At 43.7% G+C, this 144179-nt stretch overlaps 1 protein-coding gene and 1 pseudogene across 1 annotated transcript; one reads left to right on the top strand and one right to left on the bottom strand.

Moving 5' to 3' along the window:
* Positions 1 to 78264: 78264 nt before the first annotated feature.
* On the bottom strand, positions 78265 to 92509 carry RCN1 (reticulocalbin 1). The gene is made up of 6 exons (XM_036860715.1): positions 91943 to 92509; positions 86461 to 86654; positions 85271 to 85449; positions 83806 to 83866; positions 80341 to 80540; positions 78265 to 79453 (listed from the first exon to the last, which is right to left on the bottom strand). Exons 1-6 carry the CDS (start codon positions 92194 to 92196, stop codon positions 79346 to 79348), a joined length of 996 nt encoding a protein of 331 aa, XP_036716610.1. The 5' UTR covers positions 92197 to 92509; the 3' UTR covers positions 78265 to 79345.
* LOC118899560 lies at positions 92241 to 134952 on the top strand (annotated as a pseudogene).
* Positions 134953 to 144179: the final 9227 nt, after the last annotated feature.

The raw sequence follows: 144179 nt of genomic DNA, 5'->3' as shown, positions 1-144179 counted from the left end.
GTTGGTGGGCCAGTACCAATATCCATCTGGATCTCAAAGGAGAATTCCGGTCCTGTTTTGATGTCTGTTATTCCATTGATTGAATTAAGTAATGACTTAATTACCTTAAGTGTATGGCTTGGTATTCTTTTTTTTTTTTAAATTCTATGCACAACTTAGAAAACTGTCTAAGCCGTGGCTGGTTTTGCAGCAGTCCCTTTGTGGGTATTGCCTGCTATTGCTCTCAGGATCAATTGTGTTCTGGAGAAAAGCAGTCACCTCTCTGCATCCCAGTCTCCTGTCCCCAAAGTGCCCTCGGCATGGGTTCCTACATACTCTGAAACAGGCAGACGTGATACCCCCTGGATAAAGTTGTACATGTGGGACCTGCTCCCATCACACATAGTCACACAACCATGGGTTGTTCTTGCCCCTACTCTACAAATACAAAACTTGAAGAGGCAAGTCTACATTGTACTTGTAAAGTGTCTTTACTCCATATGTTTGGAAATTTGGGGGTTATATTTGCAAAGGCAGCTTATTTGTTTGTATGAACTCCAAGGATATTGTTCATTAATTGTGATGGTCATGTATCCTATATAGTAGGAACAACGAGTATATGTGTAGTATATTTTGAAAAATTTGGATGACTTATTGCATCTATTTGGATGTAGCATCACAATCAAAACATTGCTCTTGAACCATGCAGGAAATACCTAAATAACACAGTGAGACAGATGTTAATTCTGCCAACCCCAGATTTGTAAAGGAGATCCTTCCTCCCTCTCTTTAGGCCTTCATGCATGAGCTCAAGAACATTGACTGAACTCTAGCTGAGCATGGGATGAATGAGAGACACCCCTGTTTTCATGGAGGTCATGGTCTAGCAGGGGAGATTGACATGTAAATCAGTAACTATGTCACCTGGTAAGTGTGACAATGAAGTATTCACATGTAACTAAGAGGCTGTGATTGAGTTTTTCCAAGGTTCCAACCCAGTTTATTTTGTTTCCAGCTCATGGTCCAGGGGAGACTTTCTAATTCTATTAAGAGATCTGTGGTTAGCTCTTTGAGAGGTGGGCCTAGAGATCAAGTGACCTTAAGAAGTTGGGAGTTGGGACACGTGTTTTTGAGAAGGGGCCAGGTCTGAAATGTCACTCCCCTAGGGATTCCTTGGGATCCCCAAAGACTTTGTCTGTACAACTATGAGAATTTGTTGCTGGAGGAACTATGTAGGTTGTCCATGGTTCTGTCCAAGGGTATGCTTTAAATGTTTAACATAAAAGTTATAACATACTGACATGAAAGATATATAGCCCACAACTTACAAATAATGATATAACACATTGTATTGTAAATCTCATAGTCAGCTGATTATCACAGAATGCTTTTGTTGATTTTTGCTGAACTCCTGTATCTGTAACCAACCTATAGTAGCAATCCAAGCATAGTTTGACAAAGCTAGACTGCAAATAAATGTCTGATTACAATCTGATTCAGCAAAGAAGTTGCTCACATCATTGATGAATGAGTACAGTTCCAATATGAATGACCCAACAAAGACGTATATCAGTACTTTATTCATTTGTCAATGACATGAGATACTTCTGTAGTGAGGCAGCTATTAGATACTGGAAGAATATTTTTTCATCTCTTTTGTACTACTCACAGTATAACAGCCAAAGATAGCACAGTTTAAGTTTAATTTATATTATTAACATTTTCTTCATCACCTTCTTAAGTCTAGACAGTAAACAAAACAAAAAATCAAGCCTTGATTCATAGCATTTGCTAATTTCCATGGTGTAAATACTCCCACCATAACCAGTTTCAAGCTACCAACAAGATGTCATGGAATGCAGAATTGAGAGGAGATGCAGCAGCGTACCATTTTATAGTATTTCCACCACATGTGTAAGACCATAGTTGGTAGGAAAATGTAGTAAATTAATGAGGAGGTGATGAGTTTTGAATAGTACATTTAATATCTTTTTTTAATATAATTTATTGTCACAGCTGCCACCTATTACCTCACATTTGACAACTTCCTGGATGGAGGTTTTCATTCCAGTCCAAGGACATTTGGAAGACCTCTTTCAACACATATGCATTCTCTGTAAAGATTAATAAATTGGTTCCTTACAAGGACAGAATCATATAATTGTAAAGACTGAAGAAGGTTTTGGAGTCAGACAGACCAGAGTTTGAAACCTGGCTCTGTCACTTACTGGTCATTAGGGATTAGGCTAGTGACATATCTTTGGGCCTCTGTTTCCTCGGCTGTAAAATGGAAATAATGATACCTAACTTTCACAGTTGTTGAAGGGTTAAATGAGGTAATTTGAAGGTGTTTAGCACACAGCCCTGCATGGAAATAATGCATAATAAATGACAGCTCTTACTATTAAATAATAGCCTATACACACTATGTATGAATTGACTCAAATACTTTTTTCCCATTAAATGAAATAGCAGTGATGGAATGGAGAGGTTGAGAAGCATATGCTCCAGGGGACAGGGGCCGTGTGAGGATTCAGTCTCTACTTTCTGATATCCAACCTTGAATTCTGTGCCTAGGAACAAGCCAGGTCACAGAAATAAGAGCCAGGAATCACAGCCAGCCACATACTTGTTCTAGGTGTTTATACTGCGTAGAAAGAACATTTAAAATTGACTTCTTGGTTTTTTTCTTATTTCAAAAATAACAAATGTTTATTGTAGAAACTTTAGAAAATATAGATAAGCCAAAATGACCAGTGAGTCCACACTCATCAATAATCATATGAACACTCCGTGAACACTTTGGTGTTTTTCTCCATACATTATTTTTTTTTGTAAGAATTGAATAATATTCTAGCACTATTTCATAATTTAATTTCTTTTACTTAACAAATATCATGGACATCTTTCAATGTTAGTAGGTATTCTTCCCCAACATTAATTTTAATAGCTGTATAGTGTGTGATTATAGGAAGGTGTCTTAACATATGTACCAAGCACACTACTATTGGACATTTATGTTATTACAATATTTTCTGTAATCAGATCTCTTCTTCAGAAGGAGAATTTTCCAGGTCAAAAGGAATGCACATTTTACATTTTATATTTAAAACAAACAAACAAACAAACAATCTCTGCTCATTTTAAGGCTCTTCTGGCCTCATCTTCTGGAGGGAAGATGTTGTTCACACCTGGCTCCTGAGAAGGAATTTCAGACTCAGCAAGGTTGTCAGGTACAGACCTTGCTCTAGCTTTCACTCATCTTCCTCAGCATAACAAGGGGAGCAAAGGCTACTAGAGCTTTGACTGCTGGTCTGGGGGTTCCTCATCCCTGAAATGCCCCCTGTGTGTCCAAGTGTTCCTTACTGTGCCCATGACATAAGGACGACTTTTCATCCCCCGAACATACCTCACGCTACACTCTCCTGCCTTTGCTTCCTTCTGTCCTCCTGGTTAAAAATAAATCCTATGACCCTCTCTGACATGCATCTTCAGCAAAACCTCCCCTTATTTCATGCAGTTGGTTACATTTGCCTGCTTCTGCACTCGCATTTACCATACTTGTCTTGCACTGTTGCTGTCAGGTGCAGTACTTCTCTCCTCTACTGGAATGTAGAAAGTGTGAGATCAGGGCAGTGTCTTGATGTCTGGTTTGTTTTCATAATGCCACTGCCAGCACAGGAAGCCTTGCACACAGTAAGTGATTAGTATGTGCCTATGTAGTGGGATTGATTGATGGTTAAAGGGAGGTGTGAACCAGATGTGGCATGGTACTGTGGGTTTTTAGCAATGGAACCCTTTCATTCCAATAAACCCTTGCCTGGAGCTGCCCTTCCTTTACAAAGAAGATTAAAATGGACCGCTGGTTGATGTGATGTCAGAAGCCCAAACCTTGTCCCATGAGTCTGCTCTTCACCCCACCCAGGCACATCTGTAGAACCCAAGGGCATCCTTCCTAGTCTTGAATCAGAAACCTGGCTTTGAATCCTTGCTCTGCTGCTGTGTGATCTTGCACAAGCATCATCTGCAAATAGGATATGTTAATTCCTACCTCACATGATAGTTGGGAGGACTATGTAATACGACTTACCAAAAACACATAGCACAGTGCCTGCTGTTTAGTAAGCACTCAGAAAATGTCGCCTTATTTATTTCCCTCTCTCCTTCACTCTTTTTTTTTTTAAACATCTTTATTGAAGTATAATTGCTTCACAATGGTGTGTTAGTTTCTGCTTTATAACAAAGTGAATCAGCTACACATATACACGCGTTCCCATATCTCCTCCCTAATGCATCTCCCTCCCTCCCACCCTCCCCATCCCACCCCCCCAGGCGGTCACAAAGCACCGAGCTGATCTCCCTGTGCTATGTGGCTGCTTCCCACTAGCTATCTATTTTACATTTGGTAGTGTATATATGTCCATGACACTCTCTCACCCTGTCACATCTCACCCCTCCCCCTCCCCATATCCTCAAGTCCATTCTTTAGTAGGTCTGTGTCTTTATTCCCATCTTGCCACTAGGTTCTTCATGACCTTTTTTTTTTTTTTTTTCCATAGATTCACTCTTATTCTCCCTGACTTTGCTCTCTCCTGCTCTCTTTGCTTGGCTAACAAAGCTTCTTAGTTTATGTTTCTAAATGGAATGGGCCCGTCCGGTGCAGGTGGTGGTGCTGCCCGACCTCTCCTGCCTCTGTGTGGGGGGAATCCACTCCCCTCTGTGACCCTGTCCAGCCCTGGACTGTCTGTATTTCGGGGATCCTTCTGTGTCTGATGGAGGGGTCGAAGAGCTGGGTGGAAGCATGGGGGTTTCCAGTGCCCCGATATATCTCTAACTCGTACTGTTTTTAGTTTAAAGGCTTAAATGTCCCTTCTGACTTAAGAGACAAGGCCCTGAGCGGCCTGTGAGCCAGCTACTATTTCTGTTAGGGGACGTTGTGTCCCTAACAGGGACTTCTGTCACTAGCAGTCTGGTGTAGTGGTTAAGGACGGAGGCTTTGGAATCAGAAAACCTGGGTTCAGGGCTTCCCTGGTGGCGCAGTGGTTGAGAGTCTGCCTGCCGGTGCAGGGGACACGGGTTCAAGCCCTGGTCTGGGAGGATCCCACATGCCGCGGAGCAACTAGGCCCGTGAGCCACAACTGCTGAGCCTGCACGTCTGGAGCCTGTGCTCCGCAACAAGAGAGGCCGCGATAGTGAGAGGCCCGCGCACCGCGATGAGGAGTGGCCCCCGCTTGCCACAACTGGAGAAAGCCCTCGCACAGAAACGAAGACCCAACACAACCAAAAATAAAAATAAATAAATAAATAAATAAATAAATAAATAAATAAAGGAGTTCCTTTAAGAAAAAAACCTGGGTTCGAATTGTGACTGTGTGTCTTAGACCTGTGTCCTTGTGCAAGTCACCTAAGGCCCCCATGCATCAGTTCCTTCATCTGCAAAGTGAGAATTATAATAGTAATGGTGCCAGCCTTGCAAGGTTGTTGGGAGAATAAAATGAGGAAAAGTATGTAAAATGTTTAACAAATATAACCATTCTTTCAAAAAGTAATCGTATTTCAAACATACTAATACAGACCCCTGTTCAAACGAAATGACAGCCTTCACCTAATCAACAATAAAGGCACCTAGATGGCCCAGAGGAGGTGGGACCATGTGGAGGTGTGCTTGGAACAGGCCTTGCACATAACCAGTGTTAGCTATTGTTATTCTGCAAATATTTATTAAGAACCTAATAATGATACACTATAATGAATACAATGGATAATTACACTGTACAATAAACAATTGTACTGGATTCAAATATATTTAATACAATATAAATAACTGTATTGTGCAATAAACAACTGTATAATTGAATTAACCAAAAAGATGCTCAAACACAAGAGTAATAAAAATGGGGATTAAAACAATGAAATGTTACTTTTTATGTTCCTTCATTTTGGCCAGGATTAAAAACAACAGTAATTCTAATTTGGTGAGGACCCTGGGAAACAGGCATTCTTTTGCACTGTTGATGGGAATAGCTAAAACTGACATTAAGTATACCCTTTTGAACTAGCATACTACTTTTCAGAATTTATCCTAAGAAAATGATCATTTTTCTAAGCTGTAATTTCAAGGCATTTCATTGTAGCATTTTTTGTGATTATAAAAGAATGTGAAACAAAGTCCGTCAGTAGGGGAAAGACTAAGTCAATTTTGATATTCTAACACTATGCTGCCATTAACAATTATAATATAAATTTGTATTTCTTTACATAGGACGAGTGCATAATTTATTAAGTGATAAGAGCAAGTTACAAAACAACCTGTTATGGCATGATTCCTCATCTGTTTTAAAATGTGTCTCAATGTATATGTATGTGTATGCACATGTAAGAGTATGTATGTGCTGTGTGCACATAGCAAAAATTCTGGAAGTACATACACGAAAAATTGAACAGTGGGGGAGTTGTTTTTTTTTAATTTATTTATTTTATTTATTTTTATTTTTGGCTGTGTTGGGTCTTCGTTGCTGCACGCAGGCTTTCTCTAGTTGCAGTGAGCGGGGGCTACTCTTCGTTGCGGTGCGCGGGCTCATTGCGGTGGCTTCTCTTGTTGCGGAGCACGGGCTCTAGGCGTGCGGGCTTCAGTAGTTGCATCACTTGGGCTCAGTAGTTGTGACTCGCAAGCTCTAGAGCGCAGGCTCAGTAGTTGTGGCGCACAGGCTTAGTTGCTCCGTGGCATGTGGGATCTTCCTGGACTAGGGCTCGAACCCGTGTCCCCTGCATTGACAGGCGGATTCTTAACCACTGCGCCACAAGGGACGCCCAAGTGCGGGAGTTTTAGAATGGACTTTATTCTTGAAACATCTCTATGAAATTTGAAATTTTTACAATAAATATGTAATAACTTTATAGCCAGAGGAAAAGACTAAAGTTATTTTCTGTCCTTCATTAAAGAAAAAGGAACCTATTGTTTGCAAAGCAAGGTGCTGCCTGAGGGTGACTAACACAAGCACCCTGGTTCCACGCTAAAGGAAACTCTGGGAGATGGACGGTTGTGTGCGGCGGGAGCTAAGCGATGAGAGAGTCAATCCAACTACATGGGGGAGGGGCTTGATAGAGGAAGGGACATTTGAACTTGGCCCTGAAGGGTGAGAATCAGTGGGACATAAGAAAAAGCTTTGGGATTGATAAGGTCAGCTGTGCATAAGCTGCTTACAGTTTGAACTAAAGTGTTGGGTTTTCCCCCCCGGAATTGCCCCTCAGAAAAGAAGTTACTTATGTTCAAGTCTTTCAAGTTGTCTCATGTTATGGGATTCTCTTTCAATTGTTTTACTTTGAAAAATCACAGTAGCCTGAATTGACCTAAATCAACCTTAGCTTTCAATGCTTAGAGAGGTTCCCAACACTGATTTAGGAATTACTCTTTTGGGTATGATTTCACAATGGCAACAGTTAGAATTTGTCATAAATGCACCTTTTAGAAATCACTTTACAAAGCAATGTGATCATGCTGTGAAGGTAATGAATAGACATATAAGTACAAATAAATTAAAAAACCCACAACAGTTACAGTGGTATGGGAAAATAGTACTGTGGTGTAGGATAAAATTTTTGTGTTAGCATCCTACACAGACTCAAAAGTGCTGCATCTAAAGTAACTTAGATGGAAACAAAGATGAAGTTCTCTTGAAAAAAGACTCAAAAAAGTCCTAGGTGATGAAGAGTGATGTTAGAATAAAATTATTTCATGAAATATGGAAATGGGAAAAGCATTATTTATAAATCAATGTATGATTTTTTATATATGCGATTTTGCATGTGTATGTGTCACTCAGTTGCACTACGTATTATAAGTAGGCGTTTGGCTATTTTGTCTATATCCCTAAAAGTTTTTTCCCTGGTTTTCTCATTGGAAACAAATGGGAAATTTGCATTTAGGGAGTTGACTTATATTCAGACAATAGGATATTTCCCGTGTTCAGCATACAGGTGTGTCTGATATCTATGTTATTTCAACTTGTGATATTCTTTTTTAAAAAAATATTTATTTATTTATTTGGCTGTGCAGGGTCTTAGTTGTAGCATGTGGGATCTTTGTTGCCGCGTGCAGGATCTGTTAGTTGCTGCATGCAGGATCTTTTAGTTGCGGCATGTGGGATCTAGTTCCCTGACCAGGGATTGAACCCAGGCCCCCTGCACTGGGAGCCCGGAGTCTTAGCCACTGGACCACCAAGGGAAGGCCCTCAACTTGTGATATTCTAAGTAGTAATAACAACAACTACCAGCTTTGTCACCTAGCTGTGGAATGTGTTTTTTATAACTTTATCTTGACTCCTCATGATAAGCCTACAAGGCAGATGTGTTAGTTTGCTGCCATAACAAGATACTACAAACAGTGGTGTAAACAACAGAAATTTATTATCTCAGTTCTGGAGGCCAGAAGTCTGACCTCAAGGTGTCTGCAGGCTTGGCTCCTTCTGAGGGCTGTGAGGGAGAATCTGTCCACGCCTCTCCCCTAGTTTCTGGTAGTTTGCTGGCAATCTTTGGTGTTCCTTCACCTGTAGAACCATCACCCCGATCTGTTGCTTCATCTTCACCTGGCATTTTTCCTGTGTTCCTGTCGGTCTCCAAAGTTCCCCTTGTGCCTGTCTGTCTCCACAGTTCCCCTTTTTGTAAGGACACCAGTCGTATTGGAGTAGGGCCCACCCTGATGACCTCATTTAAACTGGATTACCTCTGTAAAGAACCTATCTCTAAATAAGGTTACATTCTGAGGTACTGGGAGTTAGGATGTCAACCTATGAATTTGGGATGGGGGCATAATTCAGCCCAAAGCAGCAGGTGTACTATTGCCCTTCTACAGATGAGAAAATTGAGACTTGAAGTTGCACAATTAGAAACTGGTGGAACCAAGAATTGAACCCAGTTAGGTCTGGAGCCAGCCCTTTCACCTGCTCTGCTCTGCCATGCTGCCTTCCCGGTCTGTGTACTGACAGACGCTGCCTTATGGAAATTCTCTCAGCAGCCATGGGGTCTGCAAGGTTTTATCTGAAGCATTGACGCTACCATTAAACTCTTTCATCTTGATAGCTTTATGTTCAATTGTGAACCAGAGTACAAATAGATAAGCTTTGATGTTTGTATAACTAGTCTTCACCCTTAGGGAATCTGGTAGCTAAAACCTGAGGATACAGTCCTTTCCTTTGTTCATTTACTATTTATTAGGCACCTGCTGTAGGTAGGTAATGCTGAGAAAATATAAAAAGACAGGACCCTGGCCCTCATCCATTCTGGTTGCTAGTCTGAAATGTGCATAATCAAATTAAAATTTAAAGTGGGAAGCCCATATGTGAGAATAAATTTGGCTTAGAAATCATGGCAGAACTTTTGATTTTTAATTAGTTTCAGAAAAATAAACCCACCCCAGTGCTTTAGAGCTTCCTCTGGCTTGACAGTGCTTCTTTGAAGAACAGAGGATTCAGGGAGGAAATCGTGATACCTTTCAGGATTCTGAAAGAGCCAGCAGATGGTTACTAGTTTTTAGATGGAGGGATAGAAGCCTTCACTGAACTGTGTCCAGCCCTGTACTGGGAGCTTGATCTGTTGATACATGATCTCACTTCATAGCATTCTTGCAACAACTGCTGCCCTAGGTGCTATTTTCTCCATTTTATAGATGAAGAAAGTGAGTCTGAATGAGGTAAGAGCGAGTGAGTGCAATCATTCCTTCCACAGATGTGTCCTGGGTGCCATCACTTCTCAGGGGTTGAATATGCAGCGGTCGTGACACAGCCCCATCCCTGCCCTTCTGGGGTGCACAGACCACTGGAAGAACAGAGAGTGCAGTCTGGCTCTGCCCATCTCCAAAGCCCATGCGCTTAACCCGACATGAAAGGAGAAATGCCGTTCAGGTTAAAAAGAAGGTAAATAGGACCAATCCCAGTGAAGCCCCATAGGTTGGATAAAAAATCACTAGACTGGCCACAGTGGCATTAGCTTGCTCATAATCTCTGCTAACACCATGGAACTACAATCTAACCCTACCATAATGCCATCAGTGGGGTCCAGAATCCCACCCCATAAAATGTAGGGTCGCATTATTGCTTATTGAGAGGTGAATGGAAAGGCTAGGGTGAGTTTGCTGCCAATTGTTGATTACCATATCTCCAAATTAGCATTATCATGTGGTTTGGGACCACAGGGATTCACTGCAATTTTTCTAAAATTATGAGCAGTACTCAGAGAAATAGAATCTAGCTGAACCTTCCATTTCTAACAATGTGTTATTGTTGTAAGTGTATTCCCCAAATCTTGTTTCTTTTTATTTTTCTTATGGCTCTAACCCAGGGTCTCTCAACATCAGCTCTGTTGACATCTTAGGCATGATAATTCTTTATTGTGGAGAGATGGTTGTTTTGTGCGTTGTAGGACATTTAGCACATCCTTGGCCTATACCCTCTAGATGCCAGTAACGCACCCCTCCAGTTGTGACAAGCAGAAATGTCTCTAGACATTGCCAAATGTCCCCTGTGGGCAAAATAGCCCCTGGGACTGAGGGGTGAGAACTACTTCTCTAGCCCTACGGTACTTCGCATTATCAGAAAACTAGTCAACCAGCAAACATTTATTGGGTTTTACTGTGCTGTGAGCAAGGCACTGTATTAGAAGGTGCTAGGCCCACAATATGGTTGGAATCTTGCAGGGGAGACAGGACTGTGTGTAAAGGCAGAGAAGGAAACAGCAGATTAGAGAGGTCACAGGTGGTGACCAGCACCTGCTGAGGGAGGCCTCAGGCAGAAGGTTAAGTCACAGAGTGGAGACACTTACGAATAATCCAGGAGGCCTGGCTATAGAGGCTAAGCTCTTAGCGACTATACTGTGTTCCTTTTGAATACATGATTAATTTATATACATACTCCATAAAAAGACTAAACCCTTAATGGATGGTAACGACTTAAAAAAATCAACAAAACCTTCTCATTAGAAGTTAGTTCCTAAAAAAAAATGGCAAGGAAAGAATAGTACCTCAATGCCAAGTATTACACAAATGCTTGTTAGCTGGACAATCTCTTTGTCCCTCTCTGGAAATTTGGTATATTTAAAAATAATAGTCAAGGTTGACATAGGGTTTACTATGTTCTAAGAACTTTATATGTGTTAACTCAATTAGTTCTCTCAAAGATCCAATGAAGTAAGTATTTATTATGCCCTCCATTTACAGGAGGAAAAAAATGAGGCACAGAAAGGTTAAGTCGTTGCCCAACATCATGCAGCTAGTAAGCGGTGGAGCTGGAATTTGAATTCAGGTGGTCTGGCTCTTAATCACTAGGCTATAATGCGCCAGAAAAGTCCCCTGTTTGGACTGATCACGATGACATAATCTAACAGTTACATGCAACAATATTAAGGCTTTTCAGAGAGTCTTTGTTTCCCCAAACAAAGTCAATAGTATTTTAAATCTCAGATGTGATTTCGTCATGGCGTGGAAATACCTCTACAGGCTTTATAAGTTGTGTGCAATCTCTGCTTCATTTTGCATGCATGCTTGAAGAACATTGTTTTTCTTTACATTACTTTGTGGCTTTTAGTGTCTGGACATTCACCTATATTATCTGAAATATACTATGAGCTCCTTGAGAGCCATTTTCTCTTCCAGAGCTGCTTCATACCATGATCCTGACCACAGGTAGGAAGCTATTTAAACACAACTGGTAACTTCTTTGATTCATTTGTTTCATTTGCAGTTAATGGAAATACACTGAACATCTGTTGTGCTCAAAGCAACTGTGGAGGATCACAGAGGTGGATGAGTTGAGATTCTTGCCCCTGAGAGCTTGCAGTCTCGCAGGGCTGGTCTGCAATGTAAGCAACAAAATAAAATAACAGGCAGAATGAAGGAGTGCTCAGCTAAGATAGAAACTGTGTGTTGTGCAAATGCTGGGAATGGAGGGATTGATTTTGCCCAGAGAGAAGGGGATATTTTATCGGGATTGAGAGGAACAGTGATAATTCTGCTGGGAAGGAGGGCAAGCTCCTTGTAGGCCGGTGCTCAGAGGTGAGGCAGCAAAAGCAAGTCAGGACTAAATCATTAGAGAATCTTAAATGGCAGGTGAAGGCTTTATTCTGTAGGCAGTGGGGAGCCATTGAAGGATTTTGAGCGGGAGAGTGACATCATCTCCTTGTATTTTAGGAAGATAACCATCTCCGATGTGAAGGGTGGACTCGTAGAAAGGGACTGGATGCTGGGAGATCAGCTCATAGGAGGTCACTTCAATGGCCCAGGTGAAGGATGATGAGGTCCTCCTTAGGGCAGTGGAAGTGGACCTGGGAAGGGGAGATGAATATGTGTGCCTGTGGAAGGGAGACCGACATAACCAGTTGCTGATCAACCGTCAGAGGCAATGGGGATGGAGGAACTGAAGATAACGACTTTAGTTTCATCAAGATGAGTTTGTAGTGACAGAGGACACCCGAGAGGGCCAGATCGTATTCTCCTGTCCCCTAACCCAGGAGCGCTTCACAGTAACAGCCGGATGCAATACAACCTACAATGAGACATTCGTCTTGTCCTTTGAAGAATACCTGGTAGAGGAAGATGCCCAGGCCTTTTCTCCTGGAAGCTGAGTTAATCAGAGGCAGGGTGCAGACCAAGGTCAGTTCTACCAGCACCAAACCCACAGCCAGGAAGCAACTGGGGACAGGGGTCGTGTGAGCAGTCAAGTGAAGAAAATGTTTGAAGAAGCAAGTTCAGAAAGGGGAAAGGTGTGACTCGGGAATGTGGTTCATCTGACCAGGGAAAGTGGGAAGGCTCCAAAGTTCAAGCTCACCGATGAGGGCTGGGTAATCCCACAAAGACCTGTCTCTGGCAGGGGGCACATGCTGAGGAGCGCGAGGGTCTTTCTGGGTATCTCAGGCGAGTTTTCCTCTTTCACCAGAGCCTGGCTCCTCGGTTGGTATCTGTGCACAAAGTCTGCTCTTCCCTTTCACTGTCATTCATTCCTCAGAACTGTTGGTCCCTACGTAGGAGAGGTGCAGTATCGGTGCTGGAGATGCACAGATGAATTCACACCAGGCTGTAGACTCAAAGAGCTGACAGTCCCACGGGGGAGGCAAAAAGGGTATGAAGGAGTTACAGAATGCAAAGGAGGGAGTAATTCATTCAGCCTGGAGTGGGCAGTGTGTAGTTTGGCGGTCTCCATCCCAGAGGGGGTGATGTGAACTGGATTTTGAAGAATGAGGAGCACAGCAAACCAGAGAGTGGGAACAGACTTTAGGGGCAACACCACAAACAGGTGAGCACGTGTCCTTAGGGTAGAAAGCAGGAGTACAGCGGGGATGGGAATTGTCAAAGATGAGGAGGAGGATAGAAAAGTGCATCTGGGCCAGATGGTGGTGTTGAGGAGGTGGCAATGGGAGAGACTTGATCACACTGTGCTTTAGGTCTGCAGCGTGGAGGAGAGATGAGAGGGAGGAGAGATGGGAGTCTTTAGGACAGCCCAGGCAAAAGATGTCGGAGGCTGGCGTTTCTGGTGCTGTGCATAGAGAAGAGGCTATAAAATAGCCATTGAAGACATGGAATTTACGGAGATTGGTGGCTGTTGGTGACTGTGGATGCACAGGAAGGAGGAATGCCTGGGAGACGTCGGGTCTCTGCGTCCCCAGCCTGCCCCGTTCCTCTTCAGGATGCTGAGGTCTCACAGCGGTCGCTGATAAGACCGATGATGACCCAGCCCTGTGTCCACTGCAGAGCTGAATAGCTGCCCATAAGCATACAACCTTAACCAAAGTGGCCTTGTTAGACTGCCAGAGGAAAAGGGATTTCATTTTCACTTCACAAGTCAAACTTGCAGTTTCAAGAACGCTAGATTTTAGCCTATGGTTGGCTAAGGAGTCAGAGGCAGCTTCCGTAGTAAACTGAGGACAGCTGTTCAGGACCAGCCCCATCCGGCCCCTTGCAGGGCTGCAAGGGGTGGCTTTCCAGAGGATGCTTTTAGGAAAAAAAAATAAAGTGGGGGTGGGGTGGGGGAGATGTCGAAAATCAGAAAGAAAAAAATCTCAGGCGCAACTCCAGACCCGGCCGTGGTTACCAGGCGGCCAGATGCTGCTGCCGCTGGAAGCGGTGCTTCCACTTGGCAGGTCCCCGTCGTGCCGCCCGTTCCCTGTGCCCGCCCCGCAGGGCCCAGGCTCGCTCCCCCTGGAGGGCACTACAGCCACAAGCGTGGAGGGGCTCACCGAGGTGGCCGAGAGAGAGAGGGAGAGAGGCCTCTGAAGGCCCCGTGGAGAAGCTCTCTCCGAGGGCTCCCAGGAGGGGTGGCAACAGACCTGATCTCTCCTCTTCTCCGGATGCTTCACCTCGTGGTTTCTCGGAGTCTCCTGAGGAGAAACAAAGGTCTTCTCCTGCCCAATTCTGCGCAGCCTCCCAGGGCAGGCACACGTGCTTGGTGTGTAATGGGGGCTCAATAGGTGGCAGCTTTGGCCCTGAACGGGAGTTCAGTCAGTGCTCAGTGTCATGGGAAGACCAGGAGCAGCCTCGCTGTGGGGCCAGGGGAGAGCCTTGCTGGCTGGGCCCTGTCTGGCCCCGGCCTCAGCCGAATGTCCGCCGGGAGGCTCTGGAGCCCCTTCAAGGACGCCCTCGAAATCCTGTTCGGAGTTTGGCTCCATTGTCTTCTGGAATCCGAGCAGAGGGCTGGGGCTGCCCCCCAGGGTGCTGTTCCTCATGTGTGTTTTTTTTTTAATTAATTTATTTTTTATTTTTGACGGCGTTGGGTCTTTGTTGCTGTGCACGGGCTTTCTCTAGTTGCGGCGAGTGGGAGCTACTCTTCGTGAGGTGCATGGGCTTCTCATTGCGGTGGCTTCTCTTGTTGTGGAGTGCGGGCTCTAGGCACACAGGCTTCAGTAGTTGTGACTCGTGGGCTCAGTAGTTGTGGCTCACGGGCTCTGGAGCTCAGGCTCAGTAGTTGTGGCGCACGGGCTTAGTTGCTCCGCGGCATGTGGGATCTTCCCGGACCAGGGCTCGAACCCGTGTCCCCTGCATTGGCAGGCAGATTCTTAACCACTGTGCCACCAGGGAGGTCCCTCCTCATGTGTTTTTAAGCTGCCGTTGGTTCTGTCTTCTTTGCGTGAAGAATCATAAGGAAGAAGTGTGGACTCTTCCCAACCACGCATCCCTCGGCAGTACAAGGGCACATCTTGAAATGAGCTTCCATCCTCAACGGTGGGTCACACTGCCCATAAACAGACTCCCGTTGAACCCCATCTCTGGGGCTGCTGCTTCCAGGCACGGAGACTAATTCTCAATTTTATCTGGTGATTTTTAACCCAAGTCTGTGTGGTTGGATAGGAATGAACTGACGCTGTAGCAGTCAGTTATTCTGCCGACGTTTAGTGAGTGCCTCCCGGACGCTGAGCCCCGCAGGGATGGGAAGTACACAGTGTAATAAGAGGCTGCCTCTGGTTTACAAGAAGGTATGACTTGGCCTCTAGGGCCGGATGAGTTTGTTGAATCGTTACTTTGTAATCTTGGGATCATAACTGCAAGGCCTTGGGTGGGTTGTTAGCTTCTCTAAGCCTCGTATCCTCATTTATAAAATGTGCACGCACCTGCCTCACAGGGCTGTTGTGAGGGTTAAATGAGATAGTCCACGTAGAGCACCAGTTAGCACAGCACCTGGTGCCTAATAAGGACCAATAGGTGGCAGCTGTTATGAGCGGTGAGCGGTAGGTATTATGGGAACACCAGGGAGCTTTGCCTGGAGGAGGGGACACCGGACAAGAATCTTAAAAGACAAGGAACAAGTCAGGCAAGAGGGAGCTACCTGAAAGCTTCAGTTTGGGGAAGGCTGTGGTTAAAAAGTCGCCTTGGGACTTCCCTGGTGACGCAGTGGTTAAGCATCCGCCTGCCAATGCAGGGGACACGGGTTCGAGCCCTGGTCCGGGAAGATCCCACATGCCGCGGAGCAACTAAGCCCGTGCACCACAACTACTGGGCCTGCTCTCTAGAGCCCGCAAGCCACAACTACTGAGCCCTGGTGCCACAATTACTGAAGCCAGCACGCCTAGAGCCCGTGCTCTGCAACAAGAGAAGCCACCGCAATGAGAAGCCTGCACACCACAACGAAGAGCAGCCCCCGCTCCCCGCAACTAGAGAAAGCCCGCGTGCAGCAACGAAGACCCAACGCAGCCAAAATTAAAAAAAAAAAAAGTCGCATTGGAAGCTTTGCCCAACATTCTGTGATGGGCACGATTACGCATTCTCCACAGCGTCTTGGGAGTTCAGCTTTGCCTTTGGGGGGTTGTGGCGTTTGTAATATAATGGAAGGACTGAAGCGCCACAAAAGCAATAAAACTTTGTGGTGGTTTTCTGGCTTGTAATTTGCATTAGACATAATTACATTTCCTAAACATAAAAGGAAATATTTGTGGTCTGCAAAGAGGAGGCCCTAACACACAAAGGCAGGTCTCTCTTGGTTCCTTGACCCATTAACTGACAATTCTGGTACCTGTGTTAAACATCTTCTAAGTGAAATTACTTGCCAGAGCTCTGTGCTGTTACTGCTTGAAATAATGGCATTTTCTCCCTCAGTTGCATAAATGTCAGCATTTATGATTTTAAATAATAGCACATAAAAGCCCAGCTCTGAAATATTTGCTGGCTTCCTTTGCCACCCCAATTTAGAATTTCAAGTCCTTTTACTGCCTTTATTTTTCCTCTAAGTAACTGTTGACCCCACTGTAACAGTGAGGAGTAGGGATGACTGCAAATAGCAGAAAATCCAAATAACGGGGACATAAACAAGAATGTAATTTTTTTATGTAGAAGAAGTCCAGAGATGCGCGGACATGGGGGGGATGACAGGGACCCAGGCACCTTCTACCTCACCGCTCCACCGTTCTATCACAAGGCCTCCAACCCAAAGTCACCCATGATTTAGGAAAGCTGTTGGAGCTTCAACCATCAGGGCAACAAGAAGGAAGGAAGGGGGAAGGACAGATGGACAAAACTTCCAGTTTTGGAGTCAGCTTTCTTGAAGAGTTTTCCTGGAAGCCCCACATAACACTTCTGCAAATGTCTCCTCGGGCGGCACTTCGGCTCAGGGTCACACCATCTGCACGGGAGGCTGGAAAATGTAGTCATTTAGCTGAGTGATTTTCACCCAGCAAAACATTGGGGTTTCATTACCAAAGAAGCGGGGAATGGGTGCTGGGTGGCAGAGTCTTAGCCAAGCAAGATAACAGTTTCCTAAAATCTGGGGATCATATTTCAATAAGAGTAGGAATAGCTCATAGCTTCATGTTTAGGTTTCTAAAAAATAATTTAAAATAACTCTTTTCTTTTTTCTTTTACAAAAGCAACACAATTTTATTGTTAGAAAATTAAAAATTGCAGATTCGCAGAAAGATTACAATGAAAAAATACCAGGACTCCATGACACAGTGATAACTACTGAGAACATCATAACTATCCTTCCAGAACTTCCTCTGTACATTCACATATATACGTATATTTTTAAATAAAATGGGATTACACTGTAGAAACTGATTTTTTCTGTGCCTTTTGATTTATTAAGGTAGGATGAACATGTTTTTCTCTGCCGATAAATATTAAGATAAATATTAATCTACTTTAGACTGCTGGTATTCCATTGACTGGACACCATAGTTTCATTAAGGAATCTATCTATTGTCGAGCATCTTTCCAGCTTTCCCTAAATAATACTGTAGTGAATGTCCATACAGCTAAATCTCTGAACACATCCACAATTATTTATTTGGCATAAATTCCTAAATAAATTGAGGGTCCTAAGGATGCACACATTTTTAAGACTTTAGGTGAGTGTGTGAAACCTCCCCCAGAAAGTTCCTCCCCAGCGATGTGGAGGGTGCCCTTTGGGGTGGTCAGTTCAGATACCCAGGGAGCCATCCTGCCTTTGTGCTTCAGATGAAGAGCTGAACCTCAAGTAGCTTTGTAACTGCTATAGCCCCAAAACACTCATTCCATCCAATGGCGATGAAGTGTGCATACATTTATTCTGTAACGAAATAGTGCAGTATGGGGAGGGGGGAGTGAGGGAGGGGTCAGAGTGTGAACCCCAAAGCACGTGACAAGATAGGATTGGCCTCCTCTGTCGGATGGTTCAGGGAAGCAATGTGCCCAGCAGAAGAAGCCCAACAGAGAGACGGAAACCAGAGGATTTGGTGTGTGCCTCTGAGCAGCTTTCGCTCCACTGCCCTCAGCCAGTAGTAGAAAAACTTCCCTGTGAACATATTTGGTTGAAAATGTTTGCATCTTCTGATACTTGTGGAGAAACAGAGTGGACACCAAGTGGTTAACGGAGAAAAGAGTTAGGAGGAGGGGAAGCAAGCCAAGGTCACCGGGACATTAAGACGCCCTCTCCTCTTTGACGGGAACCGGCTGCCAACCTAATCCAGCCTGTGAGCCCACCGTGAGGTTTCTCCCGCCCTGCTGTCTGCCCCAGTGATCCTGACACATGCTACGTTCCCAGACCCCAGCTCTCCTGCTCAGGAGTCCCAGGCCTGTCTCCTGGGCTAGAGCCAACCCAGCCCCTGTCTCCGTCACTCTGACCCCGGCCTGTTAAAGTGACCTGGCTGCTGGTCTGCTCACTTTGCTGAAGGACTGGGCTTTAGTGTCTTTTGACCTTGGGCCTCTCCCAGCTTCAGGAGACAAAGCCATCTGGGTCCAAGTTATCTCTGAGGAAAAACGCTGTGTTCTTCGGGTCCTCTCAACCATTATCTTTTTCTCTATCTGGTTTCTTGTACCCGTCCTCTTTGCCAGGCTTCCTTGGTGAAGAAAAGCCTGTGAGAGAAGGGAGAGAAGGAGGCAGGCAGACAGACAGACAGACAATGAAAGGTCTTCCTACCACAGCAAGCAGAGACTGTGACCACTTTCCCCCAACATGAGGACCAGCACGAGGGACACAGAGAAGCAAATCCATGAGACCCTGTCACCCAGGAGATGTGAGTGAGGATCACTGAGTGATTTAGTTCGACTAGCATATTCTGAGCCCTACTAAGTGCCAGGCATCATTGGACACAGGAAAGAAGGAAGGAAGGGAAGAAGGGAGGGAGGGAGGAAGGAAGGACAGAGGGAGGGGAAGTGAAGGGAAGGAAAGGAAAGAAAGGGCACTAAAAACATGCCCCTTGTCATCAGGGAGCTCCCAGTGTGGCAGGAAAGATGCAAGCGGACCTAAATATTCGCAGCCAGCTGTGCTGGGTTCTAGAATAGGTGAAGGCAGGCACTTTGGGAGCAGAGGGCAGAAGAGACTAACTGTGCCTGAAGGGTCAGAACAGTTTCACAGAAGAGGTATCGGATGAGCTGGGTCTGGAAGGAGGAGTGTGCCAGGTTGAAAGAGGAGAGACAGCAAGGCAGAAGGATGGTATGGGCAAAGGGGCAGATATTTGAACATTGGTGGTAAGTTTGGGGAAAAGCAGGCGTTCCGTAGCCTGAAGCTTGGGACACGCAGAAGGTAATGGCAGAAGCAGGGTTGGGGTCAGATAGTGAAAGCCCTTGATTATTTATTGTGCAGAAAATTAACTTTTGAGGAGAGTGGGGAAAGGTTTGGTGGAGAAAGAAGGATTTGAAGAAGTGGAAAGGCAGAGGAAAGGCAGCCCAGGGCGGGATGGGGGGACGGCGGGTACCGTCCCCCCAACCTGGAGGCCTGGTTGGGCATTGGCTGGAGTATTTGTGTGGGGCAGTGTTGAGATATGAGGCTGAAAACAGACCTGTGTGGGGAGGAAGGAGGCACTGAGGGTTTTGAGCCAAGATGGGTATCTTAAAGTAGATGTTTTAGGAAACTTCATTTCTTGGCCATGTAGAGACGGTTTGGAGAGGGGAAGAGACTGAAGGCTACCGGGTCAGTTATGAGGTTCTTATAAAACCCTGTAAATTCTGTGTGAGAAAAAGTGCTTTTTCCTTCCTGCTTGTCTGGGTCCTAAATCTACTGTTGTCACAGGAACTCAAGAAAGATCATCAGAAAGCATATACCTAGACTGTATTATTTTAGTTCCCTACAGAATGGGTTTGCCAGTTTCAGTTTAAAGCTTTGTGCTCGCCTTTTACGGAGTGATAACACAAGGAGCACTTTCTGAAGAACATCTCCATATCTTTTGCTAAGCTGTAATTAAGCACATTGATGATCTTCTTATACAGTGAGCTTTCTGTACGTAACCACACAATTAATTTCCCTCAAATTCAGCATGAAGAGGGAAACATGTCTCTCCAGACAAACTTATATGTTACCGTAAAGGGCATCAGATAATGATAACTCTATATCCCAGTGCACTTAGCACTTTTCCCTTGGCTGCCAGGAAGCTCAGAACTAAATTTGCTTTGCAAATGGGATAACTACCTTTTCTATTACTCCCTGCTCTCTTTCTCATGGACTCCTTATCTTTTTTTTTTTACAAAATTATATGCTTTTTATTTATTCTTTTTATACGTGTTTGAATAATGTAAATGCCTCAGATACTTCTGGGAAATAGGCTGGGTGTGTAGTATGATTAAATCTTAAATGGAATAGTTTCCTTCTCCCTGGGAAGGTAGCTCCTACTGCGCTTTTCCACGCAGCCGGAAGGCCTCTCCCCACTCCTCCTGTTGGCCCCAGCTTCTGCTGGTTGTGGCACCCAGCCCGCCTCTGGATCAGCTCATCCTGGCCAAGCTCCTTAGGAAGATACGCTCACTCTGAGCCCAAACGCCTCTGTTCCCTGGCCCTTTTGGCTTGAGATGTTTTCTATCTTTTCTATATTTCAAAGCTTTGTGGTAAATAATCAATTCAAACCAGCACTGAGTCTCTCTTTCTGTAATTCTAAAAACCCATTAAATTATATTGTTGGGAGAAAACAATAGCTGTGCTAATCATGCCCTGTGCATGCGCATCTTAATTTCCCCAGAGGCCTGAATATGAATTTTTACTAACATGTTAATTTTGTGTGTTAATCAGTAGCTGTAGGCCGAATGAATGGATTGACTATGTAAAACTGTTTGATATTGAAACAACTCCTTTTGACCCCCTCAAATTGGCTTCATTCCCCTAAAGACGGTTAAAGTTAATTAAGCACTCAATAGGTTTATGGTGTTTAAATTAAAATATATTACTCCTCATTGTGTAGTCATCAAGTGAGAAAGACATCCTCCTCCTGGCTGCCTGGCTGGCTAATGGGCTTATCAAAATTCATGATGTAATAAGAAGGCCGACAAGTGCATGAGACTGTGGCTGTCACTCAAGGGAAAACACTGACCACCTCTCCCCACTAGAGGGCACAAGAAAGCCATGAATGCCCTTGGCTTGGTGGGTTGGATTGGGAATGGAAGTAGGAAAGGCCCCTTGTAGGCCTGATTCTCTCATTTGTAAGGAAAGCAATTTATGATTCCTTTTTCCTCTAAAGGCTGAGCTCTCTCAATTTCTCTGATTCCCCTCTTTTTTTCCCTTCTCTGTTCATATTTTACACCCCTCTTCTGCCTTCTTGGATTTATTTGTGACTGTGTTTATAGTAGCAGCATGCAGCAGAAAGCAGCCCACATGCCTCTGAGGGGAAAAAAAAAATGTTGCCTTCCTTAGTCTGGATAACTTTTCCATGAAATTTTCATTGTCGGGGGGAAAAGCCTGAGGCTTGTGCTTCCGGAGAAAATCACTGACATGGTGCAGAGAAAATATATAAAATAACACTTAAGCCTTCTCTCCAGAAAGACACATGAAAGCTATAATTGTGCCTGCTGACTTTCCCTCTGGGCTTCTCTGGGGCTGCGGGCAGGGAATGCGGCTTTGCAGCCTGCCACGACAGTTAGCATTTAGATCTGGGAGAACTGCTTAATGAAATCGGCAGAGTGCAAAAAGGGGAAGGTAATGGTGAATCCTGCAGGAATACTTTGAATTAAAACCGGGCCTAGGCGAAGCTGATCGGAGGAGCTCTGCTAACAAATCTGCCAGCCCCTCCTCTGTCCAGCAAACTCCTTTCTTGACTACAGGGACACCAGTCAGCCACGGACAATTACTAGTGGTCACTTACGGAAACGTGGCTGATGGTAGGGATCATTGCGGGGTTCCAAAGGGCTCTTATTAATGAACCTGTAGCTTATTTTTCTTAGACTGGTTTTAAGAAACTTAAACTTTAGGGCTTTCCTGGTGGCGCAGTGGTTGAGAGTCTGCCTGCTAGTGCAGGGGACGCGGGTTCGAGCCCTGGTCTGGGAGGATCCCACATGCCGCAGAGCAGCTAGGCCCGTGAGCCACAACTACTGAGCCTGCGCGTCTGGAGCCTGTGCTCCGCAACAAGAGAGGCCACGATAGTGAGAGGCCCGCGCATCGCGATGAAGAGTGGCCCCCGCTTGCCGCAACTAGAGAAAGCCCTAGCACAGAAACGAAGACCCAACATAGCAATCAATCAGTCAATTAATCAATCAATCAATAAATAAATCTTTAAAAAAAAAAAAAGAAACTTAAACTTTTATCTAGCTATTAAGAGTTTGTGTGTGTGCGTGCGTGTGTGTGTGTGTGCACAAGTGAGTCACAAAATGGACAGAAATTACCTCCTTTAAAGGATAAACAGCCATGAGTATAAGACATAGAGGGAGCAGGGTCACACACTGACGTGGTGGTGAATGGAACAGGAGTCACCACGAGGAAGCTTAAATGACACCAGGTTATTGTCATAAGTTTATACTTAAATAGGTGGGAGTCAGCCCCATCTTGGACTGATAACTGTCAAGGTGAATAAGCATTTGAGGGCATTGTTTGGCCATCTTCCATTCAGGTTATTGATAACAGCATGGAATCAAAATACTTTTGATTAGTAATTTAGTGGCTGTGACTTGAGGGCAGTGGTTTTCAAACTATGAAGCAGGGAACAAAACCTGGAGGATGTGGCCAAGGAGATGGGGGCTCTGTCCCTGTCCTACCAGAAGCATGTGCCTTTCCTCTGTTTTACGTTAGGATGTCATTTGGAGAAGAGGCTGCCACTGCTAAAAGAGAAAAAAAGAGAGAGAGGGAGAAGATTTTTAAAATTTCTAGTTTATTGCTTTCTCGTTTATAAAGTTTTCCATTATTTCAAATGAAAAAAAAGAGCCTCGTAACAGACTTTTTTTCCTCTGTGATCTGTTTTCGGAAAAGGAAGCAAAGTTCAGAGAGGTCAAGAAATGGATTTATTGTCACACAGTAGACGGCAGAGCTAGGACTCCAGCCTGGGTCTTCAGATTCCAAACTTAGGGCTCCTACCTTACAGCAGGGTAGGGCAAGGGCCTAAGAACGGACTTGCAGAGGGTCATGGGTGACTCTAAGAGAAGTCTTGAAGGGGAGGGAGGTGGTGTTGAACCAGAGGGAGGGAGAAACCTGAGATATAATAGGCAGGACAGCAGGAGGCACCGGTGCCTCAGGAAGGGAAGGAGGAACTGGGAGCCTCGGGGGCCTGACTGCTGGCCAGCTCTCCTCCCAGACCCACCTCTGTCCTGCCTCTGGGCATCTCCCTTCATCATCATTCCAGTCCTTCAGCAGGTGGGGAAACTGAGTCACAGACGGCTGAGCCAGTCAGGAATCAGCTCTGCAAACCTCAGGGCCCAGCCAGCAGAGCTTCCCATGTCTTTCTGGGGGAAATGATTGACTCTGGGGGTGTGAATGGAAACAGTTGTTTCCTAACAGCTCCCTGTGTTCAGAGACTGCCCCTCCTGGTGGCCTCCTTTCCAGAATTAACTCCTACCGACCCTTTGACAAACCTGTCAACGGGGCCATTTCGTTCACCGTATTAGGATGCCGCCCTTTCCCCCAGTGTGTCCGGCTCTTCCGTACAGTTAACAGTACCTGGTCTTTTTGTTGTCCCATTTCTGTGTGAGGAGCCCTTCCAACAGTCCTCACCGAGGGAGCACTTGTGATCTTTGTTTCCTTTCTCTTTCGGGTCTGCAGAAAACCGTTCACGTGCCTTGGTGTCACTCCTCTCTCTTCTCAGCACCCCTGACGCTGCTCTCAGCCGCTCCCTTAATTCCCATCTCTGGCAATAAAACGGGCCGGAGAATCGGCGCTCCTCCAACAAGACGTACTCTTTCTTAGGAGACTCTGGGGAAGGAGCAACAGGCAGAGAGCAGAGATAATTACATTTAAAGTTTGCTCTTCATTTGTGTACTTTTCTTCCTTTGTGTGGAGTTTTTCCCTCGGAAGAGGGGCCTGATAAACAGCAGAAAGCCTACAGAACCAATTAGCTGGAAAAGAAATGACAATAAAAGTCACCCAGAATAAAGTCTTCTGTCAGCACCCATTTAAGTAAAACAGGTTTACGAGCTGCAGCAGAGAATTAACTGTTTGATTTGCCAGACGCCAAGAGGATTTTCAACGCTTAGAATGAGAAAAAATTTTATTTTACTTTTCGCTCATATCTTAAACCACCCTCTCCCACCCCAAACCAAGACCTAATTGCAATATTTTCCCCATCTGGGTCAAAGATATTCCTTGGAAGGTCCGAAGAAGAGGCCCTCGAGCTCTCTGGAAGGGCCTGTAGTTTGCAGCCTGGGAGTATGCTCTGTTGTACAAACCTCTCCGTGTCATCTCTCCTAATTTGTGCACTTAATTGACAGCTTGTTAACAGTTCATTAGGAACACTGAAAACCATGTGGCAAAAACAGATCTATCTAGCGGAGAGGATGTGGTCCCTTCTTCTGAACCACTGTTTATTAAATTTCACCAGAAACAAAATAGCAAGGCAAAAACAACTCACAGCCTCCTTTCAAAGCAAGGACTGTCCGTCCCTCCCTGCTAACCTCCTCAGGACACCGTGTCATCTGCTGGCTGGGGCTTTGTTCTGGCAGACTGGGAACCCACTGGCCTGTGATGGGGACATGACACAAAGGTTCCTGGGACAGAAGAGGGAGGACTCATCCATCTGTGAAGACCAATTGGCCACTTTTAAAGGCTCCAGGGATTACAGGACACCTCTGATCTTCCCACCTCCTACTCACCATTCCTCTGGGTCTCTGGAGACTTTTAAGTATTGTCTTCGTGGAAGCTTCTGGTAGGGCCAGTTGCAATCCAAAATTCTTTCCTGTAATCCTCCTTGATCTTTCTAGGGAAAATTAATTGTCCTTTCATCTTTGTGCCCCATCACTTTACACTTCCCTCTGTTATATATTATCACATTGTGCTATCACTACTTCGGTGTCCTCTCTTGCCCTGAACATCTGTGGACTTGTGTTCTCTCCGTCTCTGGATCCCCAGCACTGGGCAACCCAGGGTTGACTTGTTGGAATGATTGCTTTTAGGTCATATTTAAGCACTCTGTTCTCAGCTCCTCCCTCACGGCCACCACCACCACTACCCGCTCCACCTCAGTCCAGCCACCTAGAGGAATTCCATTAGAACACATGGAATAGTCTTCAGACTGAGTCTGTGTGTTAAAATAGGCTGGTTCTACAAAATAAATTCAATCTGATTTCACTGCATCAAATATTTACTGAGTGCCTACTGTGTTCCAGGACTTGGGTACCTGGTGGTGAACAGAACAGACGCAGTTCCTGCGCATATGGATGTCACTGATTATTAATTACAGTAATTGCTATAGATTATAAATGTAGGAGGAGCATTCCATCTTTCAAATGAATGTGATATTTTAAAGACCTCTGGAGCAGAGGTATACCGAGGGATGCTCTAGTGTCAAGAATTATTCTTTTTCAAAGTGCATCCCTTGCTTCCTTATCCCTGTAGATTCTCCCCACCCCTTACATGCATGGTGCCCTCTTGTCACCAGAAGGAGGTGGCACAGCAAACTATGAGTTTAAGAGAAAAATTTGAAGAGCTCTTCACAGAAATTTGACATCACAAGCTTCCTTAAATTTTTCTACTAGATGTTGAAAGATGTGCCAATCTCATGCTTGACCAGGCTTTATTTGTGTAATCTTAGGGTAGTAGCTGATAACACTTGAGCTTTGTCCATAAAATCTTTTTGTACTTTTTAACTCTTATGAAGCATCTATGTCTTAATATCCCTGGATTGTATTCAGGATTTCCATAGAGCAGTCTGGGGGAAATCCCATCCAGGATGGGGCGGGGGGGCTTGTTTTCTTAAAAACATTGTGCTGGGGAGATTTTTCTCCAGCCAAAGGAGTCCACTGGTTATGACAGTTCTCTGGAAGGACTGAAATTAATTTTGTGTGACATGGTTGAAGCTACCAGAGAATTCAGCAATTCCCCAGTTGAATCCCCACACATCAGGCAAGATAAGGTAACAACCTTGGACACATCATGTTGATTGTGGTGGACGTTTGTTGGGGCCTCTCCATATTTACCCCCAGCTTCTCACACTGAGGGACTTTTTGATTTTTTCCTCTGAGGACTGTACCATTCTCCATTCTCTGCCATACAGTTTGGGTGGAATAAACCCTCCTCCAGCTCCTGGGATGGGCCCTGATTGGTCTAAGCCAGTTAGGGAAGCCAGCAATCGCTTGCACAAGTGATTGGTTCAGAAATGGACATGTGGCCTAGTTCTGGCCAATGGCAGAGGATGATCCTAGGATTTGTGGGAGCTAGGGAAGAGGCTCGTTCTCTTCCACTGGATGTGAGGTGATCTGCTGTTGAAGCCACTCTGAGACGTCAAGGTGGGTTCCTGGAGCTGCTGGAGACCACCGTATGAAGCTTGCAGCTTATGTCCACGTGGAAGAATACAGAATGGAGAGAACGTGAAGTCAGGTCCTTGGTGAAACTGATGAAGCCTTGCCTGAAGCTAATCTCCTTTGGGCCTTCTAGTTAGGCGGGCTGATAAAGCACTCATGCCCTTTGCCTGTTGTTTACCTGAGTTAATTTGAGTTGGTTATTGTCACGTGCTGCTGAAGAGTTCCTAACTGATAACTTTACTAATATCCAGAGTGTCATACCTTAAAATGTACTGGTCAGAGATCAATAGTGGAATGGAATTTAGTCAAAGACAGCAGTTGTGAAAGCCTTTGGGTAGGGTAGCTCAGCTACCTACCTATCAACAGGCTCTTTTTACACCTTGTAAAAAGTAGCTATAGGAGGAATCGCAAGGAAGGCGTGCTGTCAGAGGTCGGGCAGTCTGGGCGCTAGCCGTGCCGAGCACAGGCTGTGGTCCACTCTTGCATCTGTTCCATTCCCTGGCATAGAGCACTTAGTCCGTGTGTGTTAAAGGGTGGCCTAAGGATATCACCCAGAAAAGCCCCGGGCGACTATCCCTAGGGTAAGGGAGGGGACAGATTCTGAGTCTGAACATCGCTTTACAGGGAGAGGTGGTTAGAATGGGAGCGTCTTCCAGCTCCACTGAAATGTCAGCCTCTGGAGCTACACTGTCTAGTACAGGGGCCAGGAGCCACCAGTGGCTATCAAGGAATGTGGCCAGTCTGAATTGAGATGTGCTATAAGTGGCAAGTACATGTGGGATTTTGAAGAGGTAGTACAAAAAAAAAAAAAAAGTAAAGTATTTCATAATTGTTGATATTAATTACATGTTGAAATTATAATATTTTGATACATTGAGTTATGTAAAATATACTATTCACTTTAACTCCACCTGTAATTTCTTTGTACTTGTATTAATGTGGCTACTAATGTGGAAGATTTAACCTTACCCCATGACTCACGGTATATTTCTATTAGTGCCTCTCTCGAGGAGAAACGACATTCCATTTGCTTTGTGTGTCAGTGTCTGACCCAGGGAGCATCCTTCATGCTGTTTGTAAGTGGATGACTCATGACTGAAACCTGCCATTGAGAGCCTCGTCAGCCAATACCCACAGTCTGTGTTCCACTGTGTCTGTGACCTTTGTGTGTACGTTGTATCCTGACCTGGTGGGGTCCTGAGTAAGGCCCACGCTGAGAGGCTGAAGGCTAAGTCCCCCCTGTGAAGAAGATGACTGTCCTAGAGTGAAAGTCCAGGAGAGAGGGGGCCGCAGACCGGGATGGGTCTTTGGAAGCTGGAGAAGGGAGTCCTGTCTGTCCCTGACCTCACCTCTTTGGATCTAGACAAAGAGGGTTCTAGATATGCCTGAGGGCACTCATGGAGTGGGAATAGAGAATGTGGCTTCTGCGACACAGAGGTGGGAGGACACAGATGGGGAAGGGGTCTTCAGGGACCAAGTGTGCGATGAGAGAGAGCTCAGCTTCACAATCCAGATTATCTGTGTATGTTCCTCTGTGAACGTCCTTAAGCAAAGCCGGATCATGTTGCTGTCTGGCCTTGGTTGAGTGGGGTCCGCTGGTCTGGGCTGAGCTGAGCCCTAGTCATAGCAGCAGAGCTGAGTGAGACGTCCCTAGGAGAAGGAGAAGCCTGAGACCTGCTGCCCCTCTGTGTGGAGATCGACAACCTGGTCGAGATTGAAATGACAATCGAACACAGGCAGGCGCTTCACTTTTGGGTCATCTGCATCTGCCTAGCTTTTAAAGCTTGGTGTAGACAAATGAGTGACCCAAGTCACTGCATGATCCTGGGAGCTGTGAAGCCAAGGATTTCCCCATATCAGACTCCACAAAGAGGGTTCAGAGTTTAATCCCTTCCCTAGCTTCTCCATAACCCCAAAGGAGCTGAAGTGAACTGATGACACAGGAGTTACCCTTTAGAGAAAAATGGTTTGGACAATCTCCTTGATGTTTATCAAGGTCGTATAACTTTTCAGATTGCCAGCATGGCCATTCTCACCATTTTGCACGGTGCAGGGCTGGGGAGTGATAGGCTTTAGTTGTTTGGGGAGCTCTAGGGAAATCAGTACCAGCTATTTATTTTTAAAGTAGTTCCCAAGATTAGGTGTTTTCTGAAAATGATTCATGAAGTAAACAATTCAGTGTAGCTTGTTAGGAAAATCAGTATGATGGTGGCACTGAATGGTGCCAGAAACTCTGAAAATTCTGGGTGAGAGCCTGGTGTTTACTCTTCAAGGAGAGCTGTTGAAACTCGCAGCTTTCAGGTTCACTGGCGCATTCACTGAGTCAAGATCTTAAAGGGTGACACTAAGAAAGATTGACAGTTTAATAAGGAATTGGCATTGATTCTCAAGATCAAATCAAGCACTGCTGTCATTTTTTATCCACGCCAAAAGACCTAAAATCAACCCTGTGCCCCAAATTCATTTTGGAGGTGCACTCTTTTCTTGCCAAAGACTGTCCATCTTCCTTGATTTGGTGTTTTAGCCTTTGTCCATTTACATTCAACCTGTCAGTTTCTAGCTTTAAAACTGGGTGGACACTCTTCCATTTCCACTGAATCCCATTGAGACATCTCAATGACATCACTTTCTGGAATAAATGACCTTGTTTCCTGATCTTTGACTTACAGCCTCAGCTTACTTCTAAACTGATATTGTCTTGATCCATCCTGACACTCTCCTCTCTTCTCCTTGGAGTATATGGTCTGATGCTAAGCCTAGCACCTCTAAAAAGAATTTCCCATACTTTCTGGTCTTGGTTGCTATTAGTGCCTGTTTCTTTCTTAAATGTGAAGCATCAAGCATACTTTCCAGGATGCAGGAATTGGTAACCTTGATCAGTTTTTAGCTGCAGCCCAAGAACTTCAGCACTCTTTAAAAAAAAAAAATATTGCATTATCTTCTATCTACAACTCTTCACAGTTTCTGCTTGTCACCACTAATAGCATGTGGCTAGAACTGGAAAATGTTTACTCTGTAGAGAGTCATTTTTCACTCATCTTCCTCCCTGATGTTGTTCCCATCTCCCCTAAACCTCACTTTCTTTGTTTTTGGAGTTATCAAACTACATGTATTAATTTTTGAGAACTACAGTTGGGAATGAATTCTGGGCTTTTCTTAGTGATTCTTTGCATGTATACTCTAAGTGAGAATGGTCATGGGTAGATTCAAATATTTAGCTGTCTAGTGTGATGGAATTGACCAGACTCCACATTTACTCAGTTATTAATTAGTTACATGACTGAACTTAAGCTGGTTACTTTGCCTCTCTGAGCCTGTTTCCACAGCTATTAAATAAGGATAATGGTATTTACCTCATAGAGTTATTCTGAGGTTCATATTAGCTTTGTACTAATACCTGGGAAAAGTCAGGTGATCAATAAAATTAGATCTTTTTACCCAGTTTCTTAATGCTGTATTCATAAGAAACTCTAAGATGAAATGTAGTTATACAATGATTAAAAAAAGACTCCAGACAGTCTTTAGAGAAATAATTTGTGAAATCTGCAAACTTTTGATTACTGAGTTGAGAAAACGTGAAAAAAGAGGCAGAAATTTTAGATATTTTTAAGGAGTTTGCAGAACATTTGGGATTGAGCTGTACATACATTAAAATTTTAAATCAGAGTAAAATTAGAAATGGAATTTTTAGGAAAATTTCAAATGTTTAAGGAGAAGCCAAACTATCTACCATTTGGCAAGTTTGAAAATTTTAAAAGACCTATGCTTACTCAAAACTGGTCAGAATCATTGCTTTGGAATGCCAAGGTTCATTTCAGAGGTATCTGCAAATTTTCATTGCATATCAAAAACAAAGGCTAACAAAGTGTTGATAACATGCTTATTTTAACAAGAGAAAAATCAGATCAAACCATCTTTTACTATAGTATCTGTCTGTATCGTACAAGGAGCGTCACACACCGACCCTGTTACTTGTGGTACCAGCTGCTCTCCACGTGGTGTCTGTCTGTGGTATGATAACGTCAAGGCAGCCAAGCCCCGGTTGTGAAGGGATTAGGAAGGGTTGGCATTTTGTGATCCCTGGCGTGGCTCAGATGCTTAAAGAAGGTTCATCCATTCTACCCAGGGGCAATTTTTGTGGGGCTGGAAATTTATGCATTTGAGAGAACTTATTTATAAGAAAAAAGAGCACAAAATTAGGTCCATGGTCTTGAAAGAGGCCCCGGTGAGTGAAGGGCCCTGAAGCTCAGGCTTCAATAACCCCACGTCAATTCGCCCCTTCTCCAGATCAGCATGGAACGTGCAAGGAGCTGAAATCCTAGAGACTGATGGGAAGTTAAATTTAAAGCTGGTAATGGTTGATTGTCCCTCATCTCCAGTCGCTGAGCAGTTGTCAGAAAACTAGGGATTGCAAAAGATGAATTCGAGAATGAACACCAAAGATGTTTTCTAATTATAATTTGTGTTTCATTACACTGAGCAAAATGTCAGTGCTAAAATCATTTTTAAGCTAATAGAAGTGCCAAGAATTACCACGTAATTTGGTTTCTATGTTCAATTTATCATACTTCTATAGATGCATTTCAGTGTCATATGTTGTCTTTTAAAATAATTTGCAAACTATGTGTAACATAATAGTGTATTTCACTAGAGATTGTGATTTCAGGGCTCATTGTGATTTCTAAACTACTGGAAATGCTTTCGTAAAGGGTGGAGCAAAATTGCTCCTGTGAGTTCTAATGAATATCAGAAGGATGATTTTTAAAATTTCTATTCAAACTCAGGGTTGGGAATTTATTATTTGACCATTTTAAACCTCATGCTTAAATTAGTGTGTCAACTATCATCGAAGTCTTTGGGCTGTTTTAACAACTTAAATGGTATATTTCCCTTTACAAACATTTTTTGAATATAATCAGACATGAATTCTGGAGTCTGAAGATTCAGGTTTATTTTGAACAGCCACATGGGATTTTAGAAATAACATTCATTTTTCTCTTTTTTGCATTTTCTTGGTGGAACCCTTGCTAAATGCCCCGAAACAGTTAATTTGGCCCTCAGGGCAGCACAGGGCCGTGGTTTCTGAGAACTGCAAACTAGGTTGCTCCCTTTTCTCTGTTCCTTTGGCATCTCTCCCTTTGGCCCTTCCCTTGTCTGGATTCTGTGGAACAGTAGCTCGCTCCAAAACCCCCTCTCCTGTTTTGCTCACAGGCTGCCTGCTTACAACCATTGTAATGTACAATTAGCACTGAAGCACATGCAGATAATAAGAGAATCATCATAAAAGCGCTAAACAGAGCAAATAACATTTCAGGCTGGATTTAATCCCAAATACCTGGCACTCTGAATCAGGGAGGTACAGAAACCCAGAAGCCAAGTAAGATGACACTCCAGTAAGCTGTGGAGGACTGGAATTGTACGTAAAATATATATATATATATACGCACAACCGCCATGGTCGAATTCAGACATTAATCAGGGCTGCATGCAGAGTGAGTAAATATTGTAAATTTGAAGCTAAAAGGGCTGGGAAGAAAAGGTAAGACTTTTCGGTTTAATGTAGCATTAAAATGGTTCCTCTGGCCTCAGGATGCAAGAGAGACATTGAGATTAGCTGGGAAGAACGAAGCCTTTATGAGGTTGGGACCCTGGAGTCTCGGCCAGGACTTTAAACCAGGGAGCTGAGCTGCCATCTTAACCTTGGTCTGGCCATTTACATCTCTGAGCATCAGTTTCCTCTGTAAGAAATGCAAATAAAAATACTGGCTTGTATTGCTGAGCAACTTCTACCAAGCGTCCTGGGATGATCTTTCCTGAAGAATCAGAACCCACTAGGAGGTGTTTCCTGGGGGTGAGAGGCTCTTGCTGCCATGCTAACTAATAAGTTTGTTTTCATCCTCATCATAGCTAATAGTTAAGTGCTTACTCTGAAGTGGGACAGAGGTTCAGAAAGGGTAGCTCACTTTCTCAGGTTCACAGGGCAACGCAGAGCCTGGGTCTGAACCTATTCAGGTCTGATTCTGATTTGAGGATGCTCTGTTCCCCTTGGGGAAGGAATGTGCCTTTGGTCACAGGAGGGCTTTGATCAGGCCCTGGAGCCCCCTTGAGGAATACTGTTCTTCAGCCTCTCCCTCCCTCATTCAAGCTACGAGGTTGAGATGAGTGATAAGCCTGGGCTTGGGGATCCGGTGGTTGGAAAGAGCAGGGACAATTCTTTGTGCTCCAAAGGAGAGAGCCGAGTTTCTCCAGATAAATCCAAGCACCTTGTTTTCCTAGAGATCCAGGGATACTTACGAAAGTGCAAGGCAGCACTAGGGGCCGATACATAATAAATAGATCTTAGTCTTTCTCTCTATTTTTTTTTTTTTGGTGCACTTTATAAGGCAGTGTGCAGAGCTGAGAGCTGATGATTTATTAATTACATTTTCCAGATGGAATGGCAGGCTAAGGGATGATTTTCTACCTAAAATAGACACTGAAAATGCAGAGATGCTGAAGATCTAGTAACCAACCTCAATTTTTTCATCTTTTCAGCTAAGCTGGAAAAGCCTGCTCCTTTTCCAAAAGACTGGTTTTATACTATGGAGAAAATAGTTCTTTATGGACGATCTCCAGCCTCAGAACTTTAAGTTTTACAAAATTCAATCACAAAGCTGGATTACATTAACAACTTACTACTGCATTTATATCAAAGTTAATTATTAACAGAGCTCACCAAGAGTGCTGAGAACGGAGTCCTCATTTTGGTAGAGAAATTATTTGAAATTGTGCATGATATTGATACCTTAAATGCACAGAGAGGCATTTTTGCCCGAACAGTTTTTAACCTATAAGCTGGACCTGACTTCAGCACACTGTGTTTTCACACCCAAAGTAAATGGAGCTGTTTTGCAAAGCTGAAGTGTGTATGTGTGTGTCTGTGTGTCTGTATTTTGCATCCTTTCTAATCTCCTAATAAAGCTTCTGAACTTCAGAAAACAAATCACTGGCTTCCAAAGGTTGCTGGAAGTTATTATTTTTGTTTCCTCGACATGAAGATTGCTAATTCTCCAACACATCACATTGTGTGTGTTTTTCTTCTCAAGACATTAGGGTACTAGTCTTCAGTACATTATATACTTATTACCTCTTTTTTCCAGTTTTCGTGGTGTGTATTTTAATAGCAGAAGGGGATTTGCTGATGATTAAGAAGGAAAATAGAGGGAGAAAAGTTCTTATTACATAAAATGTTGCTTTGCTTGCATAAAGAGGATTCTCTGGCGCTTAATTGGGGAAAAAACAAACAGGAGGTAAATGTCCTAGATGTTTATAGGTTAAACATTCCATAAGTGTCTCGGAGATCAGCCCTTCCTGGCAGCCTCGAGGTGACTAATTGCTGGAGCATCGAAACCGTTTGAGCGACTTCATTTTCCCTGGGGATTGACACTCACAACAGGATAATGCTTACCCTGATAGAAGTGCCACAGTGGGGACTCGGCGTAATTTACTGATATGATATCAAAAATAGCATTAAGGTAATTACATTTTGCACTTGTAATGTTTCGCAGGCAATAATACAGTGGAAAATTGCACTTTTTTTTTTTTTTCGGTAACCTGATCATTTAAAACTTTTAGTTTTAATGGAGCTGCAATGAAACTGACGTATTTGACGGGTTGTTGTTTCTTAAATGTGTGCTCAATTTATAAATGCATAAATGCAGTCATTAGTCCAACCATTTGACCAGGGTTAAAAGACCGAGAGTAGTAAACGAGAACCCTTTCAATGGGTATCGTAAAAGGTGTCTTTTTAATTGTAGTAGCAGAGAAATGAGAAAGGATAAGAACCTCCTTTGCCAAGGGCAGCTGGTTATAGTAGAAACACTGCCTTAAGAGGCCGAAGACATGGGGTCCAGTCTCCCTTCCCCTACCCTTGCTGTGTGACCTCATGCTAGTTATTGAACCTCTCTGAGCTATTGCTTCAAACAGTGCTGGATGGACTGATCTTTTGCAGACCATCCAAGTTTTAATATCTATGATTACAGAAAGAATTTTAAATTGTTAGTATTTATTTATTTATTTAGGAAAACATTTTCACGGTCATTTTTAAAAATCCTGGGTTTTATTTCACCACAGGGATAAATTTTCTTTTTGCCCGGGGAGCATCATAGCCCTTTGAATATCAGGCTTCACACTGTTTTCTTTGGACTATTGAAATTTTGGCAGTGACTTCTGGTGAAAAACGTTACTGATTTAACTTCACTGAAGAAACCCTCATCTTTCTATTGTTCCAGGTGGGCTTGATGAGGAGTCTCAAAGGCTGCCACTTTCTCAAACCGTGCATGTCACAACTTTCTCATCCAAGCATTCATTTGGCAAATCTTCACTGAGCAACTCTTATGTGCTGACACTGTGCTAGGCTCTGAGCATACAATAGTGAACAAGATCCAGCCCCTGCCCTCCTGCAGCTTAATCACAACAGGATATTTTTAATTACAAGAAACAGAAAGCCACTCAACAAAGCCAATGAAGGGAACTTATTAGAAGGACACTAGGGTATCTCCTACAAGCCTAGGGCAGGGAGCAGAGCTGAGTGTTACAGGGACTGGAACAAGGTGTTTGATAGCTTTCAGGACCCAGGCAACTTCTCTCTCCATCTCTGGCTTTCTTCCTCCCTGGGGCTGATGTCTCTCATCACTGCGGCCTATTCCTCCGTTCTTGTCTTTGCCGACCACCTTCTCTACACGCTCATCTATTTACACACAGGACTAACTGCTAGCCTATGTGACAACTGTGCCCTTCCAGGGCACACAACATGGCAAACTGGGTTTCAGTGCTCACTTGCCTCTCAGTTGGGTGCCTGTGTACATGATGGCCCTGCTTGCATATAGCCTTATCTTGGCAAACCCTAAACGGTGTTTTCAGCTCCCAATTCCATGTGACCTTATAGCTAGGCTCCCCACAGGTAAATGATCATGTCTCTGTGACCCAAATCCAATTTCCTCAGAAAAAAAGTTAGTTGGGCCAGGTGTCCATTCTTCATTCACTCGAATGTGTCTTGGGTGGGTGAGAAAACAGACCCAGGATGAATAGGGCTGTGGGAGGAGACGCTGTAGATCTCTAGGAGACCCGTCTGTGCCTGGGCTGGGGCATTCCGTAGAGGGGAGACACTGTAGCGGATGCTTGGCATCTGAATCAGATGGAACTGTGTGGAATGCTGTGTGTAACTGAGTCCTGGTCTTACATCTAAATTGCTCAGACCCGGTAGGTTTGGAAGAACAAGATGTTCTTGTTCTTGTTCTGATGACGACAGCTGTGCTCCATCCAATGTCAGAAAACTTCAGGGTATGTTGTGGAAAGAGACAAAGAAGGTCATTATATAATGATAAAGGGGTCGATCCTTTCCGTATTCCACTCCTATAATCTCATTTGAGACTGAGACTCATGCCTTGGGCATTTTGTAGCTGTTTTCTTGCTGTATATTGTAGATCTCACTGGGTCACCAAGCCACAAGGAAGCAGGAATATAAGTCACAGGGGAAGGAACTTCTGTTTGTTGAAATGTAACTCTCAGCTGATTCCTTCCTCTTTATTGTGTTCTAAAATTTTTGTACTAAAAGTACATATATATATATATATATATATATTTTCCTAGTGATAGTTCTATAAGTTTATCAGTAGGGTCTTTATCATTTTTACCATTATGTAAGGAACTTATGATCTGTTTGATAATCATACATGTTGACTGAGATCTTATTGATCTTCATATAAGAGGTTTATATGTGAAATCATAGATATCTACTTGATAATTCATATCACATATGTTAATTTTAAACCCTGTATTTATCTCATAATTTCTTAATAAACAATGAATTAAAAAAAAAAGAAATGTAACTCTCAGAAGTCTCAAACCAGGGACTTCCCTGGTGGTGTAGTGGTTAAGACTCCGTGCTCGCAACACAGGGGCCCGGGTTTGATGCGACAGGGAACCAGATCCCACATGCATGCTGCAACTAAGGAGTCTGCAAACCACAACTAAGGAGTCTGCCTGCCGCAACTAAGACCCAGTGCAACCAAATAAATAAATAAATACATACATAAATATTTTTTAAAAATTAAAAAAAAAAAGGAAATCTCAAACCAGAACCCCCAGTGTCCTGTAAATGTAGGAAAAGCTCCTGTGAAAAGTGCAGGCATTCATCAAGGTATGGTGATCTTTTTAAAGGCCTATTTTAGCTGATGAAAAGTAACTGAGAAGGTTCTCCCTAGGAAGTATTATCTCATTATACTGCAGGCTGTATCAGAACATATTGCAAGATATCTGACATTTTTATAGAAAAAAGAAATTTTGAAAAAGGACCAAGAAATGGTTGATTCATGTAGACTTGCTCCACTAGAAAGTTGGCCTGGGTTAAGATAGCTCAGCGAGTTCATGCTTTGGGCCAGTATCTCTGCTTCAGATGTGTAGTAATCAGATATAAAATATTAAAGTAGAAAACCAGAAAGGTATAAAAGGCCTGGCTCAGATATGAGCTTAATTCTATGGGCAAGAAATGCAAAATGAATGGGGCTGAATCCTGGGGCCTGTTGACTCTGGGTCTGGAAGTCAACAAGGATGAGTAGAAGGTCCACTTCTGAGGGTAAAAAAAATTACCAGCACTCACTGGGCCACACTCCCTGCTGCTTAAAGTTGGGGGCTGCTACGTGTCTCCCTTGTGAAAGGGGCTGGCAAGTGCCGACCACTGCCTGGGAGCTGTGGCAGAATTTCTCACCCTCGGGACTGTTAACACTTTGGGCCAGATAATTCTTTGCACTGGGGTTGTTCTGTGCATTGTAGGATGTTTAGCAACATCCTTTACCCACTAGATGTCAGTAATAGCAACCACCTCCTTCCAATTGTGACAGCCAAATGTGTCTCCAGACATTCCCAAATGTCTCCTAGGGGAAAAAGTAAGCCCTGGTTGAGAAGCATGGGCCTATAAGAATGATGGAAGTTGGAGAACACAGACCCTCCAGAGTAGGAATTTAACCAAGTTGCCCACTTTTTCATGACTGGATCTCCGTTTTCCCAGTAATACATGGAAACAGGCGCCCTGAAATGCCATTAAAAGATCTGACTGGGTGTAACCTGCATAGAGGTAATTGCAAAGCTCTCAGACAAGGGAAGCTGAACAAGCAATGAGAGGCAAAACAAACCCATAAATGAAACAAGAACTAATTAGAAATCTTGGAAATAAAAAATATACTCAGTTTTTTCACTGAACTGAAAAAAGTATAAGATAAACTCTAGATTATGCACAGTTGAATAAAGAATTAGTGAATTGAAAGATAGCACTGAGGAAGCAGAATGTGGTACTAACAAGAAGGATATTTTAATAAAACAAAACAAAATTTTAAAAAAGGCAAGAGACATGGAGGATAGATCAAGGACTACAACATTGAAAATGGAAGAGAAACAGTATCTGACAAGAAATTGAAGAAAGACCTGACTTTTTTTTTTTTTTCACATCTTTATTGGAGTATAAATGCTTTACAGTGTCGTGTTAGTTTCTGCTGTACAACAAAGTGAATCAGCTATATGTATACATATATCCCAAAGACATGACCTTCTTAAGTTCAAAGTGCATGCCAAATTCAAAGCAGTAAATACAAAGAAAAAATCATAGCTAGACACATTAAAGTAAAATTGTAATACATAAAGTACGATTTCTTATTAGCAATAGTTAAGGCCCGCAGACACTGAAGTAATATATTCAAAGTGTTGAGGAGCAATAACTGTCAACATAAACTTTTCTACCCCACAAAACTATTATTCTAGAGCAGGGGTCTGCAAACCTTTTCTGAAAGGGCCAGATGGTAAATATTTTAGGCTTTGGGACCTTAAGTCATTTTTGCATGCTAGTATCTGTGTCACACTTGGGAGGAAGATAGAAATACTGAGTAATTTGAGGCTTTATTGTACAAATATACAGTTAAGTGGATAGGTTAAAATATTAAAGAATAACCATTAGAAGAATAGAAATACAATCTATAGCTTTTAAACCAACAGAATAAACAAGAGGAATTATATATATATAAAAAAAACTTCGTCAATCTAAAAGAAATCAGAAAAAGCGAGGAAATAAGCTGAGGAGAATGGATTAGCCAACAGGAACAACTCAGAAATAAGAAGGCAGAAACAATTCAGAAATGTAACTAACCCATTAAATAAGAGACTATCAGATTGGATCAAAATGAAATAAAACACCTCAAAATCCAGCTAGATTCTGGCTCCAAATTTTAAAGAACTATCATAAATTGCATTGGGAGGGAAGGACTTTCAGATTATTCCTCTGCTCTAGCTAACGTCCAGTTCCTACAAAAGATTATATCTTGTGGTTAGATAAATTCATCTATTCCCTTCCCTGAACCGATAGCTCAAAGGTGAGAGAGTTGAATTAGTAGACACCTAAGCTTTTTTCAGCTCTTAAGTTCCGAGATTTAATGCTTTCCCGGATGTGACATCTGTGTGGGCAGAGCTTTGTGCTGGCATTCTGGAGAATCAAGCAAACAGTGGATACTACTGTCCACTTCATGGAGCCTGGCCTTGTCACTCGGCCATTTAACATTTCGATTACAGTCTCAGTTTTCACGTTGTCACTGCCCTATGTTAAGGAGCCTTTTGCAGATGGACAGATGCTTGTTATTGCCATACACTTATAGGCAGCATGGAGATTGACCTGCGAGAAGCAGGAGAGGGCTTTTTACTCCTAATATGTTATGAAAGTTTGATCAGAGTGGGAATTTTCTGTCATGGGTGGTTAGTATCAGTTCAGATTAATATTCACTTTCCCTAATTCAGTATGAAAAGTGCCAAGATAACACATTTCTAGGAGATGGAGAGAGAATGCAGAATGATGGCACTCACAAGGTCTAGGGTCCCCTTTTTGAAAGATGAGAGGTTTCCCCCACCCCTGTTTATTCTTTTCCAGAAAAGCTTAGCCTCCTTTTTTTAAGAAAAAAAATTATTTATTTATTTATTTTTGGCTGTGTTGGGTCTTTGTTGCTGTGCACGGGCTTTTCTCTAGTTGCTGCGAGCGAGGGCTACTCTTTGTTGAGGTGCACTGGCCTCTCATTGAGGTGGCTTCTCTTGTTGCAGAGCATGGGCTCTAGGCATGTGGGCTTCAGTAGTGGCGACACGGGGGCTTCAGTAGTTGTGGCACATGGGCTTAGTTGCTCCACGGCATGTGGGATCTTCCCGGACCAGGGCTCGAACCTATGTCTCCTGCATTGGCAAGCAGATTCTCAACCACTGCACCACCAGGGAAGTCCCTAGCCTCCTTTTTTTTATCACTAGATTTTTTCCCCCAGCTTTGTTGAGATATAATTGGCATATAACATTGTGTAATTTTAAGGTGTACAACACAATTATTTGATATATGTATGTATAGCTAAATGGTTACCACAGTAAGGTTAGTTAACACTTCCGTCATCTCACATAGTTACAATTATTTTTGTGCTGAGAACTTTTAAGATCTATGCTCTTAGGAACTTTCAAATATATAGTATTGTAAACTATAGTCACCATGCTGTACATTACATCCCAAAACTTATTCATCTTATAACTGGAGGTTTGTACCCTTTGACCACCCTCACCAATTCCTCTTCCCTGCCCTCTCCTGGCAACCATCAGTCTACTCTCAGTTTATATGAGTTCAATTTTTTCAATTTTTTTAGAGCACGGGCTCTAGGCACGTGGGCTTCAGTAGTTGTGGCACACGGGCTTAGTTGCTCCTCAGCATGTGGGATCGTCCCGGCCAAGGGCTCGAACCCGTGTCCCCTGCATTGGCAGGTGGATTCTTAACCACTGCACCACCAGGGAAGTCCCAACCCTTGTTATATCTTGCCTTTTTGATAATAGCCATTCTACCAAGTATGAGGTGATATCTCATTGTGGTTTTGATTTTCATTTCGCTGATGATTAAGTGATGTTGAGCACCTTTTCATGTTGGTCATCTGTATGTCTTCTCTGGAAAAATGTCTATTCATATTCTCTGCCTATTTTTTAATTGTTTGGGTTTTTTTTTTTGCTATTGAGTTGTTTAATTTTTGATATTAACTCCTTATTAGATATATGGTATGCAAATATTTTCTCCCATTCCTTAAGTTGCCTTTTCATTTTGTCAATGGTTTTCTTTGCTGTTGCAGAAGCTTTTTAGTTTGATGTAGTCCCACATGTTTATTTTGATTTTGTTGCTTTTTGATGTCATATCCATGAAATCATTGCCAAGATCAATGTCAAGGAGTTTTTTCCTATGTTTTCTTCTGAGTTTTATTGTTTCAGGTCTTACATGTAAGTATTTAATCCATTTTGTATTATTTTTTGTGAGTAGTGTAAGAGAAGAGTCCAGTTTCATTCTCTTGCATGTAAACATCCAGTTTTCCCAGCACTGTTTATTGAAGAGAATGTCTTTTCTCCATTGAGTATTCTTGGCTGCCTTGTCAAATATTAGTTGATTGTATATGCATGGGTTTATTTTTGTCCTCTCTGTTCTGTTCCATTGGTCTGTATGTCTGTTTTTGTGCCAGTATTGTACTGTTTTGATTACTATAACTTTGTAATATAGTTTGAAATTAAGAAGCAAGATGCCTCCAGATCTGTTCTTTCTCCAGATTGCTTTGGCTGTTCGGGGTCTTTTGTGGTTCCATGCAAATTTTAGGATTGTTTGCATTATTACTGTGAAAATGCCATTAGAATTTTGATAAGGATTGCATTGAATCTATATATGGCTTTGGGTAGTATGGATGTTGTAACAATATTAACTCTTTCAGTCCATGAACACAGGATATTTTTGCATTTATTTGTGTCTTCTTCAATTTCTTTCATCAGTGTTTTATAGTTTTCAGTGTATAGATCTTTAACCTCCTTGGTTAGATTTATCCATAAGTATTTTACTGTTGTTGATTCTATAGTAAATGAGCTCACTTTCCTTATTTCTTTTTCTTGTAGTTCATTGTTAGTGCATAGAAACACAACTGATTTTTGTACAATGATTTTTGTATCTTGCAACTTTACTGGATTCCTTTATTAGTTCTGATTTATGTTGTTAATCTTTCCTTTTTTCCCCTCTTTTGTATTTTATTTATTTCTGCTCTCATCTTTATTATTTCCTTCCTTCTGCTAACATTGGGCTTAGTTTGTTCTTCTTCTTCTAGTTCCTGGAGATGTAAAGTTAGGTTGTTTATTTGAGATCTCTCTTTTTATTCAAACTTTCCTCTTAGAACTGCTTTTGCTGCATCCCATAAGTTTTGATATATTGTGTTTGTATTTCATTGGTCTTAAGATATTTAAAATTTTGATTTCTTTTTTGATCCATTGGTTGTTTGGGAGTATGTTTTTAATTTCCATGTATTTGTGAATTTTCTTGCTTTCTTCCTGTTATTGATTTCTAGTTTCATACAATTGTGGTCAGAAAAGATACTCGATATAGCTTCTATCTTCTTGAATTTGTTGAGACTTGTTTTGTGGCCTATCATATGACCTAGCCTAGAAAATGTTCATTTATGCTTGAAAAAAAAGGTGTATTCTGCTGCTTTTGGATGGAATGTTCTTTATATGTTTGTTAGGTCCATTTGGTCTATAGTATTGTTCAAATATAAATTGTTTGTATGGAATAGCTACCCTGCTTTCTTCAGGTTACCATTTCCTTGAAATATCTTTTTCCATCCATTCACTCTCAGTCCATCTGTGTGCTTAAATCTAAAGTGAGTCTTTTGTAGGAAGCATGTCATTGGATCTTTTTTTTTTTTAACTCATTCAGCCATTCTGTGTCTTTTGTTTGGATAATTTAATACATTTACCTTCAAAGTAATTATTGATAGGCACGAATGTACTGTTGCCATTTTGTTCATTGTTTTCTGTTTTGTAGATCACTTGTTCCTTGCTTTCTCTTTTGCTATCTTCCTTTGTGATCTGAGGATTTTTTGTTGTTGTTGTTGTTGGTATGCTTTAACCCTTTTATCATAATCTTTTGTGTATCTACTAAAGGTTTTTCCTTTGCGGTCACCATGAGGCTTACATAAATTATCTTATATTTATAATATCCTATTTTAAGCTGATAACTTTGATAGCATACAGAAACTTTATACTTTTACATCTGCCTCCATATTTTAGGTTACTCGTGTTACATTTACATCTTTTTTATGTGTGAATCCAATAACAAATTATTGTAGTTATGGTTGTTTTTTAATATGTTTAATATGGTTTTAAAAATATGTTTGTTTTTAAACTTTTAAACAATAGTTGTAAGTGAATTACACACCACCATTACAATATTAGAGAATTTGACTTTGACTATATATTTACTGTTACCAATGAGTTTTACACATTCATACGTATTATGATGTTAATTAGCATCCTTTTATTTCAGCTTGAAGAATGTCTTTTAGCATTTCTTGTAAGGCTGGTCTAGTGGTGATGAAATCCCTCAGCTTTTATTCGTCTGGGAAAGTCTTTATCTCTCCTTCATTTTTTAAGGATAGCTTAGCCAGGTATAGTACTCTTGGTTGACAATATTCTTTTTTTAGTATTTTGAATATGTCATACCTTTTTCTCCTGGCCTGCACAGCTTCTGTTGAGAAATCTGTTGATCGTATTATTGGGGCACGTTGTGGTGGGACTCCCTTATATGTGACTAATTGCTTTTTATTTGTTGTTTTCAAAATTCTCTCTTTGTCTTTGACTTTTGACAATTTAATTATAATGTGTCTCAGTGTAACCCTTTTTGAGTTCAACCTATTTGGTGTGCTTTAGGCCTCATGAATCTGGGTGTCCCTTTAATCTCCCCAATTTTAGGAAGTTTTTAGCCATTATTGCTTTAAATAGACCTGTCTCTTTTTCTCTTTCTCTTCTTCTGGAATTCCCATATTGTTTCTCTTGATGATTGTCCCCTAAGTCCCATAGGTTTTCTTCATTCTTTTTCATTCTTTTTTTCTTTTTGCTCCTCTGACTGGATAATTTCAAATGACCTATCTTCTAGTTTACTTATTCTTCCTTGTGCTTGGTCAAGTTTGATGCTTAAGCTCTCTATCAAATTGTTTAGTTTAGTCCCTGTTTTCTTCAGCTCTAGAATTTCTGTTTGTTTGGGGTTTTTTTCTTTTTTTATGATGTCTATTTCTTTGCTGAACTTCTCATTTTGTTCATGAATTGTTTTCCTAATTTGTTTATTTGTCTGTATGTTCTTGTAGTTCACTGAACTTCTTCAACAGATTGTTCTGAATTCTTTGTCAGCCTGTTCATAGATCTCAATTTCTTTAGAGTCAGTTATTGGAGCTTTGTCAGTTTCCTTTAGTGGTGTTATATTTACCTGATTCTTTGTGATCTTTGATTTTTTGCGTTGGTATCTGCGCATTTAGTAAGAGATCTCCTCTTCCAGTCTTTAAAAGTTCTCTTTGTCAGGGAAAGACCTTTACCAGTCAGCTCAGCTTGGTGTACTAGACAGGTCAGCTGGTAGCATATATGAGCAAGCAGGATTTGCTACCTGGGTCTTTAGTTGGGCGAGGCCACTGCCTGTGCTCTGAAGTCAGGGAGGCGTCACTGGCTGGGCTCCACAGTTAGGTGATCCTGCTGGCTGGGCTCCACATTCATGTCCACATTAGGTGGACTCCCTGATGGGTGAGGCTGTTGGCTGTGCTCCACAGTCAGGTAGGACCACTAGTTATGCTCTGTAATCACCTCTGGTTGGTCAAGTTTGCAGGCTGTGTTCCCTGCCAGGGTGGTACCACTGGTTGGACTCTGAGATTTGACAGGGATATGGGCTGAGCTCTGAAATCTCTCCTGCTCAGATGGGGTCTCAGGATGTACTCCCTAACTGGATAGTGCTGCTGGCTGGATTTTGTGTTCAGGTGGGGCCACAGGCAGGGCTTCATGATTGAATGCATCCTCAGGCTATGTTCTGTGATCCAGTGAGGATGCAGGCTGTGCCCCAAAGTTGGATGGAGCGCAGGCTGGACTTCACAATCAGCTAGGCCACTGGCTGTGTTGCACTGTTGGGCAAGGTTGCTGGCCATGTTCTCTAGTCAGGTGGGGTCTCCAGCTGTATCCTGTGGTTCAGTGGGGCAAGAAACTGCTCTTCAGTTGGATGGGGGTCACTGGCAGGGCTTCCTGCTTGAATGTGGCTGCAGTCTATGTTCAGCAATTGGGCAAGACTGTAGGCAAGGCTCTGCTGTGGACCAGGGCTGTAGGCTGGGCTCCAAGGCTGTCCAGGGTCACGGTTTAGGCCCCCTGGTTATGCAGGGCCGAGGCTATACTTAACATTTGGGCAGGGCTGCTGGCTTGATTCTCTGCCAAGTGGGGTTGTAGGATTGCTCTGTAGCTGCCCAGATTCTCTGGCCAGGCTTCCTGACTGAGCAGGACTGGAAGCTATACTCAGCAGTTTGGGCAGACTAAGAATTGCTTCCCTGCTGGGAAGGGCTATAGAATGGACTCCACAGTCAGTATGGCTGGTTGGCAGGGGTCCCAAATCAGGCAGAACTGCTAACTGAGCTCCCTAGCCAGATTCGGCCACTGGTTTGGCTCGCCAGATGGGCAGAGCCACTGTCTGGAATCTCTGCTCAGGCACCACTGCAAGCTGGAAAGCAGTCTGCCAAGATCTGAGCACTGGTCGTTGTAGGCTCCACCCTCCTTCTCCATCTCTATCTGATCCCCATTGGTCAAGCCCTGCAGACTGCCCCAGTGACCCCTGTGAGGTGAGACCTGTATGGGCTTCTTGGGAAGCATCTCTCAATGCTGTGGGGAGCTGGATGTTTACCTTGGGTTCTCATTTTCCTACTGGAGAAACTGTAGGCTCACAGAAACCCTCTCACTGTGGTGCTACACCTTTTAATGAGATCTCTGTGGTCCGGGGGTGGGGGGTGCTTCAACCTCATGTCCAAGTTCTGGGATTTTCACAATGATGTCTTGTCAATGGATAGTTGCTAGTTGGTCTTCTTGTGAGGAGGACTGAAGCTGGGAATGACCTGTGTCACCATCTTGCTGACATCACTACCTTCTAGATTTTTTTCTACCACTGTAAAATCTCCTGAATTAGTTGAGCTATCTACCCCAAATCACAGAGGCATGGAGTAATTCCTCCACATTTTCATTCAAAATAAATAATAATAATATTGATACATAATGACCCTATATTGAGTACTCACTATGTGCCAGACACTGGGCCAAGTGATTAACAGTTATTAATTCATTGAATTCCTTCCATCATCCCTATTATCCCATCACAGGTATGAGGAAACAGAGGCTTAGAGGTGTTGTGGTTACCTGAGCTCACTCAGCCAGCAGGCAGCAGTGTAGGACCCCAGCTCAGCAGGTGGGACTGAGATTCAACTATGTAGAGCACTGTTGCCCCTGCTGTGGATGAGAAGACTATAATTTTTTTAGGATCTTGTAGGCTCTAGACCAGGATTTCTCAACCTCAGCACATTGACGTTTCAGGCCAGATAATCCTTTGTTGTGAGGGCTCTCCTGTGCCTTGTAGGATGTTTAGCAGCATCTCTGGCCTCTACCCATTAGCTGCCGGAAGCACCTCATCGCCCCCATCCAAGTTGTGAAAACCAAAACTGTCTCCAGAAATTGCCAAGAGTCCCTGGGTGGCAAAGTCTTCCCCAGTGGAGAATCACTGCTCTAGACCCTCTCCCACCCTCTGCTGGAGTGTCTCACACAGCCTGATGGAAGTCCAATTCCTCCTTGCCCCTATACATTTGATAGAGGCTGTTGTTTGCAGAGATGGGAATAACTCTAAATTGTGTTTCACTTGAGGGTGGGTTTCCTGAGTCCTGAACTTTTGCTGTGCTGGAGGCTTCAACTAGTCCAGTAAAAATGAAAGACTTCCTCATGTCTCATAGTAGCCACACTGGGTTTTCTGCCAGCTCCCCTTCCCTGGGAACTGTGATATGCCCGTAGTCAGCCATGTGTCTGGCCATAGCTGACGGCTCAGGGTAGATACGGTACTCCCACTGGGCTAGGCAGTCCTGTCTCCCAGGAAGTGGGCAGTAGGACTAAGGGTGAGTCTCCCCTGGTGGCTAGAGCTGTGACCTGCAAATGTGTCAGCTCTGGTGGCCATCTTCCTGCTCTGTGCACTAATTGATGTAGAGCAATGTTTCTCAAAGTTGGTGCCTGGACCAGCAGTAGCACCATCACTTGGGAACTGATGAAAAACGCAAATTCTCAGGCCCCTCTTCAGACCGACTGATGTGACATCTCTGGAGAGGAGCCCAGCAATGTGCATTTTAACAGGTCCTCCCGGTGATTGTGACACACATTAAGTTGGCGTAGAGGGTGAGGAGAGACCCAGGGAATATGATTGATGGGAGAGGAAGTTGGAACCCCTATGGATGAGGTAACTTCCCAGCTCCCAGTTCCATTCTTCCCGATGCCCAGCCACGTTCCTGCCCTTGGCTTTGGTGAGATACTTCTAGGTCCTAATAACAAAATACACCCTGACATATTGTTTTTTCCCTTAAATTGATTGAAGTTGTTTTCTTTTGCTTGCAACTAAAAAAAAAATCCTTACTCATTCACTTCACAATATGACTATCTACAGTTCATTCAGAGAGGAAATTATGTGGAGCGATAGCACCCCAGCTGCTCAGGAAAAGACTGTAATTTTATCAAGGGCTCTTGGAACGATTTAGAAACTCCAGAGAAAATACCTCATGGTTTTTTCTTATTATCAAGAGCAAGAATGTGTGTGTGTGTATTTAATGAAACTTATCTATTAAAAAACAAACACCTTTCCCCCCCCCTTATCTCTCTTTGTATTTTTTATTCTTCATTGCTAAAGATTTGGTGCTTTCTTAACTTTTCTCTCATTTTTATCCTAAGTTAGCCTAGAGATAAGGTAAAACTCAGTCAGCTGACAAATATTTATCGATGCCTAAAAAGTGCCAGGTGTTTGGAGGGTCAATCAGTCATGGCTCCCAAATAGTCTCCCATCAAAGAACTTACAGTTTTGGAGGAGAGAATGCAATGATCTTACTATTGTACATTACAATACAGTGTGATAAGTCCTGGATGAAGTTCCACCTGAATTAGACTTGGAAATATGATTAGGTACCCACTGGATAGAAAAGGCAAGCAAAGGAGAGTGTTCGGTTTCTAGTTTGAAAACATTCCAAGGGAGGAGTTTGATGTTTTATTGCTCACCCCATTTTTGATTCTGACTGACTTGGAGGGCTACAGTATTGTATAAACATTGAAAACAAGGTAAAGACTTTTCTAACTTCCTAAAGCCTCTAGAAACCATCTCCGTTATAGCACTGGTGATTCCTCACCCTGGACATAATTTATAAACTGGACTTTCAACATGATGTGGCCTTTTAAAACCATCCTTGTGAGGAGAACAGACTGTATGTTGGTTTGTCTTGACTAGGAGAAAAATAAAAAGTATGAAGGGGAAAAAATTCCCTATTAAATTTTATAATTATAATATGAAAATTCAGTTAATTTCTTTTATCATGGTGAGTCATTAAAGACTGAAGTAGGTTCTCAGCCTTTTGTTTCCAGAACAATCCCCTAGAGGCTTAGCGCTCTGTCATCCGAATGGGCCTGATTAAAGCGGGGAACCTCTATCTTCAGATTACTGCCCTCCGTCATTAGCATTACGTTATCTTGCTCTTCAGACTGATTTTTAATTTTTATGCTTGCAATTATAAATGATTTACAGGGACATTCATCGCCCGACCTGTCCTGAGTCATTAAATTCACCTAGGTTGAATGGCCTGATGTGCACCTGAAATTAACCAAATCAGTGACATTATCTTGCTGGATTTTTCAGAGGCTTTCAAAATAGAGAGGAGACCCTCTCTCCCTCTCAACTTCTTGGCTTAATGGGAAAATATTTTTAATTGATAAAAGAGGTAATTAGCCAAGGCTAAGAGGTGCACACTAATTGTGCAGTATATCTTGCAGAGTTGGTTTGGCCATGGTTTCTGGAATAAGAGGGAAGATGATCCAAATATAGATCTGGCTATAGGAACATGGGGCTAATTTGAAAGAGTTTAATCTCCCTCAATCAAGTCCAGGAAAAGTCTGTTCTAACGCTTATTGGGTGTCAGAAATGGAACGCTCACAGTGGTCCTTTTGCTCCTCTCAATGTTCTGTTTTGATTGTTCTGATATAAGGAGTAGACACTTCCTCAGGCTGGCCCAGATGAAATAGAGACTGGGATCACTGAATCTAAGGAAGAAAGAACCAGGGGTAGGCTCTTCTCTTTTCTCTCATTCAGGGGCCGTGTTACTGTTCTCATGCTGCTTCTTTCTTTCTTACGGCATCTGTTTACCTCAAAGCTCCCTCTTTTCTTGAATAGCATGCTCTGCTCATCTGTTTTGTGCTTGGGCCCAAATAGCTGTTCCAACTCCGTTCACCAGGGCCTTTTACCTCAAGCACCCACCACTGACTTGGCAACAGTCTCTACCCTTCTTAGTTGAAATTCTCTGTAGCATATCAGTGGTTTCTATCAGCTAATGAGTGTTCTGCCCTTGTGTGAAGAATATGTCCCTTTTCCACTGTGGTGAAAAGGGACAGAAGTTGTGGGCAGAATAAGAAGAATGGGGATAATAATATCTTTTTGGTGCATCTTTAAAACAGGCTTGATCCTTCACATTTTCCAGATGAGAAACAAAGGCTGATGGATGTTGTTATTTGTGAGAGTTCATATAGCCGACAAGTGTCAGAAGTAGGAATTAGGGACAGGTTGGGACTGACTCCATCCCCCTGATGACTCTGCAACACCCATGCTATTTGCTTCACAAGGTATAAGAACAGGGAAGCTCCACAGCCAGGCTGAGTGCCGGTTAATTTGGTTGGGGGTCCAGTGACCACCTGTGCAGTGAAAACAACACCGTCTTGCCTTATTGTTTTTTTTTTTTTTTTACTTCTTTCTATGTCTGTTCAGGGACATTGACATAGCACATCCCACCCTCCCAAAATCTTGCTACATCTTGAGCTTTAGAAATAGCCCAAAGAAAATCTGGCTGAAGGGACATAAAATATATTTGTAGGGCTTTGACACTGAGACCTGGTAAGAGAGGGGGTCAGAAATCAGCACTTTCCTCACTGCCAGACGATGAAGACCCGTGCCTCCATTTACCAGCTCTGATGCTCATTAGTTGTATTACTTTGGGCAATTATTTAACCTTCCGATCCTGTTTCTTCATCTGTAAAATGAGGATGACGTAGTAACAAAAATCAGATGAGGCAACGAGTGTACCAGCAAGTACAGTCCCTCACACGGTGGCCATCCAATGACTGTTATCCATCCCTCCCTCCCTGTCTTGTCAAGACACTGAGTCCCTTGCATCTTAATAATTGCAGCCTTGATATTAGCAGTTGCTCTGGGTCTGAGAATCCCCTGTAGAGTTCCGCAAATCAAGGGACTTCAGTGTTTATTTGTCCAGAATCCCTTCCCTCCTTTAAGTGACAGCATCCCTTTACTTGGCGGGCAATGCCCCTTTCTTCCGTGTGGTTCTCGTGAGGCCACCAATTCAGCATCACACCAGGCCTGTGCAGACATAATACTCCTTTGCCTGGCCTCACTGATGGACCAGAGATGGGCACATGGCTGAAGGTAGACCAATGAGATGTTGGCAGGCTGGAGCTCTCTCCCTTTTGGGTGAGTGTTCAGCTGGGATGGTGTAGCCTTGAGTTGTCTCAGTCATGCCTTCTACCTGCTGCAGGAGGCAGAGTCTACAGGAGCAAAGGGAAGCAGAGTCAGAGAGGAAGCGTGACAGAGCTAATTTCTGAGAACATTGCTGCAGTCCTTAGTGTCCTGAGGCCACTCTTAAACCTCCCAGTTACACGAGCCAATACATTCTCCTTTTCTGTTTAAGCCTTTGAGCGGACTTTTTATCACTTGTCGCTGGAAGAACCTTGAGGAAAACAGGGACTCAGTGTCCCCTAGTCAGGTGCTTGGGTGCAGCATGGTTAAGGTCCCAGTGATGACCTCTCCCAGCCAGAGCCGTTCGGCCATGGGAGGTGCTGCCCAAAAAGGTGCTGTCACGGTGCTGTTCTGTTTTCTCTTGCTCATGCTCTGGCAGAAAGTAGGCAGAACTCTGAGGCCCACTTTCACTCTCTTACTTCCTTACTTCCCAAGCTGCTGCGTCAGCACAAGTGCAGTGCACCTTACAACCCACGTGCACTACTCCCAGCCATGGCCCAGCACCGCCCATTAATCTCTGACTGCATAGCACTTAGAAAGCATGCTCCATTTCCTATCACAAAACGATTTAATGGGATGATAGATGCTTGCACTCACAATTTCTTCGTCAGTACAAACCACCGTTGATGAGAGGAAATGTGCTTACTGTTGCAGCCCTGACATAGGAAGTCATTCATCCCCATCTCTGTGTCCAAATGTTTGCTCTCTGCCACGTTTAAAATCTGCACCTATGAAAAAAAAAAAAAAATCTGCACCTATGCCTGTGGCCCCATCATACCCACCCCTTCCTTTTCCGTAAGCCTGCCTGGCCTCCACCTGGGTATTGACTCATCTGGAATTTCTCCACGCCTCCACTAGGCCATTTCCAAACGGAGCTCACTTACAACTTCCATGTTCTTCTGAACCAAATACATGGTGTCTAATGAGGCAGTCTCCAGGGATAGGCCGTGGAGTCAAATAGACTTATGATGTCTGGATTTCAGTGCTGTCAATCACTAGTGATGTGACTCTGGACAAACCTGAGTTTTCTCATCTATAAAATGGAGATGTGCTAGGGTTCCCAGGCAGGCCTGAGTGGAGGTTCAGATATAGTTGGTTTGTGATATTTGGCAGCAGCTCCCTCCTCCTGGATCTATTTACATCTACTGTTTTGCATCAGGACTGGGTGCCTTTTGAGTCATGTGCTGGTAAATGTTTTTAACAACCACCGTATATGTACATACGTAAGTTCATTATAAATTTTACTGATAAAAAAGATTCTTGGCACGCAAGTACAAATTGTAGTAAAATATACAATCCTCTTTATTATAAATTCCATAGAGCCAGTTGGTTTTCACAGAATGCTTTCATTGATCTTTGACTAGATTCTTCTATTCTTAGCTAACCTTTAGTTGCATTGACAAGTATAGTTCTGACGTGAATGTTGGTTGATATTTTTGTTCATGTTAACGAGTAAGAAGTATGTTGTGAGCAAAAAGAAATAAGAGTTTTTGAATACTGGAAGAATATTTCTTCAATTTTTGCATGATTCACACTACAGACATGATGCACTTTAAAATTTAATCTGTATTATTAACATGGTCTCAAGTCTTTAGTCTAGCCCAGGGATCAATAGATCATGGCCCCTGGGCTAAATCTGGCTTGCTACCTATTTTTATAAATCAAGTTTATAGGAACACTGCCATGCACCTTCATTTAGGTATTGTCCATGGCTACTTCCATGATGCAAGAGTGGAGTTGAGTGGTTGTAACAGGGGCCAAGAGGCCCACAAAGCCTAAAAGATCTACCACCCAGCCCTTCACAGAAAATGTTTGCTGACTTACCTTCCCTGTCTTGACAATCAATAAAACGATAAATTAATGAATAAATCAAAACAATAAATTTGTAGTGTTTGCTGATTTCTGTGGTGTAAATACTCCCACCATGGCCAATAAGTTCAAGTACTAACTTAACTTTATTGAAGACAGAGCTGGGAAGAGATGTCCAGCATCCCATTATATAGCATCCTCGCTATACAGGGACCGTAGATGTAAATAACCTCAAGGGCATACATAATAGTGAAATGTAGTAAAATAATTAAGCATGTTGAGTTTTGAATATTTATTACTCTGTTTTAGTAGCAAAGGAAGAGAGCAGGCCCCTTGAAAGAGAATTCTCCCTGAGGAGCAAGTGTCAGACTCAGTCCCAGAGCCTGAGAAGCAAAGGAGAGAAGTGGGAGGGGTCTTCAGGCAGCTGTTACTTTAATCCACTCCAGTCCAATGCAGCTACTCTGGCAGAAGATGCATTTCCAGCCTGCACCAACCTCAACCTGGGAGAAAGCCCCCAGGAGGAGAGTTTCAGTGGGATGCCCCTGGCACATTAGGAAACAGTGAGTGCTGAGCACATATGGGCAGGGCACTGAGGGCGTTTGCCACAGTCCCTTAAATGCAGGTTTTGTCCTCTGCTGCCTTCTCTCCTTATACTCAGTGCTCTCCACGTGCAATCTCATATCCTTCATGACTTCAGCACCCAGTGTTATACCAGTAATTCCCAAATTTCTATCCCCAACCACATACACCCTCGTTCTTGGGCTCCAGAACTCTATCTCCCATTGTCTACTGAGCTTCTCCACCTGGGTGTTCCACAGGCATCTTGAAGGAAACACTTCCGAAGCTAAACTCATCACCTTATTCTTCTCGGCCCACCCCAAACCAGACATTCCTTTTATAGTCTCATTCATGGTGGATGACATCACCATATTTTCATTCTCCCAAGCTAGAAATTTCAAAGTCATCTTTTTGCAATAGCCCTATGATTAGTCCTCCTGCAGTCAAATTCTCCTGCTCCCACCCATCCTACATTTAGCTGCCAGAACTGTTTTCATACAATCTGTTCACATCAGATTCCTGTAAAAATTGTCTGTTATTTGTTGTGAAAGACACATTTTGAGGTATCTGTCTTGTGCCTACTGATCCTTGTAATTTACTCCTATACTCACAGAACTGGTCCTGTAGCAGCCATATTATCCCTAAGACTATTTCCATCCCCACCGTAACAGTTAATTAGACAAATTGCATTAGTCAGATGCTCCCAGGGATTTTGCATTGGAGCTCAAATTTCTTGAATAAGGAAGGTGTAACTTGAGCTGAGGGTGGCAATATTTCTCTTGCCATACTGATTGAAAAGACAGAAAACTGCTCTGCAGAGAAGGAAGGAAGACGTTGTGATGGACATGTTTTGACTACCCAGTATCTGCTTGGGAAATCACCTTTCTTTCATTCTCAGTCCATGTGGTTCAAGAGGAACTGGCTTTTGCCAGAGGACTCTGCTTCCCAGGCTACAGTGATTGATTCAAGTTTGGACACATGACCCAGGCTTGGCCAATCATAGTACTCTACTCCCTGGCTCTAGTGATGATTCAAGGTTGGACACATGACCCAGGCTTGGCCAGTCAGAGTACTCTACTCCCTGGCTACAGTGATTGGTTCAGGAATGGTTCTATGACACAACACCAGGCCAATCAGTCAACCCCTGAAGTTCAGCTGGAACTGTCAGGCAAGAGGCTCTCTTTTGACTGTGGTCCTTAGCTCTATAGATAATTTAAGATAAGAGTGACCATCTTTACCTCCACTAAACTTTCTTGAAAATGAAGACAACACAGAAGAAAGTGGAGCAAAATAGAGAATGACAGAATTTCGATGATGTCCCTTGATACATGAATCTAGCAGTTCCTGAAGTTGTATTTACTCCTGGGTTTCCCACTTTCTAAAAAAATGTTAACATATACATAACAGGGACTTCTCTGGTGGCGCAGTGGTTAAGAATCCACCTGCCAATGCAGGAGACATGGGTTTGATCCCTGGTCCGGGAAGACCCCACATGCCGTGGAGAAACTAAGCCCGTGCGCCACAACAACTGAGCCTGTGCTCTAGAGCCCGTGAGCCACAACTACTGAGCCTGCGTGCCACAACTTCTGAAGCCCACGTGCCTAGAGCCCGTGCTCTGCAACAAGAGAAGCCACCACAATGAGAAGCCCGCGCACTGCAATGAAGAATAGCCCCTGCTCGCCACAACTAGAGAGAGCCTGCACACAGCAACGAAGACCCAACTCAGCCATAAATAAATAAATTTATTTTTTTAAAAATATACATAACATAAAATTTACCATTTAAACCACTTTTAAGTATACAGCCCTGTGGCATTAAGTGTATTTACATTGTTGTGCAGCCATCACCACCATACATCTCCAGAACTTTTTATCTTCCGAAACTGAAGCTATTAAGCAATAACTCCCCATTTTTCTTACCCCCAGCCCCTGGAAACCACCATGCTACTTTCTGTCTCTATAAATTTGACAACTCTATGTACCTCATGTAAATGGAATCATACAATATTTTTCATTTGTGAGTAGCTTATTTGACATAGCAAAATGTCTTCAAACCAGTAAGAGTTAGTTCTTTGAATAAACAAAATTAATAAACCTTTAGCTAGACGTACCATCAAAAAAAGAGGACTCAAAATCAGAAATGAAAGAGGAGCTATTACAACTGATACCACAGAAGTACAAAGGACTACTATGTAGGAGACGACAATGAAAGTTATACATCAACAAATTAGAAAACCTAGAAGAAATGGATAAATTTCGAGAAACAGACAACCTACCAAGACTGAATCATGAAGAAATAGAAATAGAAAAGCAATCTACAGATTCAATGCAATCCCTATCAAAATTCCAATGGCATTTTTCACTGAAATATTACAAACAATACTAAAGTTTGTATGGAACCACAGAAAACTCCGAATAGCCAAAGCAATCTTGAGAAAGAAGAACAATGCTAGAGGCATCATGCTTTTTGTTTTCAAACCCTATTATAAAGCTATAGTAATCAAAACAGTATGATTCTGGCATAAAAACAGACACATAGATCAATGGAACAGAACAGAGCCCAGAAATAAACCCATGCATATATGGTCAATTAATTTATGACAGAGGAGCCAAGAATATACAATGGGGAAAGGACAGTCTCTTCAATAAATTATGTAAGGAAAATTGGACAGCCACATTTGAAAGGATGAAGCTGGACAACTATCTTACACCAAACAAAAAAATCAACTCAAAATAAAGACTTGAATATAAGACCTGAAACCATAAAACTCCTAAAAGAAAAGTGGTGGGATTTCCCTGGTGGCACAGTGGTTAAGAATCCGCCTGCCAATGCGGGGGACACGGGTTCGAGCCCTGGTCGGGGAAGATCCCACATGCCGCAGAGCAACTAAGCCCATGTGCCACAACTACTGAGCCTGCACTCTAGAGCCCGCAAGCCACAACTACAGAAGCCTGCGCACCTAAAGCCCATGCTCCCCAACAAGAGAAGCCACCACAATGAGATGCCCACGCACCGCAACGAAGAGTAGCCCCCACTCATCACAACTAGAGAAAGCCCTTGTGCAGCAACGAAGACCCAACACAGCCAAAAATTACAAAAAAAAAAAAAAAACGTAAGTGGTAAGCTCCTTGACATAGGTCTTTGTGATGATTTTTTAAAACCTGCCATCAAAAGTAAAAGCAACAAAAGCAAAAATAAACAAGTGGGACTACATCAAAGTGAAAAGCTTCTGCACAGCAAAGGAAACCATGAACAAAATAAAAAATCAACCTACTGAATGGGAGAAAGTATTTGCAAATCATATATCTGATAAGGGGTTAATATCCAAGATATATAAAGAACGCATACAACTCAATAGAAAAAAAAAAAACACAAACAATCTGATTATAAAATGGACAGAAGATCTGAATAGACATTTTTCCAAAGAAGATATACAGATGGCCAACGGGTATATGAAAATGTGTTCAACATTATTATCAGGGAAATGCAAATCAAAACCACAATGAGATATCACCTCACACCTTTTAGAACAGCCATTATCAAAAAGATAAGAAATAACAAGTGTTGGTGAGGATGTGGAGAAAAGGGAACCCTTGTGCATTGTTGGTGGGAAGGTAAGTTGGTGCAGCCACTGTGGAAAACAGTATGGAGGTTCCTCAAAAAATTAAAAATAGAACTACCACATGACCCAGCAATTCCACTTCCAGGTATTTATCTGAAAACAAAAACACTAACTTGAAAAGATATGTGCACCCCCATGTTCATTGCAGCACTATTTACAGTAGCCAAGATATGGAAACAACCTAAGTATCCATCAATGGATGAATAGATAAAGAAGCTGTGATATATATATAAAATTTAGCCATAAAAAATGAAGGAAATCTTGCCATTTGCGACAACATGGATGGACCTCAAGGGCATTATGCTAAGTTAAATGAGTCAGACAGAGAAATACAAATACCATACGATTTCTCCTATATGTGGAATGCAAACAAACAACAAAAAGCCCAAGCTCCTAGATACAGTGAACAGATTGGCGGTTGCCAGAGGCAGGAGGTGGGGGGTAGGAGAAATGGGTGAAGGGGATAAAAGCTTAAAAAAAAAGATTCATCTATGTTGTAGCATGTGCCTAGACTTCTCACTTTACAGAGTAAATAAATTCCCTTTTTGGCTTGAACTATTTGGGTTATTTTTGTCACTTATGACCAAAAAAATCCTGGCTAATATAAAATAGATGTGGAGAGAAAAAAAAAGACAAAAGGTAGAGGAGAGTACTCTAACTTTCAGTTCCCAAGTCCAGCCCCTTTCTAGGCCTGACTGCAGGAAGTCCTAGAGGGCTCTAAAGACAGAGGAACAGTGCTTGCGTGCTCTCTCTCTCTTTAACAAATTCATTTCTGCTAAAATGAAAGCGTTGTAACCAACACACGTCCTCATCTCCTCTAGATGGGGTAAAGGGCCTCCATCCTCAGGGCCTCTCCCCTCCAGGTGAATCCTATTCTTAATCCTCACTGAAGCTCTCACCATTTACCAAACAATCCAGCTTTCTCATGCCTCTCTGTCTCATGCTATCCTCTGCCAAGAAAGTCCCTCTTTTCCTAAGCAGAGAACTCCTACATAGCCTTCAAAACCCTCCTCAAGTGTTACCTCCTCTCTGTAAGCTTTTCTTAACTTTTTCACTCTCCCAAGCCATGGACACTTTGTATTGCAGCTGTTTACAGATTTCTTAGTCCCTAGATTAAGAGCTCTAAGAGTGCATGGGTTGTTTTTGTTTCTTTATAACCTAAGACCTAGCACGGTTGCTGACAGTGACTTTTGTTGAATAAATGAACATAAAAAATTACTTGATACGCCTCAGTCCTTGATATTCAAATAATTAATGCACTGAGGGCTTTAAAAAATTATTTATCATCTAAGTAGGTTAGATATGTTCCCTGAAAGCTTTTAAAATTATTATTTTCACTATTAATAAAAATTCAGAGTGAATCCTTAGCCCAGTACAGACAGATTTAGCAAACATTTCCAAGAGTGGAAACCCAGATTAATGATTCTTGACCGTATTTGGTCAGATGTGGAATAGCATTTTCCATGGCCTAACTTGTCCTTTGCAGTATGTATCCTATTTAAGGATATACAATTCAGGTTACTTGCTAATTATGTTGGATTGTTCCTTAATCCTTATACTCCTGAGTGAACTCAAGAAATGATGGGTCATGACATTATGTAAAAATTCACCTTTTCTTGCTGTCTGGCATTCTCTCTTCCTTTTCCTGGTTCCCTGCGTCTGCCTCCTACTGATGTATTTGAAAGCCATTTGAGCTGGACAGTCCAGCTAAATGATGCATTTTGTTAATATGGTACCTTTTCCATAGGTGGCTTTAGACTTAGATATTTTTATTCTTGTGGAACATATAAACCTTCTCATGGTCCCCTCTGGCCTACCATAGCTTCTGAAAGAATAGAGGATCTTTTTTTGGGGGGGGGGGGTTATTTATTTATTTATTTATTTATGGCTGTGTTGGGTCTTCGTTTCTGTGCTAGGGCTTTCTCTAGTTGCGGCAAGTGGGGCCACTCTTCATTGCGGTGCGCGGGCCTCTCATTATCGCGGCCTCTCTTGTTGCGGAGCACAGGCTCCAGACGCGCAGGCTCAGTAATTGTGGCTCACGGGCCTAGTTGCTCCGCGGCATGTGGGATCTTCCCAGACCAGGGCTCGAACCCGTGTCCCCTGCATTGGCAGGCAGATTCTCAACCACTGCGCCACCAGGGAAGCCCGAGGATCTTTTGTCATTTAAAAAGTGTCATGTCTTTGATTTTTTTTCACCCAATAGTCTTAAAGTTCATAAGTACAGACTGTTTTCTCCAAATTTCTCTGTACACCTAACTTTTTCTTTTTCTGCAAAAGTAGCTTTTTTTTTTTTTAATTTTTGGCTGTGTTGGGTCTTCGTTGCTGTGCACGGGCTTTGTCTAGTTGCAACGAGTGGGAGCTATTCTTTGCGTGGTGCACGGCCTCCTCATTGTGGTGGCTTCTCTTGTTGCGGAACACGGGCTCTAGGCACACGGGCTTCAGTAGTTGTGGCACACGGGCTCAGTAGTTGTGGCTCGTGGGCTCTAGAGTGCAGGCTCAGTAGTTGTGGCACATGGGCTTAGTTGCTCCGTGGCATGTGGGATCTTCCCGGTCCAGGGATTGAACCCGTGTCCCCTGCATTGGCAAGTGGATTCTTAACCACTGCGCCACCAGGGAAGTCCCCAAAGTAGTTTTTTTGACTTAAGTAGTATAACCTGCTCATTTTGGACAATTTGGAAAATCCTGAAAAGGATAAGAAGAAAAGGATCATTGTTAATAAGCCCACCATCCCATAATCAGAGACTGATTTTATTTAGATATTAGTATATTTGCTATTGCTAAGATATTGGCATATTTCTCTCCATTATATGATTTTTTTCAAACAGCCTTACTGAGGTATAACTGACATAAAATAAGCTGCACATATTTAAAGTGCACAATTTGATGAGTTTTGGTATATTTGCACACTTGTGAAATCATCACTTCAATCAAGAAAAGGAACATCAGCCAAAGTTCCCTGGCGCTCCCTTTGCAATCCCTCCTCCCAATCCTCCCCACCCCCCATCCCTAGGTAACCATTTATCTACTTTCTTTCACTAGATTAGTTTGCATTTTCTGGAAATGTATGTAAGTGGAATCATACAGTATGTACTTTTGTTTTGGTCTGACTTCTTTCACTCAGCATAATTACTTTGAGTTTCATGCATGTTGTTGTGTATTCATTTCTTTTTATTGATGAGCAGTATTCTGTAGTATGAATGTACCACACTTTGTGGACTTGTGGACCAACATTTGGGCTGTTTCCAGCTATTGCAAATAAAACTGCTGTGAATATTCATGTATGGGCCTTTGTGTAGACATGCTTTTATTTCTCTTGGGTAATTACCTAAGGATGGAGTGGCTGTGTCATATGGTAGGTGTTATTTTTGCCTTTTCATCAGGAAACTGGCAAAGTATTTTTCCAAGCAGCTGTACCATTTTCCATTCCCATCATCAGTGTATGAGAACTCCAATCCATCCTCCATATTACTGTCAACACTTGATATAGTCCATCTTTTTCATTTTAGCCATTCAAGGTGGTGTGCAGTGGGTCTCTCATTGTGGTCTTAATTATCATTTCCCTAATGACTAATGATATTGCACATCTTTTCTTACTCTTATGCCACTCATATGTCTTCTTGGGTGAAGTATCTATTCAGATATTTTGCACATTTAAAAATTTTGTTGTGTGTCTTCTTATTATTGACTTGTAAGTGTACTTTATATATTCTAGATCCAAGTCCTTTTTTGGATAGGTTTGTCTAATATTTTCTCCCAGTCTGTTTCTTGCCTTTTCATTTTTGTAATAGTGGGTTTTCAAGTGCAAAAGGTATTAATTTTGGTGAAGTACAGTTTATTGATTTTTTTTTCTTGATAGCGTGTACTTTTTGTGTCCTATTTAAGAAAATCTGCTAAACTGCAAACCAGTAAGATTTTCTCCTATGTTTTCTTCTGTTACGGGTTTTAAGTTTTAGCTCTTAAGTTTTGATTTATAATTCATTTTTAGTTAATTTTTGTATATGATGTATGGATATGGATATGATATGGATATGAGGTATGGATCCAAGTTCATTTTTTGAATATGGTTCTCCGCTTCCAGCATTATGAATAATTTTATATCATCCATTAGTACGTGCACTAGGATGAACTTGGTATCTCTGCTGTGTCATTCCATAGTTGTGTCACTTTGACTTACTATATCTCAGTTTACTAATCTGTGCAATGGGAATAATAGTGATTGGTCCTATCTCTCTGACAGGGTTGTTAAAGAGATCAACTTGAGATAAGTAATATCGTTCATAATTTTTCCTTCTCTGGAAAGTTGAAAACTTGGAAGTCAACCTGAATCCCTCCTTCATCATCATCATCACACTCAGGCACCTCTTAGGTATTTCTTGAATCTGTTGTCTCCTCATAACTCTGACACCCACTGTCCTGGTCAGGCCAGACTCTTCCTTTCTCATCAGGCTCATTGCAGTGATCCTACCAACTGATCTGCTGCCTCCAGGCTTGCTGCCCTCAGACCCAGCCTCTCTGCTGCCTCCTGGGTGATCCATCAAACCTTGTCAGTCATGTTATCTTCTGCTGACACTGTCTCATCTGCAGGGTCAAGTCCAAGCTTTAGGTCAGGCCCTCCATGCTCTGGCCCTGCCTCCCCTCTAGTCCGCCCACCTGCGCACGCGCACACACACACGCACATGCACATGTACACACACATCCTTGCCATTGTTCACCTCCATGACTCTTGACTCTGGCTGTGAGATTTGCTCCTTCCCTGCGTTTCCATTGTACTCTGGGCCACCTCCATGCCCAGAGTGTCACGTTGCTTTTCCACATTGCATTGTAAGTACCATTTGCGTCTTCCCCATCTAAATGTAAGCAGTTCAAGAAAAGGCACTGTTGCTTTATCCATTTTTATTTTTTGACATCCAGCATAGAGCCTGGCCCAGAGCAAAACCAAGAGTTGTTTGAAGAACTAAACATGATACTAGGAAAGGGATGACTATTTTTGTAAAGAATTATAGCAGTTCAATGCAGAAATGGCTCTTGGAAATCATCCAGATCAGCATTTCCCTATCCAGATCCAGAGCCAGTGACTATGAACACTTTGTACCTTTTTCTCTGGAATGAGGGGCAGGCAAAGGGGAAAGGGCTGGAGTTGATATAAGGTCTTAATCTTTTGTCTTAGCATGAATCATCAGCAAGTCCTAGATCGAGAAGTAGGAGGTGGGAGGAAAGGTTATTAAGGACAGTATCTGAAGATGAGACTAAGATCATCTTAGTGTCTCTCCACAAATTACTTGTTAAAAGGAAAAATAAATACTATAGGGCAGATGGACAAGAATATGAATGTACTTACTGCCACTGAACTATACACTTTTAAAAATGACTAAAATGGTAAATTTTGTGCTGTGTGTATTTTACCACAATTTAAAAAGTAGACAAAGGGGTAAACTATATAATAGAAAAACTAGGCAATAAATACTTTAATGAAGTGATCAAAATTAACATCACCAATAAGGACAAATGGACATCTTGTGCCTCTGGATGTGACGCCTGAAAAGCATTTATGCAGCATTCTAGCAAAAATGCACAACATCAATCCAACCATGAGGAGTCATCAGACAGACCCAAATTAAGGGTCTTGATATACAATAACTGGCCTGTATTCATCAGAAAAATGTCAATGTCATAAAAGATAAAAACAGACTGACGGACTGTTCCAGATTAAAAGGTGACTGAAAAGCTATGACAACTAAGTGTAATACATGATCCTGAATTAGATCCTGCACCAGGAAAAAGAAGTTTCTTCTTTTTTTTAAGTAAAGCACCTTATTAGAACAACTGGTAAAGTTGGAATATAAACCGTAGATTGCTAAGACCGTTGTTAAATTTCCTGAATTTGATAACTGTCCTGTGGTTATGGACGAGACTATCCTTGTTTTTAGGAAACACACACTGAAATATTTAGGGAAAAGTGGCATGATATGTACAACCTACCCTCAAATAGTTCAGAAATAATAAACATTAATGGTAAAGCACATGTGGAAAAATGTTAAGAATGGATGACTGTATGAAAGACGTGAGGAGTCCTATGTACTGTTCTTGCAAACTTTTCTGTAAGTTTGAAAGTGTTTCAAAACAAAAAAAGTTTTTAAATTGCCTTGGAGTTGATTCAATAAATGTTGTTACATCCGTACAAGGGTATATTTGACAGTCATTAAAAATACATATATTGGCATAGAAACAAATTCATAATATATAATTGACTGAAGCAAGCAAACTGCAGTATGATCTGTTTTATTCAGAACAAAATAAAAATCTCCTTTTCTGAAAAACAGTTTGAAAAGATGTATACCAAAATGTTAATTCTGGTTATCTCTGAGTTATGGAATAAGGGGAAATTAAAATTTTTGTTTATCTGTATTTTCTACTTTTTCTACAATGTGCATGCATTAATTATGTAGTAAAAATTATTTAAAAATCATGAAGAAACAAGTGACAAAAAAGCCTTAAAGGGCTTCCCTGGTGGCGCAGTGGTTGAGAATCTGCCTGCCAATGCAGGGGACACGGGTTCGAGCCCTGGTCTGGGAAGATCCCACATGCCGCGGAGCAACTAGGCCCGTGAGCCACAACTACTGAGCCTGCATGTCTGGAGCCTGTGCTCCGCAACAAGAGAGGCCGCGACAGTGAAAGGCCCGCACACCGCGATGAAGAGTGTCCCCTGCTTGCCGCAACTAGAGAAAGCCCTCGCACAGAAACGAAGACCCAACACAGCCAAAAATAAATTAAAAAAAAAAAAAAAAAAAAAAAAAAAGCCTTAAAGCCACCCAAGTGCGTGGACTGATTGGGAACCCTCTGAGCTGGGTACCTGCATTCTTTAGTAGCCTCTTTCTGCGGCAGAAGCTCCAAGTTCTTTCAGCTTCCAAAATCACACTGTGGTGAATTAAAGAAAAAGAAAAACTCCTTATCTTCCATTCTCTGTCTTCTCCAACTTTGCTTTCTCTAGCTGGAAAGCCCTCAGAGAGTTGTTGCTGGTGTATTTGGTATTCTAAACTGATCTCCACGTGTTTAAGTGTTTTCTGCTCCCTGGTCAATTTAAAATAGGTTTTTAACTGCTGCTCCTCACAGGCTCCTGGACTTTTCCATAACTAATTGGAAGATGTTGGATTTTAAGGACCTCATGGAATGAATAAGCACCTTCCTTAACTTCCGTTCTCCCTTTTTCTCAGCAGGCCCAGGAACGATCGCCGCATTCCTGGCCTGTTTAATTTTGAGGGCCGGAAAGATCTAATAGTCACTTTTCAAAGATGCTTTCTTTGAACTCTCTCACTCAGAGAGCAACTACAACAAAGACAAAAAGCACAGCAGTTGTGACATCATTAATGTGTCCCTCTAATCCACTCTCTCAGGGCCGTCGCTCGTGGTTGACTCTACTTCTGGATGTCCAAAAAAAATCAGATCATCATCTACCACATTTACCCTTTAAGATGGTGTTTTCCTGTGAATTGAGCATCATGTCATGGTCTTCTTATTTTTATTCAAAATGTTTTAATGAATTTGTTTCACGTCCTTCATTTCTGGGTCTTGAGTTCTTCATCAGACCCTTTAATATTCAGTCTCTGAGCACGGATTTAAAGATTTTTGCTTGTTATATATTGTGCCTCTTGAGATATGTTGGACTTTCTTGTCATCTTGACACTGATTTATCAGAATGAACTTCCTGGGAGAACAGTGTTATGAAGAAATTGTTCCACTCTGACAGCAGATGATTTTCATTAGTTTTGCTGAGTTTACAGACCCAATGTGGGCACTTTGAAAATTGCAGTAGCGATGATCTGCAGGCAGCTGGGTCTGGGCATTTTCCTAATGTGACCTATTGCCAGCTCATTATATTAGCTTCTTTTTTTTTTTCCTAACATCTTTATTGGAATATAATTGCTTTACAGTGGTGTGTTAGTGTCTGCTTTATAAGAAAGTGAATCAGCTATACATATACATATATCCCCATATGTCCTCCCTCTAGTGTCTCCCTCCCACCCTCCCTATCCCACCCCTCTATGTGGTCACGAAGCACCGAGCTGTGCTATGTGGCTGCTTCCCACTAGTTATCTATTTTACATTTGGTAGTGTATATATGTCCATGCCACTCTCTCACTTTGTCCCAGCTTACCCTTCTCCCTCCCCGTGTCCTCAAGTCCATTCTCTACTTCAGGTCTTTATTCCTGTCCTGCCCCTAGGTTATTCAGAACCACTTTTTTTTTTTTTTTTTATTCCATATATATGTGTTAGCATATGGTATTTGTTTTTCTCTTTCTGACTTACTTCACTCTGTATGACAGACTCTAAGTCCATCCACCTCACTACAAATAACTCAATTTCATTTCTTTTTATGGCGGAGTAATATTCCATTGTATATATGTGCCACATCTTCTTTATCCATTCATCTGTCGATGGACACTTAGGTTGCTTCCATGTCCTGGCTATTGTAAATAGAGCTGCAATGAACATTTTGGTACATGCCTCTTTTTGAATTATGGTTTTCTCTGGGTATATGCCCAGTAGTGGGATTGCTCGGTCATATGGTAGCTCTATTTTTAGTTTTTTGAGGAACCTCCATACCGTTCTCCATAGTGGCTGTATCAATTTACATTCCCACCAACAGTGCAAGAGGGTTCCCTTTTTATATTAGCTTCTTATGTTTGGAGATAGGCAACCGAGTTTATATATAGACTTCATATTTAAAAAAAATATTGCCAAGTGGCAAGTAAACATAGCATGAGGTAAAGCCTGTTTATTTATTCAATCTCATATCTTACTCAACTTTAGTTCTAAGAAATCTTTCTTGTTACTTATGATATCATTTGTCCTTTAAAATAAAGCCAAAATGTGCTTAAAAGCAACATGAAACTAACCAAAGGAAAAATTCAGTATTCTTCGGGTCATGGCTGTTCAAAATGTGAAGTGGTCAGAAAATATTTCTTCCTATTTTTATCTTTACCTCCGATCCCTTTCAGGAGCAAAACAGCTTAAAAGTTTGCAAATAAATTCATTTGTCTATGTAGTCATTTCCCTTGGGTTTGGAATAATCTTCCTTAACTACGTGAAAAACCTAGACCTAAGGTTTTACTCAGAGAGAAAGTGAGACTAGACCACAGGTATAGCCATGCCAAGTGATAGATAACTGAGGATGCAGAGGTACCAGTTAGGACACTACTGAGAACTGGGTTTGGTGGCAGTAGTGGGATGAAAGCTTGTGGCTCCAGAGGTGTTTAAGGAGGGGCTCAAAGGACTGATACCTGTGCCTTTACTGGCTGACTGGCTCGGAATCTGGATAGGGAGATACTGACCTGGATGATTTCCAAGAGCCATTTCTGCACTGAACTGCTATAATTCTTTACAAAAATAGTCATCCCTTTCATAGTATCATGTTTAGTTCTTCAAACAACTCTTGGTTCTACTCTGGGCCAGGCTCTATGCTGGATATCAAAAAATAAAAATGGATAAAGCAACAGTGCCTTTTCTTGAGCTGCTTACATTTAGGTGGGGGAGATGCAAATGGTACTTACAATAGCTAACTGATGTAGAAATCAACCTGGAGAGTGTGGTGTTACAGTGAGGAACCCATTTCATCATAGCCTCAAAAGACTAGAAGGATGGTGGAGGCCCCTGTTTTTGCTATAGGTACTGTTACTGTCAAACACTGACCTTTGTGGGAGGTGGAAGCCAGTCAGCCAGTGAAGGCCCAGGTATCAGTCCTTTGAGCCCCTCCTTAAACATCTCTGGAGCCACAAGCTTTCATCCCACTACTGCCACCAAACCCAGTTCTCAGTAGTTTCCTAACTGGTACCTCTGCATCCACTCTTGCCTTCACCAGTCCATTCCCTACAGGGCTAATCTTGAAATGCAAACATGATCATGACTCTCTCTCCTCTTTAAGCCTCCACAGCAGCTTCCCATTCTGTTAGGCTAAAATCCAATTTGTACAGGACTGGGTCCAGTATTTCTATCCTGTCTCATCCACTACCATTCTTCCCTCCTGTTCTGTGGTCCAGCCACGGGGCCTCACTGGCCTCCCTTCAGTTCCTCTGAAGCTCTATACTCGCACCTGCCTCCATCTGGGTCAGGCTCCTTTGTTATAGCGTCTCACACAACCATGTCCCTCTCCTGCAGAGCACTTCCCCTAAGTTTGTATTGATGTATTCCCCATGGTCTCTCTTTGATTAAGTGTAAGCTCTGCCAAGGAAGAGAATCCATCACTGCTGTATCACCGGCACCAAACCCAGTGATTGGCTAAGTCAGTAAAACTTAGGGTGAAGGCTAGGTTGATTTACCATTTTCTGTTGAGAAGGATTAGCACCACAAATTGGTATGATTGCATCATTGCCACAAAGGGACCAAGCAACTTCCATTGTACCTCTTGAGTAAATTTCTGTCTGTTATGACAATGCGGCAATCATTAAATTCTGTAATAATTTACTGTGCAAATTACATTGGCTCAAACTTACTCTGGCTCAATTGCTGCAACCGTCCTCTCTCCCCTTCAAAGCAGCTCTCAGCTCTTCCTGGAAGTTCCTAAAGTGTAACAGTTGCCATGCCTCATCCATCCTGTCCTTTCCCTCTTGCTCTACTCCCCTGATTCTCATGTCCCAGTGGACATGTTCTCGAAACCACTTGAAGGAACAACAGAGTGGCCTTGTCAGTAGTCCGCCTGTGAGATCACCATGTCCACACCCCGGTTGGCTACCAGGGTTTTGACACAAGGGGTCTTCCCCAAATAATGGAAATGTTTGGCCCAAAGACAAATGTAAGTTTCTACCGCTAGAGACCAAAACTGTTCAAAAAGCTTAAAAAACAAAAATAACAACAAAAATCTTTAAGTTGCCCTAATCAGCCAAGACGTATGAGGTATGCATTGCCTTATTTAATTGTCACAAAAATCCTATCATGTCTGTGCTACTGTCATTTTAGAGATGAGAAAAACTGAGGCTCTAGGATGTTGAGTGACTCACTGAAGTCCAACAGGATCAGGGCCATGATTCAAACCCAGGTCTAATGACTTTAGCTCTTAACCAGTATTTTATACTGCAGGCCAAGGTCAATAGAAATGGCTGACATGGGGACTTGCATACAATTAATTTCAATTAGCCCTTGTAGACCAAAATCATTCTGTAAAGGCAATATCCAAAGAGGCTTGACTGAAGATAAATTGTTTACATAAAGATACACAAAGTATATTCCTAAGTGTTAGTTTCATCATCTTAATCTTTTAACTTTATACATGCTCACATTTAAGGCATTTTCTCCCCAGGTCTGTATTTCTAAAGTTTATGTATTTCTCCTTATAACCACATAACCTCCTAACAACACCCAGGCAGGGGCCTCCTGTGCAGACTCTCAAGGCCTGAGTTTCCCTTCAGCTGCTCATGTGATGCTCCTTGAGGACTCAGCACAGTCATGGGGGGTCATGCTGCCCAGCTTGTGCTTATTCTTAGTTTCAGGGAGTGTGGGGATGGATTTCCTGCCAGAATCCTGCCTTGGCATGCCATGTAACTGACCACAAGCCATGGCCCATCGTGTGCTATTTATAGCAAGTGACAAAAATAGCCTCACCCCTCTGAAAGGTATATTTGTGCCATATGCCCCCTGGCCTCCTACCATCTGACAGGCACTTCTCTCCAGACCTCAGGATGCAACAGGACTGTTTCCTCACACTGACCCAGAGGCACCGTGTCCCTCTTGTGTGCACGCCTCCTGCTCCAGAGGCAGCCAGCGGGGGGAGGCACCAAGGCAGGGCCTCAGCCCTGGGGTCAAGGCAGAACATAGTAACAGACCCAAGGAAGGAGCTTGGGGAGGGAGAGTAAGATAAGACCAAACCCAATTGTTGGAGTTGGGTGCAAAATCAGGGTGAGATCATGAACACTGCAGATCTGATTCTTTTTTTTTTTTTTTTTAAATTAATTAATTAATTTATTTTTGGCTGTGTTGGGTCTTCGTTTCTGTGCGAGGGCTTTCTCTAGTTGTGGCAAGCGGGGGCCACTCTTCATTGCGGTGCGCGGGCCTCTCACTATCGCGGCCTCTCTTGTTGCGGAGCACGGGCTCCAGACGCGCAGGCTCAGTAGTTGTGGCTCACGGGCCCAGTTGCTCTGCGGCATGTGGGATCTTCCCAGACCAGGGCTCGAACCCATGTCCCCTGCATTGGCAGGCAGATTCTCAACCACTGCGCCACCAGGGAAGCCCTGCAGATCTGATTCTGAGTTGTGAATGCCCCAGAGACCCACTGATCTCCAAGCCTGGGCTGGGCCTGAGTTTGGGGATGGGGAGGTTAATGGAAAGGGCTGGAGTGACCGGCAGAGTGTGGACAGACCCTGCCCCTCTCTAGCCGCGTGCAGGTGAGCAACTTACTTCATCTCTCTGGGCTGTTACCTTATCTGAGAGGGTAGACCTAGAGGAACAACTCCTATGCTAGGTGTGTGCATCAGAATCACCTGGGACCTTGTTAAAATCAGGGTGCCTGGGGCCCTTCTTGTACATTGATTCAGAAGGTCTGGGAGGATCCTGGGGGTCTGGACATTTTGCAGGTTCCCCAGGAGATTCTGATCCGCACACCAGTGTTGGAAAGCCCCTGTACGAAGTGAGCCCCAAGGGGTCTTTCAGCTCAAACGTCCCTTTATGCTACAGTTGACTAAACCAGGTGTAAGAAAGCATAGAAGATAGGCATTCACCTCACTTAATTATTAGGCAGCATTAGAATCAGACATTTTATCACTTGCTTGTTGCATCCTAAGAAATACCAGTTGGAAGCTTATTCAAAGCCAGCTTTCTGCGTGTTAGGCTGAAACTCTGGGCTTGATTTCACCCTCTTCTATATTGTCTTTTAGGCCATCCCTCCCTGTCTCCTGGTTTAATTACCAGGGGTTACAAACTGGGGACCAGAAAGACAAATCCAGGCAGGCCACACATGAGTTTTACTTAGTCTGCCCAGTGTTAAAAAAACAAAATTCAACTGAGTAAATTTGAAGATCTAATTGGCTTTATTCATCCCATCTAGTTAAATAGAAGGGTGTTCTGAGGAGTTGTACAAAGTGAAAGGTTTTTATAGGTGAAAGGAGGGTGGGTCAGGAAGGTATTAGCAGGAGAAAAGAAAGGATTATTTCAGGCCAGACTGTCTTCTTTGGGGGGAGGGGAATGGCAGGGGTCTTTATCAGGCAGATAACCTTGTTCCCATAGATTGGACTTTTCAGATTGACTGTTTCAAAGGTCGCATTTCTAGGAGGGATTGAAACTGCAATTAAGTCTTGGTTTGCTGTCTGAGGCGGCAAATGACTCCATTTGGGGCTTGAGCTTTCTTTTTCATGCCAGTATTTTTTTAAAAGTCTGAATTTGTGCAGGGTCAGACTGGGCATTTGCTTTCCGGCTCACCCTGGGCCTGCCACACCGAGTGTGTTACACCAGTGGCTTCAGCTCTTCACCCTCCCTGCCTAGACCCTGACGTGAGATCTGAGCTCAACTCCTGTGTCTAGCCCGAACCTCTTTCTGAGCATTAGCCCCATAGATCCAGATGCCTCTTGATAGATAATCCAGTTTGTGTACTTAACAGAAGGCCTCGCATGTAGTACAGGGCTAAATAAATCTTAGCTAAGGGTGTTATTATCCCTACTGTGTACCTCTTCTTAGGGTCTCACAGGCACCTCAGCTCAACCTGTTCAAAGCAGCACTCATCACTTTCCTCACCTTCACCCCAAGCCTCTTCTCCCCATTTCCTCTTTCCACAAATGATCTCATCATTAAGTCATCTAGACTGGGAGTGGCCCTGGGCTCTTTTGTCTCCTTCATTCTGATTCATCATCACACCTTATGAAAAATCTCTCTTGATTCCATCTAGTTTTCTCCATCTCTGCTGTCACCATTCTAGTCCCAGACACCATCATTTTTGCCAGAACTATGTAGTTACCTAACTATTCTCCTGCACACATTATTGTTTCCATCTAACCCATTGTTCAATTCGAAGCCACAGTTTTATTAGGGGAACCACTGACTGAAACTGCCTGCCCTGGCCAGGCACTATAGTAATAGTATATAGTTGCATGAGTTATCTCACAACAGGAGGTCAACAGCTACCACCAAATGGAAGAATTTGGGAAAGGTCTATAGGAGAGAGGAGACTCCAGTCCATATGTCCTGCCAACCTCCCAGAATCCTGCTCGCTGGAATCCATCTTGGCTGAGTGATGTGCGTGCCACCAGGAAGCACCCTGAGTCAGAGTGCTTGGCCGAGACAACCTGGAAACTAACCCCATCACCATAGAACCTGAGACTGCAAGCCACGTGGCAGAGCAGTTCTCCTGGGTTCCCTTATACTACTGCTCTCCACCTTGGGGGCCCCTTTCCAATAAAGTCTCTTGCTTTGTCAGCATGTGTGTCTCCTCGGACAATTCATTTCCAAGTGTTAGACAAGAGACCACTCTTGGGGCCTGGAAGGGGTCCCCTTTCCTGCAACAGTTTTACTAAATAAATTTGATCTTGCCTCTCCCCTGCCTGCAGTGGCTTCCCAGGGCCCCAGGATAAAACCCAAATTCCTTACCAAGACCCTCCCTAGTCTGCCTCCTGCTTCCTCCCCAGCCTCCCCCGCAGTCTGCATTCCAGCCATCTGGGATTTGTGTTGTCTCTTGGATTGTCACAGGGAAGAGCTAAATCAGACTCCACCTTGGATCTGTTTCTTTGACTTTAACCTTTGCTTTTTTTAAAAAAAATTTTATTTATTTATTTATTTATTTATTGGCTGTGTTGGGTCTTTGTTGCTGTGCACGGGCTTTCTCTGGTTGTGGCGAGCAGGGGCTATTCTTTGCACGGTGCACGGCTTCCTCATTGTGGTGGCTTCTCTTGTTGCGGAGCACAGGCTCTAGGCACACGGGTTCTAGGCGCACGGGCTTCAGTAATTGTGGCTCGCGGGCTCTAGAGCACAGGCTCAGTAATTGTGGTGCACCAGCTTAGTTGCTCCGCGGCATGTGGGATCTTCCCGGGCCAGGGCTCGAACCCGTGTCCCCTGCATTGGCAGGCGGATTCTTAACCACTGCACCTCCAGGGAAGTCCAAGAAAATGTAATTCTTAAAGTCACAGGAACACTTAAAGAAAATGCAGTTCCTTCACTGGACTAAAATGTAGATTTTGGCTTTACCTAGTAAGCCAGAATGAAGGAGAAAATGTGAACTTTGTCTGTAGAGAGCCTGAGGTTTGGGCCTAGACCACCACTTACTGCGGAACATTTATTCAGCCTCCCTGCTTTACTTTCTTTCTTGTAAAATGGGGAAAATGAGACCTACCTTGCAGGATGGTTTTGAAGACTGAATACAAAATGTAAAGGACCCAGCACAGCCCTGGTGACCAGGTGCTCATCGATGGCATTGTTTAAAAGTCCTCCTGCATTTTAATTATTTAAAGGTCTCGTGGCCTGGCTCAGAGTTACAGGGAGCTCAGGACATACTGTACTCCCGGTGGGAAGAGGCGCTATGTCTTTACTGTCAGTGCCTTAAGAGAATGAGGAAAAGCTGGCAGAGCACTAGGAAAGCAATTGCAGCAAAGAAGCATGGGAAATGAAAATGGGAGAATTTGGTTCTCACTGGATCTCGGAGTCACACTGAAGAGCAGGGATTTCTTTTCCTGTTCCCTTTTCCTTCTCACTTGCTCAGGAGGGAGGCTTCTCAGGGAGGGCAGCCAGAGGCAGGATCCCAACGGGCAGAAGAAGGAGCCTTGCTTCTCCAGTCTGCTTCTCTCTCCAGTGCTTTAATGAAATTCATATTCAGACATTTAAAAAAAAATAGCACTTTGTTTTTTTTAATTTCAAAGGCAAATCATGTTCATTCTGGAAAATTCATAGAGGCAAAAAGAAGAAAAAATTTATCCAAAATTCTACTGCTAGATAACTACTGAAACCATTTGGGAGGCTATCCTTTCAAAGTTTTTTCTAAGCAATAAGGACGTGAACCAGTATATTCTTATAATAACAAACGAGATCAAATGGTATATACTGTTCCGTAATGTGATCTTTTTCACTGAATAGATTTCCATGTCAGTAAATGAATGTATCTAATGTCATGATGGGTGACATCAGTGGATGCTCAGGTAGCCAGCCACAGGCACCCATGGTGCCCTCCCTGGACGGAGACTTGTAGCTTGTTTCTGTGAACCATGATTCAGTGAGCAGCTTTGTAGTCGAACTTAATACAACCCACAATTGTTTCCTTACAGTGAATTCTCACATTCAGTCTTAATTTTCTCAAAAAAAAAGAAGACAATGTGATTACAATTTTGAAATCATAAGGAGCCCTCTTTGGAGAGGAGGGAAGAAACTGTAACTCAGCATGATGCTTTTTATTTCCGATTCGGCTCAACCTCCACACTTATCTCAAGCACAGCCTTATTTCTCGTCAACAAACTTCAGAAACAAGACAAAGTCCTTGTCCTTAAAGAGATTACAATCTAGTAGCAGATGTAAGAGACACAATAATTCTCTTTCATTTACACAAAAGTACCTGATTTTTTACCATGAGAAGCGAGGACAAGATAAATGCAATAATGATAATAGCTAATGTTTAATGAGAACTTACCATATCTGTGAACTGTTAGTATGTTAAATGTTATACAATGTATATACAATTGTATAACAAATGTTACACAATGTTATACAATGTATGACAACTGTTAGTATATTAAATGTATACAATATATACAATGTTATATACAGAATAAGCATTGTGATGTAACTTTCCAGGTATTGCGGCCTGAAAACGGGCTTGCTGATGTCCCCCATGGTGGGGTTCATAGTAACCAATCAGTGCACCTTCCACTCACTGGTCGGCTTTCCTCAGATCCCAGCGGCTGTGTTGGTCATGGAGAAAGTTGGTCGTTCCAGCGTGCATTTCCGCCTTGCTCTGTTTCCCCCCAAGCCCACCAAGGAGCCGCCTTCCGTCGATCTCCGGGACCTCAGTGATGGCTTTTTCTTTGGCCACCCCAAGCTGTCACAGTTTGCCGCTTTGGCCTGTACCCCTGGGTCTTCAGTCCATGTCTTTGTGAATCCAGCCATCAGCAAGCCAGTGGGCCTTCCTGAAGACTTCCGGCGGGGCCTCCTGTGGCTGATGAGCCCGGCTCCAGTGTGAAGGTTTGTATGGGAATCGCGTCTGCCGGAAAATAAAGTGTAGATGATCCTCTAAACAATTTCTTTTTTTAAAAATTTAAGTATAGTTGATTTACAATGTTGTGTTAGTTTTAGGTGTACAGCAAAGTGATTCAGTTATACATATACATATTTTTTCAGATTATTTTCCATTTAGGTTAGTACAAAATATTGAATATAATTCCTGGTGCTATACAGTAAATCCTTGTTGCTTATCTATTTTACGTAGAGTAGTTTGTATCCGTTAATCCTATACTCCTAATTTATCCCTACCCCCTCCCTTTCCCCTTTGGTAACCAAAAGTTTGTCTTCTATGTCTGTGAGTCTGTTTCTGTTTTGTATACAGATTCATTTGTATTATTTTTTAGATTCCACTATTAAGTGATACCAAATAATATTTGTCTTTCTCTGTCTGCCTTACTTCGCTAAGTATAATATTCTTTAGGTCCAGCCATGTTGCTGCAAATGGCAATATTTCATTCTCCAGACGGTTTCTTTTTATTCCTTAGCATGTTTCTTCACCCTTAGGAGAGGGTATTCTTTACCCATTGTGGGAGTCACCCAGCTTCACCGATCAAGCATCTGCTTGCATCAGGCCCGGGCAAAGTGCTTCACACTCAGGGCCTCACTGAGCCCCCCAACCACCCAGCCGGGCTGGTGCGCTCTTGCCTCCTTTTACAGAAGAGGAAAAGGAGGCTTGCAGATTGGAGTAATTGGCCAAAAGTCGTTCAGCTACTGAGTGGGTCTGACTCTCAAGTCACCTGGGCATGCTCTCTACGGGCATCTTTCTTTATCTCAAGTATCTTAGCAGCAAGGCCACATACTTGCTGTGGTTTAGGACCACTAATCTGATGTGAGTCATTAAATGTCCTCAGCTTCTTATACTTAATAACCATGTGAACTCTTTTATTTTTAAGTTGTGAACTTTAAAACAAAAAAAACCTTTCTTTCATATATTTAAAACAACAAACACCTTTGACAATTTTCTGGTAAATCCACAACCTCCATCAGTCACTAATGCCACACGTGGAAATCTAAAATTAACCACAAATAAATAAAATCTTTGATGCTGAAATACATAAGGACCTTATTTTGCTGTAATAATAAAAATGGTTACAATTTCCTGAGCACTGACCACACGAAATGCTTTATGGTCGTTACCTTAATTCATCCTATTTCTCTTCTACAAGGTAAGAGTTATTGTCGCCGTTTTTCAGATGAGAACGTTAAAGCTTTAAAGGGAACATCTGGAGTCGGGGAAGGTGTTCCAGTCCAACCTCTGCCTTGGTCCTGAGAAAGGGAGAAGCACAGGCTTAATTTCTCTGGGCCTCAGTTTCCTCCTCTGAAAATATAACCTTTCCCAGCTGGGTCTCTGAATGTTTTTGAATGTGCAGAGAGTCTTTGATCTGCTTTTGAATTACATTCCAAATCCCAACCACATATAACTAGCTTTGGAATACCCTGACCGTGACAAAAACAACATTAAAAGCTATTCCTGGGCTTCCCTGGTAGCACAGTGGTTAAGAATCTGCCTGCCAATGCAGGGGACACGGGTTCGAGCCCTGGTCCAGGAAGATCCCGCATGCCGCGGAGCAACAAAGCTGGTGCGCCACAACTACTGAACCTGCGCTCTAGAGCCCGCGAGCCACAACTACTGAAGCCCGTGCGCCTAGAGCCCGTGAGCCTAGAGCCTGTGCTCCACAACAAGAGAAGCCACCACAATGAGAAGCCTGTGTACCACAATGAAGAGTAACCCTGTTCTCCGCAACTAGAGAAAAGCCCACACGTAACAACGAAGACCCAACACAGCCAAAAATAAATAAAATAAATTTATAAAAAATCAAAAGCTATTCCTTTGTCATTTAATCCACTCAGTTTCACCCAGTAATAGATCAGTTTTCAGGTTTTAAAACACTTCACACAAGAATTCTAAATCTTGGCAAGACCACTAACCAGCAGCCTGCTGTTTGCAGGCATTGATCTATCTGACCTCTGGCATTTGACCACCTGAGGAAGGTCATCAGGGAAAACTCAGTCCTTGCAGTTCTTGCATGTGCATTACTTACCTCATCTTTATAACTACCTCAAATCCAGTTTGAGTGTTTCCCCAGACCCAGACCCTGGAACTGACCAGAATTGAGAGTGCAGATGGATTCTTGGAAATAGTTCCAAGTTCATGTAAATCTCATGAGTTTAAGTGCTGATGACACAATCTTTCCACTGCTCAAAATTTTAAAACTTGAATGTGAGCCAAAGTGGTGGATGTTGACACTCATTGGTTTTTAGTGGGAAGTTCTAGCACTATGAACTTGTTTTAAGAATACAGAAAGAGGGACTTCCCTGACCGTCCAGCGGTTAAGACTTTGCCTTCCAACGTGGGAGGTGCGGGTTTGATCCCCGGTCCGGGAGCTAAGATCCCACATGCCTCGGGGCCCAAAAACCAAAACATAAAACAGAAGCAATATTGTAACAAATTCAATAAAGACTTAAAAAATTGTCTACATCAAAAAAAATCTTAAAAAAAAGAATACAGAGAGAATAATAATAATAAAAAAAATACAGAGAGAGCCAAATCTTTAGTTGCATGTACTTGGAGGAAGCTAGATTTTACTACAAAGGTGGCAAAATAAATCTAGACTTTTTAAAAATCCAGTCAGCCATTCACCACTTTACGCCACACGATGTTTTTGCTGAGCTGCTAACAAGTAGGCATGTAGCTATTGTTTGCTGGGCACTTCTGAGCAGATATGACTCCTGCATTTGCTAACAAGGAACAAGTACAGTAGTAATCCAAGCGGGTAAAGAAAACCTTCAGGTGTGCAGATTTTCTAACTACATCTTTGTTACACTCGAATTCATTCAAAAATCTACAGTAAGAGACAAGAGGTACAAAATATGTGTTCATGTTTTGCTTGGACAGATTTTGGCTCCTAGCAATTAATGCTTTCAGTCACGTTAAGCATATAAATAATGCTTTGTGACATAACAGTATTTCCCATTACAGATCAATTTTGTAGCATTTGTTCATAATCAGACTTGAAATGTTACCTAGAAACAAAATATGTTTTCCTTGAAACAGTCAGACCCTATTAGAAATCTAAGGCTTTACAAATCACCATGTTAACAGCTATGCCCCCTAGCTAAGGTTTTCTTTCCTTAAATAGTGTTAAATTCAGCCCCAGAAGCACTGGTCTCTTTGAGGGTTCTCTTCTTATGTGCACTGACTTGAAAGGAAAAACTTAGTGCTCAAAATATATTTAATGTCTTACTATGTATAACTTAATAAACCAACCAGTATTCCCTTTTGGGGGAAAAATAACGTTAGCACCTTTTAAAAGTGTTATGCTTATAATTGGGTTACACTATATTATTTTCTCATTTTTTAAAAGACAGGTTCTCATTGCTTGAAAAAAATGTGTCAGCCTATTTCTAGGTAAGAGGAGTTATTCTCATTTCCTGACCACATATACTGTGGGTGAGCAAAGAAATAAAGAGAACATAGATTCAGAGATTTGGAGCAGTAAAATTTAGTGTTAAACTGCAGAGATTTTGGAGCAAGGAACACCTGGATTTGAGTTCTGGTCCTGCCATATAATCACTCTGGAATCTTGGGCAAATTACTTTTCATTCAGCAAATGTTAGCCATTTTGTAAAATTTTTTTGTAGTATCCCCCCAATCCCCACCCCAGGAGTATTCTCTGTGATTAAAGCTACAACCTCTCATTCATTCAGCAAATAATTACAGAGTAGTTATTGTAGGCTAGGCTCTACAGTTCTAGGTCCTGGGAAGCAGCAGTAAATTAGACAAATCAGGCTATTGTTGTCACAGAGCTTATGTTCTAGCTCGGGGAAGGTGGACAACATACAAACAAGATAATGTCAAATGGTACATTTGGTGGAATGGTGGCCCCTCCCAAAAGATATGTCTACCTCCTAACTCCTGGAACCTGTGGATGTGAGGTTACTTGGAAAAATGGCTTTTTGCAGATGTAATTTAGGATCTAGGATTAGATCACCCTTGATTATCCAGGTGGGCCCTAAAGCCAATGACAATGGTCCTTATAAGAGACACACAGAGGACAGACAGAGAGAGGAGAAGAAAAGGCCATAAGATGGAGGCAGAGTGGAGTAATGCAGCCACAGCCAAGGAACGCCTGGAGCCAGCAGAAGCAGGAAGAAGCAAGGAAGGATTCTCCCCTAGAGCATTCAGGAGGCCAGTCCTGCCAGCACCTTGATTTCAGACTCCAGCCTGCACCGTGAGTTTCTGTTATTGAAAGTCACCCTCTTTTGTGGTACTTTGTATGGCAGCCCTGGGAAACAAATATAAATGGCAATAGGTACATACCAAGGAGAAAATAAAACAAGGAAATGAGACGGGGACTCAAATGGGACTGCTACAAATAATGGAGTCGGGAAGGTCCTGCTGAGGAAGTATGTTTTGAGTTACCCCAGTATGTGTGAGATGGGGGTTCCAAATCAGAAGGATAGCAAGTGCAAAGGGCCCAACCTGGAAATGAACTTGGTGTGTCTGAGGACCAGAAAGTCAGTGAGGCTGCTATGGGAGGTGAAAGGGAGTGGGGCTGATGAGTTGGGAAGGGACCAGTTGCTACAGGGCCTCCTAGGCCTTGATAAGAAGTCCAGATTTTCCTCCAACTGAAACCTGTCTCTGAAAGGTCTTACCATTAAAATGACCTGCAGGTTCTCTAATTAGCATAGAGAAGTATATATGTATTAAATAAGTAAATATGAATATGTTCTGAACATTCTAATAGTTGGATTTTTAAAATGCAAAACTTTTATAATCTTACTCATGTCATCTCATCCCACTGTTAAATTCTATATCAACAGTGAATAATGTCACAAATGGTACATGTGAAGTCAAACACCACAGGACACAGTAGAAAATCCTCAGAGGGATCCTTTATTTCATTCACTTTCTCCTTATAAGGTGGAAGTTCAACCTGTAAAAGTTATTTCTTCCAGTTCAGCCAGTGGCTTGGAACACTGCTTTGTCAATTACATGGTGTAAGTGGTCCCGGGGCAGGTCCGAGGGTTGTGGATTCACCGGGACTGGATGAGATGGGTTCCAGAGCTCCACTAAGCAGGCTTTCCTAGGACCCTACTCCCTATTCCTATCAGAGATCAGCAAGGAAATGGATTGGATTTCTATTCACTTTTTCAAAGATCAGATCTGCTTCATTTACATGTCAAGAAAAATTTCTCAAGTATGGTAAAGTGTTTACCATTTTCCTATAGTTCTTCAAATGCCTGACATTCATCTTTTCTCCCTACCTTTCAAATTCCTTTCTTTTTCACATAACCCTTCTTAACTGCTTCTTACTGTAAAAAACAAAGACAAAAAACAAAAAACAAAGATGGGTGGATCTGTTGTGCACATTAGCAGGTCCATATAGAAGAATGCACAGAGATTTGTATGCCATTTATAGTAACAGCTCAGAGTACAAAGTCAAGAAGAAGAATCTGAAATATCAGCCTTGCTCTGAAAGAAGCCTGTGTAGGATGAGATACCACTGAGGCTTAATCAGAATTTTCCCTCACCAGTTATTTAACAGTGGCAAATGTAAAAACTCTGCAGTTAAAATACATAGCAGTCACTCCATATACTGCCCTCTCCCCGCTCACCCAACTTCTGGATAATAGGGCTTTTTCAAATTTTATTCCCCTTCAGTTCAAATTTCATGGAAAAAGCTAAAAAGTCATGTTTTAGCAATGTGTCCCCATAGAGCATTGCAATTTACCAAGATTTTAATGTGTTTGGACAGAAACCTTACTCAAAGATCAGTGATGACTATTTTCCAGCAAATATTGAGTAAAAAATAATTTTAACCCCAATCTGAGGTGATAAACTTGCTGTTTTGGGGGACACAACTGCTGTAAATGAGACAATTGTAGCAATTATCCAGGACAATAAAAGAAAGCCTATGACAGTCTGTCATATTCTGGTGAATGTGCATCAAAGCTCATCATGGTTTTTGGTGAGATCTTCCCCATAATTAGTAGCCTGACTTCCAACAAACATGTTCCAGTTGTCCAAGATCTCCTCTTTAGTGAGCTTTTCATCCTGTAGGAGAGAGAAAAGAGCTCTGTCACAGAAACTCTGGTCACTCTGAGTCATCACAGCATGAAGCTCATGTTATTTCATTGATCTGCAACATTTAAAATATTACATTTCATAATAAGCTACTAGGTACCTCCTTCATCTACCATCACTGCCCTGCAACCCCAAACTGGAACAGCCTCCTGCTACAAAAGCTGTGCTAAAATACATCAGAAAAGTCCTCAAGGAATTGAGAAGCCAGAGTCTAGTTATGTCTACACACAATGCTGGCATTCCCAAGACAGGCCCTGAAGAATTCTCCTTCCCTTTTATGGCTTGACTGCAAAACTTGACTGTCTCCTGAGAATTTGCAGCTGTGATCAAAATGGGAAGAGGCAGGACTTCTTTCTAAATCTTATTTATTTATTTATTTGGATACTGACCAATAGATATTGGCTCAGAGCCAGCACGGTGAGCTGGCCTGAGGATGCCTAGACTTTAATGTGATGGGCTTCCTTCTGCCTCACATGCTGCAGATGTCTGACGAGTGTCTGCTGACTGAATGAATGGATGAACAAGCTTGTCCTAGGGCAACACAGGGCACACCTCTTAAATCCATGCCTGCCCACAGCCAACAAAGTGACCGGTTCTACGATCCTAGGAGATGGCAGTGAACGTAAGTGTGACCCACGGCAGACTCTCCAGGAACAGGAACATCTGGGCCTAATGAGTTCACTGTGGGTTATCACAGTGTTGGCTCAAGTTCATAGGTCTCTGATGTAGGGCAGGAATGAGAGAAGTCAATAAGGACACGGCCACATGGGCCAAGGCAAACATCAAAGAAGCAAACAGAACCAATCTTATGTAAACTGTCTCCCTTCAAGGAATGATTCCAGAGGATGGTGAAATACCTTGTTTTTGTCCGACTCATACACCAGGTGCCTGGCCTCAGCCTGTGCGTGGTCATAGTCTTGTGGGAGGATCCAGTGGCGAATCTCATCTTTGTCAAGCTTCCCGTCCTTGTTCAGATCTCGGAATTCACTAAACTGCTCCCGTTCTGACAGCACCCAGTCTGGCTCAGGGCCATTCTCCTCGTGGGAAAACATATCAGCTGGAAGGAAAGGCTGTTCTTGGTTATAAAGACAAGTGGGAAGGTAAGTCCAAGAAAACCTGACCTCTAGCAATCAAGAGACCTAACCAGACACCTGGGGGCAGTCTCTTGGGTAAATAATTCAATGATTTATCCACTATGAAGGCCGCTTCGTGGGCGAGAAAGAACTGTGCTTGGGAGCCAGAAGATGAATCCTGGCTTTTGACTTAGTTCAGTGCCTCGTCTGTAAAGTGGAGACAATAACTTATTACTCAGAAGGTTATTATGAAGGTCAAATGTGAAGGCCCTCTACAACCCAGCCTGGAACTATACAGGTGAAAACTAATAATAATGACCAATATCAGCACTTTCTGTGGCCCAGATGCTGTGTAAAGCACATACTTTTTTAAATTTGATTTTTCATTACAATCCTATGAAGTTAGGTGTCGTTACTCCCACTTTATAGATGAAAACACCGAGGCACAGCCTTAACCCAAGGACCCACAGCTAGTATGAGAATGTAGTAGGCTACACAGGAACATGGGCACTCTGCTTCCAACCCATAGTCTTTACCACTGTGTTTACTACTATTGTTGTTTATATCATTTCCAGGGGGCTTTCACATATATTTTATTTCATCCATATAGCAATTTTATAAGATAGATAAATATCCTTATTTTAGAAAATGGCAGGGAAAGGAAAAAGAAGGCCAAGTTTATCCATCGTTTGCTAAGCCACTAGATCTTCTTGGAAAAGAAAGATACCCTGAGGACAATTTCTCTTTTGATGGAAACGGCTTGGAAATGTCAGGTGGTAGAGACAGTAGGTAGTGAATGAAGGAAAAAGAGAGGCAAGACCCTGGGTTCAGTTACAAGTAGACCCACACCATCCTGGAAACATGGGTGCTGTGTCTTCCCGTTTTACAGATAAGGAAACTGAGGCTTATACTGAGTGATTACACGACTCCCACAGGGTCACACAGCTAGTAAGCGGAGAAGCCAGGACTCTTAATTCCAGTGTTCTTCCCACTACGCTACACCACCAGCGGTTTCCACTCGTCTCTGCCTGCCGAGAAGTCTCCTCCATAAATGAAGTCACTTGCTAGACAAGTCTGGACATCCGGTCTCTCTGACTGCAAGTCACTCAGAATTCAGTTTTTTGTTTTTTTTTTTTTCGATACAGAATTCAGTTTTTAAGAACAATGCGCCCGGGCTTCCCTGGTGGTGCAGTAGTTGAGAATCTGCCTGCCAATGCAGGGGACACGGGTTCGAGCCCTGGTCTGGGAAGATCCCACATGCCGCGGAGCAACTAGGCCTGTGAGCCACAACTACTGAGCCTGCGCGTCTGGAGCCTGTGCTCCGCAACAAGAGAGGCCGCGATAGTGAGAGGCCCGCGCACTGCGATGAGGAGTGGCCCCCACTTGCCGCAACTAGAGAAAGCCCTCGCACAGAAACAAAGACCCAATGCAGCCATAAATAAATAAATAAATAAAAATTAAAAAAAAAAAAAAAAAAAAAAACAAAGCGCCCACCTCCCTCTCTGCCAGTGTAAAGAATGGAATGTTTCTTTTAGGCAAAGCCACTCAAAGAGTTTGCCCCCGACTCTGCACCCTTTCAATGCAGATCAGGAGGAGGGTGGGGAGAGCACATATTTTTAATCAAAAGCGCTACATCGTTTTAATCAGTCAGCCTTCCCTGTCAGTCTAATTCCGCCACCACTGTCAAGGTGTCCGGGGCTCTGAACCTTCCCGCACACGCACGTGTACCAGGCCTGAGGCAGGCTCTGCTGCCTGCACTGATGACGGGGCTGTCAGCATTGGTTATTCTACAAAGAAAGGTAGTGCCACCGAGCTGGCTTTAATTACTGTGGCGAGAGCTGCCCGTCTGTTACCACAGACAGAGGGGGACAGCGTTTGGTTCTTCAGACCAAATACAATTCCAAATGATTTGAAGAAACTTTGCTCTTCATTACAGAAGGCACTCATTCTTCTGTATGGGGTGGCGAAGTAATACAACCACACACCAGAGACTGATGGCAACACGGGCTCTTCTTTTACGTTGAAAGGTAATTAACTGCCTCTGTTAAATATCTGCACAAAAATTATATCCATCCCATCCTTCAGATGATTTTCCAGCTTTTACTTTACTGAGACTTGGGAAAAGAAGAGCCATCACGAGAAGGTGGCCTGCAGCTGGGGCCACGTGCCAAAGCGCTGAAGTAGCTGCGGCTGAGGATCAAATGGAAATACCCATGCTGCCTGCTCTAGTCCTTCACGCTGGGAGCGCTCCTGGGCGGCGTCTGACCCGGGGCCCTAATTGGAGCCTCATTCAGCCAGGGCTCAGTTACCTGCACACACACTTCTTTTTTTTTTTTTTTTTTTTTAAATTTTTTTTATTATTTATTTATTTATGGCTGTGTTGGGTCTTCGTTTCTGTGCGAGGGCTTTCTCCAGTTGCGGCAAGCGGGGGACACTCTTCATTGCGGTGCGCGGGCCTCTCACCATCGCGGCCTCTCCTGTTGCGGAGCACAGGCTCCAGACGCGCAGGCTCAGCAATTATGACTCACGGGCCCAGCCGCTCCGCGGCATGTGGGATCCTCCCAGACCAGGGCTCGAACCCGTGTCCCCTGCATTGGCAGGCGGATTCTCAACCACTGCGCCACCAGGGAAGACCCCTGCACACACACTTCTTGAAGTTGCTTAAGTGGAGCCCTTCAGAACAAAAAACTAGGAACAGTACTCCCAATGAAAGACCAAAACCCAGAGGCGTAAGACGGCTATATTATGGGGCCATCGTGCACTTTGTAAAAGGATTTACCTAAGAAGGGATGCCTTTCTGCAGAGAACTCGGGCACGTCAACAGTTCTGCTGACCACAGCTCCGTCCACCCAGTTTCTAGGCCCCGCTGGCTAACAGTCTGTTGTAAAGTCTGTCCCCTGAGACTGTCCGCTCTAGCTTCACTGTACATCTCTGGGATCTCCAGTCCCATTTCGCAAAGGTAGAACGACACGGTGTGATGAAGGGCACCTCTCAGAGCCGTTGGGCTCAACTGCTGGCCAGCCCTGGGGTGCGGCCAGCCTTTTGGGCTCTTCTCCACTAGGAATGCCTCCCTGAATCTGCACCGCTAGGGCTGGTGTGACAAGCCCCTCTCGCTGGGAAGTCACAGGAGTGACACCTACAGACTTGCAGCTGCTGCTGGAAGAGTCATCTGAGGAAAGCAGCCGGCCATGTGGGTGGAGGGTGCTGCCCAGCTGGGACAGTGGAGCAGGCCTCCAGGCCAGCACTTACCAATATACTCATCCTGATCCACAAGGCCATCCCCGTTCTTGTCGATGTCCTCCAGCGTTTCCTAGGAAGCAAAGGGGGGAATCGTAAAAGCAGCACCCTCTCTGCAACTGAAAATGTACCGACAAGCCCAGAGGGACTCTAATTATATCAGGAAGCCCTGCCAGGTCAACCGTCTCCACCCTTCAGCCAGATCATCTCTGTGTACTGTGAGGAACCCAGCTTGAGAACCACTGGACTAAAATGATCACAAAGACAGATTCCAGTGCTAACTGGACCATGAACACCGAGTTGGTGTCAGAAAAATATGGTACTGTGGGCAATTAGAAAATAAAAGTATATCTGACTTTTGAACGTATTATGTTGTGTATTTAGTATCAATACATTTGACTCCTTAACTAGGTTTTTTGCTAAGGTGAGTAATTAAATGAGTCTACTGTCCATTGTCACAGAAACTCAAAGGCATCCCGAAGAAAATGGCCAACCTGAGAACAGAGCCAATCCAGAAGCCCATAATCCACTTCCCCATCTTCTTTGTCTTCTGGCAGATTAGCTATCATTAAGTGGATGTTGGGTGGTAAAAAGGAACGATTCTTAGAGCCACTGCCCAGTCTTGGGGGTCACTGTGGTCATAAGGATGAAGCATGAGGCAAGAGTGAACCCATCCACGACTGGGTAACTAAAATAGTCCAGAGCTGGTTGTCTCCCAGCATCAAAACAATTGGAACTGCCTTGGGATATCTGCCCAGAAAACAGGTGATGGCATTTATTTTACTGTCGTGGAAAATGAGGACAGGTGGGACCCAACAAGACACTGGAAAGCAAATACACTCCAAGGGGAGCATCCTTTCCAAGCATGGTCCGACTTTAAGTTTCCATATGATTTAACAGTACAATGCATTCCATTTCTGAGTCTTTTTGTTGTTCCCTCAGAGCTGACAAATAGGACAGAGGCTAGCTAGTTGCTCACTAAACGCATTTGTTCTTTCTGGGCACACATCTAGACTGCATTCCCCTGCCTTGTCATATGTAGGAGGAGCCCTCGGAACAGTAAAGGCAGGCCATGCCTCCTCCTCAGTCCTTCTCTTCTTCTATCTACCAGCTGGTAGTGGCCAGGATGACCTCAAAAAGCCACAGGATGGTGGAGGACAAGATGGAAGTAGACTGGGAGCCTGACAACACTTGGAGAAGAACTGCCCAGGAGATCCACCTGACCGGGACCGTCTGCCCGGGACTGGATATAACCTTCGATTGTGTTAAATGGCTGGGATTGGGGGCTACTTGCTACGGCAGCTACCCTGCCCTGACTAATCTCCTGGGTACACAGGTATTCCGGTGTATTCCACTTCAGGGTCCTTGTCCCATTCCCTTCAGGCTGAAGAACGTTCTCACTTTGCAAGAAGGGACAAGGTTTCCGTGCAGCTTTCGTCCTGGTCTTTTGCCAGCGCAGGCTCTTTCTATATCTTACCAAAACCACAATTTCCTTCATATGCTCAAACTCCTCAGGGTGCAGAAAGGCGGTGAACTCCTCCCGGGTGGCTGTCTGGTCACCATCGAGGTCTGCAGCCTTGAACCTTCTCTCATCACGTGGCAGCATTTTTTTAAAGGTGTGATGATCTGAGGTATCATGAAACTCTGTGGGGTTTCCTGCAGGATGTACACAGAAACATGAAAACCGGGCTCCTAAGGCGTTTTCTTCCAGATCACTCCTCCTTCACGCCAAATGGTACATAGAAGACAAAAGGTCCTGACCTATCGAGTTCTTTGAAACATTTGATTTCAGAATGCCTCTAGTGTCTGTCCCTCCATACCACCATACAGTCCATGCCCTAAAGACTTGTTAGGGGCATTACAGCAAGCGGTGAAACGCATAGGCTTGAGACCATATTAATGCCATACTTCTCTCTGCAGAGCCCTACTTTCATCATATTATTTGATCCGGAACATACAGAGGCTCCCTAGTACCCAGGACATCTATTCTAAATGTTCCTTCCACTCTTTTCAAGACCTCTCTTAATCTGGCTGGGAGTGTATGTGTCTTTGGTTCTCCTCAGGCCTGTCCCCTCTCGGCTCTGCCAGGCACCCAGCGGGTCTGCACCCAGTGCTGGGCACACACCCCCTCCACCATTCCCCCAAAACAAGCATGACTTATGTCCAAACCCTGCCCACTGCTGAATGCATTGCTGCACCTTTGCCCCTCCAGCTGACCCACCTTCCCCCACCCATCTCTATCTCTCCAGATACAAATCCATTCTTTAAGGCCCAGGTCCCAAACCACCCTCCACCAGGAAGCCTTCCTGGACTGTTCCAGCTTACTCGGTCCTTGCTACCTGAAACTCGGCAGCATTCTGAAACTGTAACACAAAACTTGCTTCCTCTCTTCTTTGTTCTCTGGGTGTACCTCTGAGATTGTAAGCTCAGGTTAGGCAGCAGTTTATTTTTTATTAGACCCTTGCCCCCTTCCACCTACAAGTTCACTCACAGTAAGCAACTTGGTGTATTCTTAGTAAGCAGAGCAGGATGTTACACAAGCAGTTTTTACTTAGGAGGTTGAGACGTCTCCCCAAAGCGGGTAGATATGATGAGACAGTAGAGTTTCCCACAAGAAGCTTGTTACACAGGCCCCAGCTGTGTAATCGCTCTTGCAGCGCCTCTTACCTAGGTAGTAACCGTAGGTGGCTTGTTTGTATTCTTCCCAGGAAATTTTATCGTCTTTGTCCCGATCATAATCTTTCCAGACTTTGGCGACATTATCGTAGATGTACCTTTTCTGCACCCGTTTGATCCAGGTTTTCAGCTCCTCGGTGGTGACAAAGCCATCCCCATCACTGTCAATTCGATCGACAATCTTCCTGTAGTTAAAAAAAACCCCACAAGGCTATTATCAAGGCTTGTGTGATCCTGTTCCAGAAAGAGATCAAACACCTGCAGAATCTAAGATGCATAAATGCTAAAATAAAATCAATGATCCGACGGTGCTGGAAAGGATCTTGAAGTTTACCTTTTCCAAGGATGATATGCCTTCCCCACAACCACCCAATGCCAATGGCAGACACTACTAGTGGATCAGGCCCTTCTGTCCTGATAAAAATCCTTGATGTGGCCTCAGAATCCTTCTCAACACAGCGCTCTGCAGAAACTGAGTGAGTTGATTTGTAAGATGAAACCTAGCAGTCTTCCCTGATATAGTCTAACTCCCTCATTTTAGAGTAATGAGGGAGTATTTGGTACCACTGGTGTAAGAATCCATGTCCTCTGGCTCTAAGCCCAATGAAAAAGATGGAAGATTCTAACTAAACCAACCACAAAATAAGTGTTTTTTTTTGTTTGTTTTTGTTTTTTTTAAATCTCACCACTTTGGATTCAAAGACTTGAAACTTAAAGCAGGAGGAGACCAGATCTTGGACAAAGCAGAAAATGTCAGGGATGAGGGGCTTCCCTGGTGGTGCAGTGGTTAAGAATTCACCTGCTAGGGCTTCCCTGGTGGTGCAGTGGTTGAGAATCCGCCTGCCAATGCAGGGCACATGGATTCAAGCCCTGGTCCGGGAAGATCCCACATGCCGCGGAGCAATTAAGCCCATGCGCCACAAATACTGAGCCTGTGCTCTAGAGCCCGCGAGCCACAACTATTGAGCTCAGGTGCTGCAACTACTGAAGCCCGCGCACCTAGAGCCTGTGCTCCGCAACAAGAGAAGCCACTGCAATGAGAAGCCAACGCACCACAACGAAGAGCAGCCCCCGCTCCCCGCAACTAGAGAAAGCCTGCGCGCAGCAACGAAGACCCAACACAGCCAAAAATAAATAAATAAAATAAATAAATTTTAAAAAAAAGAAAAAAAAGGAATCTGCCTGCCAATGCAGGGGACACAGGTTCGAGCCCTGGTTCGGGAAGATCCCACATGCTGTGGAGCAACTAAGCCCGTGTGCCACAACTACTAAGCCTGCGCTCTAGAGCCCGTGAGCCACAACTACTGAGCCCTCGCGCCTAGAGCCCGTGCTCTGCAACAAGAGAAGCCACTGCAATGAGAAGCCTATGCACCGCAATGAAGATTAGCCCTTGCTCACCACAACTAGGGAAAGCCCGCGCGCAGCAACGAAGACCCAACACAGCCAAAAAAAAAAAAAAAAAAAAGAAGGGATGAAAAAGCCTTGACATTTTAGAACTTATTCAAGAAACTTAACCAGCTAAGCAGCTGCAGGAGCCTCAACCCCTTGCTCTTAGGGTGAAGACCCCTATGCCCACTGGGAACTCCTGCTCCACAGCTGGCCCAGGTTCCAGCAATTCCCCACTGGACTTCACTAAGGCACCCCAAACCCCTGTCCGGAGCAAACTTCAGGCTGGGAACTCAACAGTGTCCATCTCTAGGCCAAAGGGCCCCAAGCTAGGGATGCCATCCCTGAAGGGAGCTTCAAAGACACCTGCAAGCTATTTCCAATGTTTAAGAAAGTTTTACCCTAGTAGTCCATTTACCTGGGATGATGTCATACAGGCTAATTAGGGATTTGTTTCTTTGCTTTGGGCTGGAATTTTATCTTTCTTACTGTGAACAGAAGTTCAAATCGGCAGTTACTCTTTGATCAATTAGAAATGGAAATGAATTCATTAGCACTTAAATCTCCATCTCCTACCTGAACCTGGGTAGCCCAAGCTCCTCTTTCTCAGGAAGGTGTAAACTTTACTAACAGCTTTGACTTGTCCCTTCATTTGCAATTTTAACAGGTCTCAAGACCAAAAGACTAAACCTCAAGTATCTTCGTTCCAGGAAATCACAGCTAGACACAGCAGAATTCTTTCAACACAGTGCAGTGTTCAGCCTACCTACTGTGCGCCAGACACTGCTCCAGTCCTGGGGACACAGTGGTGACATGCCCATCGGTTATCCAAAGCCAACTGAGAAGCAGAATCTCAAACCAGCAAAGACCAAACGACGTCAGACAGTATACAACCTGTTTTTGTGGAAAGGACAGCATCTAATCTATGCCAAAGAAACACGTAGTGGGACCTCAATAAATACTTGTTGGAAGCATATATAATCTTAACCTCTCTCTTTAAAAATCTCAAACATGAGCTATAGGGAAAGGAGGCTATGATGTAAATAAACCAAATGCTATAATCAGAACACCTGGACCCTAGTCCTGTGTGATCTTGGGCAAATGACTTGACTCTCTGAGTCTCAGTTTCCCCATCTGTAAATGGAACACCTACTTTACAAGGAATGTTGTGAGGAATAGAGGAGAGAATGTGTGCCTTTCCTCACTAAGGATGACAATCCCCACCACAGGTGGATGGAGAACTCAACAAACAGGTAACAGGTAATGGAAGTAAGCAAAGCGTCCAGGGAGCCCGGGGATCCCCTGACAGCTGCCAACAAGGCTGCCCAGCTCTGCTCCAGACAATGACTGCCTCATGGAAAAATGGGCCATGGGTGTCAAGAGAAGCCGGAAATCGGGGGCTGTATGTGAAATCGCTTTGATGTTAAATCTTGGCAAGTAATTTACATTTTTTTCTCAGACTGCGCAGCACATTTGTGACTGCATGAAGCCTCTGGGTCCCCACGTTTTTTTTTTTTGTCTTCAGGGGCCTTAGAGCTGTCATGTTTTCAGAATCTATGGGCAGATGGTGGTGACAAAGCTGCCTGGATCCAGTCGTGCTCCTGCCTCTGCAGTCCGGACTTGGAGGGGACTGTTGCACCAGGAGCTGTGGACAGACAAATGGCTTCTCACGCTCTGCCAGTCCCATACCGCACCCATCATTTCCAACACTCCAGCCTCCTCTGCATTTAGCCCAGATTTACCTTATAGGTGAGCGGTGTGTCCACTACCCATCCAGCGGCTCAAGGCCAGAGGACGGATGCCACCCTCGATTGCCCCCTCCTCTCCCCCACCCCGACGTTGAGCCAAAAGCAAGCGCTGCCAGTTCCACCTCCACCGTGGCTCTGGGTTTACCCTCTCCCGCTGTGCCTGATTGAGGCGCTCACGGCCACCCTGTGTCCCTGGTCTTGCCATCCGTGCCTCAGTTATGTTCTCTGCCCTACTGCCAGTCCAACTTTCCTAATAAATTTTTGGGATGATGACATTTCTACCATGTACAGAATAATGTCTAATCTCCACCTCACAGAGGTCCTCCCTGCTCTGCCCTTGGCCTCCTCGCCACTCCCACCTCCCACTTTTCCTGCCCTGTCCCTTTACTGTCCCAACACCCCGAATCCACAAGAACAGATTTCAAAACCTGTATAAGCAGGCTGTTCTCTCTTCAGTATGCCTTCCCCTGCTCATACGCCAGGTAACCTTTGAGTCATGCCACAAGCTCTGGTCAGGTGACATCCCAAACCCCCAAGTTACTTTCTCCAACCCAAAGCCTTAGGGACCTCCTTCTCCTAGATGGGGTCATTGTGGCTTTTACATGCCACCATCACAGCAATTATGTGTAGCATCTGCTTGAATCTCTATCCTCCGCATATGATTATAAGTACTTTATGGCCTAGAACATAAGGTTTTATCTTTGTAGTTGTCAGGTATCTAACACGGTGCCTGGAACACAGTAGCCATTCAAATGTTTGTTGCATGAATAAATGAATGCAGGTTGACATATATACACTATTATGTATAAAATATATAACTTATAAGAACCTGCTGTATAAAAAAATAAATAAAATAAAATTCAAAAAAAAATGAATGAATGCAGCTAAGGTGTTCATACAAGGGTCAAATGCAGACCAACTCCATTACCACTTGCTCATCACCACTTGCTCTCTTACTCATCATGATGAAGGCATTAAACTGGAAGCCTTACCACTGAAAACTGGAGTTCCCAACTCCAATCCCTCAAACCTCTCCTCCTCCTTCTCCCTGGTGACAAATGGCTGCCACCCGGGGCCCCAGAATAAATCAGCTTCCAAGTGCCTCAAAGCAATACAATGGACTGAACTCATCAATGGCTCCCTTTGTTAAAGCCCAAACTAGAAGAGAAAGTACTTCTCTGCAAAAAAAAAGGTGATTGTTGGGAGGTGACTTTGAAGTTCAAAGCTCTTTTTATCAGAGCAGGCACATGGTGCACCTACACAATAGGTATAATTTAGCCTCGTATTCTAACCAACCACATTGGCCTTTGGTAGCCCCCATCAGCACAAGGATGGCTGTGTTCCTTTTTTGGGGAGCAGGCCAGAAAGACCCTCCACCCCCAGGAACCAGATTCCCGGAGGCCTGGTGCCCAGTAGGCAGGGCTCTTGGGACCCTCCCTAGATGGGTCTCCATCTGGGATCAGGCTGACTGCTGATTCCTCTGTGAAAGGGTTCCCAGATACCTTTGCACAAAGCTCAAGTGTCTCCCCAGGGGCTGCGGAAAGGGTGCGCTAAGATGTACTCAAGTTTTGTTTCCCAGGTTTGGTTCCTGACTCAACTGCCTTCAACAGTGAAATTCACAACCTGTCACCACACCACCCTCCAGCTTTTTGCCCTCAGCTGCCAAAAGACTGGGTGCCTCTGCTGCCATCAGAAACTGCTGGAAACAGAAAGGAGGGGACCAGTTTCCATTTCCACCCCCCATCCCCAAATGCCCCTCCCTTCTTAACAACAGGATTTTTATACCCCTGACTTCCGATATTGGGGCGATTAAGCAGAAGGCAAGAACACCCCAGTCCGGGCCCAGGGACATAGGCCAGGAATCAACCCTCTCCTTCGGCTGCCCCTTCATCTTTTACCCTTTAATGATAATCCTTGAGACCTTAGCAGTGTCTCATGCCCTCCTCTCTTGGAATGCGGGGGTAAGAGAGAAACCGGGAGAGTGGGGAAGAACTCATGTCACTAAAAGGCCACCGTGGACAAATTTTTCTTTTGTACGCTCTCTCCCCTCCCTTCTGATGCAACCCAGGGGAGGGGGCGGGCCCTGGCCGTCCTGGCTCCCGCGACCGCTGCCACGTTCTCGCCTCCCCGCGGGAAGCCACCCCGGCCCCGGCGGCGATCAGCACGCAGGGTCCCGGCGCCCGCGGGCAACTTTGCCTCAGCTCAGCCACCGGGCCCGCCGGGCCCCCGCCCTTGGGTCCCGGCGCCCGATTTCTCTTTCGCTTTGCGGCTGGCGGTCCGCGCGGTTCCCGCGCGAGTGGCCCCGCGGGCACCTGCGGAGCCCCCGAGCGCGGCCTCACCCCAGCCTCTCCTTGCTCTCCTCCGAGGTGAGCTGGTCGAAGGTCTTGGAGTCCTCCTTGCCCAGGAAGGCCTCGTGGTCGTACTGGAAGCTCTGGTTGTCCTCGGGCGGCCGCTCGCCCAGCTCCGAGTCGGGCCGCACCACGCGCTCCTTGCGCACCGTGGGCTTGGCCCGCAGCGCCGGGGGCGCCAGCACCAGCGCCAGCAGCAGCCCCATAGCCAGCCCCAGGTGGCGACCGCGGCCGCCGCGCGCCATCGTCGGGAGCGGAGAGCGGCCCGCGGGGAGGGACCGAGCGAGCGATGAGAGCGGCGGCTCGGGAATGCGTGCTCGGAGCGAGCGCGGCGGCGGCGGCGGCGGCGGGGCTGGGGCCAGCGCGAGGAGGGAGGGGACGGGCCGGCCCCTCGGCCAGCGCCCGCCCCGTGCCAGAGCGGAGGGGCGCGCCCCAGGCGGCGGGCAGGGGAGCGCCGGGCGGCCCTGCTCACGCGCCCATTGGCCGCCGGGCTGCGGGGGGAAGCCGGGGCCGCGGAGCCACGTCGCCGGCCCGGGTGGTGGGCGCAGGGCTCGGGTTTCGCCTCGGCCCCTCCCCGCGATCTCGTCGCGAGGGGCGGGCCCAGGCGGACTGGGCTGGGGACTGGCGGGCTGGTAAGAAGACCGGGAAGTTCTTTGTCGAGCAACAGATGTTCGGGGTAAAATTCCCTCTCCCCTTTCGGTTCCAGAGAACTGAACGGAGGGAGGCGCTGGCTCTCCCCAACTTCCAGCTGGGAGCCCGAATCTCAGCCCCAGACGCCGCCCCAAGAAGTGCTCTTAAAACAAATTCATCCCCACTTACCCAAACTTGGAGTGTGGTTAGAAACGCAAAGAGACTGGAAGGAGACCCGGATGGGCGAGGTCTCCTAGAAACAAGGGTCGCAAACTCAAATGTGGAGGAAGGCCAAGCAGATGACGTCAACATGACGAGAGACCATCTAAACAGAGCACCCCTGTGCACTCCGGCTGCCAGGAGGAGTGCAGGCCCCGAGTTGGCAGATGGTCTCAAAAGAAGTCAGGATCTCGGATGTCTGCTTTCACTTCTAAAGGATGGCAGCTCACTGTAAAAAAGGACTACATGTCTTAAACAAATCTTGTCTGTACGTTGAATCCGGAGTAATGCTACCGCTATAGAGACGCCCTGTAGAACTTTATGCAGGGATGAAAACGTTCTATATCTGGGCTGTCCAATAGGGAGTGGCTACTGAGCACACTTGACAGGTAGCTAGTGTAACTGAGGCATTGAAAATTTAACTTAGATTTAAACTTAAATAGCCACATGTGGCCAGTGGCTGTCATATTGGACAGTTCAGGTAGAGCAATGATTCTTTGTGTGTTACAGCCTTTTGAAGCTCACTGAAAGCCATGGACCCTCTTACAGAAAAATGTACATACAGCTACAGGCTTGGATGTTTGATTAAAGTGTCAGAGGATGCACGGATCTTCTGAAGCCCCACCGTGTGCCCCAGGTTATGAACCTCTAGTAATCTAAAATTGTGGTTGAAGAGGAGCCCACCCCTATAGCCCTGGGCAGCTGAACTCCCAGAGCTTTTCCTTTATCTTGCTCCATCCCCCATCCCTGATCATCTAGAAAAGGTCACTGGGCTGTGCTTCTTGCTCTTGCAATAAGGATATCAGGACACTATCAACAGCAGTATAGGTCCAAGTACCCGTCTTTTGAAGACTTCTTTCAGTCAATTAGTGAATAATGATTGTGTGCTTTCCATGGCCTAAGCACTGGACTGGGTGTTGAGGGTACACTGGGGAACATGACAGTCATGGTTTTTGGAGAACTATAGTGTATGTGAACAAATATCCATTCATTCATTGACTCACTAATTCATTCATTCAATATACTGAGCACCTGCTAAATGTCAGAGCTACGCTGGGCACTGGTTTACTGAGTAGCCACAGATGGCAAATCAGCATGACAAGTTATTGGGGAGGTAGGCATTCAGTGTCATGGGTTATGTCAGAGGGGATCGATCTGGGAAGGCTTCCTGGAGGAAGGGACATCTAAACTGAGACAGAAGGTGAGAGGGATAAGCCAGACAGCAGGAGTTTGAATATATGAGAGGAGGATAAGTTCTGTGTGAATGGGCAGAGAGCATTAGAGTTTGAGGTAAAGTCCTTGTGATCCTGTACATCCCCACTGGTTGGCAGCGAGACCTGGATGTATTCCTTGGTGCCTCACCCCACCCGCACTGCCTTTGCATGAGACAGGAAGTGCTATGCTTGAGTGGCTTGTCCCCCACTGCCTGTCCAGAGGCTTGGATTTCAAGCAATATGAAGCATTTCTTTGGGTGTGTAAGAGCTCCCGATTGAAATGCAAGGGCCCCGAGGCAGGTGGCTTAGTACCTTCTGTGCTCATCTGGCAAGCAGGATGTGATTTGTCGAGTGGGGGGGTGAGGGGGAGGAGTGGGAGGAGGCACAGAGAGAAGAAGATCAAAGCTAGAAAAAGAGGAGGAGGATAAGGAAGGGAATGAGAAAGTGAGTGGAGTTTGGAGACAGTCTTTGCTTATTTGCAATGTTGCTAGCGGCAGGCCTGGGCCCCCGGATTGATGCAGACTCTCAGGAATGAGAATGGCACATCCTTTGACCCTGTTCTAGTTGGTTTCCTGCCAGACACTAGTGGTTTCCAACAGTTAGATTGTTCCAGAGGTAGTCTTGGCTCCCATGGGAATTACCAGAGAATTCCAGCACTGCTGTGAATGTGGAAGTTTATATCATTTCCCCTGGGCTTGCTTACATTCTATTCTTTTATATTTTCATTCCTCTACTGTCCTATGAGAGTTAAACAAGTCCTCTCAACCAAAGGATCAGGAATAAGTGACAATATTAAATAGTCAAGGTATTTCACTGTGTAATTGCTTTCTTTCATTTTAAAAATTGCCTTTTATTTCTTCCTATGTGCATGTATGGCTAAGTATATTGTCATTTGTAATCTTTATTCTTGATGAGGCAAAGGAACCAGAGGCAAGAGGAGTGACATTTAGCAGCAGTTGGTACCAGTGGAAAAGAAAAGCAAATTTCAAAAAGGTGGGCTGGTCGGTTGGGATATGTTGATCTACAGTTCTGGCTGCAAGTAACATCATCAAAGACAACAATATCCAACCAGAAGTTACTAAAACAATAAGAAAACTTTGTCCTCTCAGGGAACAAGTCTCATGTTCGATCAATTTCAGAGTGGTTAATTCAAGTGGCGCTTTTTTTTTTTTCCAAGTGGGTTGATGACATCATCAAGAAACCAGGTTTTGTGTTTTGTGTTTTTTCTCTCAGAAGCATGGGGAAAAAAAGGAGTGTTTCCTCTCTTTATTAAGAAGAAAATTCTCCCAGCAGACATTCCTTCACATCTCACTGGCCAGAATTGTGTCACAGGCCTATGCCTGATCCAGGCAAGGGAAATGGAATTTCCAGTGCTGATTTAGGCAGATCAAGATTCACTTCCTGGAGCTGGAAGATATGTAGCTTCCTCTGAAGCACGTGATTAGTGTTCTGTTAGCAAGGAAGAGCAAGCCAGTGACTGTGTCTGCTAGGAGCAATCATGATTAACTGCTTTCAGGTTTAAAAGCACCTTGAGCATTCTACCTTTTTCTACTTCTCCATTCAAAATTGCACACAGTCTTCAAGGCTCAACTCAAATGTCACCTTCCCCATGAGGTTTTCCCTTATACCTCCAGTCAGAACTTATTACTTCTCCCTAAATATGCCCGGAGCTTTGTATCTCACACATAACACCTTTCACAGTTTGCTTTGGATTAACAAATCTTTCTCCGTCTCCCTTAATTCTGAATTCATTGAAAGGAAGGACCACATATGATTTGTGTTTATGTGCATAAGTCCAGGGACCAACACATTTATTGCCTTTCCACACAAGTTGATCCCCATAAGACAGATTCGCCTTGAGGCCAGGGACCATTATTGTTGATTCATCACTGTATACCCAGCACCAAGTGCAGTGCCTCATGCAAGTAGGTGCCCAACAGATATTTTGAATAAATAGTAGAATAATAATAACTACCAATTTCTGCTTCTGGTCAAGGTGGGTGAAGGAAGGGGTTGGATTTACCTTTCCATTTGAAACAAATAAACAAACAACAACAAAAAAACAGACAAAATATATGAAACAACAATTTTCAATGTGCTGGACACCAGCAATGAAGGACATTGGAAATAAGTAAGGGGAGTTCTACAATTACCCCAGTTTACTTGCCTTCACGTATTTTCCAGGGCATGGTTCAGAGAGGGGAAACTAAGATGAAGCCTGGCAGATTCCCTGAGTTGAAAAGAGAAAGGTGAGGGTCCAGGGACCAAATCAGCCACATTTCTTAGGAGAGAGAACCAGAGAACACATAGCTGCACAAAGAGAGAACCCCAAAGTTCAGCAGAGGGTCCCCTTGAGTATTCAGTAGAGTGCTGATCAGTGCATCCACGAGCCTGAGGAATGAACCATCGGAAAGGGGGGTTAGAAGGAACACTGAGTACCAGGAACAACGCCTGTTCCCAGCAGCCAGACTGGAAATTTAGTTCATGGGGCACTGGGTAAAGTGTGTACTCAGTAGGGTCCTGCCTCAGTGATGGGGAATAATTAGCCCTAAACTGAGCACTACTCCAGAAAATGTCTAACGAGCACAAAAGCAAGACTTGAAAACAATCAAACCATTTCCAAGTAACTGAACTTCATCCCAGGAAAAAAGTTCAAGAAAAACTTACGGGAATGCAAAAACTATCCAGCACCCAACAAGGTAAAACTCACAATTACTAGCATCCAATCAGATACAACAAGACATGAAAGCATGACCCATAATGAAGAGAATAATCAGTCAATAAAAACTGGCCCAGAACTGACACAGATTGAAACCAAGTGGGGCCCTGTGGGGCTCCCAGGCATAGATGCCTTTTGTTCCCCATTTCTTGTAAGCAAGACTCCAGCCTCCATGACCTCTCCTGAGTTCCAAAGGGCATTTGGAACAATTGCTAACCAAGGGAGGAGCAGCCAGAAACCACCTGAGGCAAGATTAAAGGGACCAGAGAAGCTCATCAACCACCTGAGACGCTGCACACACCTTAATATTGTCAGCAACCCCACCCTTGGAGGCGACCAGACCCAGTGTTGTGTTGAAGCTTTGCAGAAGAAAGAAGAATGCCAAGACTGTTACTGCCTTGATCACATACTCCTGACCATGAGCCCTGACTATAAGACCTCTCCCTATTCCCCAGGGAGGGGGCCACAGTTCTTGAGGTGCTAGCCTACTGTGTTCCCTCTTTGCCTGGCAAAGAATAAAGCTATTCTTTGTCTTCCTCCAAAACTCTGTCTCCGTATTTTGGTTCGACATCGGTGCACAGAGATCCAAGATGTTGGCATCAAGATGTTAGAATGAACAGAGAAGAAGATTGAAACAGTTATAACTGTATTCAGTATATCTAAAAGGTTCAGAGGGGACAAGGAAGACACAAAAAAGCCTCAAATTGAAAGTCCAGAGATTAAAAAATGTTACCTGAGATGAAAAATACACTGCATGGATATAAAGAAAAACTATTTTTTTCGTTTACATCACATACAATATTCTCTGAATACCACTACAGTATTTCACTTTTGACACTTCTGACCACCAAATGTGTCTGAGATTTTCCCCACACCACCAAGCAATTCTGCAGCACCACCTGAGTCCTACAATTTAGCTCAATTCTGACATATCTACCTGGAGATTGTGTCAGATCCCACAGATTAAGGGTTCGGTCCCACAAGACTGTCTCACCCCCAACTTCAGATGACAATTACAAGTCCAGGTTGTTTCCTGTGCTTCTGACTGACCATCTATAGGTTGAGCAGTTCACAGAACTCAGGAGAACATTTTATTTACTGGATTATAAAAGGATGTAGCTCAGGGACAGCCAGATGGAAGAGACGCATAGAGCAAGGTATGTGGGAAGGGACTTGGAGTTTCCATGCTTTCCCTGGGCTTGCCATTCTCCCAGGACCTCCACCTCTTTACCAACGCAGAAGCTCACCAAACCCTGTCCTTTTGGGACTTATGGAGGCTTCACTACATAGGCATGCTTGATTAAATCATTGGCCATGAGTGATTAATTCAAGCTCCAGCCCCTCTCTCCTCCTTGGAGGCTAGAAGTTGGAGGATAGGCTGAAAGTTCCAATCCTATAATCGCATGGTTAGTTGCCCTGGCAATCAGCCCTCATCCTTAGGTGCTTTCCAAAGGTCACTTTATTAACATAAACTCAGAGGTAGTTGAAAGGGGCTTGTTATGAATAACAAAGGACACCTTTATCATTCTTATCATTTAGCTCTGTGTCAAGAAGGAGACAAAGGCCAAATATATATTTCATAAAATAAATCACAGTATCACAATGGCATTAGAAAATATTAATGAACTTGAAGGCATAGCAATAGAAACTATCCTAAAGGAAACATACAGAGAAAAATGAATTTAAGAAATAAAAAGAAGTGGACTTCCCTGGTGGTGCAGTGGTTAAGAATCTGCCTGCCAATGCAGAGGACACAGGTTTGAGCCCTCTGGGAAGATCCCACATGCTGCGGAGCAACTAAGCCTGTGCGCCGCAACTACTGAGGCTGCGCTCTAGAACCCACGTGCCACAACTACTGAAGCCCGCGTGCCTAAAGCCTGGTGCTCCGCAACAAAAGAAGCCACCACAATGAGAAGCCCACACACCACAACAAAGAGTAACCTCCACTCGCCACAACTAGAGAAAGCCGGTGCGCAGCAACGAAGACCCAACTCAGCCAAAAAATAAATTAATTAATTTTAAAAAATTAAAAAAATAAAAAGAGAATCGGTGATATTTGGGGCAACTTTAAGTGGCCTATGATATGAGTAATTTGAGACTGTGAAGGGGAAACAGAAAAAAAAATTGGAAGAAATAATGGCCAAAAGTTTTCAAACTTGATGAAAACTATAACCTGCAGATCCAAGAAGCTCAACAAACCCCAAGCACAAGAAGCATGAAGAAAACTCCATCGAGGCACATCATAATCAAGTTGTTTAAAACCAGTGATGAAGAGAAAATCTTAAAAGCAGCCAGAGAAAAAAAGTCATCTTAAACTTTTAAACTTAAACTCAAAAGTATGTGGTAAGGATCAAGGTAAAAACAGGGAGAGTCTGTAGCATGTGAACCATGAACCACCCCCTCTCGCTCCTCTTCCAGCTCAGTATGGCAGAAACTCCACTCCAGGTAGGCACAGCCAAGAACACAGGCTCTCCCACAGCTCCCAGTTGAAGGGTATGGTATGTTTCAGGAGGAACAGGCCATCAGCATTTCTCATCTCTCCTAACTATACATTATGGAAGCTAAATCCAGGCAAGTGCAGATGAAAAGTTGGGTCACTTCTTCCATGCACCCCTACTCATAAGGTAGAGCCTCTACTCAGCCGTAACATAGCATACCTTTATATCTTTAGTTAGTATATCTAAAGTAGATCCTGATGAATTAAAATGTATAATGTAAGCCCTAGGGCAAGGACTAAAGAAAAAACTAAAAAATGAATAGTGGAAAAAAATCATTAAAGGAATGAAAATGTTACACTAGAAAACATTCACTTAATGCAAAAGAAAGCTGTAAAGGAGGACTAGAGAAACAAAAAAGGCAGAAGGAAAACATTACCAGATAGAATTTGGCCCTAACGTAAAAATGAAAGTCACTAGAAATGGTAACTGAAAGGATGAATATATAAGATACTTTTCTTATATAATATTTTCTTTCTATTTAAAACCTTAGAAAATATAATTGACTGCTCAAACAAAATGAATAACAATGTATTGTGGGGTTTATAACATATGCATAAGTAAAATGCATACTAACAATAGTATAAAGGCCATGGGGACAGAAATGGAAGACTGCTGTTTTAAGGTTCTTATATTATATATGAAGGGTGTAATATCACTTGACGACAAACTGGGATATATTAAAGATTGTGTGGTAAGGGTTAATTCCAGCAGGCTAGGCTGAGTGGTTTTGCTAAAATTTCTGCATAGCACTGACTCCTAATGAAACCATGAAACATACCCATTCATTGTGTTGTCTTGAAACCAAGGGTCTGAGGAATCTGGGCAGGGGGTGTGGGTGGGAGGGGTGGATTTTTACCAGTTGTCAGCATTGTTTTTTGAGATTCCTGGAGGACTCTGCTGTTATGTAGCAAGAATATGCTTATAGGACCAGGCAGCGTGCCCTTTGGGGCTCCTTAGTTTTGAGGTGTTCTGTATACACAACAATGGCTCCTGACCCAAAAGATTAAGTGCATTTGGCTATGGCTTTTACGGAAAGGGGGACAGCAGGAGATTCCTTCTGACTTTTCCAGACCCAGGACTGTGAGATAGCCTTAGTTTTGATACATGTCTTTACTTTAATGTTGTATATTGTATCCTTTTCCTGTAGGTTTGTAAACATTGTTATTTTGGGTCCTGTGACTCTTTAGCAATCAACTCTTTAACTTCCATTAGTAGTGTGAAAAAGTGTGATTTAAACCCTAAACCCGAAAGCAACACAAAAATATCAAAGCAAAGAGTTAGAGTTAATGAGCCAACAATGGTCACAGAATGGAATCATAAAAAGTATTCAATTATGGGGAGGGTGGGAGGGAGGGAGATGCATGAGGGAAGAGAAATGGGAACATATTGTATATGTATAACTGATTCACTTTGTTATAAAGCAGAAGCTAACACACCATTGTAAGGCAATTATACTTCAATAAAGATGTTTAAAAAAAAAAAAAAAGTATTCAATTAATCCCAAAGCAGGCAGACAAAAGAGAAACAGGGGAACCCAGAACAGATGAGACAAATAGAAAACAAATAGCGAGATGATAGACTCAAACCTAACCATGTTAATGATCACATTAAAGGTAATCATATAAACACCCCAGTTTAAAAGGCAGAGATTGTCAAGTTTTGTAAAAAAGCAATATACAGCTATATGCTGCCTACAGAAAATGTACCTTAAATATAAAGACACAAATGAGCTAAATAGTAAAAGGATGGCAAAAAATAACATGCTGACATTAATCAAAGGAAAGTTGGAATGACTATATTTGTATCAGACAAAGTACATTTCAGAACAAAGAATATTGCCAAGAAAAAGAAAGTCATTTCATAACCACATAAGGGTCAATTAATCAAGAGAGCACAACAGTCCTAAATGTTGATACACCTAATGGCAGAGCTGCAAAATAAATGAAGCAAAAAAAGCATTGCAAAGAAAAATAGACAAATACACAGAGTCAGAGATTTTTTTAAATGGTCCCTTAATAACTGATGGAACAAGCAGGCAGAAAATCAGCAAATAGTAGACTTGAATAGCACTAACTATGCTTGAGCTGATTGACATTTTAGAAAATTCTACACAGTGACAGCAGAATACACATTATTCTCAAGTGCACAAAATTTGCCAAGATAGAACATCTTCTGGCCTATAAAATGTGTCAATAAATTTAAATGGATTCAAGTAATATAAAGTATTGTTCTTGGAATGGATGGGCCTGTTACTACCGACTGTTGGATTTCACTGTCAAAGCAAAACTAGCCAGTCAAAAGACTAACTTCAGGCAATCAAAAACTAGCCTGCCTTGGGACTCCCAGTTTCAGCTCCAACAAGAGAAGAGCTTAGAGGTTGTCACTCCTGACCTCACAACGAGAAAAAAGCTGAAAAGCAGGGACTTTTCTTGGACCCACCAGAAAACTGAGGTTGCAGGGCAAACCACCACCATGAAATCTGGAGAGACAAGTAAATGCAGAGAATCAAGGGTCAAGATCAGCTGACCTGGAGGAGAAGCTGCTGGAACCAAAACCTTGATGAATTGCTGAGGCTGTGTATGGACTAAAGGGAGCGGGGACTCCCCTGGGGGCTGTAGTCTTGAGAGCAGGGGGTCAGACGTTTTATGGTTTTTACCTCCAAGAATCCCACCAGGTTCTCATGGTAAGTGCCAAGAAAAAAATCACCTTATGTCTCTGGCAGGTAAACAAGGAAAGTAACCATTTTGAAATATGCCCAGAATATTCTCCATTACACAGGACTACTCTCTAGTGAAAAACACTTTTCAGAGCCTTATCTCACCTGGGAGAAGAGCAGTTTCCTGTCTCCAGCCCCCTCTAGCTTTCTTGTAACAACTAAGGGAGAAGGGGTAGCAAAGAAACATTTGTAAAGGGATGCAAACCCACAAGAAGACTGAAATTTAATCATAAATTTATACAACACTTCCCTTCCCCTACTCTTTACCACCATATTAACAGGGCTCCTGTATAATAAGTGGATTGTAGCTGAAAGAACTGTAAGACTCAGACTCTATTTAAGAAGGAGTTCTTAGGGAAACCCAAAGACAACAGAGGAGATAAAAACAAGGACCCTAGAGAAATTTGAGGCCCTTGGCACCTACAGTTACAGCAAACATGAAACACAACTCAACTGCTGGCCAGATTTACATAAAAGTTCACTAAATGTTTATTTACCTTAGTTATTATTACCTAATAGGTCATGTCTGCCTTTCAGCGAAAAAATTACAAGACATGACAAAAGGGAAGAACAAACACAGTCTGAAGAGGCAAAGCAAGGATGAGAACAGGGTTTAGATATGATGCAGGGCATTTAAAATAACTATGACTAATATGTTAAAGGCTCTAGTTGAAAAAGTAGACAACATGCAGGAAGAGTGGGTAATAATGGTAGAGAGATGGAAACCTCCAGAAGGAATCAAAAGGAAATGCTAAAATACTAGGGAGTTCCTATAAGACTCTGGGCACACAGGATCAGAGAAAAAAGGATACTCTATGTGGGCAGCTCATTCCCAAGAAGCAGGGGAGAGGAAGGTACTGGACCACTGATGTGGGGCTCCTTGGGCTGCAGTAGATAGTGAGAGGCCCGGAGTGCTACCTAGTGGCTGCTTCTCCACATAGCAGAACACATCAGACTGAAGAAGTTTCTCCTAACATCGTGATTTTGAAAGGTATGATTGGCTACAGCGTGAAGGGTATTTTAAAAGGCAGGAAGATGAGTTAGGAAACTCTTGCCAGTGTAACAAAGATCACAACTTTGACATCTTAAATCAAATTATTTTATCCTTGGTGCTATGGACTGAACTGTGTGCCACCTCCTCAACATCCCTGAAATTCATATGTTGAAGTCCTAACTTCCAATGTGACTATATTTGAAGATAGGGTCTTTAGGAGGTCATTAAGATTAAATAAGGTTTTAAGGGTAGGGCCCTAATTCAATAGGATTGGTGGCATCATAATAAGAAGAGACCTCCTCCACCCCCACCCCTGCATGCACCCGCCCTGGAAAGGCCATACTAGGGTATAGTGAGAAAGTGGAGATCTGCAAGCCAAGAAGAGAGTTCTCACCGAAAACCAACCATCCTGGCCCTCTGATCCTGGACCTTCCTGTATCCAGAACCATGAGAAAATTAATTTCTGTTATTGAAGGCACCAAGCCTGTGGTAGTCTGCCATGGCAGCCAGAGCAGACTAATACATCTGGTAATTATATTTCATGGTACACCTAGGTTGTGTGTAGATGAAGAGGATACCAGTCGAAAAACAGAGAGCCTAAAAATGCAGGAAAGAGCAGGTAATTGATGAAGCAAAGTCTTAGATTGGCAGGGCCCTTTGGAAATTAGATGAAATCTAGAGACTCTCACTTAGAAACTGACAAAAAGACCAAATTTTGCATTAATTTCAAAAGATTCATGGATCACGTGGAGTGCCTCGTGGACTCCACATGATCCCCTGGACCCTCATTTACAGAACCTCTGTGCTAGGGAAGTCCTAGGGTGGGCTGAGACCAAGAGCTTTGAAGGGAGCTGCTATTGCTGGGCGGGGGTGGGGTGGGGGTGTGATAACAGGAAACCAGGAGGCTGGAGACATTTGGAGGAGGAGGAAGGGCAGTTGTTGGACCTCACATGTTAGGAGTCAGGGTCTCCATGGAGTGTGAGGTGCTGCGGAATGAAAAGGATGGAAAAGGTTAAGATCGAACTCACATTAGGGAAAAGGATGAGGACATAAGTAGGAATGAGGAAAGGAAATCCTGTGTCTTAAGCACAGCCAGCTGGGATCAGATTATATACGATTGCTGTAGAGTCCATCAGCCTGGTGTATAATTTTCACCAGCTTTATCTGGAGGATTTTAGCAACAGCAGCGGTAGTGGCAGAAAAAAAATGGATTTGAGGTTTACTGCAAATTGAGGATTGGCCGGGAAAGTACAGGGATAGATTTGCTATAAACTAGGAATTATTTAAAACGAAGGCCTACCTGCCAAATGTTAGATAAGGAAGGAAACAAAGAAAGAAAGAAGGAAAGAGAGAGAGAGAGGGCACTCTATGAGTGATCGGGAGGAAAAGGAGAGGGGGCGGGGGAGGGAGGAAGGAAGGAAAGAAGGAAGGAAGGAAGGAATGAAGGAAGGAAGGAAAGATGGAAGGAAGAAAAATAAAGAAACAAAGAAAGTCCTTTTAGCCTTTGGAAGGATTAGAACATTAGGTATCCTTGGCCTGCCCTGGGGCATTGAATTTCTTATTCTGAATGTATGAAATTTGACACCCTGTTAGTAGGAAGTTAGAAAAAGATCTCTCTTCTTTGCCCACAGCATGTAACTAAGCCCTGTAGGCAGGAAGGTTCTGAAGGTGCTCTACTCTGCTCCCAGTTTCCCCAACTGGGAGGGACCTCTAAGGCTTCCCTGGCTCTAATGATGGTGGGCTGGGAAGACTGGGCTGGTGTGAAGCCACCTCCACCCACAGAACTTTTCTTTTCAGGTTTGCTGGTAGGATTAGACAGGTGTGTTCTGCTACCTGCAGTCCTTAGTGAGTCTTGGAAGATGTGATGTTTCCATGTTGCCTGCACAGGATGCTGCAAGAATAACTACCGGTGCCCTTCTCTGCAAAGGGTACTTGAAAAACATTCAGGTGGTTACCGATAAGCCAAAGGATAATCAAACAAAATGTACTCTATGGCAAAGATTTTTTCTCCCTTTTGAACAATTATACTAGTGACATAAAATGAAAATTACCCCAAGTCCTATCACCCAGAGATAACCATGTCAGCATCTTGTTGTATATTAGACCTGACACTTCCATATGCAAATGTAGAAATGTATGTTTTATGAAAATGGAGTCACATCATACACATTGTTTTTCAATCTTCTCTCCCTTTGCAATTTATCAGTTTATTGTGAACATTTCAGGTCAGTTTACAGTCAGCCCTTTGTATCTGTGTCTACGGATTCAACCAACTGGGGACTGAAAAATACTTAAAAACATTTTTTTCAGAAAATTCCAAAAAGCAAAACTTGAATTTGCCATGTGCCAGCAACTATTTACATAGCATTTACATTGTATAGTTATTATAAGTAACCTAGAGATGATTTAAAGTATACAGGAGGGAGTGTGTAGGTTATATGCAAATACTACTCTATACTATATAAAGGACTTGAGCATTATCGATTTTGATATCTCCGGGCGGGTTTGGGAACCAATCCCCTCACCTATACTGAGGGATGACTGTATATCTACACAGCGTTCTTAAAGGCTGCATGGCATTGCACCATTCTTCAATTGTTGAGTGTTTAAACTGCAGCATATCGGATATCCATTGACAAAATAATGCTATGTAGTGAGAAAACGACAAAATCTCAGTGGCATACAAAAATAAACATTTGTTTAGTTTACAAGTTTACAGGGGTTCAGCTGATCTGGGCCGGCTTGGCTGTTCTCTGCTGGGCTTGCTTCTGCCTCTGCAGTCAGCTGTGGTTGGCTGAGCCCATTCTGACTTGCTCATATGTCCGGGCACTGACTGGTTATCAGCTCCTTTAAGACGGTCACAACTGGGAAAACTAGGGCAATTCCACTAAGTGCCAAGTGAGTTATCCTCCAGGAAGCTGGAGAATTCTGTAAGAGGCCCCAGTTGGGGGTGGGGGTCCATTTCGAGTTCAGATTAGACATGCTAAATTGGATAACTTTGGGATATTCAAGGGGAGGTTTTGAGAAGGTGGGGTATGCCGTTCAGAGGACAAGTTTGGGCTGGAGTTATTAATAGTTTAGTCTTACGCATTTTAGGTATTAATTGAAATTATAGATCTGAATGAAATGTCTGTGGGAGAGAAGAGATCTAGGAGAGAGGAGACTTAGAGCCAGGCCTGGAGGACTGGGGCAGAGGAAGAGGAGGCCTGCGTATACCACAGAGACACTCTTGTCAGAGAGGTAGAAAGAGAACAGAAAAATGATGTGTTATGGGAGCAAAAAAGTGGATAGTTGACAAGGCTCTGATAATTGTTGAAAAGTCAAAGAAGTATGACAGTTAGTCTCCAAAATGGCCCCCCAATGAATTATGCCTCCTGAAATTCACACTTTGTATAGTACCCTCCCACACTGAATGAGGGCCAGGCTTGTTCAACCAATAGAATTTGGTAGAAGGGACACTATGTGACTTTTGAGGCTAGGTCTTTTGAAGCTTGCAGTGTCAACCTTGGTCTCTTGAAATGCTTGCTCAGACGGATGGCAGCCACCATGTAAAAAGTCTATTTACCCTTAAACCATCATGCTGTGAAGAAGGCCAAACAGACCATGTGGATGCCATGTGGAGAGAAGGGGAGAGAGAGACAGAGAGAGAGAGAGAGAGAATGTTGATGATGATAATAATGATGATGATGTCTAGCCACCTCCAAGTTGTTGCAGCTATTCCAGCCTGGGTACCAGGCATGTAAGGAAAGAGTCATCATGGTGTCAAGATGATTCCAGCCCTTTGAGACACCCCAGTGAGAACTGCCCAGCTGATCCCAGTCAATCAACAGAACCACGAGAAAGAAAAATGAATTCTTGTTTCAAGCTCCTAAATTTTATACTGGAAGATGATGAAATTGAGAAAAAAACGTCCATTTGATTTGGTGGTATGGAGGTCATTACTGTTTCTAGGAGCAACAGAGGCAGAAGCCAGACCAGATCTGAGTGGGTTGAACAGTGGGTAGAAGCTACTAAGAAGGCATAGACAGCTGGTTTCTGGAGAAGTTTGGGTAGACAGCTGGTTTCTGGAGAAGTTTGGTTATGGATGGGAGGAGGTAGAAAGCTTGGTAGTTGGAAGAGAATGTGAGGCAAGGGTGAGTTTTTCTAAAAGTAGTCTTTACCATTTTAGCACGTTTAAAAAGTACTGCCTGATATTTCACAGAACTAAAGGAAATAATTCTAAAATTTGTATGGAACCACAAAAGGTCCTGAATAGCCAAAACAATCTTGAGAAAGAAGAACAAATCTGGAGATATCATGCTTTCTTATTTCAAACTATACTACAAAGCTGTAGTAATCACAACAGTATGGTAACCTGCTGTATTAAAAAAAAATTTTTGCCTTTTTGATAAAATGTTTAAAATAAGTCATTAAAAAAAAAACTTAATTCAAAAAGATACACACACCCCCATGTTCATAGCAGCACTATTTGCAATAGCCAAGACATGGAAACAACCTAAATGTCCAATGACAGATGAATGGATAAAGAAGATGTGGTACATATATACAATGAAATACTACTCAGACATAAAGAAGAATGAAATAATGCCATTTGCAGCAACATGGTTGAACTTGGAGATTATCAGACTAAATGAAGTAAGTCAGAAAGAGGAAAAGCAAATACCATATGATGGCACTTACATGTGGAATCTAAAATATGACACAAATGAACTTATCTATGAAACAGAAACAGACTCACAGACATAGAGAACAGACTTGTGGTTGCCACAGGGTAGGGCTGGTAGGGGGAGGGATGCATTGGGAGTTCGGTATTAGCAGATGCAAACTATTACATAAAGAATGGATAAACAACAAGGTCCTACGGTATAGCACAGGGAACTATGTTCAATATCCTGTTATAAGCCATAATGGAAAAGAATATGAAAAAGAATATATATATGTATAACTGAATCATTTTGCTGTACACCAGAAACTAACACAAATTGTAAATCAATTATACTTCAATAAAAAAGAAATTTAAAAAGCAACATGTTCTTAAAAAAACAACAACAACAAACAGTATGGTACTAGCACAAAAACAGGCACATATATCAATGGAAGAGAATTGAGAGCCCAGAAATATACCTGCCTATATATGAACAATTAATTTACAACAAAGGAAAAACATACAATGGAGAAAGGATAGTCTCTTCAATAAATGGTGTTGGGAAAACTGGACAGCCACGTGGAAAAGAGTAAACTAGACCACTATCTTACACCATATAGAACAATTAACTCTAAATAGATTAAAAATTTGAATGTAAGACCTGAAACCATAAAATTCCTAGAAGAAAACATAGGTGGTGACCTCATTGACATTGGTCTTAGTGATGTTTTTGTGGATCTGACTCCAAAGTCAAGGGAAACAGAAGCAAAAGTAAACAAATGGGACTACGTCAAACTAAAAAGTTTCTGTACAGAGAAGGAAACCATCATCAAAATGAAAAGAGAAGCTACTTAAAGGGAGGAGATATTTGCAAATTATATATTTGATACGGGGTTAATATCCAAAATATATTAAGAACTCAGGCAACTCAATAACAAAAACCCAAACAAACCAATTATAAAATGGGCAGAGGATTTGAATATACGTTTTTCCAAAGAAGACATATAGATGACCAACCGGCACATGAAAAGATACTCAGCATTATAATGATTAGGGAAATGCAAATCAAAACCATGAGATACCACCTGGAATGGCTATTACCGAAAAGGCAAGAAATAACAAATATTGGAGAGGATGTGGACAAAAGGGAACCTTCGTACACTGTTGGTGGGACTATAAATTGGTGCAGTCACTATGGAAAACAGTATGGGGATTCTTCAGAAAATTAAAAATATAACTACCTCATGATTCAGCTATTCTGCTTCTGGGTATTTATCCAAAGAACATGAAAAACACTAATTCAAAAAGATATATGCACCCTTATGTTCATTGCAGCATTATTTATAATAGCCAAGATACGGAAACAATCTAAGTGTCCATTGATGGATGAATGGATAAAGAAGATGTGATATATATATATCAGCATGGATAGACCTCAAAGGCATTATGCTAAGTGAAATAAATCAGACAAAGACAAATACTGTATGTTTTCACTCAGATGTGTAAGCTAAAAAAAAAAAGAATAAACAAAATAAAAACAAACTCAGCCACAGAGAACAGATTAGTGGATACCAGAGGGGAAGGGGGTTGAGGGGGGGGGGGGGGAAATGGGTGAGGGGGGCCAATTGTATGGTGATAGATGGCAGCTAGACTTGCGGTGGTGATCACTTTGCAGTGTATACATGTCACACTTCCTGTGTATAGATGTCAAATTATAATGCTGTACACCTGAAACATATATATATATAAAGTACTGCCTATCAAGTACTCTTACTAAAAAAGAAGACTGAACCCATATCTAAACAAGCCTCGATGTAATTACCAGTTTACCAGAAATGCGGGGGATAGAGACACAAGTTATCAACCCTGTAACGATGTGATCAGCCAAATCAAGAATCTGGGATAGTGTCTGTAACAAATGGCCCAAGAAATAAATGACTTTAAAAAAAAATGGCAAGGAGACTGTTATAGGATAAAAACAACTTAAGAGACATAACAGTGTGATACAATATGAGGATCTTGTTTAAATCCTGATTTGAACAACACAACTATAAAAAGACCTCCTTGAGACAACTGGGGAAATGGAATGACTGGGTATTGGATGATATTAAGGAATCTCTATGAATTATTTAGCTATAATAATGGCATGGGGATTATGCTCTTTGAAAATATGTCTGGGGACTTTCCTGGTGGCACAGTGGTTAAGAATCCGCCTGCTAATGCAGGGGACACGGGTTCAAGCCCTGGTCCGGGAAGATCCCACATGCCGCGGAGCAACTAAGCCCGCGAGCCACAACTACTGAAGCCCGCGTGCCTGGAGCTGGTGCCCCGCAACAAGAGAAGCCACCGCAATGAGAAGCCCGTGCACCGCAATGAAGAGTAGCCCCCGCTCTCCGCAACTAGAGAAAGCCCGCGTGCAGCCACGAAGACCCAATGCAGGCCCCCCCCCACCAAAAAAAAGTCTATATTGGTTAGAGATGCATATTGTGGTATATGAGATTTTCTTTAAAAAATACATTGGTAAAATGGTAATAATTGTTGAGACTGGGTGATGGGTAAGAGGGGTTCATTATACCAGTTTCTCTATTTTTGAATATATTTGAAATTTTCTATAATCAAAAAGTTTAAAAACTGTTCTGAAACATATTCTTCAATCTAGTAAGTATTTATAGATAACAATCAGGTTAACACTCAGTTGTGGTAGCTGAGTTTAGAATATGTCCTATTGATGTATGCTTCTCCTTCTAGGACATTGGAGAGAATCCCCATTCTAATTTGTTACTCCAGTGATATCTACAATGGGAAAAAAAAAAAAAAAGAGCCAGAGGGAAGGATTGAGTTGAAAGGACAAGACTGAACACACAGGAGGGAGGAGGTATATTGATAGTGGAAAGTTCTGAGAAGGAGGGTGAGGTGGGATCCGGGATCCGGGTCAAGGCGAGGGATGGGTCCAGTGGAGACAGATGTGTGTGGGTGGGCGGAGGGGGGTTGGAACCTAGAGGAGCAGGGAATTCTCATTGGGCAGCCTCTAAATCTTCAGAGATTAGGAGCAAGGTCAAATGCTACAAGATGATGGGATTGGTAATCAGGAAATTGTAGCTGGAAGCGAACGGAAGAGATTTGACAAAGTTATTAAGGTGGGTGGGGAGTGAATTTAGTGGGGGAACAGAGGGGAATTGCAAGGAAGTTTAGAATAAAACAATAGACCAGGGACCTTTAGCTGGATAAGGAGAACAATGGAAGGAAAATTCTAATGGGTTGGGAGGAAAGAGAAGTCTTGCTAATCTGGCTGTACTGGTGGTGCTGCTGAATGAACCTACCTCCAAGGATGTGGTCTCAGGAAGTGCAGAATAGGGAGCCGGCACCTGCATGTTTAAAGAGTCCAGGTGATTCTGATGCAGGTGCAGGTGGGTCTAGGGCCACTGTTTGAGAAACGCTGCCCTAGGGGCTGGAAAGGGAGAGAAGCTGGCTTGGGGCAGGAAGCCTGTCATGTTCCAATGGGGAAGCCTACTGGACAGGAGTGTCTTTGTTGTTCCAGGTGGCTCTGTAGCTTCCTTGGCCTGAGGGATTACAATTTGACGACCCAGTTTGTCCAGTGGGACACCCTACCCAGAGTCCTGGGAGGGGCTCAAACCCAAAGGTGGGTGGCCTTCGAAGTAACCCTGTCTGTGCTTGCCCCAGGGGCTTCTCATCCAGGGACTGTCAAGACTGGAGGTTTTGTTGTTTGTTTGTTTTTGCAACTTTTGATTCCAGAAATAAAAATGGGCTTTCAAAATCAACTGACCAACCAATCAACACTGTTGAAGTTGGCACATTTGGTCTAATTGTTTTCCTTTTCATTTAGACTTATTTCCTACCAAGTGTGAGATAGCGTTTTCAAGTAAATCTTTGGTAATTCCTAGGCATCAAGCAATTGCCTTCATTTCCCAGTGGGACATACTAAAGTGGGCTCATTTGGAGAGAGAACAGGAATAGCAGTTTTTATAGCTTAAGGCCTTGAAAGAAAATTGCTTTTTTTCCTGACAATCATAATCCACTTATGCTTTCAAAATGCATTTCAAAATCAAAAGGACTCTGAGAGTCTGGAATGTGCTAGAAGGATGTAATAAGACATATTTTATTAGCTGGTTTATCTATAATCTAGATAACCTTACCTCTTGTTTCTCTTCTCTCGAAACTTCCTCAGCCGCAGACTCTTATGTGTTGCCTGGTTGTCAAAGAATTAAGCCTGTCTTGAATGAACAGAACAGGAGTACAGAGAGAAGTGCTTTCTTTTTTCCTGGTCTCCACTGTAACTCTCTGATTTGAATTTGCAGTGGCAGAACGAAGGAAAGGTGAATGCTCCCAGAGGGGAGCGTGGCATGAATAAAGGCCTGGAGGCCGGCAGATCACGGGTCGCTCTCTGGACAGCCGGATTGAAGCAGAGTGGAAAGAGGGCTGGCTTGGTATGGGGAGCTGGATTAGGGAAGCTGAGCAGGGTGGGGTTTAAGTGGTGCCTGGGGAAATCTTGAGCCATTTAAATGAGCCATTTAAATCTGACAGACAAATTGGTGTTTTAAGATTTACCAGGCAGTGATGTGCAGGACAAGGTAGAGTGGGTGGGGACAGAGTGTGTGTGCATTGGGGGTGGGAGGGGTGATGGAAGAGAGGGGAGAATGAAGCTAGGAGATGAAAGTTTCTGCTTTGAGTCAACACTTACTGAGCATCTACTGTGTACCTTGCCTGGTGCCAGGCATCACCTTCAAGTGTGCTCTCTCTCTTGGTTCATAGAACTAACATCTGCCCTTTTGTCCAAGTAGGAACCTGGACAAAAGGTGTCCTTGACACCTTCCTTGCCTTTTCTCCCCAGTCTGTCAAGTTGCCCCATCAACTCCACGCCTCTCACATCCTCCTCTTCTCCCTCACCCCCACTCCCTCTATCCCACTTCAGCCACTGCCATCTCTCCCTGATTAACGGCCTCCCTGTCTCCAGTCTCCCCTCTGACTCCTTCTCCACCTGGCCGCTGCGGGCAATGAGGATGGCCTTCCTGAAACACATTGAATCAGGCCATGTCCCCCAGCAGAAACCCTGCAGTGGGCTCCCCCATTACCTTCAAGGGAAAAGTCCAAACTCCTCAGAAGTGCCAGGAGGCCCTTCGTATGTTGGTCTTGCTTAGTTCACCCTCCTTCCCAGGGCTCTTGCCTCTCCCACCTTGAGGCTCGGGGTATGGCCAAGCAAAAATGCTGTCAGTAATCCTAAGAGGTCATGTTCTCTCTTCTCCCTTGTGGTGATAATATCTTCCATTCTACCCCTCCCCTCTGACTCATTCTTCAGAATACATTTAGTGATCCCTTCTTTCCAGCTCTTTCTGGCCCACAGGTACCTCCTGGGTGCTTTCAATGAACTGTTTCTATTGCTGTCCTAGAGCGTATCATAACACATTGTCACTGGCAGTTCTCTCCTTGGCATATGAGCTTCAAGAGGCGTCTTTCAGGGGCTGCATCTTCCTCTTCACCCAGCACCCTCTTGACACATAAAAGGTGCTTAGTAAGTATTCAACAAATGGGAATGGATGAATTTACGAGAACCTGGGTGGCAGGGGTGGGGAGGGAGTGTTGGTTACATTTTACAGATAAAGAAATTGAGGATCAGGGAGTGATTTAAGAATTTGGGGACTTCCCTGGTGGCGCAGTGGTTAAGACTTCATACTCCCAATGCAGGGGGCCGGGGTTCGATCCCCAGTCAGGGAACTAGATCCCCTGCATGCTGCAACCAAGAGTTCGCAGGCCACAAGTAAGGACCCGGCAAGCTGCAACTAAGGAGCCTGCCTGCTGCAGCTAAGACCCGGTGCAACCAAATAAATAAATAAATAAATAAATAAAAAAGAATTTGTCCAGGTCTTCTCAGCTTCACAGCCCAGAATCCACTTCAGGGTTGCTGATTTATTGTTTAGAGTTTTTTCTTCTTCCTTGCAGTCACAAAATGGAAATCGTCAAGGAAAAGAGTTCTGTATAGCGCCTTCAGTTCTGGCTGATGGTTCAGAAAGCTACCAGTAGGGCCACTTCAGGAATGAGTGTAACAATAGATGAAAAGGCTTTGCTATATTAGTAAGGGATTTCATAAACTGCAGTATTATTAGGTTTGGAGATTACAAAAGGCTAGGAGTCCAAATGAACCATTTTCCAACATAATTTGAACATTTATTTCACTGGAAATTATTCAAAACACAAATCCTTCCTGTTTCTGAAAGCTGAAGGATCTGGTTGCATGTGTTCATTGCTGGCTTTTTTTTTTTTTCCCTCTCTTCACTCCAATAAATGTTCTTTGCCTACCGTTTTTGTTGTTGTTGTTGTTTTTGGTTTTTTTTTTAATTGACTGGGAAAACCACATTGCAGAATGATAGATATTGTTCATTTAACTCCAGCATTTACTTTTCCCCTAAACCAGAGTTCTGTTCACGATTGATCAGACTTCTCCCCCATTTAGCACCCATGTAAAACATTGCAAAAGATTGGGTCTGCAGCTCGGATAACATGTTTGCAGCAATCTGTTCAAGCCGCAGCAGGCGTGCCGAGTGGCATGGAAGCTCTTAATGAAACGTCGGCGGATATTAGGGTTTTATGGACTGGAAAACAGTACAAATGAAAGTACTTTGCTTACTGTTTATCTGTTTAGAACATTTTTATTTTCTAAACCTGGCAATGTTCATCTTTTTCATCTGGCACTTTGGTTTGGTTCTTTACATATTGATTTTCCTGTTCACTGGCATTCTCTGATGAAGTTGGAGCACCCAGGTGTGCTGTCTGAATGAGTGCTGGCTGGGGGTGCAGTGTTGGGGGCATTCTCTGCCCTGAGACTTCTCAACTCAAGGGCTGGGAGAGAGCAAGTCTCACTGTATAAAAAGATTACTACACCTCTCTTTCCCCTGTGTGATTTCCCCTTGAACCAGATGGGTTGACCTTTTATATTAATTTCCTCTCAAAATTTATGAACAAATCTTACAGCAAAAGTAGCATTCTCTTCTTAAATTTTATGAGGATGTATAATAGACAGGGTCCCAGCAGGAAACAAAATCCATCAGAGATGGTTTGTCCAGGAGTCAGCAATTTTTTTTTGTGAAGGGCTGGAAAGTAAATATTTTTGGTTTTCAGGTCACATACTGTCTCTGTCACAACTGGCCACAGACAGCACCTAAATGATGGGCCATGGGTGGGGCTGTGGTCCAGTAAAACTGTCTTTACAAAAAGAGACTGGGAGGGGGTTTGGGAGGGGTTATTTGGCTTATGGGCCAAAGTTTGTTGACTCCTGGTTTAGATAAAAAGACTTTAAGGTGGGCTTCCCTGGTGGCGCAGTGGTTAAGAATCCGCCTGCCAATGCAGCGGACACGGGTTTGAGCCCTGGCCCGGGAAGATCCCACATGCCACGGAACAACTGGGTCGGTGCGCCACAACTACTGAGCCTGCGCTCTAGAGCCGGCGCTCCGCAACAAGGGAGGCCACCGCAATGAGAAGCCAGTGCACCGCAGCATAGAAGAGCCCCGGCTCGCCTCAACTAGAGAAAAGTCCGGGTGCAGCAACAGAGACCCAGTGCAGCCAAAAATAAAAAGTAAATAAATTAAAAAACAAAAAAACAAAAAAGCCCAGAGCCTTTAAAAAAAAAAAAAAAGACTTTAAGGGACAATGTGCTGATACGTGGGCAGGGTCAGGGGAACAAACAAGGGGCACTGAGGTATGAGACTATAGCAGCAGGAAGCTGTTACTCCCTCAAAGGCTGGAGGGGCAGGGGGAGGAGATGGTGTGAGTGCTGAGAATGGGGCTTTGGGAGGTACTAGAGCAGCGAGGGGGCAGAGAAGAAACACCCACCACTTTCTCCTCCCTCCCTCAGATCTGCTTATGCCTCCCCTTGTCTGATCCAATCAGTGGCCAGTGGCAAGGGGCCTGGTGAGGAAGCCCCCGGGGGACAGTATCTCAGAGCACAGAGCACAGAGCAGGTAGAGCAAGGGTATCGGGGAGAATAGATGGGCGGGCGGGGTTGGGAGAGGCAAAAGGAGAACAAGCAGCACAGGTGCTGTCTCTCTGGGGGCTAACTTCTTAGAACTCACTCCTTCAGGGAGAGAAAATAAGCTTGGCTAGCTGCATGCCTTGACCCTGACTTTATTCTAGACAACTAACCCTTCCCCACAGGTTTGGGCATGTCCCTGGTCACAGCGATAGGTCCAGGGATAGGCTCATGATCTACTTCAGGCTGAGACCCAGGTGCCGAACTTTTGTTTGTTTGAACAGTTGGGAAGATAAGCTCTCTTTTTTTTTTTGGTGGATCCAAGGCTAGAACTTTGGCAGCCATCTGACTGTGTGGTGAGGCCTTCATGGGGGAGCATACAGGGGAAAGCAGACTGCCTGGCGCTGGGGAGAACGGCAAGTCCTGATACTGTCACTGAGACCCTGGATCAAGCTGTACCTGACACAAACACTCATTTCTCAGTGAGGTGAGCCAATACACTCTACTTTAACTGAGACCAGTTTTCTGTTTGGAGCAACTGAGAGAATCCTGGCTAAGAGAGAAAGTCCAGATTTATCACTGGAGCCAAGGCCTGCCTTCCTATAGCTGTGTGGACCTCACGTGAGGTCCAAAATCACCAAAGCATGCAAGAGACAATGATTCTCCCGTGTGCATGAGTATTTTCACATGTGCGTGCAGCTGCGTTCAAGCAATGCCGTTTATTGACAACATGTACATTTCTCAGACACAAAAATCTTTCCTTTTTGAATATCTGCCTGGCATGGACCTCATATGTCACAAAGACAGCAACTTCCAAGGTAATTACATAGATGTCGTGATAACCATAGCAACCCAGCGATTCTGAGATGTAATGTCATGCAGATCACTGCAGCTCAGGACACTGATGGCAGTATAGTACCTGCCCAGCTCTGTGTTTTTTACAGGGGCTTTTCTTTTGCTTGAACAGAGGGCTTCTTACCGCACAACACCTCCCATCAGTAGGTGATTCCCAAAGTTTTTAATTTTATGGGCCAGAAAAATGTCCAAAGCAGAGTACTGACATAAAGCTGCCAACTTTATTTTGCTAAGAACAGTTCACAAAAGAGAGAAGACAAGCAACTGCCATCTACTATTACCAACATTTCATACAAGAAAGGACATTTTCACGTCTGAAAGGAGAGAAGAAAAGAGAAGCCCTTGAACAGAGCACGTCTATCTTTAAGAAAAATGCATGGCTGCGGGGATGCTGTGCTTGGTGGGACACTTGTGCGTGGTGAGGCTGCCTGGATGAGGGGCCCGCAGGGCCTAAGCCCAGTCTTCACTCTGCCTGCCAAGGCATGCGCCCTGCACGGGCTGTGCCCACTCTGATGAAGGGGCACTTTTTTCTTTACACAAAGGGGCTTCCTGCTTGCCAAGCTGTGTACTGATGGGGCTGTGTCTGCCCAGAAAGGGCAACCTTTTGTAATCTGCACAAAGCACTTTTGGAGCTGGCAGCAGCCCTGCATTACACTGTTCTACTGTAAAACATTTCACTGGGGGCTGTGCTTTAACCGGTGCCTGGCACGTAGTAGGTGCTCAATAAATATGTATTCACTGACTATTGAAGGGCTGACAGGAGCTCTATCAAGGGCCGTTCCCGGACTGCAGGTTGACATGGGGGACCGTGAGGGCAGGCAGTCCTCCCCAGCAGAGCCACAGGAATCACGGTTCATGTCTTTTCTCCTCTCACTAGTGTCCAAGTGGATGCGAGCGGGGAGGAAGATCGGAACAGCCCCTCCTGCTTCTCGGTTCTCAGAGAGGACCAGAAAGAAACCAGCTTTTAGTGCCTGCTCGGTGCCAGGTAGGGCTTTGTACTGTTACCTCTTCAGCATGTTTTAAGGCTCAGGTAATGGAGCCTTTGAAGGGTTAAATAATATGCTCCAGGTCACCCAGTGGCGGAGTGAGATTTTGACTGAAGAGTCCATATCGCTAGGATTTGTGGAGAGAGTTACACTGGGGTCTTGCCCTCAAAAAGTGCTAGATGAATACGTGGACCTCTGTCCTGTATCCTTGGGAAACTGCCCGGTCATGGAGTTCGTGGGCAGCTTCCCCATCTCACTTTTCGGCATATCTGTCACTGCCACCCCTCCTCCACATCAGCTCCCTGCCCCCGTCCATCCTGTGTCTGGTGGTCACAAATACCATGACTCCGAGAGGATGTACGTACCATATATGTATGTACCATGACTCCTAAGGCTGCTGTAACAAATTGCCATAAACTTGGTGTCTCAGAACAACAGAAATGTATTCTCTCACTCTTCTGGAGGCCAGAAGTCCAACATCAGTTTCAACGGGCTGAAATCATGGTGTAGGCAGGGCTGTGCTCTCTCCAGAGGCTGTCGAGGAAAATCCGTTTCTTCCCTCAACCAGCTTCCGGAACTACATTCTTTTTTTTTTTTTTTTTAATTTATTTTATTTAATTAATTTATTTATTTATGGCTGTGTTGGGTCTTTGTTTCTGCGCGAGGGCTTTCTCTAGTTGCGGCAAGCGGGGGCCACTCTTCATCGCGGTGCGCGGGCCTCTCACTATCGCGGCCTCTCTTGTTGCGGAGCACAGGCTCCAGACGCGCAGGCTCAGTAGTTGTGGCTCACGGGCCCAGTCGCTCCGTGGCATGTGGGATCCTCTCAGACCAGGGCTCGAACCCGTGTCCCCTGCACTGGCAGGCAGACTCTCAACCACTGCGCCACCAGGGAAGCCCCCAGAACTACATTCTTTTGGCTCATGGCCCTTTCCTCCATCTTCAAAGCCATCTTCTCACCTCTCTCTTCTTCCATCATTGCTTCACCTTCCGTCTTCTATGTGAGGGCATAATCTCTGTTTCTCTCTTACAAGGATACTGGTGATGGCATTCAGGGCCCAAGGAGATAATCTAGGAAAACCTCCTCATCTCAAAACCTTTAATTTAATCATATCTGCAAAACTTTTACCATATGAGGTAACATTCACAAGTTCCAGGGATTCAGACCTGATATCACTGAGTGGTCACTATTCAGCCTATGACAGAGGGTCAGTGACTTGCCCAAGGTCAAGCAGCAAGCGCAGGGTTCAAATCCAGGCAGACTCTCTCCAGACCTCATCTGACCACCCAGCTCTCCTGCTGAAGGGCCAACAGCCCAAACCAGTGTTTCCATCAGAAAAAGGCCTTGACTTGGAAATCCCTGGTAGCGCAGTGGTTAAGAATCTGCTTGCCAATGCAGGGCACACGGGTTCGAGTCGTGGTCTAGGAAGATCCCACATGCCATGGAGCAACTAAGCCCGTGCGCCACAACTACTGAGCCTGAGCTCTAGAGCCCACAAGCCACAACTACTGGACCCATGTGCCACAACTACTGAACCCACGCACATAGACCACGTGCTCCGCCACAAGAGAAGCCACCACAGTGAGAAGGCCATGCAATGCAATGAAGAGTAGCCCCTGCTTGGTTCTGAAGAACCTAGGGGCAGGACAGGAATAAAGACACAGACATAGAGAATGGACTTGAGGACATGGGGATGGGGAAGAGTAAGCTGGGACGAAGTGAGAGAGTGACATGGACATATATACACTAGCAAATGTAAAATAGATAGCTAGTGAGAAGCAGCTGCATAGCACAGGGAGATCAGCTTGGTGCTTTGTGACCACCTAGAGGGGTGGGATAGGGAGGGTGGGAGGGAGACGCAAGAGGGAGGGGATATGGGGATATATGTATACGTATAGCTGATTCACTTTGCGATACAGCAGAAACTAACACACCATTGTAAAGCAATTATACTCCAATAAAGATGTTAAAAAAAAAAAAAAAAGAGTAGCCCCTGCTCACCACAACTAGAGGAAGCCCAAGCACAATGAAGACACAACGCAGCCAAAAATAAATAAATTAATTCATTTAAAAAAAAAAAAAGAAAGAAAAAGCCATGACTTGAGATCCAGACATGGCTTTTCGCATGAAGCTATTAAATTGCCTTCAGTATTGTTGGAGGTGACGGCAGAGGGAAGAGAGTCCCTCTTTTTGTAAAAACTAATTTAACCAGCTCAGCCCTCTGCAGCTAAGCCACGGTCTCTGCCATTTTATGAAGTAACCATGAGGAAATATCGGTTTGTTTTGCTATTTGTAGCTCATCGTTGGAGTTGGGACCTGTTAATAAATTTGAAATATCTGATTAAGCACTAGAGAGGGGGAAGGGAAGGAAGGCTCTTAAGGAGGAATAACAATAAATACCCAAGGAACTGTGTTTTCTTCTCAGCCACGTCTTTACTCCCAGCTGAAGTCAGTGGAGTCTGGTCTCACGGGGGCCTTAGGGCTGCTGAGTGCAGATGCTGCACAGAGGTACCTGGTGGTCTCTTCACTGCTTGGCCAGCCTGGAAACTGTCCTTTATCGGACACTTTTCTTACCTTGCTCTGTGTTTGCAAGCCAGAGAACAGAGTGGAGAGTGAAGAGATGGGGTGCAGTCTGAATGATATAAAGATTCTGGTTTTAGAAGAAGAGAAAATAGGAGAACAATTCACACCTAACACTTATCGCCAGTCTACAGTTGCCAGACACGTTATATATTAATCTCCCTTAACTCCATTTCACAGCTGAAGGAACTAGGCCTAGAAGGGTGAAGTAACTTGTCTAAAATAAAACCTCTAGTAGGCAGTAAAGCAAGAACTTGAACCCAGGTCTGTCTGGCTCAAGGCCATGCCCTCTGTGATTGATTGCAGAAGGCCCTAGTTCTCCCCTTCTTGCCCCACCTGCTCTTTAGTGTAGAGGTCAAGCTCCTAGCCTCGGGAGGCAGAGTACAGAAGTTTACACCCTGGTTCTACCACCTCCAGGCTCTGTTACCTTAGCCAAGTAAGCCAACTTCTCTGTGACTGGGTTTTCTGATATCTAAGCTTCTGATCAGATGTGACTCTATTGACATTCATAGCACCTACCTCTTAGAGTTCTTGTAAAAACTTAATAGATTAATGCAAGTAATGTGCTTGGAACAGTAACTGGCTCAGAATAAGTCATTATTGGTACATCAAATAACTTCGGCAAGACAGTCAATTTACCATCAAGACTTCACCAAAAGGCCGGAATTCGGTGTAACTACTAGGTAATAGACAGTGTAAAATCCACCTCTTTACCTGTTAAAAAGGGTCCTGTAAAAGAACAAAAACAAAGCCCAGAAGACTGGAAGAACTGAATAATATAATAATTATAATAAGATGTGTATTTGCTTTCCTTTATCTCCTTACTGATTTCAGCTCCCTGTTAGAAGCTCTGACATGTTTTCCAGAAAGCAGGATCTCATCTCACCCCATAGTCCATGGACCTGCATGGGAACAGTGTCCTGGGTGGTCACCACGGCCCCTTCGCTCCATCACCCACTGCAGTGGAGCAGACCCTGCCAACCACACTGCTGAACGTGTGCATCGAGTTGTTTCAGGAACTATTTGTCACGAGGTTGCTCTGTTCCTTGCGTCAGGCTGGGTGTGGTCAGGGACGCAGGGGGCATAGAAGGCATTGCCCCCACCCTCCAAGAGCTTCAAGGTAACTTGTAGAACCAAGTCATCATACACGGAAGTCAGATGACAACTTGAGCTCCAAGTGGCAGCACAGGGATGTAGGCAGAGTATCGCTATGGGTCACCACTGGTTGTCAAGGTGGGAATGTGCCCAGGGGAGGTGGGACCTGAGCTTGACATTGGAAGAATTGTTGGAATTTGGATAAGGAAAGAGCTCAAAGGAAAGAGCATGCCACGAGGGGGGACTGGAATCGCAAAAGTGCTGAAGATGGGAAACTCACATTGAAGGAGCACCTACTATACTGGGCACTGGACGGTGTCTCTTCATTCATCCACTTGCTCGGTGTTTCCATAGGAAGCCTCTGGTGGCGAGTCATGGACAAACCTTTCTCAGACTGATCTAAACATCAAGTTTTTCTGTTCGTAACTCAGGCGTTGGATTATTGGTTCAGGTAGCTGGGCATCCAGCAGTAGAGTGGGATTCATGCTTCTTATTGGAGGAAGATGATGCAGGCTAGCATGACGGGAAAGCAAACAAAGAATAAAGTGGAGAACTTGAAGAAGAAAGGGCTCAAGAGTGAACTGAGAACTTGAAACTGAAAGACAATGAGTAAGTGGAAAACCCGTTTTGCAGAAGTCGTATTATGATTTGACTGTTTTTGCCTGGTCATCATCTGCCCTCTCACCTGACTGGGCAGTTAAGGAGTTTACCCCCATCATCCACTCTCTTCAGGATCTGCCTGTCTGCAGAGAGCATATGCGTGGCTTTGCTCTTTGCCGAAGGTTAAACCTGACAGTGGGATGAAAGCCTGTGGCTTTTCCAGTGATGCTTGTTCTTGGGGAACACGTCTGACTTGCTCTGGGGCTCAGGCTTAGGGGGCCTGTGGTAATGGAGCTCACATGTGGCCAATGAAACGTGAGCAGAAGTGATGTGGTCACCTCTGGGTGGAAGCTCTGAGAGTCGGTATGAGGCTTGCCGTTCTCGCATTTTCCTCTCGGCCACTAGGATTGGCAATGGTCCAACTGCTGGGTTCCTGAGTGAAGACCACAGTGGGCATGTAACGGGGACCAGAAATAAACCTTTGTTTTTATCAGCCAGCAACATTCCTGAGCTGTTACTGCAGTATAAGCTGCCTGTCCTGACACAAAGCCTATTGTTACTGCACATCTAAGCCACTTTCTCCAACAGCCCTATCCGGAAGAGGCTGACAATGACACCTCCATCTGCCCTACTCTTTTTCCCTTTTCTAAAACTCTGATGGGATAGAGATGATTCTTTGGTCTCCCTTACACCCTGATAAGGATCCAGCCTGCAGAACTCCAGGTAATAATGAATCTTGCACCTCAGTCTACAAAAAGGAAGGTTGGAAGTATCTGCAGAAAATGTATTGGTGAGTTCTGATGTTGTGAAGTGAGTGGAAAATTATTTAGATAAACGGATTAATCTGATTGAAATGATTCCCAGATGTAAATGTCAATGAACCAGACGTGGTAATTCCTTGCTCATGAAGTAGTGTTAGTATGCATGTGATGTGAAGTTTATGTTAAAACACAAGCACAAGATTGCCTCTTGGGCTGCGGATGGTGTAAATGGGATGGGGCCACCATGAATGGGAACTGTTTGTGTCAGATATGGTTAGCTCAAGCAGGATGATGGGCGAGATTGGAGGTTCCTAGAATGTGGTTGTGAATCATGAACAATAAGCCAAGCCCAGAAATATATCTTTTGTATAGAAATTAATATCAAGCTACCTGTAAACATCTGCTAAACAAATTCCAAGTGTGCTGGAGGTTTTGCTTCAGTGTTTCAGAATAACAAGTGTTGCCTCAGAGGGAACAATTGTCCTCTTACAATGTGTGTGTGTGATCTTAGGAGAGAGATAGTAATGCAGTCATGTGCACGTTTCCAAAATTGGGTTGCTGTTAAAATGTGTGCTCAAAGAAGGGTTCTGTGATTAAAAAACAAACAAACAAAAAATCAAGGAAATACTGAGTTAAAGGAGGTTCTTCTCTATAGAACTTCTCAAAGGCTCTAATACGTTAATATTGATTGTGATTCTCCAGAAGTATGCAGTAATCACAGCTTCCCAGACTTTTCCGACCATGGAACTCATAGATAGATAGACAGATTAAGAGACGGACAGAGGGATGGAGGGATGGAAGGATGAAGGGTGAATATGGGTGCAGATATATAAATATATTTCTCATTTCACTGGACTATTTGTAAATAAGGAAGCATACTAAATGAACCTATAAGTATACCTTTGACTGGATAAACAGACCTCCTTTGATGTGAGCTCTTACAGGGAAAATAAAATCAGCTAATTAGATTAGGATGCTTTTGGGTGCAGGAAACAGACTTCCCTTTAAAGAGGACTTAAACAATAAGAATGTCTATTATTTCACATAAGAAATCTGGAGGCAGGGTGATTTCTGGATGGTTAATTCAGCAGCTCTACAGTATTCTTATGAATTCTGACGTTTTGTTTCTTTCTGCTCTGTTTTGCTCAGCACAAAGGCAATGTCTCCCTCCTGATGGCAGGATGTTACTGCAGTTTCTGGCACTGGGCATATGCAACTCTCCACAGAGTTGGAGGAAAACATTTCCTCCTGGGTGGCTCCTTTTTCAGGAAATAAATTCTTTCCCCGTAGCCCCTGGCAAACTCTCCTTTAGGTTCACATGGCAGGGTTTGGGCTGCACACCTGTGCCTGAATGTAATGGGAGCTGGGAAGGGGAGTGTTTGCCATTTTGAGTCTCCATTGTGATAGGTGGGTCCTACTAGCAAGGGGAAGTGGGGGGTCTCAGGAAACTTGGTAGGCAGGCAACCAGGGGTGTTTATCATACAATTGTGTGATCTAAGTGCATAGTCCGGGTTCTTCAGAGAAACAGAATATGATAATATTGTACTCACACATAGGCACACATGCACATACACTCACAAATAAATATACATACACACGTTAAAAAATGGAGGAAATACTGAGTTAAAGTTACAGAGGTGTGTGTATGTATATATACGTGAGCCAATTTCTTATAATAAATCTCTATATTTTATATATATGTTTTATATATATATGGAATTGGCTCACATGATTACAGAGGCTGAGAAGTCTCAAGCCCTGCAGTTGGCAATTTCACTGACTTTTTCCTCTCATATGCTGCCAGAGCCTCCGTCCCCTACAAATGCCAAGGGTATGTCTCTACTGATCCCAGGTTGGCATCCTCAAGGAATCAAGAGCTGAGTTTTAAGCAGAGGTGGGCAAAAATCCCTCCAAGTTGCATAGAATCTTCCATGAAAACCACTCCTTCAGCCTCTTCTGCAGCCTCTCTCTCCACAGCTCATTCATTTATTTAACAAATATTTAATGAGCATCTACTATGTTCCAGCAGTGTGCTAGACAGTGGCTCACAGATAATTGGCATTTGGGCTGAACCAAAGGTGTCTATTGCATTGGTGTTGGAAGATTGAACAGTCGGGCAGATTCTGCCTGTTCCTCAGACCCAGGTGCCAAGAGGCCTCAGTGCTTGCTCTCCTGAAGCCTTGGCGGCTAAAGGGATGAGGACAGGAGGGATACATAAGGATTATGCAATGATGACCTTTGAGAGCAAGAACCATTGCTTCCATGTGTACTGCTCTCTACATTGGAGCTTCTGCTGGCTTCTGGCTAGTGTGCTATTTTGGAACAGAGGTGGATTAAAACAGATAGAGCTTCTCCCTCTTTTCTTCTTTTATCTGCCTTCTTCTGAGACTGTCCTATCCATGCCTGGGCCTGAAAACACCAGAGGATGGGGAGCTGAATTTTCTTCCTCCTTCTACCCCAACAAGACTGTTAAAGGAAAAACAAGGTTCTAATATTGGTCAACATTGCCAGTGATGTCACAGCTTAAGTTGGTTGATTTCTAAATTCAGTGAGCATACTAAAGATCACCTGCCATTAAACTAACCCTTGAGAGTTCAAAACCCCATTGGTATGGTTTTGTGGATCCCAAGCTATAACATAATATGTCCAACACAGCAGTTTTTCTGTGAACATGGGAATAGGTTGCTATTTCTGTACGTGAGCACCAGACGAAATATTCGGCTTGTGTTTAGGAATCCTAATAAATGCAAACTAGCTGTGTTTTCTGTTCTTTGTTTTATTTTAGCTAAGTGTGAACAGTTTGCTTATATTTAAATAAGTGTGTGAATAATGTGAACTCACTGTAGAGGACATTGCTGATGAATAATATGCCAGCCGTTTATACATCGTGGAACATTTAAAAAATGATTTGAAATCATTTCTATTTTCCCCCCAACTTTTTATTTTGGAAAATTTCAAACCTAGAGAAAAGGTAAAAAACAATATAATGAATAATGAATATTCATAGATCCTTCACTTAGATTCATCAGTTGGTGGTATTTTGCCACATTAATGTTATCTCTCTCCCTAATACACACACACACACAAACACACACAGACACACACACACACACGCAGAGTGTACTCACTACAACAGGTTTTCACAAAGTGAATAAACGCCTGTAACAGGCACTGCGATAAGAAACAGAATATCATCAGCACCATGGAATTCTCTCTTGGGTGCCCTTCCTCACATCACGCCCCCGAGGGAAACCACTATCCTGACTCCCAATACCTAAATGGGTTTTGTCTGTCTTCCAACTGTATGTGATTAGAATCATGTTTTACATGCACGTTTTGAACCTATAGCTTGTTTTGCACAACATTGTGAGATTCATCCAAGTTGCGTGCAGTGCTCTTTTCTGTTTAGCCCTGTGTCTCATGGTTGTTCAGGGCGTTGACTGTTTTTAAAGAGTGCCCTGTGATCTGGACTTATCTGGTCATTTCCTCTGCATTAGACTCAGCGTAAACATTTTGGCAAGAACACAACGAAGGTGAGGTTGTGCGTTTCCCGTTGCATCTCACGAGAAGGCACATAGTGTCATCGCGTCCCTTGGTCGCTGAGTGATGCTAAGCTTGATGGCTTCGTTAAGCAGCTCTCTGGCAGATCTGTCCATTGTGAAGGTACCTTCCCTTTTGTAATTAACAAGGACTCTTTGGGAGGACACTCTGAGATCTTGTAAACCTCCTGACGGCCGACCAAAGTTTTACTCAATGATTTTAGCATGTGTGGATGATCACTGCTTGACTCAATTATTTCATTGAAGTCGAAATTCTTAGGAAATTCTCTTAAAACTAAAACACTCTTAAGTATGTTCACTTTTCCAATCCTCCAACTCTTGCAAAGGTACAAGATGAACATGCAAGTTATTCTCTCTTTGTCCCCTGAATTCCACTTTCTGCCTTAACTGTTCTATTTTGTCACCCTGGGAGGCTGACCCTGAGCCCTGCACCACCTGAATTCCCTTGCAGTTGGGTTTCTGGTTGGGTGCAGCCCATGGGAGCATGTTACTGGCAAGGCATTCAAGGGCAGGAGAAGAGAGAGGTCAGGGTGCCCCAGCCCCCCTGCTTCAGCCGTCATTGCTGTCAGTAGCTGCATCCCTGATCACTTGAGTCCCCACCTGGTGACTCTCCATGGTGCAGCTCTCCTTGGTCCCAGCACCATGGTAATAGCTTCCTCCTCTTCCAGTCTGGGTGCTTCAATATTTCTTTTCTTTTCTTTTTTAACATCTTTATTAGGGTGTAATTGCTTTACAATGGTGTGTTAGTTTCTAATATTTCTTGTTTGTATACTGAATGCTGTCCACACCGCTACAAAGAGTCCCTTTATTAAAAATCTCCTTAATTAAACCATCTGAGAAATTCTGCTTCCTGCCGGGACTCTGACTGATTCAGTGAATTTCACTCCAAATCACCAGTTCTGATCTGAATGGTAGGGTTTTAATTTTGTTTCTGTCAATCGCCATCGCTGACAAGGCTGCATTTGTCAGAGGAGTAAAGACAGTGTTCAGGGAGATAAAAAAAAAGGAAGGGCGGATCCTCCTGGCGTTGGAGCTCCTGGATCCCGGCTTCCCTGAGCCCAGATCCACTCTATTTTTTCCTCAGTTTCAATCCATGAACCAATAAGTTCACTTTTTTGGTTTAAGCCAATTTATTTATTTACTTATTTATTTATTTTAAATTTTTGGCTGTGTTGTGTCTTCGTTGCTGTGTGGCTTTCTCTAGTTGCAGCTAGCGGGGGCTACTCTTCGTTGCGGAGCACAGGCTCTAGCTGCGTGGTCTTCAGTTGTTGTGGCATGCGGGCTCAGTAGTTGTGGCTCACGGGCTCTGGAGCTCAGGCTCAGTAGTTGTGGCACACGGGCTTAGTTGCTCCACGGCATGTGGGATCTTCCCGGACCAGGGATCGAACTCACGTCCCCTGCATTTGCAGGTGGATTCTTAACCACTGTGCCACCAGGGAAGTCCTTAAGTCAATTTAAATTGAGTTTGTGTCATTGCATCCAAAGAGCCCTGATATTCGGGGATGGCACAAGGAGTCAGCAGTTTGCATGAGCAAAGAGATGAGAGGATATAGAGACATGCCACCTACGCTTCTATTTGCTTGCAGGGTGTAACACGGCTATGGCTCTTTACTCCTGTCTTGACTTTCTCTGGGTGCTTAAATAAAATACTGAATGACTTCCTATCTTCCACCTCTCCTGTGTCCAGTTCCTTGAAAACAACCTCTGCCTGGTTGTACTGGGAGCAGGTCTTCTCTGCGTCGTTCATTGGTCACAGGGAGGGCAGGCTGCAGGGAAACTTCAAGAAAGGACAGGCAGTGCCCCGAGGCTGGTAAGAGTGGGCCATGACCACCTTGGGCCTGAAGGGGCAAGGAGAGGGGGCATTATTAAGCCTGGACACAAAGAGGGCGGTGTAGCCACTTGATGGGAGCCGTGACCTCTGGGTGAGGGACACATCCAGCTCATGGAATCTCTGTACTGAGGAAACCAGAAGAATAAACACTCCGGCCCCATGCACCTCTCTCCCTCCTATCTCCTGCCATTGCTCCCACTGGCCAAACTCAGCAGATCCCCCCAGTTTCTTCTTCCTGGCACAGAGCAGGCTGGAGAAGCGGGAATAGGTGTGAAGCAGAGGGGCTCTGCTTCGTTTCTGCTCCAAAATGTGCCTTCACAACCAAACACACCAAAGCCCCAATGGTCTACAACATCAAGACACATTAACCTGGCATTTAAGAGTCATCTTTGAGAGGAGCTATGTATTAGGGTAAAGAGCGAGGGTTTTTTTTTTTTAATTTTGTTTATTTATTTATTATTTGAATTTTTGAATTTTATTTAATTTATTTTTTTTATACAGCATGTTCTTATTAGATACTTATTTTATACACATTAGTGTATACATGTCAATCCCAATCGCCCAATTCATCACATCACCCCCCCACCCCCCCGTGGCTTTCCCCCCTTGGTGTCCATACGTTTGTTCTCTACATCTGTGTCTCTATTTCAGTCCTGCAAACCAGTTCATCTGTACCATTTTTCTAGGTTCCATATATATGCGTTAATATACGATATTTGTTTTTCTCTTTCTGACTTACTTCACTCTGTATGACAGTCTCTAGATCCATCGTCTCTACAAATGACCCAATTTCGTTCCTTTTTATGGCTGAGTAATATTCCATTGTATATATGTACCACATCTTCTTTATCCATTCGTCTGTCGATGGGTATTTAGGTTGCTTCCATGACCTGGCTATTGTAAATAGTGCTGTAATGAACATTGGGGTGCATGTGTCTTTTTGAATTATGGTTTTTCTCTGGATATATGCCCAGTAGTGGGATTGCTAGGTCATATGGTAATTCTATTTTTAGTTTTTTAAGGAACCTCCATACTGTTCTCCATAGTGGTTGTATGAATTTACATTCCCACCGACAGTGCAAGAGGGTTCCCTTTTCTCCACACCCTCTCCAGCAATTGTTGTTTGTAGATTTTCTGATGATGCCCATTCTAACTGGTGTGAGGTGATACCTCATTGTAGTTTTGATTTGCATTTCTCTAATACTTAGTGATGTTGAGCAGCTTTTCATGTGTTTCTTGGCCATCTGTATGTCTTCTTTGGAGAAATGTCTATTTAGGTCTTCTGCCCATTTTTTGATTGGGTTGTTTGTTTTTTTAATATTGAGCTGCATGAGCTGTTTATATATTTTGTAGATTAATCCTTTGTCCGTTGAGTTGTTTGCAAATATTTTCTCCCATTCTGAGGGTTGTCTTTTTGTCCTGTTTGTAGTTTCCTTTGTTTTACAAAAGCTTTTAAGTTTCATTAGGTTCCATTTGTTTATTTTTGTTTTTATTTCCATTACTCTAGGAGGTGGATCAAAAAAGTTCTTGCTGTGATTTATGTCAAAGAGTGTTCTTCCTATGTTTTCCTCTAAGAGTTTTGTAGTGTCTGGTCTTACATCTAGGTCTCTAATCCATTTTGAGTTTATCTTTGTGTATGGTGTTAGGGAGTGTTCTAATTTCATTCTTTTACATGTAGCTCTCCAGTTTTCCCAGCACCACTTATTGAAGAGACTGTCTTTTCTCCATTGTATATCCTTGCCTCCTTTGTCATAGATTAGTTGACCACAGGTGCATGGGTTTATCTCTGGGCTTTCTATCCTGTTCCATTGATCTATATTTCTGTTTTTGTGCCAGTACCATATTGTCTTGATGACTGTAGCTTTGTAGTATAGTCTGAAGTCAGGGAGTCTGATTCCTCCAGCTCAGTGAGGAAACAGTTTTTTTCCCTCAAGACTGCTTTGGCTATTCAGGGTCTTTTGTGTCTCCTTAAAAATTTTAAGATTTTTTGTTCTAGTTCTGTAAGAAATGCCATTGGTAATTTGATAGGGATTGCATTCAAGCTGTAGATTGCTTTGGGTAGTATAGTCATTTTCACAATTCCAGTCCAAGAACATGGTATATCTCTGCATCTGTTTGTGTCATCTTTGATTTCTTTCATCAGCGTCTTATAGTTTTCTGAGTACAGGTCTTTTACCTCCTTAAGTAGGTTTATTCCTAGATATTTTATTCTTTTTGTTGCAGTGGTGAATGGAATGGGATTGTTTCCTTAATTTCTCTTTCTGATCTTTCATTGTTAGTGTATAGGAATGCAAGGGATTTCTGTGCATTAATTTTTTATCCTGCAACTTTACCAAATTCACTGATTAGCTCTAGTAGTTTTCTGGTGGAATCTTATCTATGTAATCCCAATTGCATCCCTGGACAAGAAACCTAACCCATCTGAGCCTCATCTGTAGATGGGGATATTAATGGTACCTCCCTTGAAGGTGTGTTTGAAGATTAACTGAGCTAATACCCATAAAGTGCTTAGCACAGAGCTGGATACACAGTGAGAGTTTCGTCAAGGTTCACTTTTTTTAAAAAATAAATTTATTTATTTTTGGCTGCATTGGGTCTCGTTGCTGCGCGCAGGCTTTCTCTAGTTGTGGTGAGCGGGGGCTACTCTTCGTTGTGGTGCTCGGGCTTCTCATTGCGGTGGCATCTCTTGTTGCGGAGCATGGGCTCTAGGCGTGTGGGCTTCAGTAGTTGTGGCACACAGGCTTAGGTGCTCCGCGGCATGTGGGATCCTCCCGGACCAGGGCCCAAACCCGTGTCTTCTGCATTGGCAGGCAGATTCCCAACCACTGCGCCACCAGGGAAGCCCAAGGTTCACTTTTATTTAATACTGTTATTACCTTTGCACTTCCCTCTGGAGAATCTCAAGGTAGAGCAAATTTCCCCAGAAACTACTTTGTGGTAGAAAGAATATTGGCTTTGAAACTGGAACACTTGGGTTCAACTCCTGCCACAATATATGTTCTTCCTCACTGTGACCTTAATTCTTCTGAGCCTCAGTTTCCTCATTGTACAATGGAGCACAAATACCCACTTCACAGACTTATGAAGACCAAAGCAAATGAGATAAATGTACAAGAAAATGTTTTCTAAAGTGCAACTGCATTCTGCTAATGTATGAATTATAATTATTAACCCAGCAAATAGTGTTCTGTGGCAAGCACTTTTCTGGTGATTTTCCTTCCTGCTCTCTTGTTGACTCAGTACATGTCAACAGATGACTCCATTTTAACCTAAATGTCCCTTGCCCAAGCTAATTGCTAATTTAGACTTAAACTGTGCCCAACTCACCATTAGAATTCAAACCTTGGAACTCCATTAAGAATGCATAATGCTACATTTTCCTTCACTGAAATTAATCAGCTGCAAATGATTAAATTACTATATATAGTGTGAAACACAACAAAGCTGTAATTTTTATATAAATTCCAGAATGTTACATTATTTCCCTTCAGCACTGACATCGGAATAATTCCTCCACAATCATTGCTTTGTCTTCTGTAAAATAAAATTTTAAAAACCCATTGCTCTTCAAGCGTACCAGGGTCTGCGTTCAATATTTAATATGATTAATGTTTACTGTATTTGTTGTGGGGTTGTCTGCTAATTGTGGCGTTAAGCCGCACCCCCTTCATCATCTTTGGGGGCTGAGGGATGTTGGTTCAGAACCACTGTTTGAGAAAGTATCAATTAAAATTCAGCTCCGTTGAGCACATGAATCTTTCTTGTTGTTTGTTTGTGGTGCCCGGCATATCTGGTGGCAACACCTCTCCTCCTCTCCCCCTCTCCTCGCTGCAGGAACAGATTGAGATTCTAGGCAACTTCTCAGTGAGCATGTAGCCTGTGGGGAAGCCCCAGGCTTGCTCAGCAAGCGTGCGGGGCCAGGGAATCTAACTTGCAATCCGAACAGTGCGCTTCTCTGGCAAAACCCTCCACCGCTGGAACGAGACAGGTGGTTAAAGGAAGGTCTGGATGTACGTGAGGTAAGAAAGGCATCCCAGGGCTAAATCTAAGAAGGCAGCCAGTGCGCGTACATGACCCGGGGAGCCACTTCAGACTCCTTAAGTTTTGTGTCCCAGCCACCTCCCTCTTAAGGACCACGCCTCCTTACATATTGCACCCCAGGCGCCTCACTCGCATCCCACTCCGATTAAGAGGACCTAGTTGAGAGTCAGGGAACCCGAATGGCGACGCAGTGTGCCCTGGCATCACCGTGACGGACCTCGGATCCGCCTCTTAACCTCTCTGGGGCTTTGCTTTCTTATCTGTAAAATAGGGATGATCATCTCTGCTGGGCAGATTTAGGATTGAGACAGCGCTTTGTCAACTGGAGGATGCCCTCCAAATGTCATGAGTAGCGAGCATTTTTCTGGCTAGCCTCTCCACTGCGGCAGGTCCTCTGGTTTCCGCCTCAAATCCCCTACAGCTTTTGTGGGGGAAGCCCTAGGCAAAACCTTGAAAATGCTGCCAGCCAAGGACTCTCAGTCCCCAGATGGCTTCCAAAGCCCAGAGAAGGCGTCTCCACGGTTGCTGCTGCCCACAGCTCCCTCCAGATGGTGAGGTTCCATTCTCCTGCTGGCTCTGAGGCCCAGTTGTGCCAGCTCTTCCCGGGCCACCGCAGTGGTGGAGTGATCTCTTCTCTTGCCCTCCCCCATCCTTGTCAATTCTGAAGGACAACTGCCTTGCTCTCCCAGGGTCTCTCAAAGAATATGTGGACAAACTTCTCTTGGTAGCCTTGTTCCCTCTGGAGACCATACACATGACCAGGAAGGCTGGTTTCAAAGTCTTCTCTCTCAGAGCTCTCGTTCCTTCCCCTCATCTCCCTCACCTCTGTTGAAACTTGCCCCCAGATACATGATCACTGCTTTCTACCCAAAGCCTGAGTTCCACGCTTACACTTGGCCTCACTGAGTACTGACTGGGTACCCTCTGTTTTGGGGGTACACAGAGCCTGTCATCCTCCTCACCCCAAGAGCTCACAACCCATGGGATATTCCCTCACCAAGACCACTTCAGAAGTTCCTCTCCGCATTAACGGATTCTCCTTTCATCCTTACTGGGAATAGGCTTCCTCCCAGACTGCCAGCAGCTAGAAGGTGGGGATCCCAAATATTTTAGCCTCCATCAGCTACAGAAGAATAAGAACCAACCCTGTGCCATTTTGACATTGATTTGTCCTTTCAGAATTGGGAAGAGATTTCTTCTTAATTGATTCATACATTCTCCACTGATTTCTTTTGCCAAAGGAGGCATATTTATAAACAGGCTGCCCAGTTTGACCAATGGGCAAAGGGATGCTCAGATGAGGGTGGGATTGAACATTACACCTTGACCTAGAATTGACACTCAGCCAGGGTGCACCAGCAGGTCCACACAGGTTATTAGCATGCTGAAATACTTCTGTAGCAGTTGGTCCATAGCCACCTCCAAACGCCCCTCTGCATCCCTGCTGCCCAGGTCCTCTGGGTCCCCTGGATTTCCCTACAATCCAACAGAAGGGGCCTGGCCCCCCAGGGGTTCTTTAGACCTCTGGTCCAGCACTGGGGCCAGGGTTCTTTTCCATTGGCTGGTGCTCCTGACATGCTGGTTGTTAATTGGTCTGAAGATCACCCCAACCCTCGCAGCTAACTAATCACGCGGCTGTGCCCCAGAGAGCCACTTCAAAACCTGTGACAAGAAAAGCATTGGGTTGTTTAGGACCTGTGCAGAAGAGGAGAGGCAGCACTTGTGGAGTTCCGGAGTTTGGGGGTACCTTGAAGCCTAGGCCTGCTTTCTCAATCTTACTGCCCTCCTGCAGTTCCTCTGGCATCCTGGTTAAGACCAGAACATCCCACCAATGATAGCTGTTCTGAGACATGACTCAGTATTTGTGGGGCAACACTCAAGGAAATAGCCATTTCAAATTTATCCGATTTTACCATGCAGACTACTTGTGGGAAGAGAGAACATTTTTGCCTCCTGCCAAAACAAAGTCCTTTGTGTGGGTCAAGAGGCCTTACCCTGACCCTGTAGTTTCAAGATAATACTGACCTCTCTAAAGAATATATTTTCATTTTCGGCGTTTGAGAAATCCATGCACAACACTAGCGGGAAAGAAGATATGGTACGTATATACCATGGAATATTACTCAGCCATAAAAAAGAACGAAATAATGCCATATGCAGCAACATGGATGGACCTAGAGATTGTCATACTGAGTTAAGTTCTAGTTAAAGTCCAAACATGTGGTATAAACCCAGTGGACACATATATTTGCTCTGGCACTTACAGTAGAAAACCACTTCTACTTTATACTCCTGGCTTAGACGTGGCTGGGATAATAGAATCTGTTGGAGAGAGTGTATCTGCTTTCAAGAAAGGCGACAGAGTTTTCACTACCGGCACGATCTCTGGGGGGCCACGCAGAGTATGCTCTGGCAGCCGATCACACTGTTTACACACTGCCAGAAAAACTGAACTTGAAACAAGGAGATGCCGTCGGGATCCTGTATGTTACTGCTTATCGAGCTCTGCTCCCCAGTGCCCATGTGAAAGCTGGAGAAAGTGTTCTGGTTCATGGGGCTAGTGGAGGGATTGGAATAACATCATGCCAGATTGCTAGAGCTTATGGCTTAAAGGTTTGGGCACAGCTGGTACTGAGGAAGGACAAAAGATTGTTTTGCAAAATGGAGCCCACGAAGTGTTTAATCACAAAGGAGCTAATTACACTGATAAAATTAAGAAATTTGTTGGTGAAAAAGGAGTTGATATGATTACTGAAATGTTAGCTAATGTAAATCTTAGCAATGATTTGAATTTTTTGTCACATGGAGGACGAGTAATAGTTGTTGGCAGCAGAGGTCCTATTGAAATAAACCCACGGGACACCATGGCAAAGGAATCTAGCATAGTAAGAGTTGCTCTCTATTCATCCACCGAGGAGGAATTTCAGCAGTTTGCAGCAGTCCTTCAAGCTGGAATGGAAGTTGGTTGGTCTGAGACCAGTGATTGGTCCCCAGGATCTATTGGAGAAGGTGGCCCAGGCTCATGAAGATATCATTCATAGCAGTGGGGCTGTTGGGAAAATGATTCTTCTCTTAAAATGATTAATCCTTCCACAGATCTCCTGCGTAATTAAAGTTTCTTACCTCAGTTTTACGTATACTAAAAAAAGAAGAAAAGAAAAAAGCATTGGGTTATACTTTGAAACATACTAAAGATCTTTAAAAAATTATTTCAGTGACAAAAGTCTTGTTACTAGACAAGATGAAATTTCCCCTGAGTGGACAAACTCTAGTTTAGCAATCTCAAACTGCCCCTTTATCCTCATGCTTTCAGAAAATAATCACAGCCAACAAGTACTGAGTACCACTCAATGCCAGGCACTGTTCTAAGTGCTCTACGTGCAGAATCTCACCGAATCCCCTCTGCAACACTGTGACTTGTAGGCATTTTTATTATCGTTTAACAAGTGGACACTAAGATTCAAAGAGTTTAGGTAATTCGTTCATAGAATCACACTAGAAAGTGGCAGGGCTGGGACCCAAACCCAGGCTGAGTGACTCCAAAGCTCTTAAACTTGAAGCTAAATTATTTGGTATATACTCTCATACGTGTTAGTTATCTTCTTCTTGCTGTTGTTATATAATCTTCACTATTCTAGCGCCCTTAGGAATGCCTCTGTGTGTGTGTGTGTGTGTGTGTGTGTGTGTGTGAGACAGAGAGAGAGAGAGAGAGAGAACGAGAGAGAACAGGAATGGACGTCTGTGTGGTGACGTTGCATATACACATACAGTTATTGCCAGGTCCCTGTTCCCCATCATTTTATGTGGTTCCTTCTGACTGCCTGGGTTGTCTAAGATTGAAAGCTACTCTATGTCAAGGGCTTTGATTCACTTACTCAGAACCCATATGGTTGCCACATGAAAGCCAGTCCTCTGTTAAGGCCACAGTAGTAATAAGTCCTCTGTTAAGTACCACAATAGAGGAATAAGAATCAGTAAGTGAAAACTTCTGGGACCAGGCAGGAGGAGACTGCTAGCTCCGTCCCTAACTCTGTTCCTCCTTCCCTCCCTCCCTTCCTTCTTTTTCTCCAAGTCAACACCAAGAAGGGCACTGGAGGCTTATTGAAGAGCCTGTGAGAAATAGCCGTGAGGACCCAGAACATTCCATGTCTCCAGACCTGTGTGCATCTTTGTGGGTCTGGGTGGAATGGGGACCATTTTGGTGGACTCTGATGGCTTTTTTAAACCCTGAATTCCATTCAGAGTAGTTTTCTTGGGGATAGACAATTTAAGACGTGAAACAAAAGTCAAAAAGATGAAGTGAATCTGTTTCCTCTAAGGACGGTTCCCCTTCCAGACCAGGCAAAGGCCGTGCCCCGGCTGTAACCCATTCATTCCCCTGGGGGTGTCCAGGCCTGGAGAGACTCTGTCCCCTTTAACCTCTGGAGGCTGGTTAGTCAGGGTGCCAGGCTCCCTGCCCTCCCACCCCCATGACGGACAGTGGTCCAAAATGTCCATCATCTTTGTGCACAAGGTTTGCTGTTCATTAAAAAAATCACCTTTCTTGTGGACAAGAAAATTTCCTTTTTTTTTTTTTTTTTTTTACCTTGGAGCTCAAAATCTCACTTATATTAGGGCTTGGACGAGCTGCAAATCCAGTCCAATCCAGAAATGCCCAATAAAAAGACTAATTTGAATTTTGCCCCAGACCAAATTATGGGGAGGAAGTAAGTGGAGGGAGGGACCTAGAGTCTGTCACTGCATTTCTAATTACGTTGTTTCTCCTAGTGTGGGAAGAATGGAACCCTGGGCCAGGGATCTGAGTGCAGGCAGCCCCTGTGTCTGGGTGGTTTCTTCCAAGTGCCCCTCCCCACCAGACAACAATGCCCTCTGCTTCATGGACACCTGGGGCCAGGATCTAGCAGCAAAGCATCTGAGACTGTGTTAAACTGGAGAGAAACTCAGCCAGAGGTTGACATCGCCATTGCGCCACCTGCTGGAAGTTTGGGAAAAGACTCTGAAATTCATGGTTTGGCTGTAACTAGTAACTTCACAATCCTAATGATTATTTGTAATACTTCTCATTTCGTCTTATTACACAAGTTACACAGGTTTTTGGAGACAATTTAAGAGGTTCATAAAATTAAAACAAAACATAAAAATCACTCACAATCCTGTCACCCAGAGATTACCATCGTTTATATTTTGTTGGCTTTCCTTCCATCCTTCCAGTCTTTTTTCTACTAAGATATATGTAAATTCATATACACTATTAGTCTCACTCAGTACACATTATTCTATAGCCTAATTTTTAGGATTAACAATATGTCTTCAATATTTTTGCATGTCATTAATTATAATCTGCAACATGACTTTTGCTTAGCAGTTTTTTATATCCTTATATCATAATTCTAGGTCCTCTTCCTGTGTATTAATTACAATGTGGTCTATGCTTTGAGATTTTACTAAATCTAATTTTCCCCCTCCCTTTTCTCCCCTTCTTTCTTTCTCCTTCATTCCTCCTTTCTTTCCTTCCAGGTTTTTGTCTTTACTTATTTCTTTATTTTCCCTGCAATAGAAGAGGTCCACAGCAGATGTTGTTTGGGGCAATTCTTTGCAGTATCTCTGGCGTCCCTCACCCCTTCATATAAGGGGATCTAGAGACTTCCTACTGAGCCCTGGATCTCTCCTCTGGGTGGACTCTGCTGTCCCTGCCTTGGAAGACAGGACATTTTAAACTCTGAACTGAGGTGGGCAAGAAAGATGGGATCCCAACCTAGTGCCTCCTGCGGTGTCTAGAAAAAAACCCCAAAACTAACAATTACTGATCACTTACTCTGTGCCAGCCAGGCTCCATCATAAGAACATTACGTGAATTATCACAGGCAATCATCATAAAACCCTTCTGAGATAGAGTACCTCTCCTTCCTTCTTTCCATTCACTGGACAGCTGAGGACACCAAGCTTGAGAAAAGCAAATGAACTTGCCCAAGCTCACCAGCTATTAGTCCCAAACCTCAGTGTGCTGTGATTGTCTATTAAAAGGAAGCAAAACAAAAAAGATTTCCAAATTCTCTTTGAAAAATTGGAACATCAGGTAATGTGGGTTTTGTTTCCCCACAGCAATAATCAGCTCAAGCAGAGTCGTGGTGTCCAGACCAGATTAGCATGGACTGTTCAGTTGGACCATCTCCACCTTTCGTGTATTCTCCCTACAACAGAGGAGGGATGTCTACTGCCAACAATACTGTGGGGTGGGCTGGCTTCATCTAACAGAACAAGGGAACTTACAAAAAGACAACCATAGGCTCAGGGTTTGTAATTCCTGGCTCTCTCTGTCTGAGAAGCAGGCTGTACCTATGGCTTCCCTGAAACAACCTCTTATCTCGCCTATCCATGAGTATGCGGATGGATTTTGAGGGTGTTAGACCAGGAAAGGAGGAACCTAATTATAGACCAGAGTGAAATAGTTGCTATGGGTCCACCGGAATAAGTGCACCACATGGACACATGTGGGTGGTTGCATTAGATTGGTTGGTTGACTGAAACCAGAAATCAATAGTGACTTGTACTAAATGAAGTTGATATAATATAGAGCAGGCATTGGCAAACTTTTTCTGTAAAGGGACAGGCAAGTAAAAGTTTTAGACTTTGCAGACCATACGGTCTCTGTTGTAATCACTCAACTCTGCTGTTGCAGCGCTATAGCAGCCATAGACTGCTGCACTGTGTAAATGAACAGGTGTTGGCTGTGTTCCAATACAACTTTATTTACCAAAAAAATGGTAGTTTTCTTTACAAAAGTAAACCATAGTTTTCTGACCCCAATAAAGAAGGGATACAAAGACTTAGGAACAGGAGCGTTAGAGTGGGTTTCTCCTTTGCAAGCCATGCACTGGTTAAACTAGGTGGATTCTATTTTCCAGAGTAGATTAACCCGTACATCATTTCTCTACTTTCAGTGACTTTTGAAAGTGGTCAACATAAGACTTCTCCCTGGAAATGACTTGGGATTGGGGATGTGAATGCAGATTTGGATTCTCTGACCTGGGTTATTTTCTAAGCTGTGTTAGTGATTGGATTCCCAGAGGATCAGAATCCTCGCTGGGTCTCCACATTTATTAGGCTGATTGAGCCAGTGGAAGCAGAATCACCCCCAGAAGGATTGTGCCTGTTGGGTACCACTGTCCTCCAAATGCTTCCTACAAGGGCCTGGCTGAACAATGTCATTTTAACACAGCAATTTCTAGGCATTAAGTCAGGTGAGAGTGAGGTAAAAAAAAAAAATGGGGGCTTCCCTGGTGGTGCAGTGGTTAAGAATCTGCCTGCCAATGCAGGGGACACAGGTTTGAGCCCTGGTCTGGGAGGATCCCACATCCCGTGGAGCAACTAAGCCCGTGCACCACAACTACTGAGCCTGCACTCTGGAACCCGCGAGCCACAACTATTGAAGCCTGTGCACCTAGAGCCTGTGCTCCGCAACAGGAGAAGCCACCGCAATGAGAAGCGCACCCACCGCAACAAAGAGTAGCCCGGGCTCACCACCATTGGACAGAGCCCGCGTGCAGCAACAAAGACCCAACGCAGCCAAAAATAAAATAAATAAATTAAAAAAAATGGTTCAAATGGGAAATTAAAAAAAAAAAAAAGACTTAAAAATGCAGAAGCCTGAGAAGCCGAGGCATCTCTCATAAGTCTGGAGACTCCAGATTCAGGGGTTAGGCTCAGAAGATGAGAGACTGGGTGAGAAGAAGGCCAGCCAGAGAGAGAAAGACATCAGGAGGGGACCCTGTGTTTGTGTTTTACTTGATATATACGGTGGTGTGTGTGGTGTAGAGAAGAGAGGGGAAAAGACTCTTACATGCTAGCTTAGTATAGGTAGACAAAATTCTGTGAAGTTAGAGAAGAAGAGGACTTAGGAATCCAGGAATCCCCTCCATTACAGGGAACTCCCCCTCCTCTGCTTGTGGAAGACACAGCTAGATGATTATGGCGTTCATTTCCAGTGAGCACTGAAGTGGTCTCATATCCTTGTCAACACAGCACTCCAGGCAGCCTTCCGCAATCTGTCAGGGTCAGAACTTAATAATAATAACAATAATTATAGCTAATAGTTATAGAGCATCTGTTATGTCTCAGGCACTGGGCTAAGTGTAGTTTAAGCATTATCTCTTCTAATCCTCACAACTCTACAAAGTAGCTGCTATTATTCTCCCTCTTTTGCTCAAGATGAATTCCATTTTCATGTCTCAGATTCAGTCCAAATGCCTTACTTTATACAAGAGGAAATTGAAACTTAAGATCACATTGTAGCAAGTTGTAGAACTAATGAGAACCTATGTCTGTAAATACCCAGTCCATTGTCCCACATGGATTCCTCGGTGGATATGGTACGTTAGCAAACAGGCTAAGCCGCTATAACAAAGAAACCCAAGAACACAATGGTTTAAATAAAAGAGCATTTTATTCATCTCTCAATACATGGTCCTAAGGTGAGAAGTTCAAGACTGATGGGGTATCACTGCTCCATCAGATAATTCAGGGACCCAGAATCTTTCCATGTTTTGGTCCACCATCTCCTCAGGTGTTGTCTTAGGAGGATTGAGGCTGGTTCAGTTCCACATCTGCCTTGCAGTCTAGGAGAAGACAGAAAAGTCCAGGGCATGTAGTTTCAATTTTAAGGAGATAACCAAAAAGTTGCACACACACTCCCCACATTCCACTAACCTGATATTAACGTGTGACTTCCAACCCCACACCCCTCCCAGCTGCAAGACAAGCTGAGAAATAGAATCTCTTGCTAGGAGGGCATGGGTCCAGCTAAAACTCAGGAGTTCTAATTACTAAGAAAAAGAGTCAAACAGGTAGTGAGTAGCCTAAAATTGTAGCCTGTCTATTGACCTTGGTAGAAGTCAGAGTGTCAGAGCTTTTGACTAGCTTTCTTTCCCAGAGTCTAAAGCTGCAGTGTCCAAGATAGTAGCCATGGGGACATGCAGCTGTTAAAATGAAAATTAAAGTTAAATAAAATGAACAATTTAGTTCCTCAGTCACAATAGCCACATTTCAGGTGCTCATTAGCCGTGTGCAGCTAATGGCTACACATTAGCCAGTGCGGATAAAGAATACTTATATCACTGCAGAAAGTTCTATTGCACAGCACTGGTCTACAGACCGTGGATCCAAACGTAAAACACCTTGAAGCTTCTAAGCCTCTCTTTGTAAGGAAACTGGAGTTTTACTTACCAGAGAGCATTTTAAAAGGAGATGGAAATTGTTGAGGGATAAGGCTTAAAGATTCTACTCTGGATAAATTCCTGAGACTGGAGAAGTTGAGTCAAACTTGAAACTGTGAGATATGGTCAGGCCTGATTTTTTTAGCTGCTGTGTCCCAGGTGCTACCCCTCCCTTTTTGGGATCAGTCAGTGTTGTCACAGATAATTCCACAGGACACGGAGAGAAGGTGGAAACCTTGGCAGGAGTTTGTGGCTAACATAATCCTAGTCTTCCCAGAGGTAGCAAATTAAGGTCTCTTGTAAACATCTGTTGTTTTCACCTGCCCAGTGTCAACCCACCCTTCTTTTGGTAACAGCAGCCTTATTTTCTCATAGAAAATCATGCTCTCCTTTTCAGTGCATGTGGGTATGTTGGATTCCAGGGTTGGCCATGTAACCTAGGCCTGGCCGATCAGGGTCGTGCTAATCAGCCCGAGGGTGGGCATGTGCCCCAAGAAGGATCCAGGAGCCTTGGGTTTCTGTTGGAACCATGGGGAACCAGGCACTCTCCTTACACTGGAGTTGCTAAGCAGATAAAATATGGGCCTAGAGCGATTCCATGCATTTATACCACCACACGAGGAGACCCTGAGAGTAATGAAAACAACAGGGAAAACTAGAGCCAAGAAAATGAGAGAAACAGAATCCCAGTGACAAGGTTTGAGCCCAAGAATCTAGGTTGTGAATGAAACCAATCTGCTCCTGGACTTTTAAATTTTGTAAGACAATGAATTTGCATTTTTGTATAAAACTGTTTATGATGGCTTTCCCTTACTTGCAACTGAAAGAGTCCTAATAAATATTGAGTTATTTCCTCAAGACTCACATTTCCTGCTCTTCTTCCATTGGCATAGCTCGGCCGTGGATCACAGCGCTGGTTCTGGAAGAAGAAAGAAATTCCACTGAACTAAAAAGTCCTGAAGCTCCTAACCATGTCTTCATCCTACCCTTCCCTCCCAAGCATACCCTTAGCACTGCTGATACCTCTTTTCCCAAACGCTATCTTCAGGTTGCTATTGTATGACTTCTTTTCTATTTAATATTTATTTTAACTTAATTTCATCAGGATATGAGTGTGAGTATGTGTGTGTGTGTGTGTGTGTGTGTGAGTGTGTGTACATACATATGACGGTGGATCTCAACCTTGAGTGTCCATCAGAATCACCTAGAAGCCTTGGTAAACACTGTTTTCTAGGCCCCACCCCTAGATTTTCTAATTCAGCAGGTCTGGGTGTGGCCTGAGTATTTGAATTTCTAACAAGTTCCCAGTGATGTTGGTGCTGCTGTCCAGAGATTATACTTTGTGAACTACTGGCATACGGGATGGGGGTAGAGTGGGGAGTAACACCTGCCATTTCTAGAGTGTTTTACAGTTTGTAAAGACCTTTGCAGTTTATTTTGGTCATCAACTAAGATAGATAAGGCAACTATTATTGACATAACTATTATTCTGACAAAGAAACTGGGGCTCAGAGGGATAAGATGATTTACCAAGTTTATGCAGCTAGGACTTGCAAAAGCTGAAACCGTAACTCAGATCTCCTGACTGAAGTATTTATTGCATTATAACATGCCATCTTGCATGAAAATGGAATCAATATTAAGAAAGGGAGGAAAGAGGGAGAGGAAGAAGGGGGGGGGGATCAAGGGCAGATGGGACAGGAAAGGAGAGAGAAGGAGAGAAGAATCTGCAACTGAAACCCTAGGGGCATGAGGCATACCAAAACCATCATGCATTTGTTAGACCTGGATTTGTTCCATTTCTATCACTTTCTAGTCTTTGAACCTTAAGAACATTTCTTAATCTCTTTGATCTCCAATTATAAAATGGAGATGAAGAAAACTACCTTGAAAGATTATTTTGATTATTTAATGAAATCATGTATGTAAGTGTTTAGCATGGAGCCCAGTGCACAGCAAGCTCTGCATAAATGTTAGCCATTGGAATTTTTCTTAATCCTCATAACCCTTCTGAGTTACATGCTGTATTAGTGAAGGGTAGGCTGGGTCACCCTAACAAATTAACTCTTTAGATGGCTTACAGAATAAAAAGTTTATTTCTTTCTCACATGACAATTTGAGGTAAGTGTTCTAAGTTGATGGGCAACTCTGCTGCACACAGTCATTCAGGGACTCAGGCTGATGGCAGCTCTACTTCCTTCAGTACTTGGTTTCTGGGATCTCTATTAACATTGCCATTCCAACCAACCAGCCAACAGGAAGGGGAAAGAAGGAGTAGTAGATGCGGCATGGCCTGGTCTTAAGGTGTCACCCCAGAAGGCACACACCTCTTCCCCTCTTATACTCTATTGTAGAGAACTAAGTCACATGGTCACACCTAATCTCAAAAGAGCTGATAGGAGAATACAGCTTGGGTCTCTTGCATTCTTACATGTCTTGCTGGGTGCACCAAGACTGTAAGGCTCTGACTGCTCTTTTATCCAGGTCATTTCTCAGGGTTGTTTATGCAGACAATAACCTTAAGGAATGAAAGAACATCTACCCATTCCACACACACACTGCGCAGGACAATGAGAAGGCTTGCTTATTCCCTACTATAAAAATGGTGGTTTCCCCAAGCTCAGTGTTCCTCAGTTGTAACACAAACCCACTGGGTGCATAACATCCATCTGGGTCAATCGCATCATACTGATGAGACCTGGGGGCAAGAGGAACTGAGGCAAATATGCTCATGCACTTGCTGTATAATGAGTAATAAAATCCTTTGTCTCTGACCTAGGAGTCTCATGTCTTCTATCAGCGTCAATTAAACAGTATCAAGTTAATGTACTGATATTAGTTTGTAAGAGGGTAAAATCAAATTCCACAGGAAGCTGGGAAATGTGGTCCCTAGTTGGGTAGCAGTGTCCTAGCTACAATTCCAGAACTATACAAGAAGGGCAAAGGGGACTTTGGTGATTAGCTAGCAGTCTCTTCCATAGACGGTCTTATCCCCAATAGGAAATAGAAACTTAAAGAGGTGAAGTAACTTGCCCAAGGTCTGGCAAGCCGCAGAGCTGGGATTTGAACACATGTCTGATAAATTCCTCTACTAAA

This window comes from Balaenoptera musculus, chromosome 8 (genome assembly GCF_009873245.2).
Source record: "Balaenoptera musculus isolate JJ_BM4_2016_0621 chromosome 8, mBalMus1.pri.v3, whole genome shotgun sequence".
Classification (NCBI taxonomy): domain Eukaryota; kingdom Metazoa; phylum Chordata; class Mammalia; order Artiodactyla; family Balaenopteridae; genus Balaenoptera; species Balaenoptera musculus.
This window is presented reverse-complemented; position numbering and strand designations above follow the sequence as displayed.

Bases quoted from the DNA above. Each gene is read 5' to 3' on its own strand.
- RCN1 (XM_036860715.1), bottom strand. From the start codon at position 92,196: ATGGCGCGCGGCGGCCGCGGTCGCCACCTGGGGCTGGCTATGGGGCTG. The intron at 85,450-86,460 runs GTAAGAGGCGCT...TACATCCTGCAG, and splicing joins CACCTACGGTTACTACCTAG to GAAACCCCACAGAGTTTCAT. The intron at 83,867-85,270 runs GTAAGATATAGA...TTTGCTTCCTAG, and splicing joins TGAAGGAAATTGTGGTTTTG to GAAACGCTGGAGGACATCGA.